Source organism: Mustela erminea, chromosome 20 (genome assembly GCF_009829155.1).
Source record: "Mustela erminea isolate mMusErm1 chromosome 20, mMusErm1.Pri, whole genome shotgun sequence".
NCBI lineage: Eukaryota > Metazoa > Chordata > Mammalia > Carnivora > Mustelidae > Mustela > Mustela erminea.
Genome location: NC_045633.1, coordinates 31,379,142 through 31,487,111, shown reverse-complemented (window position 1 = coordinate 31,487,111; position 107,970 = coordinate 31,379,142). Strand labels below are relative to the sequence as shown.

Below are 107,970 nucleotides of genomic sequence, written 5' to 3'. Positions count from 1 at the left end.
GTGTGTCAACAGAAGGCGAGCAAAATGAAGCCGGGGTGTCTGGTTTCACAAACCTGCGATGCCAGCTTCTTTCTAGCCCCGGAGACCTCGTCCAATGGAGTGCGTGGTGTTTTCAAATATTTTGGCCTGTGGACATAGGATGTATTTCCACAATCAACGTAGATATAGATAGATAGATAGATGATAGATAGATAGATAGATTGATTATATCTATATATATAGCACGTGTTTTGTCCATGTGGCATATGCTACTACAGCAGTTTGAAAGGAGCTTACTCTGAAAACTTTCGCCCTCCGGGTGCTTTCACAACCTACCACAACCCTGGCTTTCACTTTTACCTGAGAAATTCAACCTTGCTCCACTTTCTGTGCTGCAAGGCTGGCTGGGCTTTAACGGCTGCAGATTTGCTCTGTGTTCCAAGTCAAGTTCAGGAGAAGGACTGAACTTAGCAGTGGATCCATGACTCCTATCCCTTGGGAGGGATCACTTGGGGGGAAAAAAACCCAAAAAACTTGAAAACTAAAAAGCAATTACAGGGGGCGCCTGGGTGGCTCAGTGGGTTAAAGCCTCTGCCTTCAGCTCCTGTCGGGTTGGTCGTGGTCTCAGGGTCCTAGGATGGAGCCCCACATCAGGCTCTCTGCTCAGCAGGAAGCCTGCTTCCCGCTACCCCCCCCCCACCCCCTGCCTCTCTGCCTACTTGCGATCTGTCAAATAAATAAATAAAATCTTTATTTAAAAAAAAAAGCAATTACAGTATCATTAAATGAAAATCGCAAAGTGGAGAAACGAACTCACTCCTATTCCTTCCCTATCACCACTTACCCCTTTTCCCTCCGCTTTCAGATATATGTCATATCTTTTTTATTTATATTATTTTTTAAAGATTTTATTTATTTATTTGACATGAGAGAGAGAACAAGCAGGGGGGAAAGCAGAGGGAGAGAGACAGGCAGGCTTCCTGCCAACCGAGGTGCCTAATGCCGGCTTGGATCCTAGAACCCTGGGATCAGGACCGGAGCTGAAGGCAGACACATAACTTATTGAGCCACGCAGCTGCCCCATGTTTGGGGCTTTTTAATAACCTCTCTCTAAGCTTTCAGTTTTTTAATCTGTAAAATGATGATAGTTAATTACTAATAATTACAATATTTGATAATTATTGATAATAACTGGTAGCTGATCATGGTGACGCCAATCTCACAATGTCTCTGTGTGAGTTAAATGACTGAATGTGTATAAAGTTCACAGCAAAGCACTTGGCACATGGTGAACACTCAATGTTACTTACCACGATTATTGTTATTTATATCATAATCTAGACCAGAAGAGGAAATCACAGCATTGACATCAGGATGGGGGGAAAGAGACAATAACCAAAGAAGACACTGTGGTGGTGGCATTACAGGAAAAGCAAAACATCTGTGCCCATGATCATTAAAGACTTCTCGGATTATTTCCTAAGGACAGAATCCAAGAAATAAGATTGTTGGTCCCACACGTAGTCAGAGGGTCTACATGAAATCGTGCTGGTGACCCCAAGGTTCTACACCTACTGGCGAATAGCCCTGGTAGTGAGATCAGGTGACATCCGCATAAGAGTTTCGAAAGAACTCGAAGTACCATTAAATGTAATGATTTACTATTACAAAGAAACAATGTACTTTAGGCCTGGCAGGTTGCCCAGAACAAGTAAAAGTTTCGGAAGGGCACTCCAGAAACTGTGGGCTCTTGCTTGGGAAAACTGGTGGGGTTAATTCTGAAGGGGACACATCTCCAAGTGTGCTGCTGACATCAGGCACTAGGGCTTCTTGGGGTGTTTTCTCAAATATCTAGTGATTTCCTGTTGTGATCTACTCAGGGTTCTCCCTGTGGGAGCCAGGTAGGTGCTGGGTCTAGAGTGAGAATCTGTTTGATTCAGTCTTGTACCCAGAAACATGAATACGTTGGGGTCACTATTAGCTAAATTTAGCTAGAGGGCTGGCTCACTGGTGGAGCACGAAGCTCTTGATCTCAGGGTTGTGAGTTCGGGTCCCATGCTGGGTGTGTATTACTTAAAAATAAACTCTTTTAAAAAAATATTTTATTGGGGGGTGCCTGAGTGGTTCAGTGGGTTAAAGTCTCTGCCTTCGGCTCAGGTCATGATCTCAGGGTCCTGGGATCAAGCCCCACATTGGGCTCCTGCTCAGCAGGCAGTCTGCTTCTCCCTCTCCCACTCCTCCTGCTTCTCTTTCCTCTCTCACTGTGTGTCTGTCAAAATGAATAAATAAAATCTTTTAAAAATGTATTTTGTTTATTTGAGAGAGAGTACAAGCTGGAGAGAGGCAGAGGGGGAGGGAGAGGTATGACTTGATTTCCTGATGAGCGTGAAGCCCGACATGGGGCTCGATCCCAGAACCCTGAGATCATGACCAGAGCTGAAGTCAGATGCTTAACAGATTTTAGATGCCCTTAAAAATAAAATCTTTTAAAAAATGTACTTGGAGATCCTTTTGGTCACTCAGTGTGATTTCAGGTACCAAACCTTTGTCAGGGTGGCCTTGTGCTTAGGAATTTTCCAAGACCCAAAATAGCAACATATTCCCATGGTCTTCTCTGGTGTGGGTTTTACTTTTATTCACCTTTTGTGGTGTTATCCTTTGAGATTCCTAGCTTTAGGCAGAAGACTCAATCCCTGGCTTTGTCTCCCATTCCCCCTTACATGTGGCCTATTAAAACCCATATTCTGGGTGCCAGAGAAGAGCAGACAGTCCAGGGAAAAGTCTCTCTGAGGATGTGCTTATCCCTCTGGATGACGGCTTTCTTGTCATTTCTGGTCTCCAAGGAATTCCCCTACTTTCCCATCAGCTCATTCATGAGTAAGTAGAAGATGGTTTTTGCATGAAACCCATCATTTCTCAGTGCGCTATGTGGGGAGGGTTTCTCTGCTCATCTTGGCTGCCATATGGCCAGAAGTGGAAGTCTAGGAGGATATATATTTAAGACTTGCGAGTCTGAAAAATTACAGATGGCGTGGCTGGATTAAAAGAGGCTTGATCATTATCTTAGAACACTAGAATGAAAAAGCTCAAGCAGAGTACAAAGGACAAATACCAGGAGACCAACCATAATAGACTCTTAAACACGGGAAACAAACTGAGGGTTGCTGGAGGGGAGAAGGGTAGAGGGACGGGGTAAGTGGGTGACGGACATTAAGGAGAGCACGTGATGCCATGATCACTGGGTGTTATAGAAGACTGATGAACCACTGACCTCTACCTCTGAAACCAGTAATACATTATATATTAATTCACTGACTTAAACGAAAAACAAAACAAAACAAAAAACAAAGGACAAATACCTAGAGATACTACTTTATAGAGAAGATAATGTGTTTATGGATCTTCTTCTGGTGGGACAAGCCCTCCATGAGTGCTTGTTGATTGGATGGAAGCCAGGGAAGGGCAGAGTTGGATGGAATTTTTAGTTGGTTAAATTAACAGACCCAAATCATATTAACAAACTCCCAGCAACTGTGAATGTACTCTCCAGAGCCAGCTGTTACTGGGTTCTCTCCCATTTCCTGTTCAACAGGATCCTTTTATAGGTACTTTATGCAAACTGTTTCCTGTTTTATCAACATTATATATGGGAATGTTGGGAACAGAAAGTTGGATTTGTACATGACCCTAAGCCAACAGCGTTAACTTGGACGTTGAAGGAGGAAAAGCAACCCTTGTCCCGACACCCATGCTCCAAACAAGGAATGGGTGAGTTAAAATGTAATAGGGCCAAATGTTCTGCATGCAGATGGAAAAGTCTACAACACATTCTGTAGCCACCATCCATGATGGAACATCTGGAAAAAATAAGTAGGAAAGGACTGGATGTGGAAGATGGAGCTTTTGACAGCAATAGTGGTGAGGAAGGCCCGGGGCTCCTCATGGGCTGTGAACTCCGAGTGATCCAAGAGTGTAGTTCAATAGCAGTTGAGCAAGTCTTGGCCATGGACAGCAGCACACAGTCCAAACATGAAGCAAGAGGCATGGCTTCCTCTGCAAAGACTAGGACACCTGGGCACAGGGCTTTGCCTTCCAGGCACCTGGACAAGCCAGAGTGCAGGGAGAAGGAGATTAACAACACAGGGAAGGAGCCTTGGAAGCTTGTCCTCTAGGTTCTGCAAGAGCGAGGTTGGCTTAGATTGAAGTAGGAGCCCGGGAGAGAGGGTATCAGCAGGCCTGGTTCGTTCTGAGGCCTCTTTCCTTGGTTTGTAGATGGCTGTCTTCTCTGTCCCGTCCATGTGCCTTCACGTGGCCTTCACGGTGGTCTTCCTACTTCCCACATAATCCAGAGGGATAAGCACATCCTTTTTTTTAATTTTAAGATTTTATTTATTCATTTGACAGACAGAGATCACAAGTAGGCAGAGAGGCAGGCAGAGAGAGAGAAGGAAGCAGGCTCCCTATTGAGCAGAAAGCCCGATGTGGGGCTTGATCCTAGGACTCTGGGATCATGACCTGAGCTGAAGGCAGAGGCTTTAACCCACTGAGCCACCCAGGCACCCCACCATAGTTACATTTTTTTCTTTTGATGAGATCTTTTAGGATCTACTCTCTTGGCAAATTTCAAATATGTAATACATGCAATTAACATTAGTTGCCATGCTGCACATCATGTCCTCATAACTTATTTACTTTTTTATTAATTTATCTATTTGAGAGAGAGAGAGTGTGCATGTACAATGGGGGGGGGAGGGGCAGAGAAAGATCTGCGCTGAGTGTAGATCCTGACATGGGCTCATTCCCACGACTCTGAGATCATGACCTGAGCTAACATCAAGAGTTGGTCAGTCACTCAACCAACTTAACCATCCAGGTGCCCCTTATTTATTTTATAACTTGAAGCTTGTACCTTTGACCTCTTTTACCCATTTTGCTTAATCCCCTACCTTAGCCCCCTCTGGCAACCACCAATCTGTTCTCTGTATTTATGAACTTTTTTTACCCCTCGATTCCACACGTAAGTGGGCTCATACATATGTCATTTGTCTTTCTCTGTCAGACTTATTTCACTGAGCATAATGTCCTTGGGGTTCACCCTTGTTGTACCAAATGGAAAGATTTCATTTTTTATGGCTGAATAGTATTTCATTGTAGGAGCATATTTATCTATCTGTGTATATAAATATATATACATATATGTACACTATATATTACATTTACGTATACATAAATAATATATATACATATACATTATACATACATAAATGTAATATATACACATAAATGCGCATGATATATATACATCAATAAATTGGGTTATTTCCATGTCTTGGTTATTGTAAATAATGCTACAATGAACATGGGAGAGCAGATATGTTTTGGAGTTAGTGTAAAAATTTTTTAATTAATTAATTAATTAATTTTTATTAACATATAATGTATTATTAGCCCCAGGGGGTACAAGTCTGTGTTTACATTTTAAATGTAGGGATTCTGATCCTTATGCTTAGAACAGTGGTTGGACTGCAACAAGGTGACCCAGAGGGAGGAGGAAGTCCAGGCCAGCTCGGTTTTGCTCAGTTGGGACCACTGGTGATTCTCCTGCAGGGGAGCTCCCCCTCTTGAAAGGCCCATTCATATCAGGGAAGGATGTAAGAGGACCCAGCTAACCAGTGGGTCCCAGCAGAAGGTCACTCTAGAAGGTCACTGTAGGGTTCAGATGGCGCTGGTTCTAATCTTATCTGTACTGTGTTCTCTCAGGCTAGTTATGTGACCTCTTGGAGCCTCAGTTTTTCTGCAGAACTGGGATTATACCAGCATCAGGATGCAATGAGGCTCTAGCTGAACTGATCCACGTCAAACCACAGGCAGAGTCCGTGCCATGCTGTGAACCAGGTGGCTAGCAGCGCCTCTGTTATCATGATTATATTTTCGGACTCACACAGAACGCAAGATGGGTTGAGGGCTCTGGACTGTTGAATGACCCATGGGCTTAGGCTGCACGTGTAGGCCCAACCGCCAGCCCTTCCTGCCTGTATGTCAGCGACAGGCAGCCCCTGTCTACCGCACACAGAGGGGGCAGGGTTGTAGGAGAGCTCACTATAACTCCAGTGGCTCTGGCCAGCAGCCAGCCGCAACAGGGTGGCCTTCCTCACCCTTTAAGAGCCAAAGTAAAGAAGACACTGATACCACTGGGCCATGTTCCCAGATCTGGCCTTTCATTTCCCCAAGGCGTATGCAAATTTTGCACGACCCTCTCTGAAATTATGTCCTCATAATACTAAGGCTTCTCCGATCATCATTGGAGCATCAATCACAGGGAGACTGAGAGTCATTTATAACAGTGCCTCCTCCCAGGGGGCCTCTGGGTGGCTCAGTGGGTTAAGCATCTGCCTTTGGCTCAGGTCATGATCCCAGGGTTCTGGGATCAAGCCCCGCATTGGCCTCCAAGCAATGTGGGGAGTCTGCTTCTCCCTCTCCCTCTGCCCACCCCCACTCCTGTATCTCTCTCTGCTCTCTTTCTCGAAAAAGAAAAAAAGAAATAAAAAATCATTACAGGGTCTCCCCCAAATTGCCTTTGGTATAGGGCAAATGGCAGAGGAGAAAGATACACGCATAGAGATGCATCTGGGAGTCAGGCCAGAGCCTGGAGAGCCGCTGAACCAACCTCAGAGCCCAGAGCTTCCTCTAAACTTCAGAGCAGTCTGTCAAGGGAGGGGATCCTCCCCCTTGCAGGGACCTTGCAGGGTGAGGAAGCCCACTAGAGGAACAGACTTCGGGGACCTGCCATTCCCAGCCAGGTGATCCCTAAAGCTTCCGGTTCCAGGAGTCACAGCCCGATTTTAACAATCGACGACAGGCACTGAATGTCAGCAAAGAATAAGGAAGCACCCAGGAGAGGGCGGGTTGGAATTTTTGGAGGAAGCGAAGCATTAGGAATTTGCATTAGGAAGAATATTTGAACGCTTATAAATAGCATTTTATTGGGAAAGTAATGACAGGCAGGTTGGTTGGCGGGAGGATGGCAGGCCGAGGGAGAGGCACTGAACGCAAAGACAAAAAGAAAACCCGCAGGTGCAGGTTCGGTGGCTTGGGCAGAGATGAGCGGAGATCCGGTGGGGAGGAGGAGCTAACTTCCGAACAGGACTCCTCCGTGCGAGTGGATGTCCGCAGGTATGCATGCAGATGTGCTCTACAAGCTGCAAAACTCAGGAACGCACTAGTCGTTCTAGAAAAGTGGTCACTGAAGGATAAACTGGCAAGAAGAGAGGAGGGCCAGGTTGGGACAGTGGGAAAGGGGAGCCCAGGAGGCGGGGCCGGTGGCTGAGTCAGGTGCGGGGGCTGGGCTAAGGGTGGCGGGGACAGAGCTGAGGAGTATTAATCAGTCACACACGTCACAGCAATTTGGCTTGAGCTGGACGTAAGGGACAGAGATGAAGAGAGAAAGGGAGGAGGCTGGGCTAACCTAACCCTAGTTTGGTGTCTGGGCTTGTCAAAGGGAGCATAAAGGGCCGGGAAGAAGTAGCCGGGATGGTAGGTGGAACCCAGCTAGTGGCTTCAAGGAGACACACTGGAGTTTGAACAGAGGGAGCCACAGCCCAAGAGGAGACGGGGGCAGGAATGTGGAGGCAGGTTTCAGGGATTCTGTACCTCCATGACTCTGCTGGTGGACGAGTACGGGTGTGTATGTTACACACAGTTTCACGCGGTTGGTCCCCGGCTCTCTGTCCATCTGGCACCCACGGAACGCCCCATCAGAACACCCCGGGACAGACCCATGGTCCTTGCACAGTGCCCTTGAGGCTCATTGCTAAGGCTTCCACCGTGTCGCCAAAATGCAATGCTCTCTCCCGGGAGCCACCTGCCATGACGTGGTTACAGTTTAGTACAAGATCTCTGTACATCTCGATTTATAGCCAAGTGGGGAGGTGGGGGGGTGCGCTCCATGAAAAAAGAGCATGCAAACTGTAGTCACTTGGCCTCCACCTCTTGCTCGGTGTGTGGTTTTGTGCAAGCAACTTGACCTCTCAAAGTGTGCATTCCTTCTCTGTAGAATCAGGGTGATTTTGCCCACAGCTACCCACTCTGCTGTCCTGAGGATCATGGTGGATATGACAATGCTTTATAAATTATTTTTTAAATTCATTTTTTAAAGTAATCTCTACACCCAATGTGGGGCTCAATCTCTTGATTAAGACTCTACTGACTGAGCCCAGGCAAGCACCCGTGACCATGCTTTTTAAACCACAAGTCACCTTACAGGTGGCAAACATCACCATTCTTTACGTGCTGAAAACTGCCTTTCTCCCAAACTTGCAAAATGCAACTGAGGGAAAGATCCTGGACAATTTGTCTGGTGTACGTCTGAATTAAAGGAAAAACAACAACAACAACAACAACAAACCAAAAAAAAACAAAAAAACCAAACCCAGTACTGTTTTTTACATTTTTTTCCCAAATTGTCCACATTCACGCTCAAAGAAGAGACACCCATCTCTTCAGAAAGCCTGTTGTCCGGGGGTTGCCTCCCTAGAGGCCCTAGAACACAGCCGGTGCCTGACCTGCAAATGCTCCCCCTGCCAAAAGGCTCTGCTAGAGAAGAGCCAGATGGCCAAGGCCACCTCCCTCCCTGTGTAAACATCTGTCACCCAGCAGAGTAAACAGGCCTCCCTGGGTAAGAGGAGCCCCCATGCTGCTTCTGTGTGGTGTAGCCCAGAAACAAGGAGCCTCAGCCAGGGGCTCTGCACAGGGGCTCTGTCTTCAATCTGGGCCCCCAAGCAACAGGGTCATCTGTTTTGGCTCCTTCTCTGTGTAAACAGGGCTGGCAGCCCATGTGGTTTGAGGACGGCCAGGCCCTGCTCTCCCTCCTCCCCACGCAAACACATTACAAAGAATCTTTGTAACTGTCCAGCAGAGTGGCCCAGCCCAGAGGAAGGGAGCCTGCATCCGGGAGGGGGTGAGGGGAGAGAGACGTGCTGGAGGGTGGCAAGCGGAGGTGGCCGAGGGACGGTACCCAGCAACTCCCCATACTGTATGATGCGGGGGCATCAGCGTTGCTGTGTCTAACCACCAGAGGAAAGGGTCTGTCCCCTGCAGCAGAAACCAGGGAGGGAATGAGGGCTGATATCCCGCAGTTCCAACACCTTTTTCAAAAAAAGGACTAAGCCTGGGGTCCCTGGGTGGGACTAAGCCCTCCAGCTCAGGATAGAAGAAAGAGTATTACTTGGAAGGTTGAGAAAACAGATTATATTCCTGCCTCCACCCTGCAATGAGCTGTGTGCCCTTTGGATGGTGCCTTAACCTCTCTGAGATTCCTTGTCTGGATAAATTAGAATCATACTCTCTGCCATTCGTTGAGCTCCCTCCATAGGACAGGGACTTCAGGTATGTTAGTCTATTAATGCACACAGCTATCCAGCAAGGTCGGAGTGGTTACTCCCACTTTCCAGATAAAGAAAGTGAGACTCGGCAAGCAGAAGGGACTTGCACAAAAAAACACACCAAGTGGCAGAAGGACCTCTTCTCTGTGCCGAACTCCATCCTGCCCCTGCAACTCAGAAAGGTAGGACATCTTTCCTTGATGTGGAAGTCGAGACTAGACAGGTACTGGCCTACCTAGAACAGGCTTTATTGCTGGAAACAGAGGCTCTGACTCAGATGAGCCCGTGGCCTGGGAGTCAGGGCTCTGGCTCCGAGCCTCCACCTTTCCCAGCGCTCTCCTCCCCCGGATCCTCATTTATCACCTTGGTTAAAATCCAGGGAAAGAGAACAATCAACAACTTGTTCCACCCCGGGGAGAACTTGGCAGCGGGTCTTGGAGTTCCTGTTACCACGGCTTCCACTCCCGAGGCATTTCATAAATGTCTAAATTTCCATGCGTGGGGGAGGGAGGAAACCTGTAACCCTTATACCTACAGACAAAAATGAGCACTGGGAGGCTTCGCTAAGGGGAAGAGTAAGACAGGGAAAGAGGATTTTTTTAAAGACTTATTTACGTATTTGAGGGCTCATGGGTGGCTCAGTGGGTTAAAGCCTCGGCCTTCCCCTCCGGTCATGATCTCAGGGTCCTGGGATCGAGCCCTGCATCCAGCTCTCTGCTCAGCGGGGAGTCTGCTTCCTCCCCCAGCTTTGCCTGCCTCTCTGTCTACGTGTGATCTCTGTCTGTCATATAAATAAATAAATAAGTAAAATCTTTTTAAAAAAAAGACATTCATGTATTTGAGAGAGAGAGAGAGAATGAGTAGGAGGGAGAGAGAATTATCAAGCATACTCGTGCCTAATACGGAGTCCGATGGGGTCTCGATCTCACGACCAGGGGATGATGACCCGAGCCAAAACCAAGAGTCAGATGCCTAACGGACTGAACCCCCCTGGCGCCCCTAGGGTCAGAGGATTTTGACGATAATCTCTTAATGATGATATTCTAGGAAGGGGGAGGGGTCCTTAAACTTCTGCCCCTGGGCCAAAATCAGCTCACCACTTGTTTCTATAGTCAGAGAGCTAAGAATTCCATGTTTTAATTGTTGAGAAAAGGGGCACCTGGGGGCTCAGTCGAGGAAGGGTCTGCCATCGGCACAGGTCATGATTCGGGGGTCCTGGGATCGAGCCCTGTGTCGTCAGGCACTCTTGCGACATGTGAAAATTAGATTAAATTCAAATTTCAGTGTCCATAAATAAAGTGATTCTGGAATGCAGCCACGATCGGTCATTCACAGAGTGGCTGCGGTTGCTTCTGCCCTGCGGTGGCTGAGTTGGGTAGTTGTGACATCAACCATGTGGACTGAAAAGCCTAAAATATTCACCATCTGGCCCTTTCCAAAAAAAAAAGTTTGCCGTCTCCTGTTCTAGGAAGAGGCATGTGCTTAGGGGGAGGGTGCCACCGTCCTGGAGGTAGATATTCATTGACTCCCTAGTGTTTGATGTAGCACCCACCCCTCTTCTGGGCCTGGTGTCCCCAGGGCCAGCAGGGTCTGGTGGGTAGCCTGATGGGCGTGGCCTCTCAGACCCACCGTCCCTCCATTGGTCCTGCTTTCCCTGGTCCCACCCTTCAAAGGTCAAGCCCCCATCCCCCAATCTAGAGTGAAGGCATCCAGCCAGCCTTGGGCTCCTGGGGAGGGAGACTGCATGGTAACCACCCCCCCCACCCCCCCACCCCCCCGCCCCAGACAGACCAAGAGACAAGATGAAGACGCTGACAGTTGGGAGTCAAGTTCCCACCAGATCATCTAAGGGAAGCTCACAGGGGACAAAGCCTGCCCACACGCAGAGCTTTGCAAGGGAGCTTCCCCCAGTCCCACGCCAACATGTGTGAATGGACAGCCAAGATGTTTGAGGAAAGCCCTTATTTTAAGGCTGGGTGCGGTGAGAGCCCCCGATTGGGGCTGATCCAGAAGACAGGACACCACGTGACAGTGCCTTCCAACATGTTTTACTGGGTGGACCGTGCACAGGATTGCATGAAAGGGACCTTGCAGACGCAGCGGCAGCACGGGGTGGGGGTGGGGAGTGGGGAGTAGGGCAAAAGAACACTCAGGAGAGAGAGGACTAGGACAGAGGACTTTCCTGTCTAGGTGAGGTCACCCACCAGCACAGTGAGGGGTCTTCTGGGTCAGGAAATCCTAAAAGCAGGATTGGCTTGGGGGCTTTTATTGCCCTGGGGTTGGTCTTATCTAGAGCTAACGGATGTTGGGTGCAATTTTGCAAAGCAGGCAGGCTCTCCATGACTAAAAATACGTTTGGGTGTCTGTGTTCAAACCAGTAGGATGTGTAAGAATTTGAGTTTAGCGCTGGTGGGCTTTGAGCCTGCCTCGAGGTAAACAACCCAGGGGCCATCTTTAGCCTGTTTTTGTATCAGCAGGCCACAGAAGAGAAAGACCAGGAAACAGTGACAGACGCGGGAGCAGAAGGGAACATTTAACCAAACCTCTGCACTTCTGTCTGCAGAGATAGGAGAAGAAATTGCAGGATGCTCTATAAAAGGAACATTCAGAAAACAGAAGGAGTATCTTGGGAAATAATATTAGGCAAAGATGAACGCTTAGGAGAGGTGAAGGAAATATGCCAGCAATTAGAATGAAAAGGACTTGGGGCGCCTGGGTGGCTCAGTGGGTTAAAGCCTCTGCCTTCAGTTCAGGTCATGATCCCAGAGTCCTGGGATGGAGCCAGCACTGGGCTCTCTGCTCAGCGGGGAGCCTACTTCCCCCCCCCCCCCCCCCCCCCCCCCCCCGCCTGCTTCTCTGCCTACTTGTGATCTCTGTCTGTCAAATAAATAAATAAAATCTTAAAAAAAAAAAAAAGAAAAATGAAAAGAAAAGGCCAAGAGTTTGGAAGTCTGAGTGAAAAACATATGAAAATTGAAGAAGTCAACCCAGGAGCTCCCACAGCTGAGTTTCCGAAATTTCGGAAAGAGAATGGAGGAGGCCAAGTCGGCGAGGGCGCGGGCGCGGGCGCGGAATCCGCAATAGAAGAATTTAGGAAAGTGTCAGAGAAATCCAAAATACGTACAGCCTGCTGGATGCTCAGTGAAAATGAATTTGGTGGAGGGGGTGTCTGGGTGGCTCAGTCGGTTAAGCTTCTGCCTTTGGCTCAGATCAGGATCCCTCACCGGGCTCTCTGCTCACCCGGGAGTCTGTTTCTCCCTCTCCCTCTGCTCCTCTCCCCTCTGGTGCACTCTCTCTCAACTAAATAAAAACCTTCTCAATAAATGAATCTTGGAAAGAAAGAAAGAACACCTACTCATGGATGTGAAATTTACTATCCAAAGGTTTCCAGAAATTTCAAAAAAAAAAAAAGGGGGGGGGCGCCTGGGTGGCTCAGTGGATTAAGCCGCTGCCTTCGGCTCAAGTCATGATCTCGGGGTCCTGGAATCGAGTCCCACATCGGGCTCTCTGCTCAGCGGGGAGCCTACTTCCCTCTATCTCCCTCTCTGCCTCCTCTCTGTCTGCTTGTGATCTCTCTCTGTCAAATAAATAAATAAAATCTTAAAAAAAAAAAAAAGCAGTCTCCTATGGAGAACTAAGAATCAGAATGCTCCCGGATTTCTTAACGGCAACACTGAAAGTTAGAAGACAAAATCCCAAGGAAAAATAGTGTCCAAACTCCAATTTTATACCCACACCGGAAAAAGGGTGATGAGAGCAGAAGGACATTTTCAGATATGCAAGATCTCAAAATATTTCTTTACTCGGTGGGCACTCTGTCTCGGGAGGCTTATGGAAGGATATGGGACACCCAAAGAAAGTGTACTTGGGAGAGAGATGGGCTCCAGCAGCAGGAGACCCGACATGGGGTGGAGCTGGGGCTGACGTTGAGTCTAGGGCTCCCTGAGTGCTGCTGATGGGAGACAGATGTCCTGAGGTGACAGGTGTGACGGAGCTGGGATGGCAGCCTGGGCATTTTGGAGCAGGAAGAAAGAGCTCTAGGATTTTTCTTTTTCCCTTTCTCCCTCCTTTTTCTCCTCCCTGCCACCCCCTCTTCATTCCCTTTTTTTTTTTCTTTAAAGATTTCATTTCTTAAAAAGATTTATTTATTTATTTGAGGCAGGGAGGGGGCAGGGGGAGAGGAAGAGAGAGAATCTTAAGCAGACTCCAAGGCCAGCATGAGCCCAACATAGGACTTGATCTCGTGACTCTGAGATCACGACCTGAGCCAACATCAAGAGTTGGACACTCAACTGACTGAGCCACCCAGGTGCCCTGAAAAGATTTTATTTTTGAGTAATCTCTACACCTAACATGGGGCTCGAACTTACAACCCTGAGATCAAAAGTCACATGCTCTACCCACCAAGCCAGCCGGGCACTCCAAAAGAATGCCAGGATTTTTCTAAAGAGTAAAATACATAGCTGTGCTCGGGATATAGATCAAATTGTTCTCAAAACCTAAAAAAGAGGGGCGCCTGGGTGGCTCAGCTGTTAAGTGTCTGCCTTTGGCTCAGGTCATGATCCCAGGGTCTTGGGATTGAGCCCTGTGTCAGGCTCTCTGCTCAGCAGCAAGCCTGCTTCTCCCTCTCCCACTCTTCCTGCCTTGTATTGCCTCTCTCTCTGTCAAATACATAAAAAAAAAAAATCTTAAAAACAAAACTAAAAAAGACATTGTACCCCTATGGAAAAGGACTTTTTTTCTCCCCATTTTTTTAAGCCTCCCTCCCCCATTTTTTTGTTTTGCCACTGTTGTTTGGCAATTAAAAAAAAAAAAGATTTTATTTGGGGCACCTGGGTGGCTCAGTAGGTTAAACGTCTGCCTTCAGCTCAGGTCATGATCTCAGGGTCCTGGGATCGAGTCCCGCATCGGGCTCTCTGCTCAGTAGGGAGCCTGCTTCCCCTCTCTCTCTGCCTGCCTCTCTGCCTACTTGTGATCTCTCTCTCTGTGTCAAATAAATAAATAAAACCTTAAAAAAAAGATTTTATTTATTTATTTGACAGAGAGAGAGCGGGAGCACAAGCAGGGGGAGTGGTAGGCAGAGGGAGAGGGAGAAGCAGGCTCCTTGCTGAGCAGGGAGCCTGATGTGGGGCTCAATCCCAAGACCCTGGGATCATGACCCAAGCCGAAGCAGACGCTTAACTGACTGAGCCACCCAGGTGCCCCTTAACTTGAAATAATCTTTATGCCCAAGTGGCACATTTTTGGCGTCTCCCCCTGCACCCCTACTGCCCTGGAAGTCCCACATGTTACAAGTTGAGCAGGTAGATAGCTGGTCTCACTGAGCCAGTCTTAGTCCCGACGACAGGTCAGTTTAGTTAAACTTATTTTAAGAGGCGGTATCATTCGGCAATTTTCAAAAACCATTTAAGTCCTTCAGGTTTTCCACGTCATGTATCATTTGGAAGAGGAAGAAGACAGAGCTTCTTGGAAGGAATATTCTGTCATCTCTGGCTGTTTCCGAATGTGAGATCATACTACCCTTTATCTCCAACACCTTAATTTTCCTCTTCTACATTATGTAGCAAAACTTCCCCAAATGCGCACAGCTCAGGGGCTTTCCGGACAGGCTGGAGCTTGTTCTAAAATGCACGCGCAGGTCTGGGAGACATGCTGCCTCGCAGCCAGCCTCCGGAGCCCTGATGAATTCCTGCCATGCCCTCCGCTGGTGGTTAAGCATCTAAAAGACAGCTCTTGTCTTCATTCTGGGTAGAGAGGAAAAGAAGAGCCTCTATCTGGAGAAGGCTTTTAGCAAAAAGAGCCCGAGCCTTGAACCTGAGCTGGCTTGACACACTGGCCGAGCTGTCTGCCCCTCTGTTTCCTCATTAAGGTTCTGGGCATGATGATGCCAACCTCCCAGGGTTGTTCTGGGTTTTAAAAGTGATCGTGTCATGGATACAAAGTATGGAGTAGCTTTCCTGGTTCTCAGCAGGTGCTTAACACTTTGTGGCTGTTAATGTGTGTTACTGCTACACAGTGTCCACAGGGGTTTCCTCTGTCCTATCTCACTGATCCCTCAAGTATTTTTTTTAAAGATTTTATTTATTCATTTGACAGAGGGAGAGAGATCACAAGTAGGCAGAGAGAGAGAGGGGGAAGCAGGCTCCCAGCCGAGCAGAGAGCCCGACGTGGGGCTCAATCCCAGGACCCTAGAATCATGACCTGAGCCGAAGGCAGAGGCTTTAACCCACTGAGCCACCCAGGTGCCCCTGATCCCTCAAGTATTATGTCCTAATTAAAAACAGACAAACCCAGGCTCAGCAATAGGCTAGTAGTATAGGACTGCTCCTTTGGGGCATAGTATGACTGGGCAATGTTATAACACAGGCAGAGCCCTTGGAAAGGAACTTGCTTCAAAGAGCAGTCATCCGCCAGTGGTTTTTTACCTCCAGTCCCTTTACAGCACCAGAAACCTGTGGTGGAGAGCAGACTGTGATTACAGACCTGCTCCCACAAAGAGGGCGTTTTAATGCTCCAGGTGGGACCAGTGGGATAAGCGATGACAGGGGACACAGTGGATTCACCGAATAATGTTTTTATAACCACTGCCCAAAAGGAAATTGGAAAACAAGTGTGCATGTGTCACTTCAGTCTTGTAAATACACTGACTACATAAATAGAGTCAGAAATACCAGGGAAGTTTGCAATAAGGTTTGAGAAATAAGCACTAAGTTCCAAGCAAAGGACAGAGTTTGTTTGTTTTATTTTTAGAGAGGCTCGGGGTTCCTCTTTGAACATTACAAGGTAAATATTTGTGTCGAACCATGTTTTTAAAATGGTGGGCGTATGGAAAGGGTTGTGCCCAGGGTTGAATTTTAAACAAATTCAGACTTCTTGAGTCACTAGAAATAACTTTTAAAAAAACCTGAGAGACTATTGTAGTAAGTGACATGAAAGCAGGATTCATGTTTAATTGAGCAAATTTTCTGAGTATATGAGGTTTCAGCTTACATTTTCTTTGAAAAGAAATGTACAGAGAAACTAAGAAAGTTATGTAGGTAGGATCACTTCACGTTGGGCAAAGAACCCACAATGTCCCCGAGGACGTCACTGTGTAAAGGTTGTGTGTCATGTTGACTTAGGCAGGAAAAATGAGTTAAATCACGTCCCCACAGGAAAGCGCATAAATTTTAGCCAGATTTCCATGCAGAGTGATTAAAAGTGTTATTTCTCAAAACATTAGCAAGAAGCCAATAAATGTGGGTTGCGTGCAGAAAAAAATTACATCCACAACAAAGTATTACAAGAGTAAAATACTAATATATAAATGGTTATTTAAAATAAATGATTGAGGGCACCTGGGTGGCTCAGTGGGTTAAGCCGCTGCCTTCAGCTCAGGTCATGATCTCAGGGTCCTGGGATCGAGTCCCGCATTGGGGCTCTCTGCTCTGCAGGGAGCCTGCTTCCCTCTCTCTCTCTCTCTCTCTGCCTGCCTCTCTGTCTACTTGTGATCTCTGCCTGTCAAATAAATAAATAAAATCTTAAAAAAAATAAAATAAATGATTGAGGTGTTCGTAGCTCCTCCCTCCCCCCCCCCCCCCCCCCCGCCCAGTCATTTCACGTGGGTGTTTGTGGCCTTCTCTCTTCCCAATACCTTTGTATCTCTGGGTAATCCTTGGTCAAGTCGTCCACGATTAGTGTTATATTGAAATTCACAAACAGGGAAAGAGCGTGAGATGGTAGAGGGCAGCACCTTTCCTAAGGTAAAGGCGGGTGATGAAAATGTCCCTGTGGCAGGGACACAAGGAAGGGACTTGTGTGCCTGTGCGCGTGGCTGCCTGACGTGACACAAGGGAACGGTGAGCAGTGACGGGCAGGAAAGGGTGGCGCTGAGGACAGGGGTGGGGGGAGGGGTAGCTGTCGGGGGTGCGGGGGTGTTTCCCTGAGGTGGTGACAAAGAGGTGCCAGATTAGCTGTATCCTGCTTAGCTCCTGCTTTTGGGCCAAAGCCTTCAGGGGTAGGGGATGGGGAGGTGGGGGTGGGGCTCGGCAGGGGGAGGGTGAGAGAGGAGGAGGCAGGTGGGTCGGGCTGCTGTCCTCTGAACATGTCATTTAGGCACTGGTAACTCGTACAGTGTATACTTCAATCTCATCCGCCCACCCTTCTCCCCCACGCGTTTTCCCAGTTTCTGATCACTGCGCATCTCCGCTCTAGAAGCAAAATTGATTATCCATCATACCCCCCTCCTGAGCATTTAAGAAAAAAAAAAAAGCATTTAAGAAAAAAAGTAGTTTGAGAGGTTACGAAAGGAGCAGAAGAAAGCGGGATAGTCTGCTTCGCTAGAATATGTTCCTGGGTGTGATTAACACACAGACGCTTGGTAAACGGGGAGAAAGGTGTGAGCGAAAGGGCAAGTCCTGTTGATTCTGTGCAAGTTTTCTCAGCATGTTAACGTCTTGTGCTGCTAGGCAACAGCACCCGGAAGCAAAGCACAGGAGGAAAGCTGAATTCAGCAAGCGGTGGGCCACTTGAGGACAGCACACACCCTTCTTCCCTCCTGGCAGCTCAGGTAGCTACCTGCTTTATTTTGGAAAGACTTATTGCACGATTGGCTCCGATCTCCATGTATGTGCCCGTGTCTCCCTAACTCAAAGGCCTCAACCTCACCTCTCAGCCTATGAGTCAAGCTATCTGCTCCTTTTCAATTATACCCCTTTTTTCTTGTTAATTTTAGGTAGGCTCCGTGCCCAACGTGAGGCTTGATCTCATCACCCCAAGATCGAGAGTTGCCACTGACTAAGCCAAGCAGGCACTCCACACCTGCATTTTTTTTTTTTTTTAAGATTTTATTTATTTATTTTAGTTGGGGGAGGGGCAGTGGGAGAGGGAGAAAGAATCCCAAGCCAACTCCTCAATGAGCACATGAAGCCCAGCTCGAGGGCTCTACCCTGCTACTGAGATCACGACCTGAGCCAAAATCAAGAGTCGGATGCTTAACCGACTGAACCACCCAGGCCTCCCAGCTCCTTTTATTTTAAACGATCTTCCCAGTTCTACTGGAACATAACTGACACATTGTATTAGTTTAAGTTGTAGGATGTAATGATTTGATAAATGTATATATTGCAAAATAGTCACTGCAATAAGTTAACATTCACCACCATACATAGTTACAAAATTTTTTTTCTTATGATAAGAACTTTTAAGATTGACTCTCTCAACAACTTTCAAATATACAATACAGTATTGCTAACTAGAGGCACCATACTGAACATTACACTGCCAGAAATTGCCTTATAATTGGAAGTTTGTACCTTTTGACCACCTTTACTCATTTTCCTCAATCTCTAAGCCTCTGGCGATCACCAATCTGTTCTGTTTCTAGATTTTTTTTTTAGATTTGTTTCTAGATCTGTTTCTGTTCTTTTTTTTAGATTTTACATGTAAGTAAGATCATAAATATGTCTTTCTGCGTGTGACTTGTTTCATTTAACATAATGACTCAATGTCCAGTTGTATTGTTGCAAACAGGATTTCCTTCTTTTCTATGGCTGAATAATACTCCATCATATATACGTGTGTGTGTGTGTGTGTGTGTGTGTGTGTGTGTATGTGACATTTTCTTCATCCATTTATCTACAGAAGGACACTAGTTTGCTTCCATGTGTTGGTTATTGTAAATAATGCCATGATGAACAACACATGGGTATAGATAGCTTTTGGAGACAGTGATTTCATTTCCTTTAGATAAACACCCAGAAATGGAATTGCTAGATCATATAGTAAAAATAGGTAGCTGTTCAGCAATGTCCACAATAGCCAAACTACAGAAAGATCCGAGATGTCCACTGATGAATGAATGGAGAAGGAAGTTGTGGGGGGTGTGTGTGTGTGTGTGTGTACAACACACATACATATATGTATGTACATACACACACACACACACACACACAAGGGAATATTATTCAGACATCAGAAGGATGGACACTCATTATTTACATCAAGATGGATGGAACTGGAGGGTATGAACCTGGGCAAAATAAATCATTCAGGAGTGACTGGGTGGCTCAGTGGGTTAGGTGATTGCCTTCAGCTCAGGTCATGATCCCAGGGTCCTGGGATCCAGCCCCACATCAGGCTCTCTGCTCAGTGGGGACCCTGCCTCCCCCCTTCTCTCTGCTTGCTCTTCTGCCTACTTGTGCTCTTTATCTCTCTGTCAAATAAATAAATAAAAATCTTTAAAAGAAATAAGTCAGGGGCGCCTGAGTGGCTCAGTGGGTTAAAGCCTCTGCCTTCAGCTCAGGTCGTGATCTCAGGGTCCTGGGATCAAGCCCCGCATTGGGCTCTCTTCTTGGTGGAGAGTCTGCTTCTCTCTCTCTCTCTCTCTGCCTGCCTCTCTGCCTACTTGTGATCTCTGTCTGTCAAATAAATAAATAAAAAATCTTAAAAAAAAATAAGTCAATCAGAGGAAGACAATTATCATATGGTTTCACTCATATGAGGAATATAAGAAAGAGTGCAGAGCATCATGGGGAAGGGAGGGAAAAATGGAATGGGAGGAAACCAGAGGGAGACAAACCGTGAGAGACTCTTAACTACAGGAAAGAAACAGGGTTGCTAGACATGAGGTTGTTGGCGGGAATGGGGTAACTGGGTGATGGGCATTAAAGAGACCATGAGCAGTGGGTGTTATATGCAACTTATGAATTATTGAACTCTACATCTGAAACTAATGATGTTCTATATATTGGCTAATTGTATTTAAATTAAAAAATTTTAAAAATAGGTAGCTATTTTAAATTTTTTGAGAAACTGCCATACTTCTCTATTCTTCATAGTGGCTGCACCGATTTATGCTCCACCAACAGTGCATGAGGCTTCTCTTCTCCACATCCTCACCAGCTTGTTAGGTCTTATCTTCTTGTGGACAGCCATTCTAACAGGTGTGGTGTGATGCCTCATTGTGGTTTTGATTTGCATTTCCTAATGATTAGGGCTGTTGAGCATCTTTTCATGTGCCTGTTGGCCATTTGTAGGGGGTTTACTCTTTTATTTACTTATGTATTTTTTAAAAGTAATCTTTACACCCCATATGGGGTTGGAACACTTGACCCTCAGATCAACAGTCACATGCTCTACCAACTGAGCCAGCCAGGCCTGTCCTTTATTTATTTATCATTTTTTAAGAAAAGATTTTGTTTATTTATCTGACAGAGAGAGAGAGAGAGAGAGAGATCACAAGTAGGCAGAGAGGCAGGCAGAGAGAGAAAAAGGAAGAAGCAGGCTCCCTGCTGAGCAGAGAGCCTGATGTCGGGCTCGATCCCAAGACCCTGAGATCATGACCTGAGCTGAAGGCAGAGGCTTAACCCATGGAGCCACCCAGGTGCCCCCTATTTATAATTTTTTAAAAAGATTTTGAGGGCGCCTGGATGGCTCAGTCATTAAGCGTCTTCCTTTGGCTCAGGTCATGATCCCAGGGTCCTGGGATCGGACCGCGTTGGGCTCCCTGCTTGGCAGGAAGCCAGCTTCTCCCTCTTCCGCTCCCCCTGCTTGTGTTCCCGCTCTCAATGTGTCTCTCTCTGTCAAGTAAATAAAATCTTGGGAAAAAAAAAAAAAAAAGATTTATTTAGAGAGAGGGAGCGAGCTCGAGCCCCAGGGAAGGACAGAGTGAGAGAAACTTTCAAGTGGATTCCCCTGCCCCGGCCCCACAGTGAGGAGCTGGATGTGTGGGTTGATCCCACAACTCATGAGATCATGACTTAGCCCAAACCAGGACTTGGACAGTTAAGCAAATGAGCAATCCAGGTACGTCTCCCTTTATTTTTAAAATATATATTCCTGGGGTACCTGGGTGGCTCAGTGGGTTAAGCCTCTGCCTTCGGCTCAGGTTGTGATCCCAGAATCCTGGGATCAAGCCGCGCGTTGGGCTCTCTGCTCAGCCAGGGGCCTGCTTCCCCCTCTCTCTGCCTGCCTCTCTCCCTACTTGTGATCCCTATCAAATACATAAATAAAAATCTTTAAAACATATATTCCTGTACCTTACAGTATCCCTTTACTTATGAGGAATTCAAGGACTTTTTAAAGTGTGCCAACATTTTATTTTATTTTGAAGTAGGCTCCACACCCAACATGGGGCTTGAACTCACCACCCTGAGATCAAGAGTCCCATGCTCTACTGACTGAGCCAGCCAGGTGCCTCTGTGCCAACACTCTAAATTAGGCTTGTTACTGTTTTCCCTTAAGTTCTGGTTACAAAAAAAAGAAAACAAAAAAACAAAAAAAACCTTATCTATATATAGATAGATAGATAGAGAGAATGTGAGTGGGAGGGGGCAGAAGGAGAGGGAGATTCTCAAGCAGATGCCTTGCTGAGCGTAGAGTCCAACATGGGACTCAATCTCAGGACCCTGAGATCACCACCTGAGCCAAAGCAAAGAGTCAGATAACTGTGTAACCTAAGGCACCCCCCAAAATATATAGTTTTGAGGAGTCTCCCCAACTCTATTAGCCTTGGACCTATTTTGAGTGATTTGGAGGGGGGATGAAGATTTGCAGAATATCAAGTTCTTAGGGACGCATAGATCACAATTCAGCAGAAAGGTCTGTATATAAGCCCAAAGAAGAAGAAGAATACACTTGAGTTCAAGCCCGAAAAAGAAATGAAAGGAGAAAGTCTAGTCAAAGAAACAAAAGTCTTGAAAAAGCAGAACAGAAACAAAGACACCAAGACACAGACCTGTACCCTTGAAACAAATAATACATTATACATTAGTAATAATAATAAAAAAAGAAAGACACCAAGAAAAGTGCCAGATGTCTGGGCTGTACAAGAAAAAAATAAGGAGGGCCATCACTTCAACTCAAGTGCGGAAAGATATAGGATGATCCTATCCTATCCTATTCCATCCTATCCTAGGAGAACCTTGAGGACCTGCCACACATTTCAGGCAGGTGCTTATAGTTATTACCGCACTCACTGGTCCCTATTAAATACTATTATTATCCCCCTTTAGAAACAAGGACCTGAGGATCCGAAAGATTAAGAAAATTGCCCGAGGTCACACAGCCTGTTAAGCGGAATCCACACTACCTCTAGAAAACAAAACCAGGTGTTTTTATTTACTTTTATTTATTTATTTTTTAAGAGTCTCGGCTCTTTCCAGCAGACGCGTTTTAACAATCTCCAGGGTGGGGCCTTGTGGTCATACACATTCTGTAATCTCCACAACCCAGCACAGAATTAACACTGATCCGGATGGTGTTGAAATATTCACCCCTCTCCCGGCAGCTCCCCCCCCCCCCCCCCGCACCTTCCCACCTTTGGGCTTTTGCTCCAGCCCCACCTGGAATGTTCCAGGCCGGTAGGCGGTTCCACAGCTGCGCCCCCAGCCCCCCTCGCGCTAGCAGCCGCCTCACCGAGTCGCCCCGCCCGGATGCCCGGAGAGCTCCGCGCCCGCTCTCGGGTGCATCTCACGCCGTGTCCGTATATACCCGTCCGTTCCCTTGCGAGGGTCCCCCCGGCTGGGACAGGCGAGAGCCTAGTGAGTCCTCACTCCTCCTCCCCGTCCTCGCCCAGAGCGCGGGGTGCTAAGTGTGCCTGGAACCATGAAAACGCAGAGTCGAGGGATCCAGAGCCCGTCCCGCAGTTCAACAACCGTTTCTTTTCAAAAACGACCCGCCCTGCGCAGCAACGCGGATCAGGCAGAGAGCGGGTTTGGCCCGCATTCTGGGGAAGAACGAGCGGTCAAACCGCGGGCCCCGCCCCCACCGCACCCCTAGTCTTGGAAGGTTCCTCGCCGGCCGAGGGCACAACGGGATGGCGAGGCCGGTACGCGGGGACAGTCGGGCCTCCTCAGGGGTCCCCCAGGTGACGCCGAGCCCCGCGCTGCGCGTCTGCCTCGGCCCCGGGGCGGGGAGGGGGTAGCGCCGAGCCACGCGACAGCAGGGACCCCGGCGGCCGAAGCTCAGAGAACTGACCCCCCCGGGCCGCCGTCACCCGCAAACACACAAAGGCCGGAAGTGCGCCCCCGTCGGCCTGTAGCGGCGCCCTCTCTAGGACCCGGGAGGTCTCGTCTCTCGGTGGTTCCCCAGGCTCGCTGGGCGTCCGGGACCGGACCACGCTAGACCCCGGACAGTACTCCCGGGGTGGGGGCGTGTACCCCAGCCTGGGGCAGCAAAATGAGTCAAAAGGAAAAAAATGGAGCTCGAATCCAGGAACTCACCTGTGGGGGAGAATGTCCACTTCACCTGTATCCGGGCCTGCGTTTCCGCTGCGGGGCTGGAGCGCGATGTAGTTATTGATCTTGCTGGCTTCCCGCAGAGGAGGAGCAAACGAGCCCTGGAGAAACTTCTCCGCTGCGCAGGGTCTCCCGGCGACAGCTCAGTCAGAACCCAGGACTTGTGCCACCGCGGCCTGGGGCCCCTGCCCCTGCCTGGGGCTGCCTCTCATCCGAAATGAACGCCCTGGAAATGTAAAACCGACGTGTTGAAAATGGCAGGAAATATGGAACAGTTTCAAAAATCGACCAAATGGAAAAAAAAACCCACAAAAATTTAAAAAAGATTAAAAACAAAACAAAACAGGGGCTCCTGGGTGGCTCAGTGGGTTAAAGCCTCTGCCTTTGGCTCAGGTCATGATCCCAGGGTCCTGGGATCGGCCCCGCATCGGGCCCTCTGCTCGGCAGGGAGCCTGCTTCCTCCTCTCTGACTGCTTCTCTGCCTACTTGTAATCTCTGTCGGTCAAATAAATAAATATTAAAACAAAACAAAACAAAACACCAAGATCGACCAAATGGAATGTGCAAGAATTCAGAGAAGTCCATCTCCTACCCATGAGGATGGCTACTAGCCAAAAACCAAAAACCAAAAAACTCCAAATAGCAAATGGAGAAATTGGAACCCTTGTGCACGGCTGGTGGGGAGGTAAAAAAAATGCACAGCCGCTGTGGGAAACAGTGGACAGCTCTCAAAAGATCCAAAACATGGGATCCCGCAATTCCGCTGCTGGGTGTATGCCCCAGAGAATTTAAACCAAGGGTGTGAAGAGATATTGTATACCCGCGTTCATAGCAACATGATTTACAGCAGCCGCAAAGCAGAAGCAACCCAGTGTCTACTGACCAATGGATATAAACAAAATGTGGCCTATGCATACAATGGAGTATTACTTGGCCTGAAAAAGGAAGGAAAGTCTGACACTGATCCTATGGTGGTCATCATTTTGCGATATATAAGTGTATCAAACTATCACACTGTACATCCTGAACTTACACGATGTTATATGTCAATTATACCTCAATGGAGGTAGGGGGATCTATGTATTCTCTTAAAAGAAAAAATTAAACAATGTCTGACTGGCTCAGTCAGTAGAGCAAGCAACTCTTGATCTCAGAGTTGTGAGTTCAAGCCCCATGTCGGGTGTAGAGATCACTTAGAAAAAAAAAATTACATTGGAGGAAAACCCAATTAGCCATTTTACATAGTAAAATACATTTACTATTTTCAGGACTCGCCTGAAAATAGTAAATGTGGCTAAAGGCACACAGGCAGTTATCAGGACCTCTTACACATCTGAAAATTTTACATTGGTCAGAAATCCTAGCATATGGGGGGATGCTTCCAGTTGTAACTCAAGCCTAAAGAAACATTAGCAAAGCTACCCTGGGGAAAAATACATTTAAAGAAGGTTCAAGACTTCATTGGAGCAATGGGAAGCACCTGGGTGTCTCAGTTGGCTAAGCGTCGGACTGTTGGTTTCAGCCATCTCAGGGTGCTGGGATGGAGCCCCTTGTTGGGCTCTGTACTCAGTGTGGAGCGGTCTTGGGATTCTCTCTCCTTCTCCATCTGCCTCTCCCACTCAGGCTCATGCACGTGTGCTTTCTCTCTCTCCCCCACCCCCCAAATAAATAAACCTTAAAAAAAAAAAAAAAAAGGGACTGGGGCGCCTGGGTGGCTCAGTGGGTTAAAGCCTCTGCCTTCAGCTCAGGTCATGATCCCAGGGTCCTGGGATGGAGCCCTGGGATCAAGCCCCGAGTGGGACTGTCTGCTCAGCGGGGAGCCTGCTTCCTCCTCTCTCTCTGCCTGCCTCTCTGCCTACTTGTGATCTCTATCTGTCAAAAAAAAAAAAAAAAAAAAAAAAAAAGACTTCATTTGGCTTTAAACAATTCACAGCAGAGGAAAACGGTCACCCAAATATGTGACCTCCTTCCTCAGCTCTTGCCACAGTAGGACTAGAAATGCAGCTTTGTGAAAAGTCATTGCATTCTGTTTGATCAGTGGGGGGTTTGGATTTGGCAATGTTCTTCGTTAATATCTTCTTTGGCTTAAGATTCTAATCCGACTTTTACCAACAGCATAGGCATTGGTCCCCACATGTGACTACTGAATGCGTGACATGAGTCTAATTGCAATCAAGGTGTCCTCTGATGTAAAACACACACTGGATTTCAAAGACTTCATATGTAAAAAAGGGAGGTAAACCTAAGATACATCAATAACACTTAAAATGAATAATTTAAATATTTTAATTTTAAAGTGCAAAGTATATCACTGAATAGCTTTAAAATAATTTTAAAATGTGTATGTGGAAGTGATATTTAGGACATACCACGTTAAATAAAATATAGCATTAAGGTTCATTCCACCTGTGTCTTCCCGCTTGTCAAAATGTGGCTACCAGAAACTTTAATGTTTCGTACGTGCTTGCATTATATTTACATCAGGAAGCACTATTTTAGTTCTTTGGGTCCTGATGGGCTAATCAGACTGACGACAGCAGCAGCAGAACCGCAAGCTTGTTGATGGCTGACATTTTATTTTATTTTAAAGATTTATTTATTTGAGAGAGAGAGAGCTTGAATGCATGCAAGCAGGAGAGGGGCAGAGAGAGAGAGACAGAGAGAATCGCAAGCAACCCCCCCAACCCCCCGCGCAGAAGGGCTTGATTCCTAGGATCCTGAGATCATGCCTTGAGCCAATCAAAACCCTGCTCGTGCTCTCTCAAATAAATAAATAAATAAATAAATAAATAAAGTCTTTAAAAAACAAAAACAAAACCCAAGAGCATAAATAATTTGCCTGGAGTGCTCACATAGGATCTGTAAGATCCAGCAGCGGCGCCGGAGCTAACTAACTCCCCGCTGGTGTGTCCCCTTAGTGGCACGAAGCAACTTCCACAAATTTGCAGTAACCAAAGCCAAAAAGCCTTGTTTCGAAACCTGAATGCCAGCCTTTTACTTTTTAGGCAAAGCTATTCCCAAGTAGAGAACGAAGATGGAAAACTTTCCTTGCTTTCAGGAGAAAGATCTACTCAGAAAAGTAAACTCAACCCAGAAATTTCCCTTCATTAAAAATGGACATTAGAGGGGCGCCTGGGTGGCTCAGTGGGTTAAAGCCTCTGCCTTCAGCTTGGATCATGATCACAGAGTCCTGGGATGGAGCCCCGCATCCAGCTCTCTGCTCACCGGGGAGTCTGCTTCCCCCTCTCTCTGACTGCCTCTCAGCCTACTTGCGATCTCTGCCTGTCAAATAAATAAATAAAATCTTTAAAAAAGTGGACATGAGAGACCAAGGAAGTGTGACTTAAAGGTTTAGTTCAAACCAGCATATGTTAGAAGTAGATCCCTCTGTCACATCCTTGGCCACGTGCTGGGGCAGTTGTCTCAAAAGCCTGGCCTATAGATAAAACTATCTGGGTCCAACAGTTCATTCTGGAAGAATCCAAGGGACAATCCTGCTGTCCCTTAGCATGACGTCCTCAAGGTTCATCCGTGTTGTAGCATGTGTTAGAATTTCCTACCTTTTTTTTTTTTTATTTAAGATTTTATTCATTTGGGGCACCTAGGTGGCTCAGTGGGTTAAGCCTCTGCCTTCAGCTCAGGTCATGATCTCAGGGTCCTGGAATCGAGCCCCGCATCGGGCTCTCTGCTCAGCGGGGAGCCTGCTTCCTCCTCTCTCTCTCTGCCTCTCTGCCTACTTGTGATCTCTGTCTCTCTGTCAAATAAATAAATAAATAAAATCTAAAAAAAAAGATTTTATTTATTTATATGAGAGAGAGAATTCGAGAGAGCACAAACAGCAGCGGAGGCAGAGTTTGGAAAGGGTAAATCAAATGTCCCTCTGAGCCCGATGTGGGGCTCCATCCCAGGACCCTGAGATCACGACTTCCGCAGAAGGCAGCCACTTAACTGACTGAGCCACCCAGGTGCCTCTGGAATTTCCTACTTCTTAAAGGTTGCGTAATACTCCACTGTACAGCTAGACCCCATTTTGTTTACCTAGTCACTCTTCTATGGACACTTGGGTTTTTCCACCTTTCTTGACCTTTAAAGAAGGAAATGACATGATCTCACCTGTTTTGTCAGGGCAGCAAGGATGATAGGAAAGGCCAGAGACTGGGGAGGACCGCACACTACCCCAGGGAGGCACAGTCAGACAGGAGCGATCTGGGTGCAGAAAAGGACGGGAGTGAGAGCGTATTTTGGTTTTGGTGACATCTAGGCTGTCTGGGACGAAAGGGAGGGGACAGGAACGAAAGGTCTTAGTTTGGATGGTTAGGAGGGTAAGGATGCCCTCAATGGAGATGGAGAAATCAAGAGGAGGGGGAAAGGGAGGAGCGGGAGAAGAGGGAAGAGGAGAAGCGGGGAGACGGAGGAGGGAGTGGGTAGGGAGGGGGTAGGGGAAGAGGGGAAATTGTTCTGGTTTCTTCTAGGGATGGGTTGGAGGGGGAAGATCACGCTGGTATTTGAATTCGCGATTCTGAGGGGTCTTCAGGATATTCAGGTGGAAATGTTTGGGGGGGCAGCTGTGAAAACGAAGTGAGATGACCTCCTAATTATAAAAGGGATCTGGAAACATAGTTGGGAAGCCGCGCCAACCAGGCTTCTCATGAGCCCTACGCGTCCTTAAAGCTCCTGGGAGAACCTCTCCCAATCCGTTAGCATGGCACATAGTGCCCTCTCGTGGCAATACGGTGCCGCTGCAGCGGAGCCTACCGCCTAGATAGAAAATATCTTTCTGAATCTTGATAGGGGACAGTTCTGCCGCTTAGCCTGAGAAGGAAATCTGACACTGACACTGACTCGCCCAAGTGAGGCCTGGGTGCTCAAGGGTCCAGGGAAGCGGACTGCTCCCCCGGCAGGTGTTGTGAGCCTAGGAGGCACCTGTGGGACAGCATGACTGAGATAAGGCAAGGCAGTCAATGGTCCATAGAGAAGTGAGAACACCATGTATACGGAAACTATTTTGGGGTCACCCTCAGGCTCCCACATTTCCTTTCAACTATTAACGTACAGCTATTAATATTTAATTTTCCAGCCAGGCAGCTTTAGTTTAAGGAAATTGTCTACCTGGATGGTCCCTAAGCAACATTACTACCTGGGAAACATTTTGCTTTTGCTTTGGGCTTCTTTCTTCTTCTTTAAAAAAAACCCTATTTAGGGGCACCTGGGTGGCTCAGTGGGTTAAAGCCTCTGCCTTCGGCTCAGGTCATGATTCCAGGATCCTGGGATCGAGCCCCGCGTAGGGCTCTCTGCTCAGCAGGAAGCCTGCTTCCCCCCCCCCCCCCCCCCCCCGCCTGCTTCTCATCTCTGTCTGTCAAATAAATAAATAAAATCTTTTTAAAAAAACCCTATTTATTTAATTAAAGTAGGCTGCACACCCATCGCGTGGCTCGAACTCAAAACCCTGACATCAAGAGCTGCCATGCTCCACTGACCCATCAACCTGGAGGAAAACATCTAGTCATTCCTGGGCACTTTATTTGTACTCCTTTTCAAGAGATTGTGGTTGGGTTTCCTTTTTTCTTTAATATTTCCCAACGATGTGTTGTTGGTATATATGCAATCTATTGATCTTGTGTATTTGCTTGTCACTCACATTTCTGAAGTCTTTGACTTACTTCAGGGAATTGGCCATTGATTTTATTTTTTTACTTTTTAAAAAAGATTTTGTTTATTTATTTGACAGACAGATTACATGTAGGCAGAGAGGCAGGCAGAGAGAGAGGATGAAGCAGGCTCCCTGCTGAGCATAGAGCCTGATGCAGGGCTCGATCCCAGGACCCTGAGATCGTGACCTGAGCCGAAGGCAGAGGCTTAACCCACTGAGCCACCCAGGCGCCCCTGCCATTGATTTTCTTGAGTGTTGTGGGTAGGAAGGCAGAGCGTCTGCTAATAAGCGTCAGTTCATTTCATGGTGGTTAATATTTGAACTTCTCATTTCCTTTTGTGTTAAGGAATTAATTTAGAAGTTCCAGAAAAATCCTGAATAGTTGTGGAAATAGGGATTCTGTTTTATTCTTGACATTAATGGGAATGCGCTAATGTTTCATTAAGTAAGGTAACTCCCTGAAGTTGGCACTGGGGTTTGAAGTTCAAAGCCAAACGCAAGCCCTTGAACCAGAGCAGGCCAGAGAGCAACGGATCAGGTCTGCAGAAGGAAACAAACTCTGGGGCAGCTACCGGCAGGAGCAGGGCCAAGGGGCTTCACGGAAGCGTTCAGTAGATCTTTTCCTCTCTCTGCTGGCTCTTAGTTTAGGAATGATCGAAAGCAGTAATTCACCAACCATGTTGAAAGCATTTCTGCTTCTCGGAGCTCTGCTGTTGTCAGGAATATAAACCCAGCCACGTTGGCTTCGTGGGTTCCAGGCGTGCGTGTACGTTTCCTCGCCCTCAGGCGTGGGGGAGACCCCGCCCAGGGGAGCGCGACCAGCCTGCACCTTTGTCTTTCCACCACGAGGGGGCGCGTGGACCACGCCGAAGCCGCGTCTGGAGGGCCGGGGTGGAGAAGCGTCTGGAAGGAGCAGCTCGTCCGAGAGTGTGCAGGGAGGGTGGGGTCCAGTAAGGGGAGGATGCCAACGTGGGGGCGAAACTGGGACCTTAGCTTGCAGCTAGGGCTGGTGGGAGAGAAGACAGAGATCTCGGCTGTAAGGGCGAGGAAGGAAGCAGCAGAAAGGACTAGCACGGACTGGTTTGGAGGCTGGCTCTGCGGGGAGTTACACTGGGAACCCGGGCAGGGACTGGGAGTATTCTATTCCGGGTGGGTCATCTTGAAAATGTGTCCTCAGGTGAGAAGCAGGAAGCTTCCAGGGGCAGTAGGGATCAGGTGGCGTGAGAGCCATCCCGGGGGGGCTCAGGCTGGAGGCTGCGTGAGACACAGCCTGCCAGGAGGGGACCCCCGGAAATGACTCAGATCCAAGACCTGGGACTAGAATTTGAGTCACCGCTCCGGTCTTCTCCGCACAGCTCATGGCTAACCCCTCGGCAAACTCAGGGCTCGTTGGGTCCATCTGCGAATCCTTCAGGCTTGACGTCCAGAATGTATCCTGAACTCTGGCTGCTTGCTACCGGCACAGCTGCGCCCATCCCAGTCCATTCCAGTGCGAGTCCTTCTCCCGGATTTGTTTCTGGTCTCCCTGTTTCCATCCTTGTGTCACCATTGTCCGTTCCTCACACAGCAGCCAAAGCGATGTTTTAACACCCTAAAGCAGGGGCGCCTGGGTGGCTCAGTGGGTTAAGCCTCTAACCTCGGCTCAGGTCATGATCTCAGCATCCAAGAATTGAGTCCCTGCTCAGCGGGGAGGATACTTCTCCCTGTCCCTCTGGCCCTCTCCCTGCTCCTCCTCTCTCTCGCTCTCAAATAAATAAGATCTTAAAAAAAGAAAACAAACAAAACAAAAAACCAAAAAACTAAAGTAAATCCTATTGCCATCTTGGTTAGAACCTACCAGGTGAGGCCACTGGCAGTAGAAACTCCTTCCCAAGGCTAACCATGCCTTCCTTGCCGGATCTGACCATTACCAGCCTTTTCAACATCTTCTGACTCTCCTCGTGTTCATGATGGTCCCACCCACTGGTCCTTATTCTGCCTTTCAAACACGCCAGATACACCCATCTTTGATTCTTTTCCTTTCGCTTGGAAAAGGAACAAAAAGGAGAATGGTCTGGGATGCTGAGATGGTGTGGTCATTGGCTTTACTCATTGTCTTTCTGGAAATCTTCCCTGAGATTTCTGAGAGACATCACAGCATGGACGAGTCTATGTTGGAACTAGTGATCATGGTGGTGGTCCCAGGAGGAGGTAAGATGTGGGTTGAGCCTTGACGGAGGGTATTGTTTTAAAAAGCAGAAGTGGGGTAAACTCCATGCAGGGAGGGGAGGCACCCACTTGTTCTGCTTGGTATTTATTAGAGTACCAAAGCAGAAAATAAATACTCAACATAGAATTCTTGAGTGAATGCACCAATACATGAGCAAAGGAAATGGAGAACTCTAAATGTATCTGTTTGTCAAGTTCTAGTGACAAGGAGGGTTGAAAGGCAGCGTTCAGCCAAATTGAGAGGACCTTAATAGCGACTACAGTTAAGTCCTATACCCTGGTGACATCTCCTGCGTAAACCCAAGCCCTCCATCCTTAATGTCTAGCTGGTGAATTGTCTCCAGAGGAATCTTCGAGAGAGACAAGGTAGTACTAAGTGACTGAGGAATGGCTAAGGAGAGAGTTTGTGGCAATGAGGTCCTCCTGGGGTGGGACATCCTCAAAGAGCACTTGAACTTGGTCCTGCCTGCAGGAGAATCTGTTGCTGGTTCTCTCTCTCTCTCTTTTTTTAAGATTTTATTTATTTATTTGACAGACCAAGAGAGATCACAAGTAGGCAGAGAGGAAGGCAAAGGGGGAGGGGGAAGCAGGCTCCCTGCTGAGCGGAGAGCCCCATGTGGGGCTTGATCTCAAGACCCTGAGATCATGACCTGAGCGGAAGGCAGAGGCTTAACCCACTGAGCCACCCAGATGCCCTCACTGGTGGTTCTCTGTTGGGCGGGCAGGAGGTGCTCGTGGAAGGATCCGCATTTGCTCCTCTAAGCCCTCATCCTCCCTGGTGTGCCCAGTGATGCCCACAGCCCATCCCCACCATCACTCATGTCCCTTGTCAGGCCCCTGTGGCCCTCCCCTCCGCCACTCACGCCCCACTGGTCAGGAACAATCTTTTCTCTCTTCTTGGCAGCTGTCTTGGCCTTCACTCCCTTCTCTGAAATCTGAATCCCTCCAGGAAACTTCTCTGGGTGTCTGAGTGGCTCTGGGTCCCTCTCCCCTTCCCCCAGAGCTGGCCAGGACTGGGGTCTCCAGAGGTTCCCTCCCCCTGCCCACCCCAACCCATCTCTCCTGCTGTGGGAGGGGGTGGGATCTCGCATTCCAGTCTGCCTTAGCTTGGCCCGCTCCTGTGGACTTTGGGTTTCCTTATTGATCTGAAATTCTTCTCCCGTCATGTGGTTTTCTTTATCTGTTTTCTTTATCTGTCCATGGCTATATTTTCCCTTCTTGACCATGTGGATTGTTTCCCTCTGCAGCCTCTACTGTTCAAACAGGAGTTTTGTTTTTTGTTTTTTGTTTCTTCTCATCCGGTTCCAGAGGAGAGGAATGTGGATTTCGCATAGACTGAGGAGGTATTTCCTCCGCTTTGATTTCCGTACCGGGTCAAAGTATCAAAAATAACAAGTCGAACCTTCACATTCAGGCTCTCAAGAAAGATTAAGGGTTGGCTCAGAGTTCTGGATGCTCGGGGTGATTTCCTTAAGGAGCTCAGCTTGGAGGCCAGGCCGGGGAGGGAAAGCCCACAAATGGGCTCCATAGAAAGGTCAGGTGTGGGAGCCCTGCTGTGTCTTTTGGGGTTTTTAAACCTGTGGAGGGTGGTGGGTAACTGGGTTAAAAAACAAAACAAAACAAAACAAAACAAAAACACATTCAAGTGAATTTGGAAGGAAACCAATTAGCTATGGTCTGGGGAGTTTCCAAGACCCAAAGGTGTGCAGAAGGTCAAGCCCCTGGAACGGAGGAGGGCTCCGTCTCAGGGAGGAGGTGTGTCTGGACCACTGAGGCACAGAAGAGACATGGGTTTGTGTTAAAGAGGGTCTATAACCTCACAACAGAGGAGATGTCCCCAGTGGGCTCTTGAACAAGGCCTGAGGGCCCAGCTGGTCCACGCCACGCACAGAGGGACCCCCCCTGTCCCCCAGGGCAGGATGCTTTGAGTTGATAGCAAGAATTTCAGATGAATGAAGGCTTAGGAAAACAGGATGAAGGGTCATATCTACTCCCATTTTTATATCATGTCCGTTTAAAAATGCTTTTCTACACTGGGTGCTAGGCAAGGGGATTACTGTTGATTTGATTCGATGAGATCAGACAGATCAGATCATGGGGCTTTGCAAGTCAGTTCAGCCCAGAGTCAGCTCAGGGGCCGGTATTGAGTCTTCCCTCCTCCGAGTGTCTGAACTCACCACCGGACCCCTAGCTCGGACCCCTAGCTCGTCTCTCCTGCCAGGAGGTGGGGTGGCTCCTGTCCCTGGGGGCCCTCGGAGCCATCAGCCCTCGCTCCGGGCCACAGCACAGTGAGGGGCTGGGCCAGGCTGCTGTGCTTCACGCGGCAGGAGTAGGAGTCCAGGGCTCCGTCCTGTGGGGAAGCTGACATCACCACCCAGGACTGGTAAGTGCTGTTTCCGCTGGGAAGCACGTCTCCCCCTGACTCAGTCTCCTGTGTATCGCCCCCATGAATCCAGTGCAGCTCAATTTCTCGTGGGTAGAAGCCATCAGCCCGGCACTTGAGTGTCTGAGTTTCTCCCGGGGTCCCGTGGCTGGTGATGGACACGGAGGGGGGATCTGCGGAGGGACAGAGCGTGGAGAGCGAGAGCCTGCTCGCTCTCGATGGCTCCCTGCTCCCTCCCCTTTCTGGGCGTCAGTGATGAGCAGAACTCCAAGCTCTGTGTCTGTCTCCCCAGGGAAACTTGGCGAAGATCAGGGAAGGCCGAGGGTTCCCAGGAGCCTCCCGTTGGATCGTGGAATGACCGCCGCTGGCCTTGGGCTCCCCGTCCCGTTCCCAGACGTCTGGGTGAGTTTTGGGGCTGCCTCCTCCCGTGGCTCTATCCATCAGACCCCTCCCTGCTCTGCAGGGCCCTCCTTCTCACTGCTTCCCAAACCCAAGGCTTGCGACAACCAGGCTCTGACAGGCAGGCATTTCCCACACTTGCCTTCATGCACGGCTCTGCCTGGAGGCATCGTCCTAGAGACGCCACCGTGGGATTGGCCGCAGATGATCCCCCCAAACCCCCCAACCCCACTCCCAGCCTGAGATCACCTTGGTCTTTCTCAGCTCAGCTCGGGGGAGCAGGACAGAGGAAGCGGGGTACCTTGTCGGTCCAGGTAGGTCTTGCCGTGTTGCAGGAACCTCCGCAGCATCGCGGGGCACTCCTCTTCCAGGTAGGCCTTGGCCCGCAGCACGTACACTTCTTCCGCCTCCCACTTCTGCTTGGTGATCAGAGCGGCGGGGTCCTGGGGGACCCAGGCGGGGATTTCTTTGTTGAACTCGATGAAGTTCCTTCCGTCATAGGCGTACCTCCAGAATGCTCCGCTGTTTTTGTCATTCCGCAGCTCACAGCCAAACATTCCCTGAAAGGTGTGAGACCCTGCACCCTCCCCGGCCACCCCCGGGGAAGTTAGTCAGCTTGGCACGCACTGCACTGTGTTTTAATAACTTTCACTGCTACCCAGTTTGCAGAAACAACAGGAAGCAAGGTTTTGGAGATCTAAGCACGTGGTCCCTATGTTTTGGTGAATGGGTTATGAGCCAGTCATAGAGTAGAAGATGGAAAGGTGCTTTGGTTTGGTGTTTCAGGCCCCTCTGGGCTAAAATGCATCCTTCCTGGCGGGGAGGGTCAGGGAGACCAGACCACATACCCTGTTCCCAGCTCCCCTGTTCCCGCGGTTAGTGAACTGCGAATACCCTGGGGGTTCTTAGGAACCCCACAGAACCACACTGAAGTGCCATCTCCAAGTTAAACAGAAATTATTTGGAGTTTAACACAGATTCCCTAATCTCTCCTTTTTTCCTCTGTTCTAAGTGGAGTGGATGTCACCACTTGAGTAAACTCTTTCCTGGGGTTTGCTATCCTCATCAGGAATCTCTGAGCCCCCTCTCTGCCCAGGGAGCCACAAGTCTTGGAACCTGGCCTCCTCTGGGAGGGGGGACACGACCGGTGGGGACCTGATACCGATTAGCGCTGTGGGCTCAGGCTCTGATCTCAAGCTCCCTGGGCTCAAACTGCAGATCTCTCTGAGCGCCGACCTGGCTTGAACGTGAGCGTTTAACTTCCCCCTGCTTTGGTCTTCTCCGCTTGCAAACAGCAGCGGCCATGTACGGGTTCAGAGGGTTGCTGGGAGCGCTACCAGCTGGCGTCAGCACCCGTGCCCGGCACACAGTAGGTGCTGATGGGGGTGGGGGTGTCCCGGCTCCCCATCTTCCTCCTACCATAAGTCCATGAGGCCTCCCGAGTCTGTTCCTTACAGTCAGGAAGGTCTTCAGGACTTCATGTAACTCTATCAGTGTGTGGCTTTGAAGTCAGTCCCTGCTGAGCTCCCAGTATGGGCCACGGTTTGTGTGAGGCATTTTCTCTCAATCATTCAATATATTTCACCGGAGCAGGTTATTCGTGGCCGTCCCAGGTGATGGGACGATCAGGCAGACCAAGACCGACGAGGTTCTAGCCTTCATGCAATTGGCAGAGGTAAGTTTTATGGAATCTCTTGGAGGTTCCGGTTCGTGGGTTCAGACCAGGTTATTAAGAACATGCTCACCGTCAAACAGCTAATGACTGGCTGCGACACGATGCGAACCAGATCTGATTGACTCTGGGGTTAGCTCCCTCCCTCCCTGACATCCCTAGGCAGGGGAGCCTGATGCCTTCTAAAGTAGGATCAGCCTCAGGCAGGTCGGAGTGTGGGGTGGAGAGGTGAGGGGTGCCTGGATGAGCGCTGACTCTGACGTCACTTCCTGGGAGACCCGAGGCCTGGGAGTGAGGATGGGGATAAGATGGGGCAGGAGGAGAGCAGGTGCGCTGTGGGGTGGGGGGGATGCAGGTGCGCTGTGGGGTGGGGGGCATGCAGAGTGCCTGCGAATTTCTACCCTCGTCTCTGTTATTTCCATCCTGCTGACCCCTTTCCACTTACCCCTGCAGGGCTGCCCGTTGAGCTAAGACACCCCCGCCCCCCCAGCAGTCCCCTGTTCACTGACCTTCTTTGTCCTTGTAGTAGTCCATGATGTCCGTCAGGGTCTCCATGAAGATCTCCTCCCTGGCCTTCTGGAGTTCACTCTCCTTCTCCCAGTCCTCTAGGCCTTCCATCTGGCTCCAGGGGTACTGGGGGATGGCCTTCCTGTCTTCACTGTCATAGTGAAAGAAATCCTGGTCATTGAGGTAGGCTGTGGCCTGGAAGCTGGGGAAGCCGTCCCTGGGCCTGGAGAGCCCAGTGTAGAAGAAGCTCAGAGAGTAAGGCCCTGAAAAAGAGGAGAGCACTTGGAGGTGTGGGGTCCATGCAGGGGAGGCCCAACGTGGGGCAGCAGAAGGCCAGGGAGGGGGCCGTGGCCTCTGGGCCCCTCTGGAAGCTCATTCAAGTGAAAAGGGCCCTATGTCTATCCTGGGAATGGTACTTTAGACACCATTCTGTGTTTTCACTGCACTGTTTCTTCTTGACACACAAGATCATATTTCTCAGCCTCCTTGTACGTATGTTGGGATCATGCTATTGAGTTCTGGGGATGTGAGAGGGAATGATGTCTTTTTTCTGGTCTGAGGCCCTATGAACTCATTTGCTCATTCATTTATTTATTTTTAAGGATTTTATTTATATAGAGCACAAGTAGGCAGAGAGGCAGGCAGGTGGAGAAGGAGAAGCAGACTACCCACTGAGCAGAGAGCCTGGCATGGGGCTCGATCCCAGGACCCTGAGATTATGATCTGAACTGAGGGCAGATGCTTAACAGACTGAACCACCCAGGTGCCCCTGTCTTTCTTTCTTTCTTTCTTTCTTCTTTTTTTTTTTTTTAATGTGATGACTGTGGAGACTTCAGGATGAAAACAGGAGTCCCAAGATGCAAATAGGCCAGATTCCTGAGTCACCTCAGGGAAGACAGGAAAGTTGCCTTGTCTGTTTTCACTTTACACGAGCAAGAAATAAACATTTTTTAGGGTAAGCCACTAAAAACTTTGTTACTGAAGCATAACCTAGTCTAAGACATAGAATTCGAATGCATAGGAAGAATTTACCAGAAAACTCAGGAGATGACTTAGAATGGATTGGCACAAGGTAAGAGCAGGATCTGGATCTCAGAATTCCCAGGGTTGCACTTTGCATTTTGGCAGGGACTTGGAGAGCAGGGAGCATTTCCAATAATTAATTTGTGATACAATTCATATTGATGTTAATAACATTGGAGGTCATATGGCAGATTCCTAGATAAAGTGCTGAAATTATTCTTGGTGACTAGTTTCTAAATGTGATTAACTTTAGACCTTGTGTAAAGCAAATTACCCTTAGCAGTGGGTGGGCCTCATCTAATCAGTTGAAGGCCACAAGAAAGAAGCCCAGTTCCCCAAAGAAGAATTCTGCCTTTCTGCCTTCAGATTGCCTTTGGACTCAAGGCAACAACACTGACTCTTCTCCACATCTCCAGCCTGCAGATTTCAATTGTGCTAGCCGGTTCCTTAAAATCAATCTCTTTCTCTCTATATATATCTATATATCTTTGTTCTGTTTCTCTGGAGAACCCTGACTAATACAGATTTTGGTGTAGGATGCAATTAACATTTTATTTTATTTTTAATTTTTAAAAAATATTTTATTTATTTATTAGACTCACAGAGAGATCACAAGTAGGCAGAGAGGCAGGCAGAGAGAGCGTGGGGGAAGCAGGCTCCCTGCTGAGCAGAGAGCCTGATACGGGATTCAATTCCAGGACCTGGGATCGTGACCTGAGCCAAAGGCAGAGGCTTTAACCCTCTGAGCTACCCAGGCGCCCCACTGATTAGCATTTTAAAATAAAACATATATTCTCATAGCTTTTAAGTGTCACAAATTTCAAACATGCACAGTTTATTTTTCATTTCTTCATCCTGAAATTGGTGGCCATGAAACAGCCCGTTTTCCTATTCTAGTGTGGACTCTGGTGCTTCCCAGATTCCAGCTGGCTTCTTTCCCCCTAACTTGCCTTCAGGGCTAATGGGCAGCACTGTGGTCTGATGGCAAGGGGGAGGGGACAGATTTCCTTCTACAACCCTGCAGTTAACCTGCCTTCACATCTGCTGCTTAGGGTTGTTCCCTCTCTCTCTGTGAGCCAGACAGACTCATCCAGCCACTGGAAGAAAGGAGGGAACAGGATGTTCTACTCGTGTGGCTCCTGCACTGTCCTGGCTGTGTGACCCTGGCCAGGTCACTTCACCTCTCTGGTCTTGGTTTTGCTCCTTTGTAAGCTAAGGGTTTTAGCTTCTGATTCTCTAAAGCCTCATTTAGCATGACTCCAGAGGCTCCCTCAATCCTTCTTGAAGTTTGGGAGCTGAGTTAGGTGACAGCCTGGGACACCTCTTCCCACAGTATCCTTGGGAATCTCCGCTGCACTAGAGGTCCTTCTCCAGCCCATCTGTCCCTCAGAGCCACCCTGGCTTCCTTACTCACCAGCTTGGGTTTCCTGAGGGACTGCAGGCCCCAGAAGAAGTAGCAGGGACAGCAGGACAGACACCATTGTGTCCATGCTGCCTGACGGGAAGGTTCTGGACTGCCCTGGTGGTAGAGCTCGGAGCAGACTACTTGGAAATAAAGCCAGGTGTAGTTATGGGAATGGTTGGGCTGTGAGCCCAGCCTGGGAAAGGTGACTTCACAGCCAATGAGCCTGCAGGACAGGCTCCTCCTCTGACAGTGACAGAGAAGGGTGCACAAGCCACCCTGGGCAGAGGTGGCCCTCAGCCAGTTCACGGACAGGGTGTAGACTGAGAGCCACAACAGCTGGCTGCAGGCTGGGACTTTGTGCGTCCCCCGGGTGACAGAATGCAAGTGGATGAGGGAGGAAGGGAGGGGGACTGTTAAGTGGCAGATGCCTGGGGTGTGTGTTCCTTTCAGTGGGGGGACTGGGGTGTTGTCAGACGCCCTCTGGAAAAGCTCTGCACATGGCCAGAGAGGGGGTCCCACCCTGCACACTGGCGTTCTGCACAGAGCACATCCACATCTCTGGCTCCCTTTCTTCCTTCCTTTTCCTAATGTTTTCTTTTTTTAAAAAAAGATTTATTTATTTATTTGAGAGAGAGAGTGTGTGTATTTACACGTGCGGGGGAGGGGCACAGGGAGAGGAAGAGGAAGAGAACCCCTAGCGGACCCCTAGCTGAGCACCAAGAGCCGGACATGGGGCTTGATCGTACAACCCTGAGATCACGAAAGCAAGAGTGGGATCCTCAACCGACAGAGCCAGCCAGGCACCCCTGCCCGCCCACCCCAACCCCTTTCTATGCTTGGGGGAATCCAGGGCTTTCCATCATGGAGGCAGAAGAAGCCTGATTCCCCTTTGGGCTCGGTCCAGCAGACGCTGGTGCCCCGGATGCTGAGGCTGGTATTAGTGAAGCAAAGAAGGCGGCAAAGGTGGGCGGCCCTTTCTGGGGAGCTCAGCAGCGGCTGTCACTGCCGTGTCCTGGAAGCCGCGGGGCTACAAGCTGTAGGGGTTCCCACGTCCGGTGAGGGGGTGCCATTTGTCCATACAGCTCGCAGCGGTGTGTGTTCACAGGACTTGCTCTGTGGCGTGATTTTCCCCTGTGCTTCTCCCGCCTAACTCTGAGTCGGGGTTTTCCCGTCTCTCCGTTGATTCTGAGGGCTAACCGATAAATCTGTTTATTTTCTGCTTCAAGTCAGAAATAGATTCCGTTTCAGCAAGTGAGGATCCTGACTGATAATGAAACTGGGACAGGGAGATGGAGGAAGGGTAACTGGACTTGACCATGGGGCCGGACTGTGGCTGAATGAAGACACGATCCAGATGTTTCGGGAACTTTCTTGCAGGCTGTGGTTTTACTCTGCGGAGGGCTAAACACCTGAGTTATCTCTTGTGGTCGGCCAGAGGGAAGTGCTCAATGAAGGCAAGATTTTAGGTCCTAAGCAGCTGCTACCATAGGACAGTGTGAAGGGCTTAAGGAAATCAGGGACCAAAGCCTGGGAAGGTAGAGTCCAGAAGCGCTGGAGAGCCTGAAGAAAAAGAGTGTAGATTCAGAAGCAAGAATTACTGACTTCAAGCACAGCCTGAAAATCAGGCAGTTTTCTGACAGTGTGGAAAGAATCTTTTGTCTTTTGCAATTGCAAGGATGAAACACGAAAACCCAACACTGATTAATGGTTAGAACTGAACAACAGAAAATCAGGTTGCATAACCTAATTACAAAAACCTATTTATTTATCAGAGAGAGAGAGAGAAAGAGAGAGCGCACAAGTAGGCAGAAAGGCAGGCAGGGTGGGAGGGAGAAGCAGTTTCCCGTGCTGAGCAGGGAGTCAGATGCGGGACTCGATCCCCAGACCCTGGGATCATGACCTGAGCTGAAGGCAGACGCTTAACTGACTGAGCCACTGAGGCACCCCGAAAACCTAATAAATCTAATAACCAAGAGGGGTCAGGACTTTCCTGCCGCTCTCCTATGATCATGCCAATAAGACATTATTAGAGAAGGAACTCAAATCTGGAAGTCAGGAAAAAGGCAGCATGGGAGATGTTGTGGTTGAACAGGGCATGGAACAGGATATATATATATATATATACACACATATATTTTTAAATTTTTATTTAAATTATTTATTTAAGTATTTTAAATATTATTTAAATTTCAATTTTAGGGGCACCTGGGTGGCTCAGTCAGTTGTGTTCAATTAAAATGTCCAATTCTTGGTCTCAGCTCAGGTCTTGATCTCAGGGTTTTGAGTTCAAGGTCCAGGTTGGGCTCCACGCTAGGCATGGAGACTACTTAAAAAATCTTATTTTAAAGTAGCCTCTACACCCAGTCCAGGGCTCGAACTCACAGCCCCAGAATCCCGAGTTGCATGCTCCATCGACTGAGTCAGCGAGGTGCCTCAGAAATGCCAAATTCTGTTGGCAGATAAAGGACAAATTGTGTAAGGACAGGGATCGTGTCTGTCGTGTTCGTTTTTCTGTCCCTAGTGCTTGGCCCATTGCTTGACAGAGAGAAAGACAATCAAATAACACTTACAAAAATAGACCAATGGATACATGAGCAAAGGTAAAAAGAGATGGTGCCAGACCTATGTGAGGGTCACTAAGGCCAATTTGGTGCAAACTGGGCTCATGAAGATTGAGGGGTTGGACAGGTGGGGTGACAAATTCAAAAGGGAGTTTGGAATCAGGTTCTGGAGGGCCCCAATCCAACGAATATCCAATACCATCCAATGAATGAGCCACATCCCACTCCTGCGTCTTGCCCCTAACATCCTGTGGGCTCTGCGTACCCCACCCTCTACTCAGTGGTTCTTGGCCTTTTCTGTCATCTCCTCCCTTGCCAGTTAACCTCAAGATAATTAATTTTTTTTTTTTAAATTTAAAACTTTATTTTCTTTCAAGATAGTTTTTTCTTTTTTAAAGTAGTCTCCATTACACCCAGCATGGAGCCCAGCGCAGGGCTTGAACTCAAGACCCTGGGATTAAGACCTGAGCGGAAATCAAGAGTCAGATGCTTAACTGACCAAGCCATCCAGGCGACCCCCAAGATAATTTTAAATGCATAAAATAAAATACGGAGGATATGAAGGGAGTCAGTTACATGGAAACACAGGTCTTCCCACGTACACTTGGGGCTGATGGGCTGTTTGCAGAGTGGTCCGCCAATATAGAGCGATATGCAATTCCAAAGTGGCTGAGGAATTGCCAAGAAGAAGACAGTTTGTGGCAATGAGGTCCTCTTGGGGTGGGGTGTTCTCAGAGCCCACTTGAACTTGGTCCTGCCTGCAGGAGAATCTGTTGCTGGTTCTCTGTTGGGCGGGCAGGAGGTGCTCGTGGAAGGATCCGCATTTGCTCCTCTAGGCCCCTCATCCTCCCTGGTGTGCCCAGTGATGCCCACAGCCCATCCCCACCATCACTCATGTCCCTTGTCAGGCCCCTGTGGCCCTCCCCTCTGCCACTCACGCCCCACTGGTCAGGAACAATCTTTTCTCTCTTCTTGGCAGCTGTCTTGGCTTTCACTTCCTTCTCTGAAATCTGAATCCCTCCAGGAAACTTCTCTGGGTGTCTGAGTGGCTCTGGGTCCCTCTTCCCTTCCCCCACAGCTGGCCAGGACTGGGGTCTCCAGAGGTTCCCTCCCCCTGCCCACCCCAACCCATCTCTCTTGCTGTGGGAGGGGGTGGGATCTCGCATTCCAGTCTGCCTTAGCTTGGCCTGTTCCTGTGGACTTTGGGTTTCGTTATTGATCTGAAATTCTTCTCCTGTCATGTGATTTTTTCAAATTTGTTCAAGGGGCCAGAAGTTGCTTTGAAATACCACTGGCTGAATTGTTCCCTTCTGAGTTATTTGGTTTCTCTTCCATGACCAAGTATCAAAGACAGTATTTTCACATGTTGTGCACCCAATTAGGCATGAGAAAAACTACGAATGAGAGAGAGAAGCAAAAGTTCCATGGGGCTTAACCAGGCAAGTTTCTCCCTGGGGAGCTCAAGATAAGGACAGAATCTGAACTTAGGTACCTTCCTTGAGGGTCAGGAGTGAGCCGGCAATGTCCTTCCCTGTTCGCATTCTTGTCCTGAATGCAGAGCTTTTAAGAATTAGTTTTTTTTTTTTTTTTAAGATTTTTTTATTTATTTGTTAGAGAGAGAGAGAGAGATACAGAGCGCAAACACAGGCAGACAGAGTGGCAGGCTAGAGGCAGAGGGAGAAGCAGGCTCCCTGCCGAGCAAGGGGCCCGATGTGGGACTCAATCCCAGGACGCTGGGATCATGACCTGAGCCGAAGGCAGCCGCTTAACCAACTGAGCCAACCAGGCGTCCCTTAAGAATTAGTTTTAGTGGGTTAGGGGCACCTGGGTGGCTCAGTGGGTTAAGCCTCTGCCTTTGGCTCAGGTCATGATCTCAGGGTCCTGGGATCCAGCCCGACATAGGGCTCTCTGCTCGTCAGGGAGCCTGCTTCCCCCCCGCTCCACCCTCTGCCTACTTGTGATCTCTCTCTCTCTGTGTCAAATAAATAAATAAAATCTTAAAAAAATATATTTTTAGTGGGTTAAGTAGGATTCTGAGGAACATCATTCTATACTTTGAAGCCCTCTTTCTCTTCCACTGGGTCTTTGACATGCTATGTCCCCTCTTGTCAAGGTTTCTTGACCCTCCTCTTGCTCATTGCTGGTGAGTAGAACACAGGGAGCACTGAACACTTAGTTCCGGGAGCAGGTGATCCCTCCGAGCATATCAGGGCTTTCATCCTCCAGGCAGGCCTCAGCCACTTGACTGGGATGTTCTCAGATTCCTACTTCTGATTGGCGTCCAGGTCTACAGGGTCCAAGGTCATGCAGGCTAGGATTTCTTTGTTGAATTTGATGAATCCGTTCATTGTCGTAGGTGCATCTCCAGAACACTACCCTGCTTTTAAAATTTTTTACTCTAGAGCTCTCAGTTCAAATTCTGCAGAAGGAGCAAGACCCTGAATGTAGCCCCTGCTCCGCCGCCAGCTAGTCTGGCCTCATTTCCATCTCTGTTCTGTTTCTTAACATTTTTTTATTAGTGATTTTAGCCTATAAAGCTATAAAAGCAGTTGACGGTTGAGTTAGTTTTTTGTTTAAAATAAATTTCCGGGGGTGCCTGGATTCTTTAGTCAGTTGAACATCCAACTCGTGGTTTCAACTCAGGTCATGATCTCAGGGTTGTGAGATTTAGTCCCAAGTCAGGCTCTGCGCTCAGTGTGGAGTCTGCTTCAGATTCTCTCTCCCTCTTCCTTACTCTCTCTCTCTCTCAAGTAAATAAATAAACAAATAAAATCTTTTATTTTTATTTTTATTTATTTATTTATTTTTATTTATTTTTTTAAAAAGATTTTATTTATTTATTTGACAGAGAGAAATCCCAAGTAGATGGAGAGGCAGGCAGAGAGAGAGAGAGGGAAGCAGGCTCCCTGCTGAGCAGAGAGCCCGATGCGGGACTCGATCCCAGGACCCTGAGATCATGACCTGAGCCGAAGGCAGCGGCTTAACCCACTGAGCCACCCAGGCGCCCAACAAATAAAATCTTTTAAAACATAATAAAATAATTTTTCAGTGGGTGCCTGGGTGGCTCAGTCAGTGGAGTACGTGACTCTTGATCTCAGGGCTCTAATTTTTTTTTTAAGATTTTATTTATTTATTTGACAGATGGAGATCACAGAGAGGCAGAGAGAATGGAGGAAGCAGGCTCCCTGCTGAGCAGAGAGCCCGATGCAGGACTCGATCCCAAGACCCTGGGATAATGACCTGAGCCAAAGGCAGAGGCTTAACCCACTGAATCACCCAGGCTCAGGCGCCCCATCTTTCTATGTTCTATTCAACAGCAACCTCCTCACCAATCATATTAATCTTGTCTCAACACACGCAGAGAGTCACCAAAGAGAAATGTGGGAGCGCCTTTTGGATGTGACCCTGCCTCACCAGTAGGAGCAATCATTTTGTGAGCGGCAGAGCTCGCACCGACAACTGGTTAACCCAGCACAGAGGTGGGGGTGGCACGGTCAAGGGTGCATTGGGGCAGGGCAATCTGCCATGGGCCTTGAGTTTCCTGCATGTTCTTACAACGCCAAGCCTTGTGTGATCTTTATCTGGGCCATATCTCAGGGCAGTGTTTGCAGTGAGCGACCTTAAGAGATGACTTTTGGAGAAAGATGGGATTCATGATAACTCACTGGAAAGGCATGCATTCCTCAAGGTCAGTGTTCCTTGATCGTACCCCAAGCCTACTGCCTGTGGAGCATCCACTTGCATTCCTTTAGAGTTACTGTCTGGGATTTAGGGGTGCAGGGCAACCCTGGTCAACATGATGCTCATACTGCTTGCCTTGCCACGACCCACAGTCCTTTGTCTATGTCCCAGAGTTCTCCTGTCTTCTGCCAGCATCCATGAAACAATAACAGGTTAATATATGGGCTCCAGTAGGGTTAAATCCCAAACTCTGACAAGCCCTTGCCTCAGGGGATGGTCCCATGTCCCTCCCCTCTGCATTTGGATCCCTGCTGGCAGAGGGGCTTCTGTGTGCCGAGGTGACCAACCCGCCTGTGTGCTCCAGTCTTGGTAGAGGGGGGTTGAGCAGAGAAGGAAGTGAGCAGCACTGATATGCTGGTGCAATTTTGGGAAAGCTGGTCTACCACCGCAGGGCGAACAGGGTGATCTAGCCCTCACTGCTGGCCCCCTGGAGCTGTGGCGGACCTGCACACCTAGTGTCCTTACTTCTGGTCCAAGCCAGACATTGCCACTCAGATGGGTGTTTCTTGAGCCTTAGAGGTGATATCCCATTTGCCACAAGAGGGCGCTTACCCGTGGCTGGGAGCGAGACATCAGACCTGCGGACGCTCCTCTGTCAGTTGAACAGAATTTATTTCCTTGGATATCTTGTGAATATTGACGGAACCCGACACAACAATATTCGTAGGTGTTCCAAAACCAAATAAAAACCTATTCTTAATCTTTATATTACTTGCAATTTTTCTTTGCATTCAACTGAAGAGTTCAGCTGTCCAGTTGTGGGGTTGTAGAGTGATTATGTGAGCTCCTTTATTCTTTTACTATTCTCCCCCATCCCCAATTTCCAGACGTCCTCATCAACCCCACCCATTTTCAATAACACTCGGTTATTTTATCCCCTCTGAACAGGCACTCTCTGGGATCAATATAATCCCTACCTAGGGCTGCCTCTTCACTCTTTCTGATTGTTCAAAACAGTAACGTTTAACACGGTGGAAGTTTTGCTTAGTGATCCTGGTTTCATGGACAGCCTGTCTGCATTTGATCCCAGCTCCACCACCACCTACTAAATTTGCAACCTTCAGCAAATTAGATAATTCCTCTGTGCTTCAGTTTCCTCATTGCTAATTATAGTAATAGCTTTGTCACAGAGGTGTTTCGGGGTGTGAATCAAATATGATCACAGGTACCCGGGACATAGTCCTTCCTTGATAAATGCCATCTATTATAATCACCTAGTGTTTTCCTCTTTCTCTCTTTATCTGTCACCTCTGTCACTAATGACTTCTGAACTCAACTTTTCTGTCCCAGGCAAAGTCCTTTCCAGTCCTCTGTGCCTTAATCATGCCTGCGTAGGAGACATAGTCCAGGCTCTTTCCCTGATTCATCCTCCTGGAGATTCTTTGCAGATATGGGGATGTTTTGTTCTTGAATCCCACTCTTTGCTCCTAATTTTGCGCCTTGGTATCAACAACTTATGGGGTCTGAGGAACTGGCCCCTTGTCTTGCTTGGCATCTTACAGTTTGTATGACCCACAGACATGATGCATTCTGAGTCCGCTTCCTCTTATGTAAAATAGCCTGGAGGATCCTTTGGGTTCCATGTGGCTGTAACAGTCGATGGAAAGGAATTCATTCAGGGAAAACTCTGAATGGACTGTGAACTCTGGACCGTGTTTAATGAGAAGACTGTAAATGCTGAGCAATGTCCTTGGCTATGGGGGAAACAGGATGGGTCGAGAGAAATGCCATCCCTTGTTCACATGCACCTTACACAGGCCAGTTTTTAAAAATTGGAATTCTCACAATAACTGTTAAGAGGAGTTGTTAATGCAAAGTAGTCCAGATGATTAAGTCACTTGATTAAGCCACTGTCAAGTATCTAGTGACTAGCAGAGCCACCACATGGATGACCCCAGAATGGGGTCAGAATGACCCCAAAGTCGCTCATTTTCTACCCACCAACCCTGCGCAGGGGTGAGTCTGATGCTTTCTAAAGTGGGATCAGCCTCAGATGGGTCGGGGTGTGGTCAGTTCTACCTGGATGAGTGCTGATTTTGACACCGCTTCCCATGTAAAAGCTGAGAGTCTGGAAGTGAGGAAGGGAATATGACAGGGAAGGCAGAGATGCATTGTGGGGTGGGGTGGGGCACAGAGTCTCTGCATATTTTTACCTGTGTTTTTTGTTGATTATTGGGGTTCTGATATTTCTTTCCTGCTAACTCCTGTTTTCATGCCTACTAGGGATTGCTCCTTGAGCTTGTGGAAATAGCATAGCACTCAGTCTGCTGTCATCGTTTCTCCTTGGAATAGTCCATGATATCTAAAGACATCATGGTCTTATGAACCTGGTCTTATGAACTTGGCTTTCTTCTTGTCCTCCATCCCCACCACTTGGTGCTAGGACCCCAGTGCTTCCTGCCTTTATAATCATGGAGAAAGAAGGTCTGATTGTTGGGAGTCGGGCAGGACCTAAGACCTGGGGAAGACTTCACTAGATCTGGAAAATCTTGTATAAAGGAAGTCACAGGTTAAGGACCTGCCGAAGTGGAGAACACTTTGAGGTATGGGTCAAGTGTGAGTCCCATTGTGGGGCAGCAGAAGGTCAAGGAGGAAAATCTTGGTCTTTGGGATCAACAGCTATTCATGGCCTCTGGTCTCCAGGCTTTTCTTCCTGTGAGCCTCCTAGCATTGCATGTTTGAATGGGGCAAGAGCTTGCAAAGCTTTATATGGTACAAAGTTCAGGAAGGAGAATTTTCTAGAAATGCTGGTAATGAGCCAGATGGGATTCAGCATGGAAAAAAAAGACCAGGGTGCTGCCTCTGTATCACCAGTTCTTTGAGTAAACTTGCTGCTAAGTTGAATTCTTGCCATACTGGTGAGAAATGCATTTGTTGACTATTTGATAATATTACAGATTTTTAATCTTAAGAAATTATTAGTTTATATTTTTGTTTCTTCCAGATTTTCGTGTGATGATGGGTGTAGGACTGGCTTAGCTCTCCAGGTCGGGTAGTATCCCAGGTGCAGTGCTGCTGTATTCAGTTCTCTGAGCAGGTGTTTTCCTTCTTGTTCTGCCGCTTTCCATCTGCTGACCCCTCCTCAGCCCTTGCCCGTAGTTATTTCTCACTCAAAACCAGATAGAGACATCCAGCTGTGGAAAAGGAGGGAGGGAGGAAGGAAAGATTTTGCCGGTCCTAGTGGATAAAGAGACGCCAGGCCTCCACACTTCTTTCTACCCCTCACCCTTGGGCGATCCCTGCACGCTGCTGCTCCAGGTCAGGGCACAGGCCATCAACATATGGCTGGGGGAGGAGGCTGGTCTCAAAGAGCGCACTGTTTGGCGGAATAAAGGAGTGGGATGCGAGTTCTCTTTACCCTCAGGGGCTTCTTTCCTGGCACCAATCCTCAGAAACTTATTGTGAAAGAGAAGTTTGTCTGGGTGCTTTACCGTCTTATCAGAAGCTTAGAAACAACTAGGCAAAAACCCTCTCTCCCCAACCCCCCCGGCACCAAACTTAGCCTCCTCCCCTGATACCCACACTGACCCGGGCACTGAGGACATTTATAAATGGAGCCATTGAGGAATCTGGAGAAATTCATCCAACTTTGAAAAGTGCCCCTATTCCTTGGGCTCTGTGTACCTCCCCACTTTCCACCCCCACTTCAGACATTTAGACAAGGACTTTGGTCACTCTGGCAGGACCATCTGCATAGCCCTGAATGCAGGGTCATAGCTCTTGGTTTCCAAGGAGACAATCACATGCTGTGAGCAAAGATGTGCTAAAGGCACCTAGCTCAGTGCTAAGTTAGGTGCTAAAGCCACCTGACTCAGTGCTCTTCCTTGAGAAGCTATTTGGCAGAGAGGGAAGAGTCTGACCCTAGAGTCACCTTTAGCTCCCATCCTGCCTCTTCCAGAGCAGAAGGAAATGAAATAGAGATCAGAAACACAAGAGAAAAGGGCAGTGAAACTAAGAGCTGCTTTTTTTGAAAAGATAAATCAAAAGAACAAAACTTTAGCTAGGCTTCCAAGAAAAAAAGAGAGGACTCCACAAAATTACAAACAAGAAAGGGCATATTACAATGGATACCACAAAAATACAAAGGAGCATAGGACACTATTATGAACAATTATGTAACAACAAATTGGACAACCCAGGAGAAATGGATAAATTCCTAGAAACATGAGCTACCAAATCTGAATCATGAATAGAAAATATGAACAGCAGATCAATGGTAAGTAAGGAGATTGAATTAGTGACCCCAAATCCCCCAATATTAAAGTCTAAGACCGGATGGCTTCGCAGGTGAATTTTACCAAAAATGAAAAAAATTAATGCCAGTCCTTCTCAAACTCTTCCAAAATATAGAAAAGGAGGAAATACTTCCAAAATAATTTTACAAGGTTAGCATTACTTTGATAGCAAAACCAGACAAGGATATTACAAGAAAAGAAACTATAGACCAATAACCCTAATGCATATAAATGCAAAAATTCTCAACAAAATACTAGCAAACCAAATTCAACAGCAAATTAAAAGCATCAGACACCATGACAAAGTGGAATTTATCCCTGGGATGCAAGGTTGCTGCAATATATACAAAGCAATAAATGTGATGAAATTATATTAATAGAATGAAAGACAAACATCATATGATCACCTAATTGATACAGAAAAAGTGTTTGACAAAATTCAGTGCCCTTTCATGACAAAAACTCTCAAAAAGTTGGGTACAGAAGGAACACATCTCAACATAATAAAAGCGATATATGATAAACCCTTGGCTAACATCATACTCAACAGTGATAGGGTTGAATGCTTTCCCTCTAAGATTGGAAACAAGAAAAAGATGCTCTTATCACCACTCCTATTTAGCATAGCAGTGGAAATAGTAGTGGAAGCCAGAGCAATTAGGCAATAAAAAGAAATAAAATGTATCCAAGTGGAAAGGTAGAAGTCAAACTGTTTCTATTTGCTGATGACATGATCTTGTATATAGAAAAGCCTAGAGACCCTACCAAAAACATGTTAGAACTGATCAACGAGTTCAGTAAAGTTGCAGAGTACAAAATCAACCTACAAAAATGAGCTGTGTTTCTATATACCAACAATGAACTGGATGAAAAAGAAATAAACAATTCCACTTATAATAGCATAAGAAACAATAAGATACTTGTAAATAAATTTAACCAAGGGACTGAAGGTTCTTTATTTTTTAACTTATTATTATTTTTTAAAGATTTTATTTATTTGACAGGGAGATGCAGCGAGAGAGGGAACACAAGCTGGGGGAGTGGGCGAGGGAGAGGGAGAAGCAAGCTTCCCTCCAAGCAGGGAGCCCGATGTGGGGCCTGATCCCAGGACCCTGGGATCATGACTTGAGCTGAAGGCAGACGCTTAACGACTGAGCCACCCAGGTGCACCTGAAGGATCTTTATACAAAATACTATAATAAGTCTTGATAAATGAAACTGAAGAGATGAATGACTGGAAATATACTCCATGTTCATGGATTGGGAAAGTTAATATTGTTAAAATGCCCATACTACCCAAATCTGTCTATAGATTCAATGCAATCTCTATCAAAATTCTAACAGCATTTTTCATAGAAATAGAAAAAGCAAAGCTTTGATTTGTATGGAACCACAAAAGACCCCAAACAGCCAAAGCAATCTTGAGAAGAACAAAGCTTGTGGCCTCACACTTCCTGATTTCAAGCCGCATTATAAAGTTTATAGTAATCAAAGGGTATGGAACTGGTATTAAAAACAGACACAGTGACCAATGGAACAGAATCAAGAGCCCAGAAATAAACCCATGCATATATGGCCAACTAATATTTGACAAGAAAACCAAGCATACTCAATGAGGGAAGGATAGTCTCTTTAATAAATGGTGTTGCAAAAATTGAATATTCACTTGTAAAAGAACGAAACTTGACCTCTGTATTACTACACTGCTCATAAAAATTAGCTGAAAATGAATTGACGACCTAAACATAAGACCTGAAACTGTAGAACTCCCAGGAGAAAATATAGGGAAAAATCTCCTTGAGATTTATCTTGGCAATGATTTTTTGGATATGACACTAAAAGGACAAGCATCATTCAACATCAAAGTAAAATGTTTCTGTAGAGCAAGAGAAACAATTAGGAAAATGGAAACATAACCTTTGGAATGGGATAAAATACTTGCAAACTCTAATAGTGGGTTAATATCCAATATATATAAGCAACTCGTATAACTTGCTAGCAAAAACACCTCCCAAACAATCCAAATTAAAAATGTGCAGAGGGAGGCGCCTGGCTGGCTCCATCAGAATAGCGTGTGACTCTTGACTCTTGATCTCAGAGTTATGAGTTCAAGTCCCACGCTGAGCGTAGAGATTACTAAAAAAAAAAAATAAATAAACTACAATGTGTGAGGACTTGAATAGCCTTTTTTTTTCCCCACAGAGAAGATACACAAATGGCCAACATATATATCAAAAGGTGCTCAACATTACCAATCATCAGGGAAATGCTGGTAAAAACCACAGTGGGGTATTACCTCACACCTGTTGGAATGGCTGTTATGAAAAAGACAAGAGGCAATAAATCTTGGTTTGGATGTGGAGAAAGAGAACCCTGGGGCACCACTGGTGGGAATTTAAACACTATGGAAAAGAGTATGATGGTTTTTCAAAACTAAACAACAAAACAAGACAAAGAAAAACAAAGTGCATTGTTCTTTAGCAATTCCACATCTGGGAATATATCCAAAGAAAATGAAATCAGGACCTCAAAGAGATCTCTGAACTCCCATGTTCACTGCAGCATTATTTAAAGTAGCCACAGTGTGGAGACAACTTAAATGTCCATCTATGGATGAACACTACGTGTGTGTGCACGCATGTGGACACACTGAAATATTATTCAGCCATGAAAATGAAGGACAGCCTGCTGTTTGTGATGACATGGATGGGCTTGGAGGGCATTATGCTAAGTGAAATGAACCAGATAAGAAAAGAGAAATACTCACATATATGCAGAATTTAAAAACACTGAACTCATAGAAACAGAGAGTAGAATGGCGGCTGCCAGGGGCTGAGGGGTGAGGGACATGGGGAGATGTTGGTCAAAGGGTACTGTCCATTATAACATGAGTAAGTGACTATAGTTAAATACTGTATTGTCTACTTGGAAGTTGCTGTGAGGAGAACTATAACGTTCCTGCCATAACATCAACAACAATAACAAAAAAATGGTAATTATCAATTGTGAGGTAAAGGATGAGTTAACTAACCTTATTGGGGTAATCATTCTGTAATGTATATGTATATTAAATCATCGCGTAGTATACTTTACATCGCATGCTATTATATGTCAATTATACCCTAATAGTTGGGAAAAAAGTGCTGGAAAGTATATGGAGAAAATGAAAAATCTACATTGCCACTGGGAATGTAAAATGTTGCCGCCACTTTGGAAAACAATCTGTCAGTTCTTCAAAAAGTTAAATATCAATTTTCTATAAATGAAAACCCAGGTCCACACAAAAGCTTGTACACAAATATTCACAGTGGCATTATCTGAAAAGGGGCACAACCAAAATGCCCATTAACTGATGAATGAATAAATAAAAATGGTATATCAATGCAATAGAATATTATTTAGCAATAAAAAGGAGTGAAGTCTTGGGTGCCTGGGTGGCTCAGTGGGTTAAGCCGCTGCCTTCAGGTCATGCCGCTCAGGTCATGATCTCAGGGTCCTGGGATCGAGTCCTGCATCAGGCTCTCTGCTCAGCGGGGAGCCTGCTATCCTCTCTCTCTCTCTCTGCCTGTCTCTCGGTCTACTTGTGATCTCTGTCAAATAAATAAATAAAATCTTAAAAAAAAAAGGAGTGAAGTCCTGATACACACTATACCCTGGCTGAACCTTGAAGACATTATGCTAAATGAAAAGGGCTAGTCACAAAAGGCCACATAGAATTCCATTTATGCTGTGAAGCCTAGAATAGGAAAAATCTATAGGGATGGTAAGTATGTTAATGGTTGCCCTGGGATGGGGATAAGGGAGTGGAGATGGGGAGTTACTATCCATGACTACAGGGTTTCCTTTTGGTGTGATGAAATTTTCTAAGATTACAGAGTGGTGATGCACAACATTTTGAATACACCCCACTGAATTGTAGAGTTAAAAAGTGGATTTTATGGCATAGGAATCATATCTCAATAAAGCTCTTATTAAAAAGGTAGACGGACAGCCAAATTTGGGTATGGAGTAATAAATACAATAAAAAGAGATCAAGAGGGGCACCTGGGTGGCTCAGTGGGATAAAGCCTCTGCCTCTGACTCAGGTCATGATCCCAGGGTCCTGGGATCGAGCCCCGCATTGGGCTCTCTGCTCGGCAGGGAGCCTGTTTCCCTCCCCTCTCTGCCTGCTCCTCTGCCTTCTTGTGATCTCTCTCTGTCAAATAAATAAATAAAATCTTAAAAAAAAAGAGAGATCAAGAAAAGCCACCTTCATGCAAATCCTAAGCTCTTGACAGGTTTCCGAGCCAAGTTAGTTCTGAGCACTGTTAATTTTAAGTAAGTTAGACGGAGAGCCTATTGATTGAAGATGCAGTTGGAGCTCCATGTGGACAGAGTCATGTCAGGTGTATGTAGTAGTGATTCCCTGAGTGTTTCCCCATGGTAACCTATGGCCATTTACTCAAAGAAGCCATGCAACAGGGAAGGGGAATCCTGAAATCTTCTGAGGACAGTTGGATACATGATTCGACTTGACACTGACAAGCCTGAGGACACTCCACCATAATGCATATGGAGGTCTGGCAATAAATGGAGACCTGGTCCAGTTCTCTCTCCAAGTACATCTTATAGTCACTGGCTCTACCCATATGGTAGTCCCATATGGTAGCCACTTTCCATGCTCCAGAATGTAAAATTAGGATGGATAAGCTAAGTGTGTGGCTAAATCCAACATAGGTTACTTGACCAATGGAGTAATACTATTACAATTGACCCTTCAAACCTACGTTGTTTGGGTTTGAACTGTGTGGGTCCACTTATATGAAGATTTTTTTCTTTTCTTTTTTTTAAAATTGCAATATATTTTTAATTTTTTTTAAATTTAAATTCAATTAATTAACAAAAATGTATTATTAGTTTCAGAGGTAGAAGTCGGTGATTCATCAGTCTTATATAATACACAGGGCTCATTACTTCACATGCCCTCCTTAGTGTCATCACCCAGTTACCCTATCCTCCCACAGAACTGGAACATTTTCCTTTTTTTTTTTTTCTTTTTGCCTCTATGATTAGGCATAAATTTTATGGTTTGTCTCCCTCTCTGATTTCACCTTGTTTTATTTTTTTTCTCTGTTCCCCTCATTAACCTCTGTTTTGTTGCTTAAATTCCACATGAGTGAAAGCATATGATAATTTTCTTTCTCTGATGGACTTATTTTGCTTAGCGTAATATTCTCTAGTACCATCCATGTTGCTGCAAATGGCAAGATTTCATTTTTTTGGTGGCTGAGTAGTATTCCATTGTGTATATATACCACATCTTCTTTATTCATTCATCTGTCAATGGACATTGGGCTCTTTCCACAGTCTGGCTATTGTGGACACTGCTGCTATAAACATTGGGGTACAGGTACCTCTTTGGACCACTACATTTGTATGTTTAGGGTAAATACCCAGTAGTGTGTTGCTGGGTCATAAGGTAGCACTTTTCAACTTTTTGAGAAACCTCCATACTGTTTTCCAGAGTGGCAGCACCAGCTTGCATTCCCACCAATAGTGTAAGGGTGTTCCCCTTTATCTGCATCCTTGCCAACATCTGCCATTGCCTGACTTACTAATTTTAGCCATCAGGCTGGTGTGAGGTGGTATCTCATTGTGGTTTTGATTTGTATTTCCCTGATGTTGAGGGATGTTGAGCATTTTATCATGTGTCTGTTGGCTATTTGGATGTCTTCTTTGGAGAAATGTCTGCTTATGTCTTCTGCCCATTTTTTGATTGGATTATTTGTTCTTTGGGTGTTGAGTTTGATAAGTTCTTTATAGATTTTGGGTATTAGCCCTTTATCTGATAAGACATTTGCAAATATCTACTCCCATTCGGTTGTTTTTCTTTTGGTCTTGTCGACTGTTTCCTTTGCTGTGCCAAAGCTTTTTTTCTTGATGAAGTCCCAATAGTTTATTTTGGCCTTTGTTTCCCTTGCCTTTGGAGATGTGTCTAACAAGTAGATGCTCTGGCTGAGGTCAAAGCGGTTTCTCCCTGTGTTCTCCTCTACAATTTTGATGGATTCTTGTCTCACATTTAGGTCTTTCATCCATTTATCTTTGTGCATGGTGTAAGAAAATGGTTCAGTTTCATTCTTCTGCTTGTGGCTGTCCAATTTTCCCAACACCAATTGTTGAAGAGACTGTCATTTTTCCATTGGATATTCTTTCCTGCTTTGTCGACAATTAGCTGACCACAGAGTTGAGGGTCTGTCTATTCTGTTCTATGGATCTATGTGTCTGCTTTTGTACCAGCACCATACTGTATTGATGATTACAGCTTTGTAATAGAGTTTGAAGTCTGGCATTGTGATGCCACCAGCTTTGGTTTTCTTTTCCAACATCCTTTTGGCTTTTTGGCATCTTTTCTGGTTCCATACAAATTTTAGGATTACTTGTTCCATTTCTTTGAAAGAAGTTGATGGTATTTTGATAGGGATTGCATTAAATGTGTAGACTGTTCTAGGTAGCATAGACATTTTTACAATATTTGTTCTTCCAATCCATGAGCATGGAATGTTTTTTCATTTCTTTGGGTCTTCCTCAATTTATTTCATGAGTGTACCATAGTTTTCTGAGTACAGATCCTTTGCCTCTTTGGTTGGGTTTATTACTAAGTATCTTATGGGTTTTGGTGCAATCGTAAATGGGATCAAGTCCTTAATTTCCCTTTCTTCTGTTTCATTGTTAGTGTATAGAAATGCAACTGATTTCTGTACATTGATTTTTATATCCTGCCACGTTCCTGAACTCCTGTATGAGTTCTACCAATTTGAGGGTGGAGTCTTTTGGGTTTTCCACATAGAGTATCATGTCATCTGTGAAGAGTGGGAGTTTGACATCTTCTTTGCCAATTCGGATGCCTTTTTTTTTCTTTTTGTTGTCTGATTGCTAGGGCTAGGACTTCTAGTACTATGTTGAACAACAGTGGTGAGAGTGGGCATCCCTGCTGTGTTCCTGACCTTAGGGGGAAAGCTCTCAGTCTTTTTTCCAGTGAGAATGATATTTGCTATGGTTTTTTCATAGATGGCTTTTATGATATTGAGGTACGTGCCTTCTATCCCTACACTGTGGAGAGTTTTAATCAAAAAAGGACGCTATACTTTATCAAATGCTTTTTCTGCAACTGTTGAGAGGATCATATGGTTCTTGTCCCTTTCATTAATGTAGTATACTACCTTGATTGATTTGCAAATGTTGAACCACCCTTCCAGCCCAGGAATAAATCTCACTTGGTTGTGGTGAATAATCCTGTTAATGTACTGTTGGATCCTACTGGTTAGCATTTTGGTGAGGATTTTTGCATCTGTATTCATTGGGGATATTGGTCTGTAGTTCTCCTTTCTGGTGAGGTGTTTGTCTGGTTTTGGGATCAAAGTAATGCTGGCCTCATAGAAAGAGCTTAGAAGTTTCCCTTCCATTTCTACTTTCTGAAAAAGCTTCAGAAGAATAAATATTAATTCTTCTGTAAATGTTTGGTAGAATTTCCCTGGGAAGCCATCCAGTCCTGGACTCTGGTTTGTTGGGAGTGTTTGATGATGCTTCAATTTCCTTACTGGTTATGGGTCTGTTCAGGTTTTCCATTTCTTCCTGTTTCAGTTTTGGTAGTTTATACTTTTCTAGGAATGCATCCATTTCTTCCAGATTGCCTGATTTGTTGGCATATAGTTGCTCATAATATGTTCTTATAATTGTATTTCTTCGGTATTGGTTGTGATCTCTCCTCTTTCACTGATGATTTTATTAAATTGGGTCCTTTCTCTTTTCTTTTTGATAAGTCTGGCTAGGGTAAGGTTAGCAATCTTATTAATTCTTTTAACAAACCAGTTCCTAGTTTCGTTGTTCCGTTCTACTGTTGTTTCAGTTTCTATTTCATTGACTTCTGCTCTAATCTTTATTTTTTCTCTTCCCCTGCTGAGTTTAGGCTTTATTTGCTTTTTTTCTCTCCAGCTCCTTTAGGTGTAGGGTTAGGTTGTATATTTGAGGCCTTTCCTATTTCTTTTTTTTTAAATTTTATTTATTTATTTGACAGACGGAGATCACAGAGAAGCAGGCAGAGAGAGAGGAGGAAGCAGGCTCCCTGCTGAGCAGAGAGCCCGATGCGGGGCTTGATCCCAGGACCCTGGGATCATGACCTGAGCTGAAGGCAGAGGCTTTAACCCACTGAGCCATCCAGGTGCCCCAGACTTTTCCTATTTCTTGAGAAAGGCTTGTATTGCTATATACTTCCCTCTTAGGTCTGCCTTTGTTGAATCCCAAGTGCTCTGAACAGTTGAGTTTTCATTTTCATTTGTTTCCATGAATTTTTAAAATTATTCTTTAATTTCCTGATGGACCCATTCACTCTTCAGTAGGATGTCTTTAGCCTTATTTGAAGATAATTTCAATAAACATATTGGAAACATTTTGGGGGAGATTTGAAACAATTTGAAAACTTTTGAGTCACAGATGAACCATATAGCCTAGAAATATTGAAAATATTAAGTAAAAGGTATATCATATATGTAGATACAATCTGTTTTATCATTTACTACCATGAAAAATCATGGGTCTATTTTATTTTATTTTTTAAGATTTTTAAAAAAGTAATCTCTACACCCAATATGGGGCTTGAACTCACAACCTGGAGATTAAGAGTCATATGCTCCACTGAGTGAGCCAGTTAGGTGCCCCCACAAATCTTATTTTAAAAAGTTAAAATTTATCAAAACTTACACACACACTTGCAGACTATACACGGTGCTATTTGCAATCAAGATAAATGTAAACACATGTAAAGATGTGGTCTTAAATCCTAACTGCACAAAATTAGCTGCAGTACATATTTTACCGTCATGATTTCATAACCACTTCCTGTTGCTACTGAGGTGAACTCAAGTGTGAGTACCCATTTAAAACATCAGATGCTGGGGCGCCTGGGTGGCTCAGTGGGTTAAAGCCTCTGCCTTCGGCTTGGGTCATGATTCCAGGGTCCTGGGATGGAGCCCCACGTTGGGCTCTGCTCAGCAGGGAGCCTGCTTCTTACTCTCTCTCTGCCTGCCTCTCTGCCTACCTGTGATCTTTCTCTCTGTCAAATAAATAAATAAAATCTTAAAAAAAAAATAAAACATCAGATGCTAATCATCTCCCAGAGAGCAGTTCCTCTCTCCAGGAAATGGCGTATTGCAATAAAAATGATCTCTTGCAGTTCTATTACTGGTTGAGTTTTTGGAGAGTCAAAAGTTATACATGGATTTTCAAAGGCACAGGGGTCAGTGTCCCTAACCCATGCACCGTTCAAGGGTCAAATGTGGGTCGCAAAGGCTAAATGAACCCTTCTCCCCACAAACTCACACTCGGCCAAGATAGTAAATGGAAAACAATATTACATCGTAGGAGAAATAGCAGAAATCAGGGGCATCTACAAGTAATTACGAAATGCATGGGAGTGGTCTCCATTGTATTCCCACTGAATTCATTAGTCTGGGCCCTCAATAATGGATAATAGAATGGATAATAACAGACGGCGGTGGACCACTGAAAAATCAACCCAGTAGGAGCCCCAATTTTTTAAAAAAGATTTTATTTTATTTATTTGATAGACGGAGATCACAAGTAGGCAGAGAGGCAGACAGAAAAAGAGGAGGAAGCAGGTTCCCCGCGGAGCAGAGAGCCCAATGTGGGGCTCGATCCCAGGACCCTGAGATCACGACCTGAGCCACCCAGGCGCCCATAGGAGCCCCAATTTTTAACCATTGCATCAGATGTAGTATAGTTAGCAGAGCAAAATAACATAGATTTTGTTATGTGGTAAGAAGCTATTGATCTGATTAGTATACAAACTGATTCAATGTTAGAAATATGTGTAAAATCCTTATCATAACTAGCAGTGAATAATGTATAGAATTGTCAAATCACTGTATCATACATTTGAAACTAATATTAACACTGTATGTTAACTCTCCTGGAATTAAAATTTTACATCTATAAATCTATCTCTCTCTATATATATGTATCAAGCATATATAAATATATAATGATTAAAATAATTATTATTGACTTGTATTTCAAAATGTTCTAATTTATTTTTCTTTTTTTATGATTTTATTTATTCATTTGACAGAGAGAGAGAGCGCATAAGCAGGGTGAGCAATAGACAGAGGGAGAAGCAGGCTTCCCATTGAGCAAGGAGCCCAGACACGGGGCTCAATACCAATCCCAGGACCCTGGGATCACAACCTGAGCTGAGCTGAAGACAGATGTTTAACCAACTGATCCACCCAGCCACTCCCAAAAAGTCAAAATTTCAACATAAATTCATCTCTGGCTATTTTACTTTTACTTTTATTTTTTTTAAGGTGGGCTTCACACCCAGCATGGGGTTTGATCTCACAACCCTGAGATGATGACCACAGCTGAAACCAAGAGTCAGATGCTTAGCTGACTGTGCCACTCAGGCTCCTCATGAAGAAATTTTATTATTTTTAAAAATTTTTATTTGCATTTATTCTGTGCAAATTTACTCTTGGGCTGTAAGTTTTTGTTTCTTCAGTTTCCTCTGGGATATCTTTTTCTTCTGTGCAACCTCCTCTTCTGGTTTCGGAACAATCTGCTCTTTTTCAGTAAGGATCATCTCAGTGTGGCAGGGAGAGCTCATGTACGGGTTAATGCGACCATGAGCCCTGTAAGTCCTACGCCACATCTTGGGGGCTTTGTTCACCTGAATGTGCTCAATGACCAGGGAATCGACATCTAAACCCTTAAGTTCAGCATTACTCTCTGCATTTTTAAGCATGTGCAGTAAAAATTCAGCACTCTTCTTGGGCCACCGACCTCGTGTCCAGCCCCACTGTTTGGCCTGGGCACACCTACCAACTCCACCACTGTAGTGACGGAATAGCACACACTGCTTCTGCAAAGTGACGTCTTTCAGATACTTGGTGGCTTTTCGGATATGCATACCCTTGATGGCCTGAGCAGTTTCATGTGTGTTCTTAAAGTGAACATGGAGATTTGAACCTCTTGACTTGCATGATTTCGTAGGGTTTTCCGGGTCAAGCGAATAGCGAATGATTTTCAGAGGTCACCCCAGGCCGCTGAGAGGAAGAGCACGAGGAAATTTCTTACCAAATTCACTATTGGCTGAAAGTGTCTCTTAATATAATCAACTCTATTACCGTAATTTCTATTAGAACAGACAGCTTTTTTTTTTTTTTAAAGATTTGATTTATTTATTTGACAGACAGAGATCACAAGTAGGCAGAGAGGCAGGCAGAGAGAGAGTGGGGGAAGCAGACTCAGCTGAGCAGAGAGCCTGATGTGGGGCTCTAACCTGGGATCAAGACCTGAGCCGAAGGCAGAGGCTTTAACCCTCTGAGCCACCCAGGCACCCCCTTTTGCCTCCTTTTTACAAGGAATCCTGTGGTGTCATCAGGACCACTCAGACAATCCATGAGTGCCCACATCTCAGGATCCTTAACTTAATCACATCTGCAGAGTCCCATTTCCAATATAAGGCAACATTCACAGGCTCTGGGGATTATGATGTGGGTATCTTGGGGGGCATCATGTGGTCTACTATAGGCATTTTACGGAAAAGGCAAAAACCCGCTAGATAGGATAAGGCAATTAAATTATACCTTTAAAGTTCTGAAAGAAAATAACCATCAAACAAGAATTCTCTAGCCAACTAAATAATAATTCAAGATTGAGGATAAAATGAAAGCACTTTAAGACCAAAGAGGATGAAAAGAGTTTACCCCCGACAGTTCCCCGGTAGAATAACTATAGAAGGTTGTGTTTCTAGAAGAAGGAAATTTGGCACACCTGTGTTCACAGCGGCCCTATTCACAATCACCAAGAAGGTTTGAAAGAAATCCAGATTCAATCAGTGGATGAATGAATGAACAGAATTTGATATATACACACATATACCCAATGAATATTAGTTGAGAAGATGTTGGTCCATGAAGGAGATGTTGTCGGTGATGATGCCCAAGTTTTTGGTTGGGATCCAGGATGAATGGTCAAGTTAGTCAGTGAGGTGTAGAACATATAAGGAGAAGATTTTAATTTTCTTGAGAGTACGAAATTACAATGGGTTTACAGTCAGAAGCCCTTTCAAGGTGCTGATTTGGGGAAGCTAGTCATACTGTAGTGTTTAAGGGTTTGCCATCTGTAACCACACTGCCTATTCAAATCCCAACTTCTCCAATTTACTAGCTGGTCAACCTTGAATAAGATACATCACCTCTCTCCTCTGTAAAAGACGATAACAGACTTACATCATGAGGTTGTTATGGGGGACAAGTGAATTAGTAGCCATCTAGCACTTAGAAAATTCGCCATTTACTTACTAAGTACTGAATAAATGTTAGTGTAACAGGGCTTAAGTTGGAAAACTTGGGGTTTCGAGATATAATGTTTTAAAAAATACAACATGTATGATATTCTGATGTGATTTGCTAATCTGAGATGAAATATTTTTTTTTAAAGATTTTTATTATTTATTTGACACAGAGAGAGCACAAGTAGGCAGAGCAGCAGGCGGAGGGAGAGGGAGAAGCAGGCTCCCCGCTGAGTAGGGAGCCCGATGTGGGGCTCGATCCCAGGACTCTGGGATCATGACCTGAACCGAAGGCAGACGCCCAACCAACTGAGCCACCCAGGTGCCCCTGAGATGAAATATTTCAAGGGGAAAAAAAAGCCCTAAATAAATGAATACATAATGATTATGTCATTCTCAAGCTCTGTCACTTCCTTCATCCTAAGCCTAGAGAGGGGGACTAGGACATGTTCATCGACTCCTGCCTGAAAAGTGAAAAAGGCAAGAGAGAGGCTCTCCCGCAGATGAAGGGGAGGAGATGGGGCTGCATTGGAACTGTATGCTTAGAGTTTTTTGGCTCTAAGGATGCATGCAAATATCCTGTGGACCAGATGTGAACATAAAGATGCCAACTTATATCTTGCTTAATGGAATCCCCTGGAGGAGTGAAAAGGCTCCAAGGGTTTAAAAAAAAAAAAATCATTCGGCAAACTGTCAAGGAGATCGAATCACTTAAAACGTGAAGACTATCAAGCTGGACTTAAACTTCTCTGTAACAATGTTAAATGCTAGAAGATAGGGAACGATGCCCCAAAGGCCCACAGGGGCAGCATCTGGAACCGAGGGGCCCTCCAGCTCTCCTTGAAGAGCAGGGTTGGCTCTGGTCAAGGGTTGTTCTCTTACCCACTGCCTGCGGACCCAGCCTTGCCCCTTCCTTCCTCTGAGGGGGCTCCTGGCTCCAGCAATGGGGACAGGAATGGGTGCAGGCAGGTGTCGCAGTTCTCTCTGGGACTGGGGGAGAGGGCTGGGCTCCCTAAACTGCTGAGGGACGTGGAGCAGACGCCCACCACGCTGAGGGGAAGCCTGGGCTATTTCTCCCAGCCAAGTCTCACACACACACACACACGCACACACGCACACACGCACATTCTTTTGTGGGTAAACGTATGCTTTGGATACTTTGCCCAGGAGAGTGGGGGGCTTTGTAGAGATTTAAACTTCTAGAAATTCTATCTGTTGTTGCCTGTGAGCCCTGCCCCCACCCCCTGCTGAGGCCATTGCTCTCCTTCCAGATGATTTCCAAAACCCCTATTTCAGTGTACCTGGAAGACGCAGCCTCACCCCCAACAAGAGGGTATTTTCCAGAGCCCCTTTTTCAACAGCAGGGCTGCCTGCTCCTCCGGCTGCCACTCTCATACCCTCCGCTAAGGCTGCCAGGAATGAAGAGGGGAGGGGGAAGACGTGGGTGGTGACGGGAGGCAGGGCCTGGGGGAGAGCCGGGACCCTGCTGGCTCCAGCCTGAGGACTCTGCCTGCCTGTTCCCCTGCTGTTGGTGCTCTTGCTGGTGCTGCCAGGTGAGTGCTGGGCAGAGGGCAGCTGGGCTGGCCCAGGGCTCTGGGGGGAGCAGGAGTGGGGGTTGCCTGGGTGCTACAGTGGGTGTCTCTAACTCAAATGCAACTGCCAGGGACCGGCGGGGTGGTGGTGGTAGGGTATTACTACAATTCAGATTTGATTTGCTAAGCCTGGAATGCAGCCTGAGAACTTGCATTCCTGGAAATGCCAGTGCATCAGGGGATCACATTTTGGGTAAAACGTCTGGAATGTTTTCCAGGCCAGATGGGGAACTATGGGAGCAATGAGCCGGGTCCAGCGCTGTCCTCAGGGGCACATCTCTTCCTCATGCCTTACTTGGCTGAGAGAGCTTCTGATACCACCAGAATCCTGAAATTCTTCTCCCAAAGAATAGAGATGCTTAGAAAAATTCTTAGCAAAATCATGACGGAATTAAAAAAAAAAAACAAACTATTTACATGTTTGAAAATCCCGTCATACTCTGGGCTTTCCACCCTCCTCCAAATCTTGAGCTCATGGGTATTGCTTTATCAACTAAAATCTCGACAGTGTTCAGATCCTTCCAACTCCTTCCGTAAAGATTTATTTTCAAACTTTCTCCATTCCTGGAAACAGGGTGGTGTCCTTGAGTGGAGCCTTGAAAAGAAGAATGAGCCCTCAGCTTGCCTGGTCCAGCTTTAGCTCAGGGGCTCAGGATCCATGGGCAAAGCTGCAGATGTGTTTGTGGGAGGCCAGTGTGGGTCTCAGAGAATGAAGCCAGAGGGCTAACAGACAGGGGGACCATGGGCTCCCAAGAAAGCAGGGGATGAGGGAGGACACAGGCCTGTGTTTAGGTCCTGGATTTTTAAGGAAAAACCCTTCGGTCTGAAGACTTTAGGAGCTGGAGCACGATTTTGTGTGAACCTTCCACGAGGTCCCAGAATTTGTGGTGTCACAGGGAAGAGGATCAGAAGGGGGCTCAGAATTAGAAATGGCAGCTTCAAATCAAGTCCTTTAGACCTGCTTTTTCCTCTCTCCCTCCCAAATCTCCAAGTTCTCTGGTGAGCTTTGGAGACCCCAGTTCAGGTCCCAGAGCCTCTCAGAAGATGTTAGGTGTCTGGTTATGGATCTGTGGTGGGCACAGGAGGGAGAGAAGAGCCAGAGATAGGGCCTCCAAGAATGATTCAAAATCCGGGTCGCCTGGGTGGCTCAGTCAGTCGAGCGTCTGTGTTTGGCTCAGGTCATGATCCCGGGGTCCTGGGATCAAGCTCCACATGGGCTCCCTGCTCATCTGCTTCTCCCTCTCCCTCTGTCCTTCTGCCTCCCCGTGCTTGTGCTCTCTCTCTCTCTCTCTCTCTCTCAATTCAAATAAATAGAATCTTAAAAAAAAAAAAAAAAGAACTACTCAATCTCCCAGCATTGGACTATGCCAAGCCTGCTCTGTGTTAGATCCCAGGTTTCCTGGGAATACTGGAAATGCATTTAGAGCGTGCTGGGTCTGCCTTTTGAAATGAAGTTGAGGCTGAGAGCCAGATTTGAGAATTTACCATATTAGTCTTTAGTCTGGCAATGCTCCAGGAGAACCAGGGCAGGAGCCCCCAGCAGCCGGGGCTGCCTCCCCTAAGTGCAAGGAAGGACCTTGCGGAAGAATGAGGCAGGGAGGGGCTGCAGGCTTCCTCACAGACAGGGCTTGTGGAGGGAGGATGGGCAAGCAGCCCAGAAACGGGCTGATCATCATGTCCCATCAAATGCCAGCCCTCTGAGATGTGCCAGTATGGAGGTCTTGCCTTTCAGAACTGGAGCAGTGATGGGCCAGTGTCCTCCTAAGGCTGTGGTTCTCAGCCAAGGGTGAACTGGCCCCCAGGGGACATTCAGCAGTGTCCGGAGACATCTGGGGGTTGGAGGGGAGAAGCGTGCTGCTGGCATCTAGTGGACCCAGGCCAGGAATGCTGCCAAATGTCTCACTATGCATCCAAACAAAATGCTTAGGCCCCAAATATCACTGGTGCTGAGGCTGAGACCCATGGCCAGCATTGGAAGCCGGCCTTCCTTCTGGTCCTCCGTGGAACTCAGGATCTCTCCAAACACAACCTTTTGTTGTGTCTGATCCTCTCCAAACACAAACATTTATGGAGCAACTGCTCTCTTTCCCAGGCACGTCACCAAGTGTTTTCTCATCCAATAAACAAGCTAGTGACTGTGCTTTATTGTGGTCTTGATTTTGAAATTAGGACACAGATTTCCCGTATCTATTTGTCTTTTCTTATTTTCAATGATTCCTTTTCTTTCTCTGAATTCCAGAAGAATAACCTGCTGTGCTGGCCAAAACCACAGTCTGATTTGCTTTCAAAGTGGATTGTCATTGTGCTACTGGTGATATCTCTTGTTTGTAGTGAGTTTAAACACTTAAAGATCCACCCATTCTTGTTTTCAAGGGGTCTCAGGAATGAGAGGGGATAAATCTCTATCTTCAATCTGCCATCTTTAATCATGGGAGGCCAATTTTGCCTCTTTCTAAGGACTGAAAATAGATTTCTTCTAAAAGATTTTAACCCAATTTTATGGGGAAGAATCTTCAGTGGTTTGATATACTTCTGATTTTTCATAGTCTATGATGGAGGTAGAAACCTAGGACTGAGAAGCAGGTAGAAGAGGCTTGAACTCCTACTGGTAGTGGCTCCAAATATGGTTTCTCATGGTTGGTGGATGGTGGCATGGTTCTCTGGTCAATTAAGCTCTTTTTAATGGTCCCCTTGGAAGCATCTCAATCCAACCCTTTTTACAGCACAGAAGTGACCATTCTGCCTAAGCATCAGCGTTAACAGCTTGTCCTTATCTATATAGATGACCCTCAAACAACACGGATGTGAACCCTGCTGGTCCACTTGTATGTGGATTTTTTAAAAAGTAATCTCCAGCCCAATGTGGGGCTCAGACTTGCCAGGGCAGGCGTGGGCCCTGGGTTCCTACCCGCCGGGCACGGACCCCTCCTCAAGGCAGCTCCTGGAGGCGGCCATCCCTGCCTGAGGGGTCACCTGGCAGCTGCCACTGTTGGGCGGAGGCCCCCATGCTGTGGCACATCATTGTCCTGGGGCGAGGCCGGTCGCTGCAGCTGCCCCTGTCCCTACCTCACATCTCCACATGGGTTTTTTCCCAATATACATACACTACTGTGAATGTATTTTCTCTTCCTTAGGATTTTCTCAGTAACATTTTCTTCTCTGTAGCCAACTTCTCCCGTAAGAATGCAGCATATGGTACCCATAACATACAAAATGTGCGTGAATTGACTATTTATGTTGTTGGTAAGGCTTTTGCTCATCAGAAGGCTTAAGTAGTTAAGTTTGGGGGAGGAGCCAAAGGTTATAGGCGGATTTTTGACTGTAGAGGGGTCAGTGTCCCAACCCCCACACTGTTCAAGGGTCAACTGCCATTTATAACACGAAGCCCATTTCAATGGCCTTGCACGTCTTTCCAGGTGTTTTAATCGGGAAGCTGATACGATGCAAAATTAGGTGTGTCTCATTTGCTCCTGTGTCCAAAAGTTAGAAATTCCGTCAAAGGGGAGACAGGTGCCTAAGCAAGTGCAGAGCGGAAACAAGGGCCTAAGGACGCAGGTCTGGGAGGGAGCATGGCCTTGGGCAAGTGCAGGGCAGCTTCTCTCTCAACGATGATGCTACGGAAGGCAGAGGCCCAAGAGCGGGGGCTCCTTGGTTCCCCGTCAATCTCTATTTTCCGTGGGGAGTAAAAGGTTCACGGGGTCTTCTGCGACTGAGGGGATCAGGGTGTAAGAGTTTGGGCGGAACAGGGACGGAGGGAAACAGTGGCTAGACATGGAGGAGGGCTCCGTGGGGTGACAAGCACGGGCTTGCAGCCCGGATGCTCTTCTGTCCCGAGGACTGAGGGATTCCTGAAGTCTGTTCCTGACCAGGGCCCCCTTTCGCCACGTGGGAGCGATGAGCCCAAGGAACAATGCACAAAGCAGGTGGAATTTCAAGTTTTTATCCAGTCAGCTCTGGCTCTGGCCTCACACCTAATTACATTCAGTGAGTAGATTCTGCTGGGTTTTCCTTAAAAACGTTCTCCTTTTCCAAAGTGGGTTGGGTCTCAAGAACACCAGACTCAGGAGGGCCTTGACATTCTGTTCAGTAGATCCACAGCGAGCCCCCTGCCCTGCTTCTATCTCCATCTGGGAGCAGAGGCCAGACCCCCACCCCTGCGAGCAGCTGGGGCTTGGTGCCGGAGAAAAGCAGGGGGCACGACAATGCTTGGTCCCCTGGGGTCAGCCCTGACTGTGTCAGGTGCCACTGACCGCAGTCGGCCCAGGCCTGGTGGCCGTCAACTGGGGAAGCAATTCTCTGGACTCTGACTAGCCTTTGGCTAAGGGACCGAGGGATGGAGGCAAAGAGGGTGATGCACACCGAGCCTGGTCTCCCACACGGTACGGAAGGGGGCAGAAGAGAGAGCCGTCCCCACATCCACTCATTTACAGAGATGACTCCGTTACCTGGAACAAGGAGCTGTCAGTCTAGGTAATAAATCAGCCAGGTCCTTGGAGAGGAGCAGGAGGGCTTGCTTTACCTCTCCTTGGATACACAGTGAAGAGGTGGCCTTGCCCTGCTCCCAAGAAGGACCGGGAGCAACACGCCCGCCCTCGTTACCATCCTCTCTCCCTAACAGGATGTGCGGCAGGTTCCTGAGGCAGCTGCTGGCTGAAGAGAGCCGGCATGCCACCGCTGTGGGGCGCCTCCTGCTTCCTGTGCTCCTGGGATCCCGCCTCGTGCTGCTGGCTGCCAGCGGGCCCGGGATCTACGGCGACGAGCAGAGCGAATTCCTGTGCCACACTCAGCAGGCGGGCTGCAAGGTCGTCTGCTACGATGCCTCCCGCCCCTTCTCCCCGTTGCGCTTCTGGGCCTTCCAGGTCATCTTGGTGGCTGTGCCCAGCGCCCTCTACGTGGGTTTTACTCTGTATCATCTGATCTGGCATTGGGAAGAATCAGGGAAGGTGGAAGAGGAGATGCTGATTCACCAAGGGGAGAAGAGCAGAGATGCCTCCAGGGCGGGAAGCCCCAGGCTGCTCTGGGCCTATGTGGCACAGCTGGGGGTGCGGCTGGTCCTGGAGGGGGCAGCCTTGGGGGTGCAGTACCATCTGTATGGGCTCAAGGTGCCCAGCTCCTTTGTCTGCCGTCAGGAGCCTTGCCTGGGTAGTACAACCTGTTACCTGTCCCGCCCCTTTGAGAAGACCATCTTCCTCAGGACCATGTTTGGGGTCAGCGGGCTCTGTCTCTTCTTTACTCTTCTGGAGCTTGTGCTCCTGGGTCTGGGGAGATGCTGGAGGACCTGGAAGCACCAGTCTCCTCCTTCTAACTACTGCCCAACTGCAGAGAGCACCAAAAAACACAAGGAACCGACTGATAGCTTCCAGCCAGTGGAAGCCAAAGAGCCGTTCCGAGAAGCAGGTGAGAAGGCACTGATGTCCCCGCTTCTTCCTGCTTCTGAGGTCTCTGTCCTCATGATCTCCCACCGCAGGTCCCTCTACCTCTGGGAGGCACCCCTCCCGCGTGTTACAAAACAGAAAACCAGGTTCTAGGCAGATGTCTTCTGACCCCTGTTTCCAGCCCATCCCCCACCCCACCCCCATCGGTTTGACCATTCCTTCCGACCAGCCAGGACCAGGGGGCTCAGTCAGTCTACCTCCCGCCTTTCCACTTAAGCCTCTTTATACTTAGAAAAAGTCTCAGCTCCCGCTTGCTTCTCTACTTTGCAGAGTTATGAAGTCACCTGCCTCACCTCGGAAGGGAACCTACGACTGGATCTTCTGCACATCCAGTGAGTGGGGATTTACTTCTGTGACAAAGCAGAGGCTGTTGAAGCATCTCCAAGGGCCACGGCGGGCCATGCTGCCTGAAGCGCTTCCTGGGAGAACTCCCGCTCCTGCCTTCCCTGCAGAATCTTCTGGTGTCAGAGGCAGTTATCACGGGCTTGGTTCCAGAGTCAGCCAGCAGAGGCCTCCATAAAACTGTGCTTCTCCCCTGTAATAAACACCTGTTGCTGTTGGCATCCCCGTTGCTCAACACCACCTTCCTGTCGAGGGACTCTACTTACCTCTCCCCTTGATTCCATGCTCTCAGCTCCCCCCAGCTTCCAAGTCCTGTCACCTCTGGATGTCCCCAGCCCCACAGTGTTTGTCATATTCAGGCTAGCCTTCTTTGCATCTCTAATCTAGCATCCTTTAACATTCAGATCTGATTTATTTGAACATCCGGCCGCATCCTGTAGGCAGGATCACTGTGAATTCGGAGGCTTAAAAGGACTTGGGGCCACTGCCAGCTTGACCTCTGCTCAATTCTTGTCTTCCACTTGGCGCACAGCAGCTGGCTTTGTCTCCAGCCCAGCAGCAACTCACACGAAGGGCCAAATGCCTACTTTTTAAACGCAGACCCCTCATTTCCATCCAGAAAAGACAGGAGAGTTTTCCTGCTGGTTCAGGGGTAACAGGAAGGGAGTATGATTGCATCACAGTATGATTCGACAGACAATTTAAAGCTAAATATCAAGCTTCTCTTTTCTTTCTCTTTTTAAAAAGATTTTATTTATTTATTTGACACAGAGAGAGAGAGATCACAAGCAGGCAGAAAGGCAGGCAGAGAGAGACATGTGGGGAAGCAAGCTCCCTATTGAGCAGAGAGCCCGATGCGGGGCTTGATCCCAGGACCCTGAGATCACGACCTGAGCCGAAGGCAGAGGCTTAACCCACTGAACCTCCCAGGTGTCCCAAGCTTCTCTTTTCTTGAGTCTCTCTGTCCCTTCTGCCTGAGCGGATTGTAGCCCCCCACCTTTCTACAGAAGCAGCTTTCCCCTCAGTTCTTCCTGCCCTCAAATTCTCAACAAAGAGCAATTACCTGTTTTGTTTTCTTCTTCTGAGTACCAAATTATCCCAGAGTAAATCAGGAAGGCTCATTCCTAAAGAAAGATATTTGGTCCCTCAAGGGACCAGCAACTAGGAAATTAATAATTTTTCTTTCTGCTACTCAACTGTTTTTATAAAGAATCCCTCCTCTGCTATAACTAGAATCCAGCCAAGTGACCAAGGATGGGGGGCGGGTAGCAAATGTCATCATTCGGAATTCACTCTTGATAATCCTTTTTAAACGGCTTTATTGGAATATAGTTCACATAACACATAATTCATCCACTTGAAGCATACAATTCAATGGCTTTTAGTAGAATCACAGAGTTGTACATTTATGAGTACAATTTTAGGACATTTTCATCAACTCAAAAAGAAACGCTACAACCCTTTTTACCCCCAAACCTCCATTGTCCCCAAAACTTAAGCAACCACTGATAAACTTTCTCTCCGTATATTTCTCTCTATATAAATTTTCCTATTCTGGACCTTTCATATATACGGAATCAGTCATTCAATACTTGGGTCTTTGTGACTGGTTTCTTTCATTTAGCATAATATTTTGGAAATTTGTGTCGTAGTACGTATCACTACTTCACTCCTTTTTATGGTTTAACGATTTTGTTGTATGGCTTACTACACATTTTGGTCCACTTTTTAGTTCATGGACATCTGAACTGTTTCTACTTGTTGGCTATTAGGAATAATGGTGCTACTAACATTCATATACTAGTTCTTGTGTGGATGTATGTTTTTCCATTCTCTTGAGTAAATACCTAAGAGCAGAACTGCTGGTGAATACAGTGACTCTTTTTAGCTATTTTCCACAGCAGGAGCAGGATTTTCATTCCCAGGAGCAATGTATCAATCGGTTCCAATTTATCCACATCCTCGCCAACACTTGGTTATATCCTTCCTACTTTCCTTTTCTTTTCTCTTTTCTTGTCTTGTCTTTCTTTCTTTTTCTCTCTCATTTTTCCTTTCTCTTTTTAAATTATAGCCATCCTAGGGGGGTGAAGAGGTGTCCCATTGTGCTACGATTTGCATTTCCCTAATGATATTGAGGGTCTTTTCAATGTGCTTATTGACTATTGGTATATTTTCTTTGGAGAAATGTCTCCTCAGATCCTTTGGCCATTTTTTTTTTAATCGGGTTGTTTGTACCTCTGTTGTTGAGTTCTTTACATATTCTGGGTATTTAGGATTATATAGGATATAGGATTTCCCTTCACGCATTCAGTGGGCTGTCTTTTACTTCGCTGATTGTGTCCTTCAAGGCACAAGTTTTTAATTTTGAAGAAATTCAACTTACCAGTTTTTCTTTTGCTGTTTGTGATTTTGGTGTTGTTTTAAAGAAACTGATGCCTAATCCTAGGCGGTGTGGATGGACACCTATGTTTCCTTCTAAGAGTTTTACAGTTTCAGCTTTACATTTAGATCTGATTGATTTTCAGTTAATTCTTACATATGGTATAAGGCTTCAACTTCATTCTTTTGCATGTGGATATCCAGTTGTCCCAACACCATTTGCTGAAAAGCCCATCTTTCTTCCATGATTTTCGGCATCCTTGTTGCAAATCCATTGCTTGCCAATGTTTAGCAGTTGTTTCTGGACTCTCAATTCTCTTTCATTGATTTGTATGTTTATCCCTATCCCAGCACCGCATGTTGTGATTGTTGTAGCTTTGGAATAAGGTCTGAAACTGGGAAGGGTGAATCCTCTTACGTCGTCCTTCTTTCTCAAGGTTGTTCAGCTATTTGGGGTGTCTTGACCCCATATGAATAAAATTGTTACTTAGCAGTCCTCAATATTTTCAGTAAAGACAGAAGTTCATCTCTGGAGTACAGCGGGATGGACACCATAAGGACCTTAAGGTGTCATAGGACCTTATGTTTGCCACTCAGTAACAGGCAGACATACAGACACATTCATGCTAATATCACATTCACGGCAAAAATCAGCAACTTAAGAGAGCACTTCTTCCTGCTTGGTCCATAATAAGACTCAGATTCCTTCTCAATACAGCTTTCAATTTTCAAAGAAAATGCATTTATTTGTTGTATGAACATCTAAAAAAGTAGATATTCTGTCTTTTGTCAAAACCCTCAACGCAGAGATCACAGGAACCCCATTCCAAGTCACTTAGTTAGACATTTGAGAACTACTTACTGAGCATATTATGGGAAGGGCAGTATCTGATATTGGGACACAGGAGGAATTTAAAAATTTCATTCATAAGAAAAGGAATAAAGTGACAAGAATAAAATAAAAAAAAATCCGGATAATTCCCTGAAATGGGCAAGCATATTGTTTGCTGAAAGTCTCAATGCATGTTTCTTGAGATAGCAACGTGGTGGTTGTTCAAGTTGGGTACCAAAACGGATCTATCCACGCTTCCCAATCTTAACCACTCCCACTTAAAGAAAAAACTGATTTCCCTTCCACCCACGTTCTGGTCCCATCAGATTATTCTTAATGTCCTCCTTAGGACACTTACAGCTCCACTCCCCAGGCTTTGTTCTGGGCGCAACCTCCTCAGGTAGGAGGGTCGGGAATTGCTCCAGCAGCTAGGGCTGCAGCTACAGGATCTGCTCCCTTCTAGCATCTTCGATAAGAGCCACTCAGCAGATCACCCGGAGGTGGCTTAAAGCATCCCATACCCACAGACCTGTCGAGAGCTGAACAACCTAAGACACTGGTGGGAAGTCTCCTGTCCGGGTAGGATCATCTAACCCTAGATTCTTTACCCTGACTTAACTGTCGGTAGCCTTATCTGCGCTGGGTGTGTCCCACGCTCTAGAATGAGCTGCTTTGACTTGGTGTTTGTCTCCTGGGCTTGGAAAGAAAGAGAGAAATCAAGGTGACAGGGTGAACAGCCCCCTTCCCCACTAGCTCGTGCGGGCTAAACACTCCCTCTCCGGCTCGCCTCTTCGAACACTGGCTCTTCAATGTATCCAGCTCCTCCAACACCAGAATATGTGGGCTTCACGGGGGCAAGTCGAGAATCCTGCCTTTCCAAGAACTCAACTAGCCCTTGCGGTTGGAGACCGAGAACGAAGTCCGGAGGTCTTGCAGACCGAAGAACGAATGAAAAGAACGGACTTGGGGGAGAGCAAGCTTAATAGGCCCAGCGCCTTCCTCGTCCCCCACTCCAGGCCCAGCTGCACAACCCCCTCTGGTCCTCCTGGCCCTCCGGGCCCTGGGGCTGCCGCACGCCCAGAATGCCCGACCGCCGGGCTGCAGCTCGCCGACGAAGTCAGAACTTAAGTCTCCCCGCGCCGCAAGCGAACGCGGACCTCACCTCTCCGGCGTGAAGGGCCGCGCAGCCTCACGGGCGCCTCCCGGCTTGGCTCCTCCAGCGACGGCGGGCGAGGGCTCCTCGCGTCCTCTCTAGGCGTTCGGGAGCGAGCTCCGCAGCTCTATCGTCGGCCCGAGGCGCGGCGCGCGTCCCGTCGTGCCCCGCGGCCAGGCCCGGACCGCCTCGGCGCGCCCTCGCGTCGCGGAAATCCTGCGGCGGCCGTGCTCGCGCTCAGAACCGGCAGCGCGCGCAGGCGGGAGAGCCGCCGCCCGACCGGCGCGCGCCCGGCCGGGGTCCCGAGCCCCCAGGGGAGCCGCCGCGCTTTCCCCAACCAGCCGCCCGCGGAGAGCCGGCCGCGCCCGCGCCCGCGCCCGCGCCGGCGCCTCGCCGCGACTCCGACCCCGACCCCGACCCCGACCACGACCCGGACGCAGAGAAGCGGCATGGAAGCCGAGGACCTGCAGGAAGACCTGACCTGCTCCATCTGCCTGGACTATTTCGAGGACCCGGTGTCCATCGAGTGCGGCCACAACTTCTGTCGCGGCTGCCTGCTCCGCAGCTGGGGGCCGGGCGGCGGCTCGTTCCCCTGCCCCGAGTGCCGCCAGCCGTCGCCGTTCTCCTCGCTGCGGCCCAACTGGGCCCTGGCCCGGCTGACCGAGAGGATGCGGCGCCGGCGCCAGGGCCCCGTGCCCCCCAGCCAGTGCGGCCGCCACTGGGAAGCGCTGCGGCTCTTCTGCGAGGACGACCAGCGGCCCGTGTGCTTGGTGTGTAGGGAGTCCCAGGAGCACCAGGGGCACACCATGGCGCCCATCGACGAGGCCTCCTGCAGCTACCGGGTGAGCGGGCCGTAGCGGGGCTGCAGCTCTTCCCGGGAAGGCTTACCGTTGACCTTATGCTCATCCAAGCACCCACGAGGTGGCTGCTCTTCCCCTTGAAAGTACAGTCCCCCCCCTGCCTCCAGGTGCAAAGAAGCTAAAATCCTCATCGCATAGATCCTCAGAGCTGGGCTTAAAACTGGGATGGGGAGGGTCTGCATAGAATTTTCAAGATACGGGCTCCCGGCAGCTCCTAGTTTAATAAGACAGTCACACCGACAGGGTGTATGCCCGTGCTGTCCGATAGAAACAGGATGCAAGCCACGTATGTAATAAAACTTTCCTAGTGGTACAAAGAAACAGGTGTTGCTAATAGCTATGAAAAGTTATCAGTGAGATATTTTACTTTGGTTTTTCATAATAGGCCATTGAAATCTGTGTTTACATGCATGGCACGTGTCAGTTGGGACCATCCACATTTTGGGTGCTCACCTGGCTGGCTAAGGGGGGCTGTATTGCACCGTGCAGGTGTATACCTACAGGTGTAACAGACAGCTGATGATTTGGGAAATGTCAGGCATGGAGTGATGAAGCTGGGATTTGTTCCCAGCTTCCTCCATCAGTTGGGGAAAATCACGTAATGTTTGAATTTGGAGATTATCTGTGCTACCTATTTTATGGGTTAAGGAGTTTCCGTTGCATAAATCAGTTTATGTACTCTGCTCCAGCCCCACTGTCTTCTTGCTTTTGTTTCAAGCCTGTTCTTTCTCTATCCCGACCTTCCATCCTTTACATCTTTTTAGCTTTTAGCTTGAAGACCTTCCTTGATCATCCTTTCCAGAGTAGTCCTACCCCCTTCTATGGTGTAACGCCAGTGGTCTCCAACAGAATTGGTTTCTAGTAAGTACTGGTTGAATACACGGGTTTAATGATACAAGTTAAAGTGTTTTATAAACTATGAAATGCTGCACAGTTATTTTTTTTTAAAGGATTTTTAAAAAGATTTTATTTTTTTATTTTTTTGACAGATATAGATCACAAGTAGGCGGAGAGGCAGGCAGAGAGAGAGGAGGAAGCAGGCCCCCTGCTGAGCAGAGAGCCCGAGGCTGAGCCACCCAGGCGCCCCATGCTGCACAGTTTTCTCAATTGTGCAAAGTGGCACAATATGCAAAGTGGCAGTACAAAGTGTACGTCCACTCAGTACCTTTGTACTGTCTAGGTACTAGGTACGAGGTACTAGGCATTGTTCTAGGATCTGGACATAAACGGATAAGAAAGTTAGAGCCCTTGTCTTGTAGGGGACACAAGCACGCAGACCAAAAATTTCAGTATGTGAGTGGATTATCCAAGTTTGTATGAAGGACATGGCTTCCTCAGTGAGGAGTCAGTGGGGAGTCAGAAATGGTTTCACGGAGCTGAATGTGAACTCACTCTTGAAGGGTCAGTACAATAGGTAGGGAGGGGATATTCAGGCCAAGGGAACAGTATATTCCTTGGTATCGTGGCTTAAAATGGCATGTGATAATTGTGCGAGGACCGGAAGTTGCTCAGTTCTTCTGGAATGTAGGGGGAGGAAGAGTACTGGGAATTAGTGTTGAAGAACTGCTTGGTGTTGCCCTCCTGCCACCTTGTGGCAGTTTCTGTTATTGCAGGGAACGAGTTTTCTAATGTCCCCAGAATGCCCGGTTTTATTCATGGGCCCTAGTCAGATTCCAACTGTGGCAGGATTCCAAAAGACTTAGGAAGAGTCTTGGACTAGAACCAACGATATGGGATATTTCATGCATACTGGAATTGTTAAGGGCTTTTAAAAAATTGAAAAATTCTATTTAAAAGATGATTGTTTTTTCATTATTAAGTAAAAGTGAAAACTTGAAAAGAAATCTTGGTGCCATTCAAAACAGCTCTCTGATCAATACATCAGATTTGACAGTGATCACAAAGTAACAGTTATATCATTGATAAAGGAATAAAATTACTGGAAATAGCTTCTGAAGTAGCAGGATTATATACCTATTTAAGTTAACAATTAAGGGTAATAAATGGATTACATGTTAGACTACACTGTATTAGAAAGAAATCTGCACAGGTGATTTGGTGATGTACAACCTAATTTTATCCCCCCCCATTTTATTAATTAATTTTTTTTTTTAAGATTTTATTTATTTATTTGACAGAGAGAGATCACAGTAGACAGAGAGGCAGGCAGAGAGAGAGAGAGGGAAGCAGGCTCCCTGCCGAGCAAGGAGCCCGATGTGGGACTCGATCCCAGGACCCTGGGATCATGTCCTGAGCCGAAGGCAGCGGCTTAACCCACTGAGCCACCCAGGCGCCCCTCCCCCCTCATTTTAATACGCAGTTTCCAAGCAAACATAAATTTTATAACACCAGTAGACCCTCATCTAGATTCTGCCATTAGCATTTTACACTGTGTATTGCCTACCTATCCATCTTTTCTCTGTGTCCATCAATTCTTACTTCCTTTTGAGACATTTAAAGTTTTTTTTTTTTTTTTAAGATTTAATTTTTTATTTGACAGATCACAAGGAGGTGGAGAGGCAGGCAGAGAGAGGGAGAGGAGGAAGCAGGCTCCCCGCTGAGCAGAGAGCCTGATGTGGGGCTCGATCCCAGGATGCTGGGATCATGACCTGAGCCACCCAGGCACCCCAGAGGCATTTAAAGTTAATTGCAGACTTCCTCCTACATTTTCACTTGCATACATTAATCACACTTAACATGTGTTTGTGGTATTTTTTGAAGTTACATTTCATACAATTAAATACGCACATCTTTAGTGCACATTTGCTGAGCTTGGACAAATGCATATCCCTGGGCACCCCAAATCCTTCTCAAGATAAGCAACATTCCCAGGGCTCCTGATGGGTTCAGTCGGTGGAGCCCATGTCTCTTGATCTCGGATTTGCAAGTTCAAGCCCCAGGCTGGGTGTGGAGATTACTTAAAAGTAAAATCTTAAAAAAAAAAGGTAACAGTATCATCACCCCAGAAGCTCCGCCACCCACTTCTCAGTTAATCTCTGCCCCCTCCCTCAACCCTCCCACTGTTCTAATTTTTTTTCTACTGAACATGACTTTTGCCTGTTCTGGAACTTCACATAAATGGAATCTTATAGTCTGTACTTCTCTCTACAGGCTCCTTTTGCTCAGTGTATCTTGGGATTCACCCATTTTGTGCGCATCAGTAGCCCGTATCTTTTTACTGCTGCATCGTATTCTGTTCTGTGACCGTAGCGCAGTTTACGCATCTTTCTCTCCCTGCGTACCTAAGCTGTGTCTAGTTTTTGGCTCTTAGGAATAGAACTGATGTATCTCATACAGGTCTTTTTGTGGACGCACACCTAGGAGTAGAACCGCTGGGCCTGGGATTGATGTGTCTTTAGTCTGATGCCAGACCTATGCCTAGAGCTGCTGTTGCCCTTGACATGGCCACCCGAGTCCTGTGAGAGCCCTGGGTGCACCACAGCCTCGCCAGCTTTGGAGCCGTCGCTCTTTCCAGTGACCTCACTTTGTTTTAGCCATTGTTATTTGAAAATGATCAGAAGACAAGTGACACATACTAGTTTTCATGCTTTTCCTAGGGAAGAATTAAAAAAAACCTTGTCATGCTTATTTCTGAGTTCTGTTCATTTCTTTTTCTTTTAGCTTTTTATTTTGACACGCATTCACTCTTCAGGAAGCTGCCCTGGGCCACTCTGCGGCCTTTGGCAGTCTTTGCCAGATTTTATTTACATTTTCTATTGCTTTGGTGTCGAAGAAGCCATCCTTTTTTGTTTTTTCACTGGCCACCACCCAGCTTCTTGGCAGGATTTTCATCCTCTACACCTCCCTTAAATGCAGTTGTTCCCAGTTCCAGCCTGGACCCCCCTTCTTGATAGACTCTTACTGGGGGATTTTACTCACACCCTGGCTTCACCTGCTGCCGGTGCTCTACCCCCCCAATCTGCTTCTGCAGCTCAGATCTCTCTCTCTCTCTTAAGATTTTATTTATTTATTTGACAGAGATCACAAGTAGGCAGAGAGGCAGCAGAGAGAGAGAGAGAGAGAGAGAGAGAGGAGGAAGCAGGCTCCCTGCTAAGCAGAGAGCCCAATGTGGGGCTCGATCCCAGGACCTTGGGATCATGACCTGAACCGAAGGCAGAGGCTTTAACCCACTGAGCCACCCAGGCACCCCCCCCCCTTTTAAAAAGATTTTATTTATTTGAGAGAGAGAGCATATGAGGGTAGGGGGAGAGGCAGAGGGAGAGGGAGAAGCAGACTCCTCCTCTGAGCAGGGAGCCTGACATGGGCTTAATTCCAGGTTGGGATCATGACCTGAGCCCAAGGCAGACGCTTAACCGGCTAAGCCACCCCGGTGCCCTGTAGATCTCTTTCTTGACCCTTAGCTGCTAACTAACTGTACCCATTGGGATATCCCCCACACAGCTCAAACTCAAATTTTCAAGTCAAATATGATTTCCCACCTTTCATTTACATACCGCTCATTTCCCTGTATTTCCTAATTTGGTAAATAGCTTATAGTCCTTCTAGTTGTCAAGCCAGAAACCACAGGCTAAATCTGGACTCCTTCCTCCTGTAGACATCTGGTTACCAGTTCCTGTTGGTTTTCCTTTTTTTTTTTTTTTTTTTTTAAGATTTTATTTATTTATTTGACAGAGAGAGATCACAAGTAGGCAGAGAGGCAGGCAGAGGGAGAGAGAGGAAGCAGGTTCCCTGCTGAGCAGAGATTCCCCGATGTGGGGCTCGATCCCAGGACCCTGAGACCACGATCGGAGCTGAAGGCAGAGGCTTAACCCACTGAGCCACCCAGGTGTGCCCTGCCCCCCTTTTTAAAAGATTTTACTTATTTATTTGAGAGAGAGTGAGAGCATGATGGGGTTGGGGGATGGGCAGCAGAGGGAAAAGCCGACTGCCCGCTGAGCAGGGAGCCCAATGCAGGGCTTGATCCCTGTTTCGGGACTCCGGGATCATGACCTGAACTGAAGGCAGATGCCAAACCCACTGAGCCACCCGGGCCCCCCACCTGCCCGTTTTCCTCTTTTGTGTACACCTCTAACCTGCCTGCTGCTGTCTGAGGTCACGTTTGACCTTCTGCTACCAGGTGCTTCCCCTCCACAGACCACCAATTGACTCCTTGTATTTTGTTAACAGGTCATTCAGGTATAAATGTATGTATTTATAAAGATTTTATTTATTTATTTGACAGAGACAGCACAAGCAGGGGGAGCAGCAGGCAGAGGGAGAAGCAGGCTCCCCAGTGCGCAAGGAGCCTGTTATGGGACTTGATCCCTAGAACCTGGGATCATGACCTGAGCCAAAAGTAGCGGCTTAACCAACTGAGCCACCCAGGCACCCCATCATTCAGGTTTTTAAGTTACAAAATGGTACATGCCTCATGTAGAAAATCAAGCAAAACAGAAATTTATGAAATTTTTAGTCCCCTTGCCCCAATTTCCAAGACATTTCTATTCCACAGAAATAACCAGTGTTAATAATACTTAGGTATGTATTCTTCTAGCCTTTCCTCCTATTTAAATACTAACATACACCCAGGGGTACCTGGGTGGCTCAGTTGATTGAGCATCGGCTCTTGATTTCATTTCAAGTCCTGGTCTCGGGGTGATGGGATTGGGCCTGGTGGAGGGCTCCACGCTCAGCGGGGCATCCGCCTGCTGTGCTCGCCCTCTGCTCCCTGTCCTGCTCAGGCATTACCACTCTCTCTCTCTAAAGTAAATAAAACACACATAAATACATTCATATTTTTTCTTTTCAAAACAAAATTATACAATACTATTGTCTAGCAGCTTAGTTTTTTTTAACTTAACGATGTCAGTATATCGAGAGCTACCTGAGATTGGCATTAGAGTAGCAAAACACCATAATTTATTTAATAATTCCCCGTTGATGGATAATGAACCATGCTGCAGAGAACAGTACTGTACCTATTAATATGTATTATTTTTGCCAGTGCTTCATCGCGCAGGTTATTGGAAGTAGGCTTATGCATTTTAAATGATTCTCAGTCCTTTCGGTTACCCTTCACAAAGATGGCACCCTTCTTTTGTTTGTTTTTTGGTCTTTTTCTTGCATGAGAATTGATTAATTAATTTTTTAAAAATTACTAATGGTGTACTAGGTGTTGGCCAACTGAACGGACGATGGCACCTTTTTACAAAAATCTGTCACCACTGCAGTATCAGAGGCTTCCCTTGCCAATATTAGGTATTTATTAATCCTTTATTTAATAGTTTTCATTTTTTGCCAACCTAATAGGCAGACTCTGTATAGTGACTCTTAGAGTGTTGTGAAGGTTTCAGCCCGGAATACTTCTTATGCCTCGGTCTGTAGCTGTCCTGAACATTTTCTCCATCTTGTTCCCTGTTTGGATTAGGTAGTGGCTTTTAGCTTTTGAACAGGCAGGGTGCTGGCGGAGAGGGGGATTTCTCTGATACGCGTTTCTGCCGCAGGAAAAGCTGCTTAAGGCCCAGTGCAGTCTGAAGGACAAGATGAAGAAAGCCATGTACTTTCAGGACATCGAGGTGAAGAATGCCACCGTGTGGAAGGTAACAGCAGACGCCGAGGGGGCAGTGCTTGCCCCGGAGGCCCCTTGGTGGTGTTGGGAAGAGTTGTCAGACTCCTTGCCGATGAGGTGACAGAACAGGTGACAGGCTCTCTACTGACCTGTGGTTTCGGGGGATGGGACTTTCACATGCTTTATCCCCATGTCTCTAAGCTAGTGCCCCTCTGCTTCCCACTTTTTCCTAACTATATTCCTAGGTCGTTGCTGGTTTGGGCCCACGGCATCATGGAAAGTAAATGCGCTTTGCTTTGAGAGAGACTCATTTAGTTGGGAGGGGCGATGCGCTCTGCTGCACATCGAAAGGTTTAACAACACTAAACTGTCAGTGTCCTGGAGGCTGAACTAAATACTGAATGTGAAAGTGTATTCTAGCTCAAAGGGCATACGCACGAGGCGTTGCCATCAGTGGGAGAGCCTCCCCTGTTAGGAAACACGAACTCATACTCTACAGGCTAGTGCAGAGATGCCACGTCCTAGAACTAGATGAGCAGAAGTCTGTGGGTTGTGGGCCGGGCTGGGGCTCTCTGGGGCGGAGATCAGGATGGGAGCCCCATGGGCTGTGTCGTGCGCTCGGCCAGTCCGGGCCGGGGCTGAGCGCATCTCCTGTGGCTGTAGGAGAAGATGAAGAACCAGCGGGTGAGACTGAGCGCCGAGTTCGCAAAGCTGCACCTCTTTCTGGAGGAAGAAGAGCAGCTGTTTCTTCAGAGACTGAGCGAAGAAGAAGAAGAGACGACGAAGAAGCAGAAGGAGAACACGTTAAAGCTCCATCAGAAAATCACGTCCCTGAAGCAGCTCATCTCGGAGGTCAGGGAGAAGAGCGAGAGCTCGACCCTGGAGCTGCTCGAGGTGAGGCCGGCCGGGGGGTTGGGGGGGGTCCTGAGTGGCGCTCCTGGGGCTCCGCTGGTCTTCAGAGCTATGGGCCTTTCCTCGGGAGTGGGTGTCGGAGAAGAAATGTTTTCTCTCCTTTGGTGATTATGTTGCTACTATCATCAAAGAACCAAAGATTCACCTTTCAAGGGTAATGACTGTGAAAGTCAGGTGTGCTGAGCTCAGGTATTATGAGACACCTGGGTTCACTGGGGCCCACGGTTTGTCTAGGATCTGAAGCGCATCTGAGACTTTTCCATTCATCGTATTTGTCCATTTGTAATTCTTTGTTAGAGTAGTAAAACAAAGCACACCTAAAAATCACAAAGTAGATAACTGTCTGGACAGTTTTTAAGATACATCTATCTTTTTTTACTAATTTATTATTATTTTTTGAAGATTTTATTTATTTATTAGAGAGTATAAGCAGGCAGAGTGGCAGGCAGAGGGAGAGAGAAGCAGGCTCCCCACTGAGCAGGGAGCCCGGCAAGGGGCTGGATCTCAGGATCCTGGGATCATGACCTGAGCTGAAGGCAGACGCTTAACTGACTGAGCCACCCAGGCGCCCTCTAACTAATTTTTAATCATTACGATCAAAACTTGATAAGAACTTTGCTCTTAGCCCCAGATTTTGATTGATAACATTCATTTAAATAATTTCTAATATCTAGCAACTTAGGAGTGTCTGGCTGGGTCAGTTAGCAGAGCATGTGGTCTTGATCCTAGGGTTGAGAGTTCAAGCCCCACATTGGGCATGGAGCCTCCTAAAGAAAAAAAAGTTAAAAAAAAAAAGTAATTCATTAGTCCTTAGATTTGGGACTTAAGCCAGTTTATTAGCAGTAAGTCCTTTACCTTTGTATCCTCATCAGGTAAATGTCCTTCTAGCTCTTTCCATTTTCGGGTAGGATCTAACATTTGTGACAGTCTCTTTTTTTTCTGCTGGGTTGATTCGCCTTTGGTCTTAGAGCCCTCAGAACCTCTCTTTCTTCCATATGTGACCGAAGAGGAAAGAACTATTGAAGGGGTCCTTCAATCTGTGATTACATTTTTTTTTAAAAAAGATTTTATTTATTTGTCAGAGAGAGAGAGAGAAAGGGCCCAAGGGGCTCGATCCCAGGACTCTGGTATCAGGACCCGAGCTGAAGGCAGAGGCTTTTTCTGCATCAAGTGAGAGGACCATGTATGTGGTTCTTCTCTCTTCCCTTATCGATTTGTTCTATCACATTGATTGATTTGCGAATGTTGAACCATCCTTGTAGCCCAGGGATGAATCCCACCTGATCATGGTGGATAATCTTTTTAATGTGCTGTTGGGTCCTGTTTGCTAGGATCTTGTTGAGAATATTAGCATCCATATTCATCAGTGATATTGGTCTGAAATTCTCCTTTTTGGTGGGGTCTTTGCCTGGTTTGGGGATCAGGGTAAGGCTGGCTTCATAAAAAGAGGCTGGAAGTTTTCCTTCTGCTTCAATTTTTGGAAACAGCTTGAGAATAGGTGTTATTTCTTCTTTAGAAAGTTTGGTAGAATTCCCCAAGGAATCCGTCAGGTCCTGGGCTCTCGTTTTTTGGGGAGGTTTTTGATCACTGCTTCAGTCTTAACCCATTGAGCCACCCAGGTGCTCCACGTTCTTTCTTTTTTGCTTATCAAGAGACAGCATTCTCTTCTACCTTTAAGGAAGAGAGACATAGGAACCCACTCACCAGTTACTTTCAGCAGGAGGTTGCTAGCGGGATGTTATATGCCATCTAAGTGTAATAATTTATAAGAATTGTCTGGACCTTTCTCAACGTGCTTGAACCATGAAGTTCTGGTTACATATCCAAATGTGTACTTTAGCAGAATCTTTGAAATAACACATTTAAATAGTTTTTTTCAATATAGATTTAATATCTGCTCAGAATCTGAAACCTCAAAGGTGCACATGAACCAGAAGGCTTACAAAAACGTCTATCAGCCAAAATAAGGGCAAGGGTAGGGAAATGTTTCACGAACATAGAGCTGGATCATAGTATCTCAGGGCCTAAGAGAACTTATTTTACTGATGTGTTCACCCATCCATTTTTTCCTTTATTCCTTCATTTTTAGCCTTTAAGTCACTTCCATTCTTGTAACTATAGACACATTAAAAAAAAAAAAAAGAACTATAGGAACATCAAAAAAATACCGTTGTTCCTAAATTTTACCTCTTACTTGAATGTGTTCTTGCACAATACTACAGTATTGCTTTGGTTTATGTGTTTTTAATTTATTCATTGATTTAATCTTACTGCATTCTTCCCCTTGCTTTTTTCCTTAGGCACTCACTATGTCTTTAAGATCCATTTCTATTGCCGTATGTACCTTGGACCCATGTGTCCATCCACCACATTTTGCCATTCCTTCCTCCAGTGATGGAAATCCAGGTTCTTCTAACACCATTACCACTACCATTAATGCTTCAATGACATCATTAACATCTGCTCTTCCAATTTTTATAATTCTTATTTTCTTTTTTTAAAAAAGATTTTATTTATTTATTAGACAGAGATCAAAAGTAGGCAGAGAGGCAGACAGAGAGAGAGGGGGAAGCAGGCTCCCTGCTGAGCAGAAAGCCTGATGCAGGGCTCGATCCCAGGACCCTGGGATCATGACTTGAGCTGAACACAGAAGCTTAACCGACTGAACCACCCAGGTGCCCCTATAATTGTTATTTTCTTAATTAGTTCTTGGGGTTGCTCTTTAGCTCTGGTTCTTTCTCAGCCTCCAGAACTGGCATGCTTAGCCCATCTACACTGACCCTTTCTTTTGCTGGTAAATGTTTTTAAGCTCTACTTTCCCCTGTAAGTATTACTGTGTCCACGGATTCAGACAGCATCATTTTTAATACAGTGCAATACAATAAATCATAAACTTGACAGATTATCACCAAGGGACCCATCTATGGAAACACCAGCCAAATGAAGTGATAGGACGAGTAGCTTGGGCCGGGGTGCTAGACACCCCCCGCATGGCCCCGTCAACACCCCTTCCCTTTTCTGTGAGGCTGCTCTTCCTCTGGACTTCTCATGCAGTTTTGTCTTGCCTCCTTTTTAACAAGAGTCTTCAGTACGTGCTGCTTTTTCCTGACATCATGTTGTGTGACTAACCCATGTCACTGTAGATGGTTGTTTGTCCATCACTGCGGAGCACTTTGCAGCCTGGAGAGATCTTGTGCTCCCCACAGGCAGCGTTGGAGACATTTTTGGTTGTCACAGCTCGGGGGCGGCTTTTACTGTTACAGAAAAGCAGTTAGGAACGTGGTCCACCCTTCTGTCTGTTGTGTGTCTGTGAAAGCAGTTCCTGGTCACAGGGCGGATGTTGGTTCATGTTCCAAACCATTTCCCAAAGTGCTTGCACCAGTTGCCATGGTTCCCGGCAGTGAGAGAGAGAGAGCCCACGGCCCTGTCCGCTCGGCCCTACTTCGCATTGTCAGGTCTTCTATGTCAGCCATCCCAGATGCAACAGCATGTTAGCTCAGGCCCTCAGTCAGCACCCCTGCGCCCTGCTCCAACGGTAGCTGCGTTCCCCTACTGACCAATGAGTTTGAGTACTTATTCATGTGGCGATTAACCATTTTGATACTTCTTTTTTCTAAGGCTTTCTTAAGGTATCATGTACATATCTTATAATTCACCCATTTGAGGTGTACTTTTTTGTAGCTAAGTAAGTGATTTTACCAAGTTGTGGAAGTCTTGGTTGTGGAACTGGGCTTACCAAAGTCCAGTTCTAAAACATTTCCATCTCCCCAGTAAGACCACATAGTGCTTGTTTATAGCTGATCTCTGTTGCTGCTTCCAGCCTCAGACAGTCTGGTTTCTGACTCTAGATTTCCTTTTCTAAGTATTTCTGTAGATAGAGTCATACAGTCTGTGATCTTTTGTGTATGGAATCTTTCATTTATACTGTTTCTGAGGCTCATTCATGTTGTAGCATTCGTTAGTATTGTATTTATATTCCTCTTTTTATTCCCGAATAGTATTTCACTATAAAATATGTCACATTTTGTGGATTGGCTCATGAACTGATGCACATTTGGGTTTTTCCACCTTTTGGCTATAATGGATGATGCTGATGTGAACAGTCGCCCGCCCCTCTTTTGTCTGGACATACACTTTCGTTTCTCTTGGGTGGACGGTAGGAGCGGAATTGCCAGGCTGTATCGTATATTTAATTTGTTAGAAACTACCAAACTATTTTCCAAAGAGGCTGACCATTTTGTATCCTCACCACATTCTCACCAACACTTGTTACTGTCTGTGGGTGAAAGAGAATGGATGGAGAAGTAGGCAAAAAGCCAGGAGAGAATTCGTGTCGAAGTGCCAAAGGAAGAAGAGTAGGGTTTCAAGAAAGGGATTGGTTACCATTGTCGAACAGCGCAGAGGGGTCCTGCGAGGAAAAAGACACTGTGTGTTCAGTCCATTGGGTTTGGCAGCATGAGATCACCCGTGACATTAGCAAACGCGACTGATGTAAAACACCTGCTCACAAAGTTGAGTATCAGATCTTGGGAGGAGGAGACGTAACTTGCTTATGTTTTTCTTCTCTTCACAGAATCCAAAAGATCTGTTGACCAGGTATGAGCTGCTGCTTTTTCATGGGGCCCTGAGTAGAGGGGAAACAGGCCTGGGCTCCAGAGAGCAGTCTGGGCACACCTGGGAGTCGGTGGAGGAGGAGTTTCCACCGCTCGCTTTCGCAAGGGGGAATGGGCACGTGGTGGTCTAAGCTTTGGGCTTGGAGCTCTCAGTGGGAGTTGGGGGCCTTGGCTGCCCGAGTTGTCTCCAAAAAAGAGTAGCCTTCTCTGCTTTCCTTAGGAGTGAGAACCAGGATGTGGACTATTCCCCTGAAGTTTTAACGGTGAAGAATGTGTGCCAGATTCCAATGATGAAGGAAATGCTGAAGCGATTCCAAGGTAAGCAAGGTTGCATCTCCCAGAAATCTTTCATATAAGAGAATAAGCACTGAGAAGAGTCTAGAAAAGAAAGAGGAAATAGAACATAGGGCCAGCAGGAGGGTCAGGAAAAATGATGATAACTAGAATACCTGGCTATATGCTTCATTCAGGAAACATTCACTTAAGGTAAACCATGCATTATTAGCTGCTAGCGATACAGAAAGAAAAAGACCTATTCTAGGAATGTAAGTAAACTGGAGAGAGAGACTCCTATCATTTGCTGTAACATAGTGGGATCTCCTGTTTTTCATGGTACGAGTAAGACACCATGGGAGGTCAGAGAAAGAGCTCTGTTGGGGATGAAGCAGGGAAGTTTTCACACAAAGGTGACATCGTTCTGGGATTTGAGGGACGGATAGGAGTTTGCCAAGTGGAAAATGGAGGTATACTCGTGTAAGCAGAGGGAGCAGCAAGAGCTAAGCTGTGGAGAGAACAGAGGAAGGGTATCCGAAGTGACTAAACTGTAAGGTACGTTGTGGGGAAAGGCAGGAGCTGAGGTGGATACGGTGAGTGTAGGAAAGTCTGAAGATAAGGTGACTGGATCTCTGGGGACATGCTGAGGCTTGTCGGTGTTGTAAACACGACACAGGCAGTTCTCTTGCGCACATCACTGATGAGGAACCCTGTGGTGGTAGCTGTCTACTAAGATGAAGTAATGGGGCCTGGATTTCCGCTTCGGCCTGAAACTTAGCTAGCTGAACAAACTAAAACAAGACAGACACAGGACCTGAAGTAACTGTTTTCCCAACCCTGGATGTCAGGCAGGCAGTACAGGACAAGGAAAGGCAAAACAGATGAGGTGAGCTCTGGGATGGCTCCAGCCTTCAGCCTGACGAGCTTCCGGGCCATCGCAGGGGGCGGGGAGGGTCGTGGAGGCGCAGCCAGGTGGAGGAGTGGGTTGAGCCCAGGGAGGACAAAGCTGGGAGAGCTTGGAGAGCACTGGCCAGAGTACTGGCGAGGAGAGAGCCATCCAGGGGGCGGTGATCTACAGAGGTGGCCCCTGAGTCTTTAGCAGAATACTGACCAGCAGATGCTTGTGAAAAACCACCTCAGGCTGAGGAAGGACGTTTCCAAGATGATTAGAAGGAACAGTTCCTAGTGCCCCCACAGAGCCCAAACAATGCCTGGTCCTAGCAGCCTGACTAGAAAACTCCTAATTCCTGGGAAAATATTGCCTCATTAGTGGACCCACCTTATAAATCATGAATACCAGCTCTGAAAGGATCAAATTATTTCCAGGTAACTGCATCCCAGGACAAAGCTCAAGAAGATTTTATTATTTTTATTTTTTATTTTTTAAAGATTTTATTTATTTATTTGACAGAGAGAGAGAGATCACAAGTAGGCAGAGAGGCGGGCAGAGAAAGAGGGGAAAGCAGGCTCCCTGCTGAGCAGAGAGCCCGATGCGGGGCTCGATCCCAGGACACTGAGATCATGACCTGAGCCCAAGGCAAAGGCTTAACCCACTGAGCCACCCAGGTGCCCCTCAAGAAGATTTTAAAAAATGAGTACCTGATGTCTGAGATCCAGTCACAATGTCTGAAATCCAGTCAAAGATGACCAGGCATGCAAAAAGGTCGGAAAGTATGACACATGATGAGAATAACAGATTGAAATTGACCCAGGATTGACCCAGACGTTAGAATAAGCACAGAAGGACTTTAATCAGCTATCCTATAAGAGGTATTTGGAGATGTGGAAGATCTAAAAAAAAGTCTCAGATCAAACCTCTGGAGGTAAAACTACAGTGATGCAGAAGAACCCACTGGTTGGGATTAATAGAAAAAAAGATGATTGAATTTGAAGGTGCACCAGTGGAAGGTACAAAACGAATGCAGAAAAAAACCCTTAAAACGTGAAAAGAGCCTGGGTGAGCTGGAGGACAATCTCATGCAGGCTTATGGGTGGTAAGTGGGATCCTTGAGGAGACGAGTAGGATGGGGATGAGACGGGGAAAATATCTGAAGGAATAATGGCCCCAGGGCCCCAGGGTGGCTCATTCAGTTATATGGCTGCCTTCAGCTCAGGTCATGATCTCAGGGTCCTGGGATCAAGCCCTATGTCGGGCTCCCTCCTCAGCGGGGAGTCTGCTTTTCTCTCTGCTCCTCCCGGTCCCACTCCTTTTTTTTTTTTTCCTCTCTCTTTCTCTCAAATAAATAAAATCCTAAAAAAAAAAAAAAAAAAGTCTCCAAATTTTCCAAATTTGGTGAAGACCATAAGTCCACAGATTAAATAAGGTTGATAAGCCCTCAGCACAAGAAATATGAGGGGAACGACACCAAAACCAGGGTAAAGAGAACATTTTTGATGCAAGAAGAGGAAGGGAACATGTTAAATGGAAAAAAAAAAAAAAGATGATGTCCCATTTCTCTGAATTTACCAATCGTATAAGAAATAAATATCCATTCTACATGAACTCTTAACAAAACACTAAAGAGGGAACAATGCCTAATTCAGTCTCCACGGTCTGCATTATCATGATACCCAAATCAGACAGACATTACAAGAGAAAAGGGCTATAGATCAGTGTCCTTCATGGACACAGAAGAATTCTGAAGGTAATTTTAGCAAATTGAACCCAACAACATATTTATAGATAAAGCATCATAACTGAATGGGTTTTACTTTAGAAAAGCAGGTTGATTTAACATTTGAAAAACCAGTGTAATTTATATCAGCAAACTAAAAAAAGGAAACCTATATGATCACTTCAGTAGATGCCGAAAAAGCATTTGTTAAAACCTAATATCCATTCCTGATTTAAAAAATTCTGGGTGTTACTACTGGGTATTTACCCCAAAGATACAAACGTAGTGATCCGAAGGGGCACGTGCCCCCGAATGTTTATAGCAGCAATGTCCACAATAGCCAAACTATGGAAAGAACCTAGATGCCCATCAACAGACGAATGGATAAAGAATATGTGGTCTATATCTACAATGGAATACTACGCAGCCATCAAAAGAAATGAAATCTTGCCATTTGTGACGTGGATGGAACTAGAGGGTATTATGCTTAGCGAAATAGGTCAGCCAGAGAAAGACAACTGTCATATGACCTCCCTGATATGAGGAAGTGGAGATGCCACGTGGGGGGTTTGGGGGGTAGGAAAAGAATAAATGAAACAAGATGGGATCGGGAGGGAGACAAACCACAAGAGACTCTTAATCTCACAAAACAAACAGGGTTGCTGGGGGAAAGGAGGTCGGGAGAGGGTGGTGGGATTATGGACATTGGGGAGGGTATCTGCTATGGTGAGTGCTGTGAAGTGCGTAAGTCTGGCGATTCACAGACCTGTACCCCTGGGGCTAATAATACATTATATTTTTTTAAAAAAAAATTCTGGGTGTTATACGCAAATAGTGAATTGTTGGACACTCCATCAGAAACTAATGATGTACTATATGTTGGCTAACTGAACATAATGAAAAAAATACATAATACATAGCGGGGGGTGCTAGAGGTCTGAGTGAAGATGGTGGCAGTGAGATGGAGAAGAGGCAGAGAATCTGAGTGCTGTTTCAGAGGTGGAGTTAATAGGACTTGTGACGAATAACCTGTCCAGGGTCAGAGAGAAATAGGAGTCAGATAACCTTAAGATTTCAAGGGTGTGAGTGTTCGGGTAGAGGCAGCGCCCTTGCTGCTCAGAGAACACAGAGGACAAGAAGATGTCTGCATGGGAAGGGGTAGGAGTCCCAAGAGGATGGAAGGGACTTTGAACGGTCAGGGGCCCCTTGGAGATGCCCAGTGAACAACTGGAACGAATGAAGAGAAAACTTGTTAATAGTGTCACCTCTGTGTCCCAGTGCAAAGCACCAGCCAGTCCGCCATCTTGGTCTGGTCCTGATTGAGCAAGTCAGAATCTGGTCATGTTTCTCCCAGTTTGATGCTGATTGTGAAGACTTGGGGCCACGAACTAACGAGCTCCCTGTTTTTAGGTCTTAGTCCTTTGGAGCAGAAGGGAATGAAGATTTCACCGTGCTAAGGCCACACTGGGGCCTGCCAGGCCCGGCCAAGGATGAGTTGAGAGGCGTTGCGGAGGGGGGGGTGTCTCATCGCTAACAGTTCTTGTCTGGAGATGCACACCACTGAGGCTGGGAAAGGGATGCTTCTGGAGGAGGGCTGCTGGGAAGCTGTCATGTTCTAAATGGCCACTGTCATTTTCTCTGCAGTGGCTGTAAGTGTCGCTGAAGGCACGGCTCATCCCAAGCTCGTCTTCTCCCAGGACGGGCGATTCGTGAAAAATGGAGCATCAGCCAGTTCTTGGCCCTTGTTTTCCTCAGCCTGGAGCTACGTTAGCGGATGGAGGAATTCTCAGAGGAACGCACCGTTCGTGGGCAGATTTCAGCACTTACCCTGTGTTTTGGGAAAAAACGTTTTCACTTCAGGGAAACATTACTGGGAAGTTGAGAGCCGAGATGGCCTGGAGATTGCTGTGGGGGTGTGCCGGGAGGACGTCATGGGGCTCGTCGATGCTTCAGAAATGTGCCCCCATCGGGGCATCTGGGCTATCTCCTGGGGTTCTGCTGGCTGTCAGCCCCTGACAGGCTCTCCTGGAAGCCCTACCAAGCAGGAGCCCGCTCTTCACCGGGTGGGCGTTTTCCTAGACTTTGGGGCCAGGGACATCTCTTTCTATAGTGCTGTAGATGGCGCACATCTGCACACCTTCTCCTGTCCGGTCTCCCACCTCCGGCCATTTTTTTGGTTGAGTCCATTAGCATCTTTAGTCATCCCGGCAGTGACGGGTGGGAAATGAGCCTCTTCCTCCCCTGCCCCAGGAATCTCCCCCTGTACCCCAACCTGGGGACAGGCATCCCCTGGCCCTCTTCTCTCATTTCCTGTGCACTGGCCCAGGGGCACACCCGTCCTGTCCGCTCGGATTTCAGTTTCATGTTCTGTTCCGCTCTTTGCGTGAGCTCTGCACACACCGGGATGGCGGACCCCATCGGCTGCTTTTCCAACAGCCACTTGCTCCATTCCCCACCTTCTCTTCTGGTTCTTCCCGAGGGAACTGTTGGCTGAGCACCGTCCCTGGGTGGCCCCTGTGCGGCAGTGCTGGCCAGTGAGCTGGAATGAGACATTCCAGGTGATTCTGGGGAAAGATTCTGTAGCTTTAAAAAAGGTGTTTGAGGAGGCACAGCCCCTCTTCTGATGTTAGCAGCTGTCTAGGAACTGAGGAGAGCACAGTGACAGTGCAGAGGAGGAAGAAATAGGGTCTCTGTTGGCATTTTTGGGCTGTTGGAATTTCCTTAATCGGAAACTTACTATGGGAGATGATTGCTCTCTTATCATATAAGGGAATTAAGGTTGTCTTTGGTATAGGATTGTCTCACTTTCCCTGAAACTGGACAACTTCGTAGACTCCATTTCTGTTCAGTCATATAATTCTTCTTCTGTCCTGGAAGTACTGATACCGCTTACTTTTCTGGATCAGAAAGTTGAGGACATCTTCCCTTATTCTGCCTGCACGGTTACTCCTCTTCACCTGACCGTGTCTGTGCCCTCACTATGTTCATTTTGTCACCCGTCTGTCAGATTCTTACATTGTTTATGCAACGAATTAATGTCACACCTAAAATAGGGGGAGGCACTTGCTAAGGGCTCAGACTCAGACTGTGCCGCTGGCCTCTTCGGTAACGCTTTCCTGCAGAAGCTTGGTGGGACAGGGAAATTAAAATCCTCTTGTAAGTAGGAAAACAGAACTTTGGAGTAACTTAGTCAAGGTTAGCTGGCGGATGGGAGTGTTGGGCTTAAATCCAGATCTGAGCTAAAACCATGTGCTCTTTTCTGTGTTTATGTGTAAGCATTTATTGAATACTGATTATAGGTCAGCATTATCTTTGTTACACATTTTTAATCTATGCACTTTCCCCCATTTTACCTTCTTTAGATTATAAGCCCTCAGCAGATTGTAACAGGTGCTGGGTAATTATTTTAAAAATAATGGTGGGCGTCTAGGTGGCTCAGTTTTTAAGGATCTGCCTTTGGCTCAGGTCATGATCTCGGGGTCCTGGCATTGAGTCCTGCATCGGGCTCCCTGCTTGGCGGGAAGACTGCTTCTCCCTCTCCCACTCCCCCTGCTTGTATTCCCTCTGGCTGTATCTCTGTCTCTGAAATAAATAAAGTCTTAAAAAAAATAAAAGTAAAGATTGTTTCTCTCTGGTTGTAAAAGGCACTTATAACAGAAAATTTGGAACATACAAAAAGTGTGAAGAAGCTGAAAATGATTGATAATCTCACCACTTCTAGCACTGTAATGGATTTCCTCCCAGATTTTCAGTAAATTTTACTGGTAGTGATTGAACTGGGCTTCTCACAAGGGAGAGGGAGAGACCGGGGTGAGGTTGCCACAAGCCACCTGAGGCTGCTTGAAGTTGGAGAAAGCAAGGAAGAACCCTTCCCTAGAAGCTTCCAAAGGAGCATGGCCCCACCAACACCTTGATTTTTAGACTTCTAGCCTCTAGAACCGTGAGACAATAAACTTGTGTCATGTCAAGCCACCTGGTTTGTGGTTTGTTACAGAGCCTTAGGAAACCAGTACCCTTGCCCTTCAGGACTTCTTACAGTATCTAGCATACTCATTTCCAGTCCTTGGGAAACCCATCACTACCTTTCTCCTCTGGGGATGTTGAGCCAGGTTGACTGGTTCTATTACAAAGTCTTGCCCTCTGACTTCAGGTGGGCTTTTGAGCTGCTTGGTGAACCAACTTCTTCATTTTTTCATCCCTGGACTTCCTTTCACATCTCTGGTGGCAGTGATTCCAAACCATTTCCTGCATTCTCAAGGCTTCACGAACCCACCTTCCTATTATGGTGGGGAGGCAAACTTGACTTCTCCCAGTCTTAGGTTTGCAGCTGGGGCTCTAACAAAAAGTCAGATTAATAAGGGAAAAACAGCTTATTAACACACACAGCACACACCATGCAGGAAAAAAACCCCAAATGAAGAGTTACTCAAAGTGGAGGCTTAGAATTCTGGCTGACGTAATACTTTTTAACAAAGAACAGTACACTTGTGGAGAAATGACAGGACAATGGAAAAACAGTCTTAGCCTGCAAAGGGTGGCAGAGTTCGGCAAAGTAAATGCAGGTGAGAAAACAGATGGACTAAATGTTTGCAGATTCCTTGTTGGCGTGGTCTCCAGGAAAGGAATTGATATCCTGCCGTTTGGCAGGAAAGGAGGAGCTTTTCCTGGGTTTGCTGCTCTTAATTGCCTTTAGCTCAAAATGATTGTTATGCCAGAGAGACCTATTTTGGGCTGACGCATTCTGGCTTCCTTCATTATTATTAAAGAACTTGCATCTTTTACTGAGAAAAATACTCTTTCTCTACCTATTTAATAAATTTTTTTTTCTCCTCTTAGGTGTCTTGATATTGCTCCTCTCAGGTATGGGATGGGAGACAGGTATCATATTTACTAAAAGTGGACTAAACTCTTACGATGCTTCTGATGTACAAACAGGATTGAGAATGAACTCGTAGTAGTTTTCAACGTTACCTAGGGATCTCTCTGAGTCTTTACCATGTTAATACGTTATGACTTACAGAGGATTTCTCAAGCTTACTCACCATGGAAACTAGCCCAGGGAGCAGCAACTGAGACTTCCCAGAAGACAATTTGGCAATGACTATCCTACACTTTCTCCAGATGATCTTGGCCATCTTTCAAACTGCACTTGCACTGTATAAAATTGGTGTTTCTTTATTTTTTTGATTTTTTTTGTAATTGTATTTTTTTCAGTGTTCCAAGATTCATTGTTTATGCACCACACCCAGTGCTCCATGCAATACATGCCACACATTTAATGAAGTTATTAATATAGTTGAGTTTAAATCTATCAACTTGCTTGTTTTAAAACACTTTTGGTTTTTCTCTACTACTCTTCTTGTGCTTTCTTTTGAGCTAATAAAATATTTAAAATTTTTGTTTTATCTTTTGGGTCTCCTTAGAGCTATACTTCTATTTAAAAAATAAAAGGCTTTAAATTTGATGTTTTGGTCAATTTTTCTTCAACAAGGGTGGCAAGAATACAGAATAAGAAAATTATAGGCTCTTCAATAAGTGGTTTTTGGGAAATTAGACTCTTACACAAAGAAACTTAAAATGGTTTAAAGAATTAGATGTAAGATCTGAAGCTGTAAAACACCTAGAAGAAAACATAGAGGAAAAATCTTGGCCTTCGCAATGATTTCTTAGTTATGACACCAAAAGTACAGGCAGCAAAAGCAAAACAAAAACAAAAACAAAAACAAACAAAATAACCCCCCAAAAACAACAAATGGGATTACGTAGAACTAAAATGTTGCACAGCAAAGCAAATAATCAAAAAATGAAAAGGCAACCTATGGAATGGGAAAAAATACTTGCAAACCATGATCTGATAAATGGTTAGTAACAAAAATATATAAGGAATTTCTATTTTGATGAAGTCCCAAAAGTTTATTTTCGCTTTTGTACCACTCAATACCAAAAATCAAATAACCCTATTAAAAAAGGGCAAAGGGTCTGGGTCTAGACATTTTCTCAAAGAAGACATACAAATGGCCAACAAGTACATGGGAAAAGTGCTCCAATGACTAATCATCAGGAAAATCAAATCCAAACTGCAATGAGATATTGCCTCACATTTATTTGGATGGCTATTATCAAGAAAGCAAAAGATTATAGGAAACAGCATGGAGGTTCCTCAAAATGTTGAAAATAGAACTGCCCTATGACCCAGCAATTGCACTACTGGGTATTTACCCTAAAGATACAAATGTAGTGATCTGAAGAGGCACATGCACCCGAAAGTTTATAGCAGCAATGTCCCTACTAGCCAAACTATGGAAAGAACCTAGATGTCCATCAACAGATGAATGGTTAAAGAAGATGTGGTATATATACACAATGGAATACTATGCAGCCATCAAAAGAAATGAAATCTTGCCATTTGCAACAACATGGATGGAACTAGAGCATATCATGCTTAGCGAAATAAGTCTTTTTTCTTTTTTTAAAAAATTTTTTATTTCTTTTCAGCGTTAACAGTGTTCATTGATTTTTGCACCACACCCAGTGCTCCATGCAATCCATGCACTCTCTAGTACCCACCACCTGGTTCCCCCAACCTCCCACCGCCACCTCTTCAAAACCCTCAGATTGTTTCCCAGAGTCCATAGTCTCTCATGGTTCACCTCCCCTTCCAGTTTCCCTCAACTCCCTTCTCCTCTCCATCTCCCCTTGTCCTCCATGCTATTTGTTAGCTCCACAAATAAGTGAAACCATATGATAATTGACTCTGTTTTCTATCCCTTCTCTCTCTGCTCTTTCAGGACTCCAGTTATATGTATACTAGGCTGTTTAAGGTTGTTAAGCTCAGAGATGCTCTGCTCATTGATTTTTTAGTTTAGACTTTTTTCTGTCTCATTTCATTTTGGATAGCTTTTATTGCTATGTCTTCATACACCAATATTTTCTTTTGCAATGTCCAATTTGCTGCTAATTATTCTGAATTATTTTTCATTATAGACATTGTAGCTTTCATTGCTAGAAATGTAGTGTGTGTGTGTGTGTGTGTGTGTGTGTGTGTGTGTGTTTTATCTTTCTTGTCTCTACTAACATGCCTAATCTTTCCTTTAGCATTTTGAACAGAATACAGTTGTAGTAAGTGCAAGGTCTTTGCTAGTTCTGTCTGATCTAAACAACATAGTCAATAAGATACTTCAAATTGGTGTACTGAATATCAGTTCTGGGTTGGTTTCAAGTCACAGATTTTTCTATTTATTATGGGTAATATTTTCCTGTTCCTTTGCATGCTTTCTAATTTTTCATTGGGTGCTAGACCTTGTGAATTTTACCTTGTTGTGTCCTGGATATTTTTGTATTACTACAAATACTTTTGAGCTTTATTCTGGAATGCAGTTAGGGTATTGGGAATTGAATCCTTTGGGGTCTTACTTTTTAGGATTTTCTAGGCAGAACCATAGCAGGGTGTAGTCTCTGCCTGATTATTCCTCAAGAGCCTTCAGCATATCACACCAATACTTTGAAACTGGTTTTCTGGTTTGGTGGTGAGGACAGGCACTACTCCTGGCCTGGCCCAGGTCCAAGTACTGTTCCAAACTTTAGGAAGTTGCATCAAACACAAATGCTCATCAGTATTCTGCTAAATATCCAAGGGAAAGCTCCTGCACATCCCTGGGTTTCACTCTCTGTGCAGTTTTTCTCTTTCACATACTCTGCTCTAAAATTCCAATAAATTTGGAATTTTCAGATTATCGACTCTTATCTTCTCAACTCAGGGGGTTGGCTTGTTTCCACTGGTTTCTTCCAGCACTGAAGCCTGAAACTCTCAAGGCAGGGATCTCTGTCCTTTTTAATTTTTTAAAAAAGATTTTATTTGTTTTTGAGAGAGTGAGCACGAGTGGGGGAGGGAGGGACAGAGGGAGAAGCAGACTCTCCATTGAGCAACGAACCCAATGTGAGACTTGATCCCAGAATCCTGGGATCATGACTCGAGCCAAAGGCAGATGCTCAACTGACTGAGCCACCCAGGTGCCCTCACTGTCCTTTTTAAAAAAACACCTGATGTCCATTGTCTTAAATTGTGGTTTCATACATTTTGAGCAGTTTTTTTTTTTTTTTTTTTTAGTTATTTTAGGCAGAAGGGAAAATCTCATGCATGTCAATCCATCTTCAGAAGCAGAAGTCCCTACAAGGATATTTTACTCAACTAGAAAAGGATTTTTCTTATGCTTGAACCATCTCATTTCCTCTTGTTCTGATTCTGTTTTCACTAGACAACAGGTTTTACATAATTGGATTTCTTGAGGACCTTAATACTTGTCACATTCTAATTAAATTGTGTAACTTGAGTGTGTAATATACATTATCACAAAGTAAAGCAGCTGTATGAGCAGAGAAATTCAAACAGATACGTTAAATTTCTGGCTTTTTCCCTAACCACTCTTGGTAATGTGGTTCTATGAAATTCTTTGTGGTCATAAAACTCAAATCCCGTTTTAGGTGTGGAGAATACATCAGTGAAGGAAACAGACAAATCACTGTCCTCATAGAGGACATATTTTCATGGATAATAAGAGCTTACAGTTACATAGCACTCATCATGCAACAGGCACCATGAAACTATTCGATGGGTTTTAGACGTTTAACTTACTGAATTCTCATAAAACTCTGTGAAGTATAGATTATTTTCACCATCATTTTTCAAGAGGGAATAAGAACAGCTGCTGAAGAAACTTGCCTGAGAAATAGCCAGTAAGTAGTAGAACTGGGGTTTGAACTCAGGGTCTCTGGCCCTATAATCCTCTGCTGAATCATTGCACCACACAGGTTCTCTCAGGAGACTGATGAGGGAGATCTTCTTGTGTTGGTTAAGTATTTCTCTTTTCTTTAGTCTTGATTTATGTCTTTGTCCCCCTAATCTTTCTTAGACTGAGCGGTGGATTAAAGTTTTCCTCCTCCAGCAACTCTCTATATCTCCTTGTATTTCCTATAATTTTCTTTATTAAGTGTTGTTGCTTACATTCTGTAACTGCTGTTATTTTCTTTTTATTTTTAAAGATTTTATTTATTTATTTGACAGAGATCACAAGTAGGCAGAGAGGCAGACAGAGAGAGAGAGGAGGAAGCAGGCTCCCTGCTGAGCAGAGAGCCCCATGCGGGGCTCAATCCCAGGATCCCGGGATCATGACCTGAGCTGAAGGCAGAGACTTTAACCCACTGAGCCACCGAGGCACCCCTAACTGCTGTATTTACATTACAGATTGCACCCATTTTTATAGCCTTTTACAGATTAAAATTTTGATGTTGTATACACTTCAGAGAATGCCCTTTAACATTATAGTATTTTCTTTGTCTTTCGTGCCTTTGGAGTTGGATTCTAATTTTTCAGATGGTAAGATCAGAATCCTTAGTTTTTAGATTTTTCATTTAGTTCAGCCCCTCCTTTTATTTTTAGCTTTATGAACTACTTTTTTTTTTAGAGTTATGTTAAAAAAAAATATTGCGTAGAGTTCAGTTTTGCTTTATGACCGAATTTGAAAATCCTTTTGTGTGAAAAACTGGGGAAGTTGGTTTGCATTTATTCATAACCCAGCTATCTTTGCCTTGAATTCTGTCACATTGTATTCATATGTTTTCTGCTCTTATTTTTTAAAAATCTTTATATACATATCCACATTTTTTGGTTTTAGTTCTGAAATTTAAGAAAATTGTATATTTTTGTCCTAGTAGTTTCTCTCATTAATAATTTTACATGATACCCTTAAAACTTTGTTTTAAAAGGCAGTTTTTTTCAGTCTTCTATTGTGAGAGTTCCTTATGCTCAACTCCCACATTAAATAAATCACCAGGTTATGTTAATGGCACCCTCCTAAAATACCATGAAATTATTTCCCACTACAAACTTAGTCTGAAACACTATTGTTTCTCCTTGAGATAGAACAACAGCCTCATATATGGCCTCCCTGCTTCTGTCCGTATCCCTTAGGCATCATCTAGAGTGAACTTTAAAACGTGTTAAGTTTTATCTTGCTACTCCTTTGTTTAGAAGATTTTTAAAAACTCTGAATAAAATCCTCAAGGTCTTGTTTTCTCTCTTTTTGGACTCATGCATACTTCCCTGATGTCATTTCCTACCTCTGTCTCCTCACTGTAGCTCCTACCACTTTGGCTTCCTTTCGGCTCCTCAAGCACGCCATGAATTGTCTCAGCTCAGGGATTTTACAAGTCTTGGCTTTTATCTGGACCTCTTTTTGCTTTTGATTACCTGGTTAAGCCTTACCCTGATCAGAGATCTTAGCTTAGGGGTCACTTCTTTCTTCCTTCCTTCCTTCCTTTCTTTCTTTCTTTCTTTCTTTCTTTCTTTCTTTCTTTCTTTCTTTCTTTCTTTCTCTTTCTTTCTCTCTCTCTCTCTCTCTCTCTCTCTTTCTTTCTTTCTTTCTTTCTAGATTTATGTATTTGAGAAAGAGAGAGAGTGAGTGCACATGTGTGAAGGGAAGGGCAGAGGGAGAGAAGGAATCCCAAGCAGACTCGCTGCTGAGTGTGAGCCCCACATGGGGCTGGATCTCATGACCTGTAGTCAAAATCACAAGTTAGACACTTAACCAACTGAGCCACCTAGGTGACCCGATGCCACTTCTTTAAAGATGCTTTCCCATATGACCCATTCTAATATAATGGCCTCCTTGGTTTACTCTAGCATAGTGAATCCTTCCCTATCACACTTTAGTAGGGGGCATGCACTGTTTTATCTTTTATAGACTCTTTCCCTACTTCTGTTGAAGTCACACCTTCACAACTATAGTTTTTTTGTGATATCACTTTGCTCCAGATCCATTTGATTCTGGGTTCCATTACCACCCTACCTCTCTAGCCCCTGCAAGAGATGGGCACCTGTCCCAGGCAAGTGCATTATTTTACTCTGGGCTCTGGCACACAGTGATTACTTCAGGGAGTGGCCACCAGGATGAACTGTTGAACAGATTTTCCCTTGAATTTTTCTGAATTGGAGGTGGTAGAACATTGGATGGGAAGCCAAAAGTATGTATATATACTTCCAGCTGTATGTATACCCTCTAAATAAAAATGCCTGAGCGAGTATCAACACAGAGACTCAAGCCAAGATGAACGGGAAAAGTAGACACATTATTCATGTTACTGAATCTAACTGATTCTGAAGTCAGTTCTAGCCCATTCATTGCTATGATACCGTGCCCTTTCTTTACTATAGTATAAGTTTTGTTTTATGTCACTTGAGTATGGTCACGATGATATCACTTAGCACAAACTCTTAATCCAACATGAAATATTTGTTTATTTATTTGCTTTATCTGTAAGTCCCATGGGGGAACGGACTATGCTTGCATGTTCATCTACCCAATACAGTGTTTGGGGCATAACAGATGCTCATCAAATATTTTTCAAATAAATTGATGAATTAGATAAATACCATGACTGCCTTAATTAATGAAAGATTACATTCTGGTGAGTGAAAGCACCAGGTAAAAGTATTAGACAATAGGTTTTTTAAAAAAACTTTATTTTTAAGTAATCTCTCCACCCAATGTGGGGCTCAAACTTAGAACCCTGAGATCAAGAGTTGCATGTTCTACTGACTGAGCCAGCCAGGCGCTCCAATGGTAGGTTTTGAAGAAAGTAATTATACACTGAATCTACTCAAAGAATAAACAACAAGCTAAGCTCAGACAAAATGTCTGAGTTGAGATAGAGAAACAAAGAATAGCTCAATATATCCCTTAACAAAGAGGAAGAGCCTGGTGTGAGAATGAGATGGTAGTAAATAAAAAGAAGATATACAGATGTGTCATTTTCTTTTTTAACTTCTATATTCTGACTGGGCTCTCAAAAGGGTTGGATGGAAAGGGGCTAGAGGGATCTGAGTTCTAAGATAAAAAACAAGCCAGGACTCTAAGGATTATTTGACTCCAGGGTTAATTGGTCCTTGGAGAAGATATTCCCATATTATCTTCAGACTTACACTCCTCAAAATAACTTAGTCCCCTGATCCCTACAAGTAAACTTCAAGCAAAGCAAAGGTCATTCCCCTGGCTCCTACAAGTAAACTTCAAGCAAAGCCCTCTGGGAATGCTTATCTCGACGCATAGGGAAAGTCTAATTGGCATCCTGAGTAATGGTTTCCACAAGAGATTCAAGATGTGTCCTGTGGGTTGGGATCCCTGATGCCATATGTTTAGTGTCCTCAGTTTGCCTCAGCCTACATCATAGGTCCTCTGGGTTAGGGGGGTGTTCTATTTCTCACAGATGGTGCTCCTCTGTCCTCAAGACTGGTTCATGTCGGGTCCTGTTTATCCCTATTCTAACCGCTATGATTCTTGCTGAGAAATCATTCATGCAGTTAAGAAGGGGCTTATTCTAAAAATGCCTGTGCTAGAAACGTTCTTATTTTATTAATCAAGAAACAAGGTATAAAGCTAAAAAATGATTGAGTGCCTTGAGTGATTAAAGCCTTGAGTGATTAAAAATAGGAGAAAACCCAAAACAGATTTTCTTTTGTCTCTGGACTCCCTGATGATTAAACTAGTATTCAAGGTAGCTTCTTAATCAGGTCACATTGATGCAAATTCTTATTGCCCAAGCTTGCATTGTCATTTTGGGATGACCAGTGGTTCAGATATATGTTTAGAGGCAGAGGAAACATATGCATGATTCAAAGCCCCAAGTGGTAGAGGTTAAAGAAGTTTAGTTACTCAATCTGTCCTGATGTGTACTACTGGAGTTCAAAATCTGAGCACAGATTGCAAGAGCATTACAGAATTACAGTTACTCTTGTTCCTGGTGATACTCTGTCACTAGGGTAATTAGTGACAACAATGGTGACTGTAGAAAAATGTCTTCCATGTCATTCCACCAGTAAATGGAGATTTTCAGAAGTAGACAAGGAAATCTGATGAGCACCTCAGGAAAGACCTGTTTGAGTGATCAGCAGGCAGTGTGTGAGTCACTGTGGACCTATTCAGCCCTCTCCATCCCACTTCTGCACTTGTTGTGCCCACAAGTCTCTGCAGAGGGAATTCCAGGTAAGGTAATGCTGGGCCTTGAGGTGTCTAGGAAGCTTTTATTAGATGCTAGGGCATCCGCTGGAATTGTCAGCTTATTTCCTCATCTCTTTAGTCACTGGGTGATATTCAGTCAATCCATGAAGAAGGTTGTCAGAGAAGGCAGAAGAAAAAGTCATGCAAGGGCAGCAAAACAGAATGGGAAATGATCAGGAAATTTGTCTAAGACAGCATGGAACAGGTGATAGAAAAGCTTACACTATGGAGCCTTACAGAAAAAGATGGAAACAGAGGAGGAAGGAGATAGGGGAGAGTATGGATACTGAAGTAAAAGTGAAATATGTGATCTTTTGACTGGGTTGGAGTGATTGGAGGAAGCATGGAGAAAGTTGGGCTCTTAGTCCCTAAGAGGCTAAATCTGAAATAACAATATGAGGTGGTGGCCAAAAAGATAATCCTAGGCTGCATTAATATGGAGAGAAAGAATAATAAATTGGACCTCTTTCTTACTGGTCAAATTATACTCTAAAGAATACATTGAGTTCTGAGTTAATCTTCTTTAAAATTTAAGTCGATAATCTGGAGTACATGAAAATCTAGGGAAATGTTTAGGAGGAAAAACACAAAGAGAGATGTGTGTGGATATTTTGGGGGTCAATTTGGACAACTATTTATTTGAGTTGGGCTTCATCATGGAGACCAAGCTATCATTATGATCAGTATTCACGTAAGAATTAGATAAAGGGCTAACTGGAAAATGTGGTGGATTTAATGTTATAATCCTAGTTTTATCAGCCTGATTTGAAGGCTCTCAGGTATACCTAGGACATATCTCTTATTTGTATTCAGGTACATACATATGGTGGCTTTGCTATGCGTCTACTTGGCACTTGTATACACAACTCTTTAAACCATACTTGATCTCCAGATAAAGACAATACCAAGTTACTCCTCCACCTAACATGATACACCTATCCCATGTACAACCCAAAACATGCTAATGTTCTCCTAAGAAGAGGATATAAAACACACCAAGTATTTACCCGTAAGATGATACAAAATCTCCTTTTTATCTTTATATGAAATTCACTCTACTATCTAATTTATACTCCCTCTTGTAGCCTATAATTTAAATACTGAAACTGAGGGTTGCTGGGGGGAGGAGGGTTGGGAGAGGGTGGCTGGGTTATGGACACTGGGAAGGGTATATGCTATGGTGAGTGCTGTGAAGTGTGTAAGCCTGACAATTCACAGACCTATACCCCTGAGGTTAATAATACATTATATGTTAATAAAAATAAAAAAATTATAAAATATAAAAAACCTGAGAGATGAAGTTAACTATAAATATATCTGATGTTAGGAAAAGGGAGAACCAAGGGGAAGAAAAACAAAACATATGGGTAATATACGTATGCAAAATGTTCATATCAAAATAAGGAAGAAATGCCTATGATACGTTTTGTTTCTGTAGCTGCTTTCCTGGTCATGATAGGTGTTTATAACTATCTGCTCTTACTTCCCACTCTATATTCCCTTTGTCCACAGTTGGTCATGCTTCTTTGTATGTGGAATGACCCAAACCTTCATTCCTGAAGGATCTGGGCCATTAGCAGAATTGGGTTGTTATAGTTTTCCATTGACTTTTATCACAGGACATTCGAGCCAGAGAGGCACCCTAGAAAATATCCTACATTCCTGGGGCGCCTGGGTGGCTCAGTGGGTTAAGCCTCTGCCTTCGGCCCGGGTCACAATCCCAGGGTCCTGGGATCAAGCCCCGCATCGGGCTCTCTGCTCAGCTGGGAGCCTGCTTCCCTCTCTCTCTCTGCCTGCCTCTCTGCCTGCTTGTGATCTCTGTCTGTTAAATAAATAAATAAAATCTTAAAAAAAAAAAAAGAAAATATCCTACATTCCTGACATGCTCCTCCTTATCCCCATGGTGTAGGAACAACTCAGATTCTCCTTACTAGTCAGGAGCACTCACACCCAACCAGTAGAATAACCCCCTTTGCTTGTTGATTCAGTGATATGAGGAGCCCAAAGTGACAGGGTGACAATCTCAACACTCAGGAAGGGGAATCATTTTTGTGTTACCTGGTGGAAGAATCTCTCCCTTTGGAAATAAGACCTCTAAACCAGCAAAGGCTAAAAGTGCAGGGCCAGGAAGCAAAAATTTTGCTGGTGGGTCATAGTCATAGGCGTTATAGTGACTTCTCACTGGTCCTGTGAACCCTTGTGTTGGGAGAAACAGCACCATAAGCTGGATGCAGATTTAAAGCATATAGCACATCCTGGAAGATACCAGCAATGGGAAGTGTTGCCAACTAGCTGTTGCTATAACTTTTGAGTCTTCAAAAGGCTGTTCTACTGCTCTACTATTTAATCAAGTCAGTTGTTTCAGGATAACAGAGCATGGGCCCAATCCCACACTTCATTTGTGATGAAATCAGTTCCTTAGTCAGAAGCAATGCTTCTTGGAATACCATTATGCTGAACAAAGGATCTCTCTGTCCACAGATGGTAGCTGTGACAGTAGCACTGTAGGCAAGGAAGACAAAACCATATCTGAAGTGTCTATTCCAGTAAGACAAAGTACTGTCCCTCCCACAACTGAAGCAGTCTAACATAATCAGTCTGCCACCAAGGAGTTGGTTGATTCCCCTGGCGAATGCTGCCATATCAGGGACTCCATGTTGGTCTGTTAGTGGCCGACTGGGCACCCAGCAGTGGTTGTAGCTAGACTGGTCTTGGTGAGTGGAGGTCCATGTTGCTGAGCTCAGGTGTAGCCTCCATGCCTGCTGTTCTTGTGAGTCCATTGGCAGGAACAGGAGTGACTGAAAGAGTGCTAACTGATGTCCACGGAATGGGTTGGCACTTAGATAAATGACTTTTGTGTAATGGGTATTGTTTTATATGAATATTATATTTTATACAAATACTTATATGAATATTATATTGTATATGAATAGTATATGGATATCTTGCACATTTTTGGTTGTATGCAGGATAGTTATGTTAGGCAGAAGGATGACTTTGTTGTGTTCATTGGCTTAAGGAGATATGGATGAATGTCAAACCAACAGGGGATGGGGTCTGGTGGTTTTGTAATGTGTCAGTGTGGCTAGGGGGAACTACATTCCTCAGAATTCCCATTTTTGTGCATTTCTGGAGAAAGCAGGCCATAGGAGAGATTCTGAGCAGAGGGCCCCCTACGGGGCTCGATCCCAGGACCCTGAGATCATGACCCGAGCCGAAGGCAGAGGCTTTAACCCACTGAGCCACCCAGGCACCCCTATTTGAAGTTATTTTTTAAAAGTTATTTTAATAATTAGAGCTGTTGAAGAATCAGAAATAGAAAAAAATTCTCTGCACAAATGCTTTGGTAGATCAAAAGGTGCTTATTGTCAGGTCTGCCAAACCCCAGTATTTCTGATATCACACTTCATCTCTGCTTCCTCTTTCCCCAGAGACTGCGAGAGGGGAGATGTGGCAGAGGAATCAGACCTCTCTGGCAGACTTCATCCTTGAAGGCCTCTTTGATGACTCTCTTACCCACCGTTTCCTTTTCTCCTTAACCATAGTGGTCTTCCTTATTGCAGTGAGTGGCAACACGCTCACCATTCTCCTCATCTGTGCTGATGCCCAGCTTCATACACCCATGTACTTCCTGCTCAGCCAGCTCTCTCTCATGGATCTGATGCATGTCTCCACAACCATCCCGAAGATGGCTACCAACTACCTCTCTGGCAAGAAGACCATCTCCTTTGTGGGCTGCGCTACCCAGCACTTCTTGTATTTGTCTCTGGGTGGTGCCGAGTGTATTCTCTTGGCTCTCATGTCCTATGACCGCTATGTGGCCATTTGTCATCCACTTCGTTATACCGTTCTCATGAACAGAAGGGTGGAAGTGATGATGGCTGTCATGTCGTGGTTGGGAGCGTCTATAAACTCTCTAATTCACACAACGATCTTGATGCACTTCCCTTTCTGTGGGTCTCGAAAAATCCACCACTTCTACTGTGAGTTTCCAGCTGTTGTGAGGTTGGTGTGTGGAGACATCACTGTTTATGAGACCACAGTGTACATCAGCAGCATCATACTTCTCCTCTTCCCCATTTTCCTGGTTTCTACATCCTATGCCTTTATCCTCCACAGTGTCATTCAGATGCGTTCAGCTGGGAGTAAGAGAAATGCCTTTGCTACTTGTAGTTCTCACTTCATTGTGGTTTCCTTCTGGTTTGGTGCCTGCATCTTCTCATACATGAGGCCCAGGTCCCAGCACACTCCATTGCAAGACAAAGTTGGTTCTGTGTTCTATAGCATCATTACTCCCACGCTGAATCCTTTGATTTATACTCTCCGGAATAAGGATGTAGCTAAGGCTCTGAGAAGAGTGCTGGGGAAAGATATTCTCACTCAGAGACAGTAATAGACGTTGCCCTGAATATAAGAGTGGAATTGGATAAGCTCCCTAAGTTGATCTGCATAAACCTCTAAGCTCTTCAAGAGTTCAGATCCCTGATGACTACTGCAAAAATAAAGTGGTGAACACATAATTCCAGTATTCTAACTTGCTCTCAGGCATCTAAGTACTGTCAAATATTGTCTTTGTCCATTTGGACTACTATCACAAAAATACCATAGACTAGGTGGCTTCAACAACAAAACATTTTATTTTCTCACAGTTCTGGAGGCTGAGACGTCCAAGATCAACATTTAAAATTGCTAGACACTCTCGGGACGCCTGGGTGGCTCAGTTGGTTGGACGACTGCCTTCGGCTCAGGTCATGATCCCGGAGTCCCGGGATCGAGTCCCACATCGGGCTCCCAGCTCCACGGGGAGTCTGCTTCTCTCTCTGACCTTCTCCTCGCTCATGTTCTCTCTCACTGTCTCTCTCTCAAATAAATAAATAAAATCTTTAAAAAAAATTGCTAGACACTCTCTCATTTCCTTTTGATTTCTTTAAAAGTATAACCTTGCCAAAACATGCTTCCCTAAGGGAAATAAGTAAGATAGAGAAAGACAAATACCATATGATTTCACTCATATGTGGAATTTAAGAAATAAAACAGATGGACATATGGGATGGGGGAAATAAAGACAAGGAAACAAATCATAACCCACTCTTAACGATAGAGAACAAACTCAGGGTTGATGGAGGTGGGTGGGGGATGGGCTAGATGGGTGATGGGGATTAAGGCGCCACTTGTGATGAGCACTAGATGCTGTATGTAAGTAATGTATCACTGAATTCTACTCCTGAAACCAATATTGCACTGTATGTTAACTAGAATTTAAATTAAAAAATTGGGAAAAAGGAAAAAAAAAAGCACTCTGCATCTTCTGTCCCCTGCTTCTATTTTTTACTACTACTTTGCATGATATTGTGTATTAATTTATTTTTTTAAGATTTTATTTATTTATCTGAGACAGAGAGAGAGCAGAAGCAGGGGGAAAAGCAGAGGGAGAGGGAAAAGCGGGCTCCCTGCTGAGCAAGGAGCCCAACGAGAGGCTCCATCCCAGGACCCTTGATTCCAGGACCATGGGATCATGACTTGAGCCAAAGGCAGATGCTTAATGACTGAGCCACCCAGGTGCCCCATATTGATGGTCTTACTAGAATGTGAGCTCCCAAGGTCAAGGACTTGACTTCGCTTACTTTTGTCTTGCCAGACCCAAGAAAAGAGCCTAATAAGAAATAGGTATTCAGTAGCTATTTCTTGCACAGATCATA

General features: G+C 45.9%; 5 protein-coding genes and 1 long non-coding RNA gene across 11 annotated transcripts; 4 read left to right on the top strand and 2 right to left on the bottom strand.

The window, feature by feature from the left end:
* The first annotated feature begins 8,419 nt into the window (after window positions 1-8,419).
* On the top strand, window positions 8,420-18,879 carry LOC116581226. Its single transcript, XR_004281958.1, has 3 exons — window positions 8,420-9,541; window positions 17,807-17,907; window positions 18,073-18,879. It is a non-coding gene; the product is annotated as an uncharacterized LOC116581226 (long non-coding RNA).
* A 14,528-nt stretch (window positions 18,880-33,407) lies between these two features.
* AZGP1 (alpha-2-glycoprotein 1, zinc-binding) lies at window positions 33,408-39,007 on the bottom strand. Its single transcript, XM_032328304.1, has 4 exons — window positions 38,832-39,007; window positions 36,397-36,657; window positions 34,517-34,792; window positions 33,408-33,989 (listed from the first exon to the last, which is right to left on the bottom strand). The coding sequence occupies exons 1-4, from the start codon at window positions 38,905-38,907 to the stop codon at window positions 33,634-33,636; spliced, it is 969 nt and encodes a 322-aa protein (XP_032184195.1). The 5' UTR covers window positions 38,908-39,007; the 3' UTR covers window positions 33,408-33,633.
* GJC3 (gap junction protein gamma 3) lies at window positions 33,989-69,847 on the top strand. Of its 6 annotated transcripts, XR_004281956.1 has the most exons (4): window positions 33,989-34,218; window positions 34,480-35,462; window positions 35,809-35,890; window positions 35,971-36,398. XR_004281956.1 is itself a non-coding variant. In XM_032328306.1 (3 exons), exon 3 carries the CDS (start codon window positions 67,917-67,919, stop codon window positions 68,823-68,825), a length of 909 nt encoding a protein of 302 aa, XP_032184197.1. In that variant the 5' UTR covers window positions 34,789-35,462; window positions 35,809-35,890; window position 67,916; the 3' UTR covers window positions 68,826-69,614. The 6 variants fall into 6 exon arrangements, 3 of the variants coding, with proteins under 3 accessions (XP_032184197.1, XP_032184199.1, XP_032184198.1); XR_004281957.1 differs by lacking the exon at window positions 35,971-36,398 and adding an exon at window positions 36,997-37,030 and having other exon boundaries at window positions 34,480-35,890; XR_004281955.1 differs by having other exon boundaries at window positions 34,480-35,890.
* On the bottom strand, window positions 59,801-60,491 carry LOC116581222 (60S ribosomal protein L17-like). Its single transcript, XM_032328309.1, has one exon. The coding sequence runs from the start codon at window positions 60,317-60,319 to the stop codon at window positions 59,879-59,881; it is 441 nt and encodes a 146-aa protein (XP_032184200.1). The 5' UTR covers window positions 60,320-60,491; the 3' UTR covers window positions 59,801-59,878.
* Window positions 69,848-73,704: 3,857 nt separating the features above from the next.
* TRIM4 (tripartite motif containing 4) lies at window positions 73,705-92,693 on the top strand. Its single transcript, XM_032328303.1, has 6 exons — window positions 73,705-74,280; window positions 80,742-80,837; window positions 81,470-81,700; window positions 86,292-86,314; window positions 86,552-86,649; window positions 90,864-92,693. The coding sequence occupies exons 1-6, from the start codon at window positions 73,888-73,890 to the stop codon at window positions 91,445-91,447; spliced, it is 1,425 nt and encodes a 474-aa protein (XP_032184194.1). The 5' UTR covers window positions 73,705-73,887; the 3' UTR covers window positions 91,448-92,693.
* Window positions 92,694-105,719: 13,026 nt separating this feature from the next.
* Window positions 105,720-106,664, top strand: LOC116580727 (olfactory receptor 2AE1). The gene has a single exon (XM_032327369.1). The coding sequence runs from the start codon at window positions 105,720-105,722 to the stop codon at window positions 106,662-106,664; it is 945 nt and encodes a 314-aa protein (XP_032183260.1).
* The last annotated feature ends 1,306 nt before the right edge of the window (window positions 106,665-107,970 follow it).

Bases quoted from the DNA above. Each gene is read 5' to 3' on its own strand.
- LOC116581222 (XM_032328309.1), bottom strand. From the start codon at position 60,319: ATGCATATCCGAAAAGCCACCAAGTATCTGAAAGACGTCACTTTGCAG.
- GJC3 (XM_032328307.1), top strand. From the start codon at position 67,917: ATGTGCGGCAGGTTCCTGAGGCAGCTGCTGGCTGAAGAGAGCCGGCAT.
- AZGP1 (XM_032328304.1), bottom strand. From the start codon at position 38,907: ATGGACACAATGGTGTCTGTCCTGCTGTCCCTGCTACTTCTTCTGGGG. The intron at 34,793-36,396 runs GTCAGTGAACAG...GGGAGGGTGCAG, and splicing joins CTACTACAAGGACAAAGAAG to GGTCTCACACCTTTCAGGGA. The intron at 33,990-34,516 runs GTACCCCGCTTC...GTCCCTCCGCAG, and splicing joins GACCTACCTGGACCGACAAG to ATCCCCCCTCCGTGTCCATC.
- LOC116580727 (XM_032327369.1), top strand. From the start codon at position 105,720: ATGTGGCAGAGGAATCAGACCTCTCTGGCAGACTTCATCCTTGAAGGC.
- TRIM4 (XM_032328303.1), top strand. From the start codon at position 73,888: ATGGAAGCCGAGGACCTGCAGGAAGACCTGACCTGCTCCATCTGCCTG. The intron at 80,838-81,469 runs GTAACAGCAGAC...CTGTGGCTGTAG, and splicing joins AGAATGCCACCGTGTGGAAG to GAGAAGATGAAGAACCAGCG. The intron at 86,315-86,551 runs GTATGAGCTGCT...TGCTTTCCTTAG, and splicing joins CCAAAAGATCTGTTGACCAG to GAGTGAGAACCAGGATGTGG.